Here is a 106674-nt window from a genome sequence, read left to right on the forward strand (position 1 = left end):
AGATAGATAGATAGATAGATAGATAGATAGATAGATAGATAGATAGACAGACAGACAGACAGACAGATAATTTTTCCAATTTTTTATTTTTTAATTTTATGTGTGAAGGTGTCAGATCCCTTGGAATTGGTGGTATAGACAGTTGTGAGCTGCCATGTGGGTGCTGGCAATTGAACCCGGGTCCTTTGGAAGAGCAGACAGTGCTCTTAACCACTGAGTCATCTCTTCAGCTCCCTAGATAATTTTTTTTTTTTCGAGACAGAGTTTCTCTGTTTAGCCCTGGCTGTCCTAGACTCACTTTGTAGAGCATACTGGCCTCAAACTCACAGAGATCTGCCTGCCTCTGCCTCTGGGAGTGCTGGGATGGGATTTAAGGCATGCACCATCATGCCAGGTTTGATAATTTTTTTTTTTATATGAATCTAACTCCAGACTCTTCATTTCGTGTGCATCTGGTGTTTTTGCCTGCATGTATGTCTGTGTGAAGGTTTCAGATCCTCTGGAACTGGAGTTACAGTTTTAAGTTACCATGTGGTTGCTGGGAATTAAACTCTGGTCCTCTGGAAGAGAAGCTGGTACTCTTAACCGCTAAGCCATCTCTCCAGCCCCTAACTACATGTTCTTAAAAACAAACAAACAAACAAACAAGAAAACACTACACCTAAATTTTGCATTCCTAGGGGTAGGGATTTAGCTTAGTGGTAGAGCGCTTGCCTAGCAAGCGAAAGGCCCTGGGTTTGGTCTTCCCAAAAAAATTTTGCATTCCTATAGAATTGAGTTTGCCATCTTATTTATTTGTTATTGTTTTGTTGCTATTTTGAGGCATAGTCTCACATAGTTCTGGATGTCCTTAAACTTACAGAGTTGTGTCTGAGTGCTAGGAGCGCTGGGATCAAAGGCCTGTGACATCTTGCCTGGTTTTTATTTTTGAGACAGGCTCCCACTCTGTAGCCCAGGCTGGGCTGAAATTCATGACAGTTCTCTTGCCTCAGCCTCCCAAGTTCTGGGAATTACAGGTGTGATCCACTGTGACCAACTCATTTTTCGCATGTATGTTTAGACAAGGTCTCCAGGAGGGCTCCAGTTGGTCTCAAACTCATGTGCTCAAGCAGTCCTTCCGCCTTTTCCTCTCCAGCAGTTGGGCTGACAGGTGTATGTTGTTTTTTGAGCCAGTTGGCTAGGTCTGACATAATGATGAACCAGGACTTAAGGGTCGTAAGGAAGAAGGTTGTCTCAGAATTCTGGAGGCTGGAAGTCTGGCCTACAGCGTCACGGGGTGGTCCTTCCTGCCTCCTCTCCTGCCTCCTCACAGCTTTCCATGGTATGCTTGCTGTTGGTTTCCCCATTGGCTTTCAGCTGCATAACCACCTCTGCTGTCACAAGGGGAGGATGTGGCAGGTTGGGGACTAATGAGCACCCCTCCCCCATGCTCTGGCTCTCCAGGGAGGGAGAACTCAGTCTTCATTATCTCACCTTACACTGCCTCTGAAATTCCCAGTTTCCAGAGGAGGTTCCAGACTGGGAGTTAACATTTCAACGCAGCCGCTTTTGGAGGAACCAGATTTCAACCCTTCCTTGGGCTTTGCTGAGAAATGGTGAGATTGTAAAACTGGCGGTGCTGCACTGAGCTGTGCTGTCCTGCCACCTGAGGCTCTGCTGGGACGAGGCTCTGAGCCACAGCCTTCTCAGAAAGCAGCACGCAGTCACCAGAAACGGCTGAGCAATTCCTAGCACACTTGTACTAGCGAGAGTCCCACGACTGTGCCAGTGGCCGGGCCACACACTACGTGATTTTTATCTCCCAAGTATCATCCCTCCTCTCAAGCTCCAAGTCTGATCAAAGATCCCTCACTGGCTCCTGGACTGCAAGCCAGGGCATTTTTGCTTCTGCTCTGGTGTCCCCTATGTGGTTGCTCTATTGTCATCCAAATGCAGCCAGCCCCAGCAGGTGGAACTGTTCTCAAGTTTCCTCTAGAGATCACTTTAGAATTTGATTCCTGGCAACCACTAAGCCTATTAAGATTTTGTTCACTTAGGGCCAAAACTGTGGGCTGGTCACAGCTCCCCCAGGGCCCCTCCGATCTGACCTCCCATTGATCTCAGCATTGCTAAGCCTTGCTCTGTGTTGCTTGGGGACTCTGTATTGTTTTGTCTGTTCTGCTTTTGTCAAGTCAGGGTCTCACTGTGTAGCCCTGTCTGGCCTGGAAGGGCTTTATAAACCAAGCTGGCCGTGAACTCACAGAAACCCACCAGCCGCTGCCTCCTGAGTGCTAGGGGTTTCTGTACTGCTGACCCGCTTCTAAGCACTCTGCTTCCTTGCCAGCACAGCACGCTTTAGATAATTCCTTGTGCTTTTATCAAGAACAAGAAAATTGTCCTAATTTCTGGGTTAACCCATGTCTTTCCTTCCTGCCTTTCAAAGGGTCTCACTGTGTATGTTCAAGTCTTTCAGGGGATAATTATTTTCAGGTTATTTCCCTGATTTTCAGTTTTTCATTCACTCAATAGTTTATTACACCTTTTATTTATTTGTTTCTCTCTCTGTGTGTGTGTGTGTGTGCGCGCCTATGTGCCTGTGTGCCTGTGTGCCTTTGTGTGTGTGTGTGCCTGCCTCCTGTGTCTTTTGGTGTGTGTATGCATGAGTATGCCTTAGCACACCTACCAAGGTCAAAGAACAGCCTGCTGCAGTCAGTCTTCTTCCAGCACGTGGGTTCTGGGGAATCCAAGTCACAGCAGCATGGACCTTTTTACTGAGCCACTTCATCAGCTTTCACCTCGTCTTCTGTTTGTTTTTGAGGTGGGGTCTTTTTATGTGTTAGGTGGCATGACATTCTCTGTGTAGCCACATTGGCGTTGAATTGGTACTCTTCCTGCTTCTGTCTCCAGCGTGGCATTACCTGTAATCCCTAAGCCTGGAAGACAGAAGCTGGAGGATTACTTGAAATTCAAGGCCTGCTTGGTTTTTACACTGACTTCTGAGCCAGCTAGGCCCGCATCAAAACTGTTTCAACAACCCCCTTCCCCAAAATAAACAAAGAGAAAACCTCAGAGAGTTTCGTTCTGTATTTGGCTTAAAATGGTTACTCCTCAGACTGGGGAGAGGGCTGCTCTTCCAGAAGATCCCAGTTCAATTCCCAGTACTATCTCATCACCACCTGTAACTCCAGTCCCAGGAGATCCACACCCTTCCTGGTGCATAGACATACATACATGCAAAATACTCACACACATAAAATAATAACAGTGATTTTCATTCCCTGATGCTGTCAGCTGGGGTCCAAGAGGAAGGAGAAGCAAGTTTTCCGTGGGGTGCGGAAAGGAAGCTGGGTCTTGAGGAGTCCACACTGTGACACCCTGGCATTTAGCATTCCTGTGCTGGTGATGCAGAGGACACTGAAGAAAAGGAAAGTCTCCTTGGGCCTCAGGGCTAAACATCAAAGAAGGACATGCCTGCTTCCCACCTCTCTAAACATCAAGGAAGGACATGCCTGCTTCCCACCTCTCTTGACTTACTCAAGGCAGATTTAACCTCACTCTCGTTGCTCAACCCCCTCCATAGCATAACTTCAAATGTTGGTGGGGCCCTTGTCTGAGAGCGAAAACATAAAAAGATCCTGAAATGTCAGATATTCAGACATAAAAAAATTTATATTTTTACCATATTATTAGTTTTGTTTTGTTTTGAGACAGGTTTTTCGTGAAGCCCTGGCTATCCTGGAACTCACTCTGTAGACCAGGCTGGCCTGGAACTCAAAGAGCTCCACCTGCCTCTGCCTCCTGGGTGCTGGGATTAAAAGCATGCCCCGTGTCTGGGCCAAATATGGAAAATTTTCTAAGAGAGGAAAAAAACAAAACAAACTACAGGCAGCTGCTAAGTGCCTGGTGTTCGTTTTTTCCGTGTCTGTCTGAACTCAGGTCTGGCGCACATGAAGTGAGGGCTCTATCTGCTCAGCTGCATGAGGCTCCCATCCCTTATTTTAATAAGGGACCTTTCTAGGGTTGGGTCTGGGGTAAAAAGAGGAAGAATCCTGCAAATTCAGAGATGCATTCTGCGTTTGAAAGTCCGATGTTTTGTCTCTTAAGTTTTTGTTTTTTGTTTTTTTTTGTTTTTTTTTTCACCATTCGTGTTGGCTTTTAGGAATACTGAACTAAAAAAACACTGATGTTGAGGTTGCTTTGTGAACTCATCCTCCCTTTTTAAAAGGGGACGGGCTCACTGTGTAGCTCAGGCTGTCCTGGAACTTGGTATATAGAGCAAGCTGGCCTCGAACTCACACACGCCTGCCTGCCTCGGCTTTCCTTGTGCTGGGACTAAAAGCTTTCGCCCAGTGGTCTCAGCGACCCGAGCGCCGCGCGTGCGCACTCCGCCGGTCGCCGGCGAGAGAAAGAGCTCGGCCGCTCCCGGGTTCACAGGCCGCGGAGGGCGCGGGAGCGCGAAAAAGCTTGCTCGGGCGGCCCGCGGGCGCAGGCGCTCGCCGCAGCAGCCAGGGCAGGCAGTGCCCGGGAGCCCGCGGGCTGGTCGCCGCCCAGGGGTGGTCCTGCGCGGCGGAAGGCGCGGCCCGGGCGCCCGCCTGATGGGGCGGGAGGGGCGGGCCGCTGCCGCGTCCCCGCCCTGCGCTCGGGCCGGGCCGGGAGGGTCCCGGGGCGAGCGGCCCGGCCGGCGGGTGAGGCTGTCCGGGCAGACGCAGCGCCATGCGCGCCCCCGCTGCCCGGGCGCTGCTGCTGCTCACGAGCCGGGGCCCTGCGGTGCGTGCGTGGGCCCCGGCCGTCCCCTCCAGGACACGACTGGCTCCTGAGTGGACGCCGCCGGGACGCGCGTGGACGTCTCTAATCCGCGAGCCGACCCCGGGCCTCCGCTTCCCCGCGCCCCTGGCGGGGCTGCCTGGCGGCGTGGGGCAGTGGGCCGCGTCCTCAGGGGCCCGCGCGTGCCGGGTGCTGGCAGGACCCCGCGCCGCGCATCCCCTGTTCGCCAGGCCCCAGGGAGTCCCGGCAGCAGCCACCGGTGTGCGAGACCTTGGGGATGACTCGCGGCGGCGGCCCGCGGCGACCCGGCGCTCTGAACTATGGAAGCTCCTCGGGCTGGTGCGCCCCGAGCGCGGGAGGTTGACAGGTAGGAACCCTGGGGATTAGTGGGCGGCCCGTGGGCCCCGGCCTGGCCTCGGCCTGGACAAGGGCGTTCAAGTCTGCCGACACCTGTTGGAAGGCTATGGGAGCCTTTTCTCAACTAGCCTGTTACCACAGAATTTAAATTTGGTCCCCACCAGCTTGTTGGCAGCATCTGCCTTGGGGCAGTCTCAGAATAAGCTGGAAGTTTCCTCCTTTAAGAAAAAAAAAAAAGTTTTGCCAAAACCATGTCTACCTTATAATGTTTTTAGAAACATCGCTAGGGCTACACAGTATCAAGCACCAGCAATATTTCCCAGGCTGAAGCTAAGCACTGTGAGCTTGATGTTGGTTGTCACGCCCCTAAGTGGTGAGAAGTGACCACTTGTTGGAGGACCAGGTATTGGCCACAGCATAAAGAAACTAGACAGGAACTCATCGGAATCAGTGAATGACTTTTATAAAGAAATCAGAATCGGCTGAGTCTAAGTGATGATATTCTGTGACTCCGCACTTGCAGCGGTCATTGGACGAATGGTTGGAGCCAAGACCCACTGAGATCTTGAGAGAGCCCTACCTCTCCATCCCTTCTGTGACTATGGGTTGTGCCCCCCGTGGGGATGACCTTGGGAAGCTGGCAGGTGCAGTCCTGCTCCTTCAGAGGCTCCCTGCTTAGTGCCCAGGGAAATGTTTGAATTAGAAATGAAGTGGAGACAGGCGGGAGGGTTTTGTAAGAGGAAGGACCTTGTCATAGAACTCTTTAAACAGCAAGTTAATTGTTGACGCCCTTCCTGTACAAATTACTGTCTTTGGGAGAGATTGCGCTTGGAGCAGGATGCCCATGAAGCAAGGGGTCTGCCGGCTATGGGAATTAGGAGGTTGTGGTGTCCTTAGGTGTAAGGAGACACATTTTACTGTGGCTGCTGTGAGTGTCAATGGAACAGGTCCTTTCCTTCTTGGTTATCTTGTAGGCTCCCCCACCCCATGGTTTGTTTGTTTGTTTTATGAATTATTTTTTTATATGTGTTGATGGTTTGCCTGCATGTATGTCTGTGGGAGGGTGTCATATCCCCTGGAACTGGAGTTACAGACTGGGAGCTGCCATGTGGATAGTAGGAATTGAACCCCCGAACCCTGGGTCCCTTGGAAGAGCAGCCAGTGCTCTTGGCCACTGAGTCTGCTCAGCCTCCTCCCCTGTCTTTTATTGAGACAGGATTAATGTAGTCCAGGCTGGCCTCAAACTCACTATGTATGTAGCTGAGAATGACCTTGAACTCCTGACCCTCTGGTCTGTCTCTCCAGTGTTGGGATTACAAGTGTGAACCTCCCAAACCAGGTTTAAAAGACATTTGTGGGCGGGAGGAGGGCACAGAGCAGAGTGTGCATGGAGGAGTCTGGAGACACCTGGGCAGCTGGGTGTGTCCAGTCCATGAGGGGCTGAGGATTCTGCTTCTGAAACTTCATATCTCAAAGTTTGGGGGAGTCAGGCTTTGCTATCCCTTCCCTAACTGCCCGTGAGTGTCATCTCTATGACCTGCAACCTGTCCCCAGGTGTCCTGCCATGTCCACACACTGTGATGCCTTCGTTAAAGAAATCAGAAATTGCACCAGCTTGCATCGTCAGAACTGTTTGCCTCACTGAAACGTCAAATGTCTGACTTGAGAAGTAGGCTTCCTGCAGTTGGTAGTAGGTTTGTTTTTGAGCCAAGGTCTTGCTCTCAGTCCAGGCAGGCCTTTAACTTGAGATCTCTTGCCTCAGCCTCCCAAGTACTGGGGATACTTAAGGTTTTCTATGTAGGTAAGAAATATAGTCTGTCTTCAGGAAGTCTGAAGAAGAGCACTTTATATAACCTATAGTTTCTTCAGAAGTCATAGGCAAAGCCAGGCTGGATGTTGGTGCTGATGGAAGTAACAGGAAGTGGTGGGCACCGTTAGTTTGTAATGGATCACGCTAAGAGTTGGCACATACCTGAAATACTGGCGGAGCAGAGCCGTTGTGTCTGTCTGTCTGGGTTTTGTAGCCCAAGCCGACTACAAACACACAACATTCTTCACACCTCAGCCTCCTGAGTGCTGAGGTTATGAGCAGGAGCCGCTATGCCTGTCATTATTTCTTTAGCGTCCCCTAAAGCAGATAATAAGAGAAGAAAATCTCAAATGCTTTAATCCCAGCACTAGGGCAGACAGAGGCCGGCAGATCCCTGTGGGTTTAAGGCTAGCCTGGTCTACAAAGTGAGTCCAGGACAGCCAAGGCTACACAGAGAAACCCTGTCTTGATAAACGAGAAAGAGAGAGAGAGAGGAAATTCCAATGTTAGTTCTCTCTCTTCCTTCCTTCTCTTCTTTCCTTCTCCCTAGCCCATCCCAGCCCTGTCCTGTTTTGTCCTTGTTTTTGTTTGTTTGTTTGTTTGAGAAATTTCTCTGTATAGCACTGGCTGTCTAGAAACTCACTTTGTAGACCAGGCTGGTCTTGAACTCAGAGATCCAGCTACCCCACCACTCCTGGATCCTGATGTTAGTTTTCTAATTTTAGAGAAAGTAAACATCCCAAAACTATGGGCTGTGTTCCGGTATTAAGCTCTCCTTCCCTCCTCTTCAGAAGTTTGTCCTCTTCAGAAGACTTTGAAGTTATGTATCCAAAACTTGGGACACAGGCCTCCTATTAGCAATGACTTCAGATGCTTGCCCAGCGAAGTAGCATGATCGCTCCTCTTGTCAGCCCACTCCTTCAGGGTTTTGGCTGTCTTGGTATCACTAAGTCTGCAGCACTGCCCAGAGCCTTTTTGCACTGATAAGTCTTACTGTTATCACTTTGGCCACAAGGAACCAGAAGGTGCTGAGGCCAGGGTCATCAGGATGTGCACAGAGCAGACAGGGGCACTTGTGAAGGCTTCCTGTGTGCTTAGCAGATAGGAGGCCAGGGCTCAGCTCCCCCAGGGAGCAGTGGCCCCAAGATGAGAAGATACCTAGGATCTCCTGGCTCACAGGGTGAGCACCCAGCTGGCCTGTCACTCTACGACTGCCTTCCCTTCATGTTTCAGACAGTGCAGACTTCAGGATTCGGTCCACTCTCCTGATTTACTGACAAGGGCTGGATACTGTTCTTAAAAGCTGAGGCCTGCCTGAAACTGTGGCAGAGTTTGTGGCTGATTATTGTGGGTATGTCTGTGGAGGGATCATAGTTAAATACGGTGAGGAAAGACTGGAGCCTGCCTGCAGCTAGCCCCCTGCAGAGAGTGGGCAGGGCTAAGGCACAAGAGGAGCAGCCTGTGCCGCTGCTGTGGAGCTACTCCAGAGATCTGAGTATTTCCTGACCCCTGTTCCTGCACAGCTCTATTCTATTTCCCCTATCTTCAGCTCCTTCCTGCAGCTCCGGGGGAATTCACCTCATCTCTCAACCTACCCTCCACCCTCTTCCCTGGCGCATCCATGTCTTCTCTGAAAATGTCTCCCTGTCTCCCCAGATCCCAGCACATCAGTCAGCTCTCACCCTCCTGGGCCCTGTACCAGATGCTTTCTGTGTGTCTGATCCACTCAAGGCAGCTCTGTGAGAAGATGCTGTTGTTGAGGCAGATTTGAGGCACAGAAGATTGGACTGACGTGTTGGGTCAGACATGGTGGCAGAGCCAGGGTTGATTGATTGCTTGGTTGGTTTTTGGTTCTGTTCGTCTCTTTAGAACCAGCTTTCCTGACCCTCCTCAGACTCTGACCTCCTGGCCCTAAGGTGTAGACCTGAGGCCCTCTGCATGACCTGTTGGTGCTCCGTCTGACTGGCGGCACACAGTAGAATAAGGCTGATAGGCATGTGCGCTAGAGTAACCATCAGGGAACAGCAGTGGCAGCTGCCAGGAGAGAGAAGCCGCCCTGTGGTGTAGAGAGAAGGTGCCAAGTGAGGTCCAGGATTTGGCGTGGAACCTGATATACCATGGCCCCGAATGGCAGAACCTTGATCCCAAGAATCCAGATGGTGGAAATCCATTTCATTTACATTCAGACTATAATACAGAGGGACACACAATAGGAAAATAAACCTGAGGTTGTGATGTACTAAGTGCTCAGTTGGCAGAGTGCTTGGCCTAGCACACACAAAAGGTTTGATCCCAGCATTGCATAAAACCTGGCGTGTTGGCACACACCTCTAATCCCAGCCTTCTAGAGCAGGAGACAGAATTACCACCCTGGGCTGTGTAGTTAGTCCGAGGTTATCATAGGCTACATGAGGCCCTGTCTCAAAAATAAGTAAATTTGGGACTAGAGAGAAGACTCCATGGTTAAGAGTGCGAGCTGCCCTCCAGAGGACCGGAATTTAGTTCTCAGCTCCCATGCCACGCAGGTCACAGCCACTCAAAACTCCCCCTGTCATGTAGACACAGGGTTAAAAATGAATGAGTTGACTGGGTGGTGATGTCAAATGCCTTTAATCCCATCACTCAGGAGGCAGAGGCAGGAAAATCTCAGGCTTGGATAGAGTGAATTCCAGGACAGCCAGGGCTACACAGACCCTGTCTTGAAAACAAAACAAAACAATAAAATAAATGTCTTAGGGTTTTATTAATGTGAAGAGACACAGTGACCACCACAACTCTTATTTGTTTGTTTTGGTTTTTCAGGATAGGGTTCCTCTGTGTAGCCCTGGCTGTCCTGGACTCACTTTGTAGAGCAGGCTGACCTCAGAGAGCCACCTACCTCTGCCTCCCTGAGTGCTGGGATTACAGGTATCAGGTGTGCACCACCACACCCAGCTATTGAAACTCTTATAAAAGCAAACATTTAATTGGGGCTGGTTTACAGTTCAGAGGTTTAGTCCATTATCATCATGGTGGGAAGCATGGCAGTGTGCAGGCAGACATGGTGCTGGAGACAGCTGAGAGTTCTACATCTGGATCCAAAGGCAGCAGGAAGTGGCAGTCACACGCTGGCCAGGCTTGAGCTTCTGAGACCCAAATCCCATCCCCTAGAACCATACCTCATCCAAAGACACACCTTCTAATAGTGCCATTCCCTCTGGGCCATGGGGACCTTTTTTACTCTAATTACTACAACAAACAAATAAGGGCCGGAGAGATGGCTCAGCCCTGGCTGCCCCTGCAGAGGACCTGGGCTTGATTCCTAGTATCCCTGTGTGGACCTCAAACATGCATAACAGCCTCCCTCACCCCCAGTCTTGGAGGTCCAATGTGCATATAGCACACGTACGTGCATGCAGGCAAAATGGCATACATGTAAAGTAAATCTTAAAATTGTTTCTAAGTAATAAATTAATAAAAAGTAAATGGATTCTACTGGGATGAATTTGGACTTAGCTAAATAGCCCCACCCACCTCCTTATTTTTTTGGACACTGTCTTGCTGTGTAACCCTGGGGCCTGGAGCTGTCTAGGTGGACCAGGCTGGCCTGGAACTTGGCCCTCAAGTGCTTGAATTCCAGGTGTGCTCACCACTTCAGCTTTCTCCCTCATCTTTGCGTGGGCATCACTGCTGTGCAAGCCTGGCCTCGGAGTTCACACCTATAACGCCAGCGGTTCAGAGGCAGGGGCAGTAGGCTTACTGTAAGCTCAAGTCCGAACTGGTCTGTGTATCAGTTCTAGGCTAGCAAGACCAAGCCTCAAAATGAAAAAGAAGAGAAAGAAGGAAGGGGGGAAAGGAAAGAGCTAGAGGGAGCCTTTGGGGAGGGTTTCGGTCAGGACGTCATCTCTCGTCCACGGGGCTGGGCTGTGTGGGATTCTCCCTGCCCTGTCACTGTCCCTGGGGAGCACGCTGCTGTACCTCAGAAGGAGGTTGCTTGTCCTGGTTATGTGATCCCCTTAGATTGAGATTATGGTTTGTGGTGTTTTGTTCAAAGGCATGTATCTCGGGATGGCCTCAAGCCCCATAGATAGTGGAGGACCACCTGGAGCTCCTGACACTCCTCCCTGTGCCCCCCCGGCACCCCCCCTGAGTGCTGGGGTGGGACTGCAGGTGCACAGGTGTGTCAACACACTCAGCTTGTCACTATGGGGGGTTTCCCTATTTTTCCCTGATTCTTCTTTAACTTATATTTGTTTTTTATGCATATGCACATATATGTATGTGCACCACATGTGTCCCTGGTTCCTGTAGAGGTCAGAAAAGGGCATTGGATCCTCTGGAACTGGGTTATAGATGGTTGTGAACCACCATGTGTGTGCTGGGAATTGAACCTGGGTCCTCGGCCAGAGCAAGCGCTCTTAACTGCTGAGTCAGTTCTTCAGCCCCTGGTTCATTTATTTTTTTTCACTTTTGATTATGAGTCCTGACAGCCAGCAAGTGAGCTCCCTGAGTGGCCAGGTCTGGCCTTCCCTGTTGAGCTGGCCAAGGACTCGGCCCTGGTAAGGCACTTTACTGCCTCCCCTGCCAAAGTCCAGGGTGCTCCTTCATTCACTCAGCAGGTATTGTTTGACTGAGCTCTGCCATGTAGGTGAGGGTGCTGAGGTCACAGCAGCCAGTGAGCCAGTGACACATTTGGATTGCGGCAGGGAAAGGAGGAGACAGGAAGGACAGGAGGCGGGGTCAGGTGTCTTCATTGTAAGCGAGGCTCCGGAGCTGGCCCTCCGAAGAGGTGATGTTGGAATGAGGATAAGAAGGACTACTGCCAAGGCCTGAAGGAAGAGATGGCTCATAGATTAAGAGCACTGTCTCCTCTTCCAGAGGTCCTGAGTTCAATGCCCAGCAACCATGGGGTGGCTCATAGCCATCTGTACTGGGATCTGGTGCCCTCTTCTGGCGGGCAGGTGTATATGCAGATAGAGCACTCATATACATACAATAAATGTAATGTTTATTTTATTATATAAAATAAATAAATCTTAGAAAACAAAACCAAACCAAGGACTATTGCCAGCTTAGAAGCCCCACCCCCATGCTCACTCCTTTGCTCTGCTCACTGGTCCACACTCTCTCAAGCCTAGACTGATCTCTTTAGCTGAAGTGTGAGCCAGAGACTCTTCCCGGACTCACAGGTGGCCCTGCCAGAAGCCAGCAAGGCTCCTAAGAGGCTTGTCCCAAACCAGAGAAGCCAGAGGAGGCAGGTCGGCCCCGTGCGCAGCCACAGCGCCACTCGGAGGAGGAGTGGCTGCGCGCTTCTTGTTACTCTTCAGAAGTTCCGTGCTTGTATAAAGTCCGAGCAAGGAAAACAGAGGGAAACACCCCACAGATGCTAATTGTTGTCTAGGCCTTGTTTGTCTTTGCCTGTGTGTCTTTCTCTGCTTTAGCTACTGGGGACTGACCCTGGGACTTCAGACCTGCTGGGCAAGTGCCCCGCCCCTTAGCTACACCCAAAGCCCTCTTCACTGAGACAGAGCCTCGTTTCCTCACCTGGTCCTGAACTCTCTCTGTAACTGAGTTATCTGTGAACTTGTGATCCTCCTGCCCCTCCTCCTGGATGCCACCGCAGTGTCGCCAGGCCCAGCTCCCACGGTGCTGACTTGCTCCAGGCATGTAACCAGAGAGTTACCTCATTCCTTTCGCTGGTGGCCCACTATTTGAGTTATCTATCGTAGGTGCCTCGTGCCCTACTTAGATGGATGTTTAAGATAGGCGTTTTTGGGCTGGGGTTCAATTCTCAGCAACCACATGGTGGCTCACAACCCTCTAAGATGAGAGCTGGTGCCCTCTTCTGGTGCACACGTGTACATGCAGGAAGAACACTATCCATGATAAATAAATAAACCTTTTGAAAAATGGAGATTAAGAAAAAAAAGACATTTTTTTTTTCTGATGTAAGCTGTAACTCCACATCCTTGGATTTCTTTTCCCATACATCATATGGAAGCATGTAAATGAAATTCTCAGAAATCCACTGCTATCAAAGGGAATGTTCATGTATGATCCTACCTGTTGCTGGTATGAACTCACTCCTTGATCAGAGCAATGTGTGTTCCCACTGGTGTGAAAGCCTCCTTCCCACAGCTTCACCCTCATTGTGAGCACGTAATCCTTGTCAGTCTCACAAGGAAAAAATGGCTGTCCTGTGGTTTTAGATCCCTTTAGTATGAGTGTAGTTGTCTTTGATGTGCATTCTTTCTAAGTGGATTTTTGTTTGTTTTAGCCAGCTGTGTAGTTCTGGCTACCTTGAAACTTGCTGTGTAGAACAAGCTGGCTTTGACACCAGAGATCTGCCTTTGTCTCTCAAGTGCTAGCAGTACAGGCATTCATTACCACACCCGGCCGGAACTTTTTTTCTCCCCCTGAGACAGCTTTTTCTGTGTAGCCCTGGCTGTCCTGGACTTGCTTTGTAGACCAGGCTGGCCTCGAACTCACTGAGATCTGCCTGCCTCTGCCTCCCAGAGTGCTGGGATTACAGGCATGTGCCACCGTACCTGGCCTGGCTTTTTAATAAGCCTCTGTCCCCCTTATCTGTTGTTTAGTTACAGGACAGTTGTTTCTCTGGTTACTGTTTTTTCTTGCTTTATTCCCCACAGCAATAATTGCTTCTGTAGAGAGCTTTGAGGTACTGAGCATAGTCAAGAGCATCAAGCCACATACCTATAATCCCAGCATTCAAGAAGCTGAGCTGGTCTCAACAACAGCTGGTTCAAGGCCAACCTGAGCTACGTAGTGAGCTATCCTGGGCTTCAGAGTTAGACCTTACCTCAAAAAAGTTTTCCCTTCTTCATTAAAGATAACTTTCCCTGGATAGTTCTGAGCATCAAACTAAGGTGTAGTGAGATGCCAAGGAGTAACAGCATGTAGCACAAATTCAGGAGGAGCAGGATCCAAAATGACTATGAAGACCAGAACACAGGAGGAAGGCCAGACAGAGGGTCATTGCTGGCTTCGGGGACTCCCAGCAAGGAAGGAACGCATAGCCTGAACATCCTTTTGTCAGCTGAGCACACCATTCCCTCACAGCCATGCTTCTTGTTCTTAGCCTGAAGCCATCCGGTCCTTCCTGTAGTCCAGCCTCTTGATGGCAGGGAAGGAGGCCAGTGTGGGTCTGCGCCCCTTGTGCTCAGTTGCTGCGCTGTGCTGCCATGTGAGTCCAAGTGTCGTTCCTGTCTTCCAGCTGCTGTTGGCTTTCTTGCTGTGTCCAGCGTCATCACCATGTCTGCCCCTTTCTTCCTGGGGAAGATCATTGACGTCATCTACACCAACCCAGGCCAGGACTATGGCGACAGTCTGACTCGCCTCTGTGCTGGACTCACATGTGTGTTCCTCTGTGGTGCTGCTGCGAATGCCGTTCGTGTCTACCTCATGCAGTCTTCAGGTCAGTCTCACCGGGACAGAACACCTGGGGTAGTGTCAGGGCCTCCCGTGTCCCTGCCCCAGGCCCCGTCTCTGCCTGTACTGCATTCAGATCTCACCAGGAAGCCATTATGGTCATTCGGTACACTCCATACTTTGCTGTGGTCAGGCGTGAGCAGGCGGCAGAAGCAAGACCCGTGTCTTCGTGCCATTGTGTAGCCACTGGGGTGGGAACTTCAACAGGCAGGGAACCACTCTGGCACTGGTGGCTCAGGACTGCATCCCCTGTCTGCCTGGCTAGGAAGATGGTCTCGGGGTGATTAACCCTTTCCTGCCATTGCAAAGTGTGTTTGTGTAAGAGCTGCTGGTCATGAGCAGATTGGCGCTCCAGGCATATGATGCTTCTCACATGTCAAGGACCACGTTACCTTTAAGAAATGTAAGAGGAATATTACTTACTCTTGTGCTGTGTTCACTCACACATGCAGGCATGCGTGCACATGTGGGGGGCTCAGAGGAAAGCGTGGGGTCCAGGTTCCACCTGATGACTTAGGTCATCAGGTTTGCACATGAGGACCTTTACCTGCTGAATCATCTTGCCGGCCATTGTCACCTTTATCACCGTCTCCTTCTGCCCATGGCTGCCGATACGTGCCAGGGCCTGTGGGAGTCCATCCCATGCCAGTTTCCACGGAGTTGACATGTCAGTCTACAAACCGGCTTTGACAACAGGCTAAATGAACTGCTAACGCGTGTCAGGTGGCTGCTTTCACCGCTGTTGTGTTTCCTTCATAGGTCAGAACATTGTGAACCGGCTGCGCACCTCACTCTTCTCCTCTCTTCTAAGGCAAGAGGTCGCTTTCTTTGACAAGACCCGCACAGGCGAGCTGATTAACCGCCTCTCCTCGGACACTGCACTCCTGGGGCGCTCGGTGACAGAGAACCTCTCTGACGGACTGAGGGCTGGGGCCCAGGCCTCAGTTGGCGTTGGCATGATGGTATGTCAGCCTCTTCCACTTGGTGCTTTCTGTCCGGGCTCTCAGGCGCAGTTGAGCATGAGGGGCTTTAGATGTTATTTTGTAAGCATGTAAAACCAAGAACTTGCCCCGGACTGTAGAGGCAGAGGGCCCATCTCCTGGCCTGGCCTGGCCTGGCCTGTTCGCATTATCTGGAGAAGGGCTTTTCCTGGCAGTTTCTAAGCAAGAATGTCAGGCCAAGGTGCGTCTTTGCAAACCTCGTGTCACATTCGGGGTGTAGACCTCATCTTCTGGGCCCCTGCAAGGTGGCCTGTGCACCACAGATGTCTTATCTCTGGTGGCTCAGCTCATCTCAGCTCCCTCTCCAGGTAGCACTGGTGTTCCAGCCAGCCCTGCTGGCTTGAGGAACTTGTGAGTGTGATCTCAATGATCTCGGGATAAGGTCAAAAGGCAGAAGGAGTGCTAGGGTTGTAATTCAGTTGGCAAAGTGCTTTCCCATCATGCACCGAGCCCTGGCTTCAGTCTCCAGTGCTGCATAAAACCGGGCATGGTGGCATATGCCTGTAGCACCAGAACTCAGTACACTGAGGCAGGAGAATCAGCAGTTGAAGGTCGTTCTTGGCTACACAAGCTAGTGTGAAGCTAGCCTGGGTTATATGAGCCTGTTAAAAAACAAAGACCAAAAACCAAGCCAAAGCAAAGGGCAGAATTTAAAAAGTCTTGCCAGTTCCTGAGCAAGACTATGATTTGAGAGCAAGAAATAGCAATAGTAGAAGAAATGAAAATAGGAATGAGCAATTAGTCAGTCCACCTATTTTTACACTGTAATCTTCAGGGTTGCCATGCCCCTAGGAGACTTCGTGCCTTTTGTGTTAGTTTCTGTGCAGCTGAGGTTTGGCAGGTTTTGAAGAATCACTAGCACCTTGCACCTTACAAGAACTGGGGGAGTCTAGCTGCTAATTCAAGAAGCTTCTTGTTCTTTGAGCCACTGTTGTGGTTAAACTGATCCAAGCTGGTCCATGGGCTTATAGGCTGCTGAGCCTTGAACAGCTGCCCGCCCCATCCTGTGGCAGTTGCCTTCAGAACCCTGTTTCAGCTCCCTAGGAATTGCAGCGCTTTGGTAACTTCTCTGACCAAGGGGGGGGGGGGGATCATTCCTGAACTTAGAACTCACCAATGCTGAGCACAGCAGGCCTCACTCTACTGTCCCTCCCTCTGAACCTCCTGACATGGTCTGACACACTAGAACATACTAGAACTGGCCAGAGGATATGCCGGACACTTCCTTTCTCCAGCAGTAAGGCACAGTTCTCCATGGTAGTTTGCCAACCCCCGGTTTTTGTGGTTTTGAGGCAGGGTCTCACTGTGTAGGCCTTTTTGGCCTGGAACTCACTGTGTAGACCAGGCTGACCTCTAACTCAGAGGTCCCCTGCCTCTGCCTCCTGAGTACTGGGATTAAAGGTGTGCACCACCATGCCTGGCTTTGATGGTGGTTTTTGTAAGGATCAAAGAGCCAGAAAATTCTAACCCAGATAAGAGGCGTGGCTTGGAGACAATGTTTTCCGGCTGCGCACTGTAGGCTCAGGGTGCCTTGCCACTTCAAGGAGCAGATGCTCTTGACTTTTGTTCTTCACAGTTTTTTGTGTCACCCAGTCTGGCCACCTTTGTTCTGGGCGTGGTGCCTCCGATCTCTGTCCTCGCCGTGATTTACGGGCGATATCTACGAAAACTGTCAAAAGCCACACAGGACTCTCTGGCACAAGCCACACAGGTATTGACCTCCCGTGTGTGTGTTACCTGGGTGTGAGGCCGGGGCCACAGGCAGAGTGCACGATGTGCAAGCTGTGTTCCTGCCCGGCGCCGGCTGGGAACCAGGGGAAGAAACATGTCTTCCCTCTCTCCCAGTGCCGACCCAAGCGCAGCGGCGGAGTGCTCCGCCCCTGGCCAGCCACTCACCCCGAGTGCGGCCAGCCTGCAACTCGCTGCATGGGCCTCAGCCCCCAAGTTCTAGTGTTACAGTTGTGAGCCCCACACCTGGTTTGTATCAGTTTCTCACTGTTCTCTATCACTGCTCCTGGTAAGATAAAAAGCTAATATGACCGGGTGTGGTGGGGTACGCCTGTACGCCCAGCATTTGGAGCCTGAGGCAGGATAATCATGAATTTGAGACTTAGCCTAAACCTTATTATTATTATTATTATTTTTAACAAGACAAAAAGAAAATCAATTGAAAGCTGATGTGCTTTGGGAAAAGCTGGCACCGGGTCCTTCACTCAGCCAGTAAAGCAGGCTGAGGCAGTGTCTTCTTCTAAAAGAGATTTTACATTACATGTATACGGATGAGGGGGTGTATACAAATATGCAGTTGCCCACAGAGGCCGGAAGAGGGCATTGGGTCCCCGAAGCTGCTCTGAGATGTCCCTGGCTGTGCTTCCCACATAGCCGTCCATTGGCAGCACTGAATAAGACCCACATTTTCATTTTGCTGTCAGTTGCGATTGGACACTCCTCCCTTTGCTCTGTGTGTGTGTGTGTTGTTGTGTGTGAGTGTTTTGCCTGCATGTATGTCTGTGCCCTGCATGTGGGCTTGGTCCCTATGGGGGAAAGAAGGCATTGGATCCGCTAGAACTGGAGTTACAGATGGTTGTGAGCCCACGTGGATGCTGGGAACCAAACCTAGATCCTCTGCCAGAGCAACAAGTGTTTGTAATTGCTAAGCCATCTTCCCAGCGCTCACCATGTCCTGTGTTCGAATCCTTACAGTTAGCTGAGGAGCGAATTGGAAACATAAGAACCATCCGAGCTTTTGGGAAGGAGGTGACGGAGGTGAATAAGTACAGTGGCCACGTGGACCAGTTGCTGCAGCTGGCACGGAAGGAGGCCTTCGCTCGAGCTGGCTTCTTTGGAGCAGTGAGTAGATCATTTCGGACAGTGAAATCACAAGAGATTTTCATTCTGTGACTCTTGACATAGTAGAGATGATGTTACTTCAGCCCTAAGAATGACGTGGACTTCAAGCTGTTTTTATGGAAGAAGAAAAAAACAAGAAAGTAGAACCAGAGACAAGTCATGTGTGTGAGCTCAGGTGCTTGTCCCCAGTGTGTGGCCAGGAGCACTGAGAGCCACTGACACCGAGTGGCTGTGCTCTGTGCACCTTAGGGCTGGCCCACAACAAATGTACACGCAGGCCTCTGGGTCCTTCAGGTTAGCCTCACTGGGCTAGCCCTGTTAGAGCTTATATATACTTTCTAGAAGAAAGTGTAAGAAACTGGTCATAAAGTACCCAGAAGCCCTGGATAGAAAACCACTGTGTGTGCCAAACATACCCAGAAGCCTGGTCTACGCAGTGAGTTCTGGGGTAGCCAGGACTAAACAGTGAGACTGTCAAACATGGACAAACAAACAAACAAACAAAAACAAATAAAAAGAAAATTGAAATATTTCTGTCTAGACTGGGAAGAACCTCGAAGGCTGTTTAGTGGATTTCAAAGCAGCAGTGCAGAGGTCTCACCAGGGACCTGCAGGCTCCCTCCCCCCCACACACACACGGGAGCGGAGCTCGGGCAGCTCAGGCAGCAAGGCTGCAGCTCCATGTGGAGGACGTCTCCTCAGGGTCGTGGGCAGACTAGGGAGGCTCGGGGTCACCATGTTCTTTAATAGTCTGAGTGGATTGGGGGAGCAGCCCTAGGGGCGATGATGGCCTCTAAGGTTTTGTGGGGAGGCAAGTATTTTTTTCACTGTGCCAAATATTTCGAAGTTTTTTCATGAGAAATCTTATGTATTAAAAGGGAGCCAGAGGCCTAGTTTATGCCTTTGTGTCCTGAGAGGCCTCTGGTCCCACTGACCTCTCTGTTTTCTTTCTCCTGTAGACAGGGCTCTCGGGAAACCTGATTGTGCTGTCTGTCCTGTACAAGGGAGGCCTGCTGATGGGCAGCGCCTCCATGACCGTGGGCGAGCTTTCTTCCTTCCTCATGTACGCTTTCTGGGTTGGACTGAGCATCGGAGGTATAGCATGCCAACAGGCTTTGAGGGTTCACATTGCCAAACGGGCCCCACCAAGCAGGCACACGTACTGTGCCATTCCCTGAAGCAAGGCTGAGGTTAGGTGAATGGGTGAGCAGGCTCCCTGTTGGGGAATTTGGGGCCCTCGTGTCCTTTCACGGTGCAGGACCATTGGGAGCTGTGTTTCCCAGCCTCCTGTCACAGCCTCTTCCCAGGGGAGAGCAGGATGGGTGGCAGGAGTGATGGAGACCCCGAACCCGATGGTGAGACTTTCACCTCTCACATTTTGTTGCCCAGAGCCTTAAACTGTCTATCCTCAGGGCCCCTCTTTCTTCTCGCTCCTCAGAAGTAATGAGAAGTTTTTGTCATGTCTGTCTTGTTCTTTGACAGTTTCGTACCATGTACCTAATACATTCTGGCTCTTCCTCACCCTCTCTTCTCTCCCTTCCAGCCCCATCAGTCCTCTTCTCCACAAATCTCCTCCTCGAGCTCATGATTTTTTGTTGTGTTTTGTGTCACACTGAGCTTCCCTGGACTGTTGGTATGACTGGGTAGTAGTGGGTAACTCTAGCTGAGGGCAGTGACCCCCCCCCCTTCCCAGCCTTGGGGGTAGGACCCTGGAGACCCCTCTCTCATCATTGCAGGGCCAGTCTTCTGCAGGCCAAGTGTCTGTACCTACATTTCCTGTGAGTCATGACTGCAGTGGCTTGTGGTGCCTAGAAGATAGCATTTGACAGCCCTTACTCCTGTCTTCTTGCTCTGACATCTTTTGACCACTCTTTGGCAAATGTTCCTGAGCCTTAGTGGAGGTGACCTAAAAGCCCTCTCTGTTGAGGGCTGAGCTCTCAGCTGATCGCTCACTGAGTTTAGCATCATGGCTGAGTCTCTTCTCTGTTCACTGCTGTTCACTACAAGGGCAGGCTTCTCTGGGAAAAGCTGAGAGTAGTATTTGTACTACACATACATTTTTGATAAATAAAAATATCTAGTGAGGTTTTTTTTTTGATAGTTTTATTATGTAGCACAGGCTGGCTTTGAAATCTGTCCTCCTGTCTCAGTCTCCTGAGTACTGGAGGTGAGGGTCACCACACTCAGCTTTGGACTCATCCGTCCGTCCATCCATCCATCCATCCATCCATCCATCCATCATCTGTCTGTCTGTCTGTCTGTCTGTATTTAAGACAAGCTCTCTGCATAGTCTTTGCTGTCCTGGAGGCTGACCTGGAATTTCGAGGCGTTAGAATTCTTTAAAAGCAACACTGTTGCATTTACAGTGAATGCCCCTGGGCAGTTTCAGACAGTTAGGGTGGTCACCATGTGGTCCAAGTGCTACACAGTTGCGTGGCCGACATTGACCGTTGTTAACAGCCAAAGTTAACGTTAGGGTTAGCTCTTGGTGACCACACATTGTGTGAATTGGACAAATGTATAGTATCCTAAATTCACCATTATAATATCACAAAGGAATTGCTGTTGTTTGTTGTTATAAATAATGATGAAAATCCCAACTATTTTACCAATAAGGACTCAGGAGCTGGACGCTGGAGTGAAGTCCTACAAGCTAAGAGAGGCAGAGACAGCACCCAGCTGACCTTCCTTCTCAGCTCAGGTCCAGATGGAAGAAAACCCAAAAGGTTCACTAGCTCAGCTGACAGCCTAGGAGGAAATGGCCAAAAAACCCAAGGCTGGAGGCTTGCTAGTTCAAAGCCCCAAAAAGCCAGGGAGCTGAAGCCTAAGCTAGAGCCAGAGCTTGAGCTGAAGCTCTCTCCTCCACGCTGTCTTAAATGCCTCTCAACTCAAAGTCCCTCTTATTCTTCGATCCCTGTCAGCTGGTTCTTGCTCTGCCTTTTGACTTAGGTTTAACGTTATTAAATGCTGTGTACAGAGAGCTCTTGGATTAAAGGTGTGTGCTAGGGCTAGCTGAACAGACCATAATCACCTGTTTACAATAAACAGAAAGTTCTTGGATTAGAGATGTGTGATAGGGCTCAACCACACCAAACAAGAAATGGGGTTTTACATTCGCAGTTTTGGGGGTCACAGTGGGGTCAGATATCTGCAACAGTTGTTGCCCTGGGTGGTTCCACCTCTACCTGTTCTGTCTCCCACTCCTGGCATCCACAGACCTCTATTACTATCCACACAGTTTTGAAGTTTTCAAGTGTCATGGAATCAATAAAGCATGCAGCCTTGCCAGGCAGTGGCGGTGCACACCTTTGTTTCCAGCGCCCGGGAGGCAGAGGCAGGTGGATCTCTACAAGTTTGAGGCCAGCCTGATCTACAAAGTGAGTTCCAGGACAGCCAAGGCTACATAGTGAAACTCAAAAAAAACAAACAGAACACACACACACACAAACATGCAGCCTTTTCTGGTTGGCTTCTTTCACTTATTAATGCACATTTAAGGTTTTCCTGTCTCCTTGGCCCAATAGTCCTTGTAGACTCTTGTAGAATTCCGGTTCACCTGGGGTAGCCCTTGCTGCACTTGCTGTGCTGTCTGAGGAGGAGGTTTCCTTGCGGTAATGTGACTTGGCACTGGTGAGCAGCTCGGTCACTTGCTTCCAAGTTTCCTTTTCCCCGAGAGCAATCTGTGAGCACTGAAAAAGAGAAGCTGCAGCCAGGGGAAGGGTGGCTGGGAGGAGCGGTTGCTCTAGCCAGAGTAGCAGCTTTCACTGATGGCTGCAGGAGAGGGGGACTGTGGCCCTTCCTGTCAGCTGATGGTAGACTTCTCTTTTCCTCAGGTCTGAGTTCATTCTACTCCGAGCTGATGAAAGGCCTGGGTGCCGGTGGGCGGCTCTGGGAGCTGTTGGAGAGACAGCCACGGCTGCCATTTAATGGTGGGTCTGAGGTGGGGCTGTGCCTTGCTGGGTTTAATAAGGCTAGCTGTGGGTTAGAACAGCATTCCACCCTCCTCAGAGACTGCCAGGAGGTGGCTCCTGCCACAGGCAGGGAGCAGGTCAGGATCCCAGGGACAGTAGTGGGGACAGTTCAGGGTATGTTCTGGAAATGTGGGGTTGATGACATGGCGTGCTGCTCATGACCTGCAGCCAGTCATTACCACCAGGGCCAGAGAGCAGTGAGCAGGCCTAGTGTGAATAGCACATCCAGATGGCCTTCTAGAATCTTCCTCAGTGAGTCTGACATTTGTAAGAGGTTGGGGGAGGGGTGGCTGAAAGGCTGTCCAGTTCTTGGCATTCTTGCTGGTATTTGGTGGCAAGGACCATCTCCTTCTCTGTCATCAGTTTCCCTTAGGCCACGGGCCTAGAGCAGCTGCAGGAGATACGGGAGGAGGGTGGCCGTGAGTAGCAACACTTAGCACTCGGGGATGCTGCATGTTGCCGGGTGCTTGCCGTGCAGTGAGCTTGGTGCTGCTCAGAATGAAAGCTACGGCATGAAATGCAGTGGTTAGGCGGGTGTGTATTCCGTATCCAGCCGAGGTCACACCGGGGCCAGGTAAACCTTTGACAGTCCTTATCCTCATGGCTGCCGTGTGTCCCCATTACTGCGCTCGGAATGTTTACTTGGTGGATGAAGACCTCTGCACAGAAGCTGCCTGTGTGCAGCGGCCCTGAGGAGACTTACTGAGTTGAAACCGGACTCCCAGGGCTGGAGCTTCACACTCCACAACTGTGCATGCCTGGGAAGTCCTCCTAAGAAGAGGCGACCCCTCGAGTTTGTAAGGTCATTATCCTATGCCAGAGGCTGGCAGCTGGGCCCGCTCCTCATAGCACCCTCCAGGATGGAGCGTTCTGGGACAGGACCGTGTCCATGTCACACAGCCAAGGGAGCCACGCCGTGCCAGGAGCTCACGATTGCTTTAGCTTTCTGTAATCCCTCTTGTGTTTCAGAGGGGACTGTGTTGGATGAGAAGAGCTTCCAGGGTGCCCTGGAGTTCAGAAATGTGCACTTTGCGTACCCTGCTCGCCCAGAGGTGTCCGTGTTCCGGGATTTCAGTCTTTCCATCCCTTCTGGATCTGTCACGGCACTGGTGGGCCCCAGTGGTTCTGGAAAGTCCACCGTGATCTCACTGCTGCTGCGCTTGTATGACCCAGACTCTGGTAGGTGACCTGTGACAGTCATCCCTGTTACCTGCCCCCACCCGTGCCCAGGAGTGACCGCCCTTTCAGTGCAGAGCTCTGGCTCCCACGCTCACGACACCCGCCATGTCCCTGCTGTGGGAGAGGGCCAGCAGACTGTCCAGCAGTCCCCGGTGAATGCCTTCAGGTCAGCGGCCGAGGGTGCTGTGGAGTGTCACGAGCCCACACTGGCACGCTGCTCTGCCATGTGCAGAGGTAGCCACTGTGAGGATTGCACGAGGCCTTCTGCCTCCAGGCTGTTCCTCGGCTGTTGCTTGGTTAGGTTCTTTGAGACAGGGTCTTCTTTGGAGCTCTGGTTGGCCTAGAACTCACCATTTCGATGAGTTCACCGCAAACTTGTGGCAATCCTCCTGCGTCTGCCTCCTGAGTGGTGGGATTTCAAGCATGGACTAGCATGTCCGCTTCCTTGGTTGTTGTAGACAGAGTAACTGGTGACTGGCTCCACTCCTGCGTGCTGAGGCTGCCAGCGTTGTTCTGAGCTGGCAGGGCTTTCCCCCGAACCTCTTCCTACCTTTGCTTTTGAAACATGTTCCCAGTAAATTTTGCGGGCTGACTTTGAACTTGTGCCCTTCTGCCTCAGCTTTCTGAGTAGCTGGCATTACAGGCATGCATCTGTCATTTGATTTTAATCTATTGTGCACTTGACTGAATTCAGGTCCTAACATCTAGACAGTCCCTTTCCTTCACGAGCAATCTCACCAGCCCAGATCATCATCTTCTTCCTCCTTCTCCTGCTCTTCTTCCTCCTTTCTTCCTCTTTCTCTTTCTTCCTCTTCCCCTTCCTTTCTTTTTTTTCTTCCTCCTCCTCTTTCCTCTTCTTTTGACACAGGGTCTTATTATATAGCCCTGGCTAGCTTGTAACTCATAGGGATCTGCCTGGATCTCTCTCCCCAAGGGTTGGGATCAAAGGCGTGCACCACCATGCCTGGCTATGTTTTCACTTGGATTATACTCCTCTTTAAGAGCAAAAGTATGTTATTTTATATCTTTGTCCCATTTCCTGCCTAGAGCAGATGATCAGTACATGATTTTTAAGTTTTGGATTTAGAGAACAAGTGTGAGGCTGTCTCATTTATTCTTGGGATATATGTGCATGTGTCCTGTTCTACAATATTGGATGGGGCCACCAAAGAGGCGCCAGTTTAAACCTGCAGAACCCTCGTAGACCTTCAGCCCTGGGCCAGGCCTTCATGTGTCTTCTGACACTGGCATGGTCAGGAGACTTTAGAGTCAGGAGGCCTCCATCAGAACCGCTAGGCAGTGCATGCTGTGTGCTCCTGTCCGACACAGTCCTCCGGAATCAAGGCTCAGCGTAAGGCATCAGGTTCACGGAACAGCATCATTGCCAGGGAGCGCAGCTGCCACACCTCCAGACTTGGAAAGGTGGGCTGGTTGAGCTTGCCCTGCACTAGGGGAGGCCTGGCCTCAGGCCTTCCAGAAGACCTCCTCTTGCTCTGAAAGTCCCAGCCCAGTTGTTTTTAGGTTCCATGTGGACACTAGGGAAGTTGGAGTTTTAGTGGTTGGGGCGGAACCCAGCCCCTCGTGTGTGCTAGGTGAGTACTTCACCACCAGCCGCACTCCGAGCCCTCACTGTATAATTAGTCTTTAAAAACTGCCTGGGAGTTGGGGGTGTGGATCAACTGGTTACTGCCTGTTCAGCGTGCATAAAAATCTGGATTTGATTTCTGGTACGGCATTAGGAGGGGTCAAATAGCGCCACACTCCGGTAATCCCAGGTAGGTAGAGGAAGGAGGATCACACATGCAAGGTTGTCCTGGGCTATGATAGACGACATGATATCCTGTCTCAGAAAGAGATAATTCCAGATAATGGATCTGGAATTCTCCCAGTGGGTCTTTTTAGAGTTCACCTTGGTTATCAGCCTTGACCTGCAGTGACCTCTGCCCTCTCCCAACAGGAACAGTCAGCCTTGATGGCCATGATATCCGACAGCTAAACCCCATCTGGCTGAGATCCAAGATTGGGACAGTAAGTCAGGTAAGAAGATAGGGGATGGGCAGGTTCTCCCAGATGGATCATACCCACCCACCCCTACTCAAAACACGTCACCAGTGGATGCGCTGGCTTTTCTCTGAGGTCTGAGACTGCTGTTTCTTTGCAGCGTGGAGGGTCTGGAGGAAGGAGTCACAGAAGCTCTTAGTCTTGTTCCCAGTTCCCGTGGTCCATGGCCATGGGGCCCAAGTGTGGCTCCTTTGCATGGTGCCACAGAACTGTATCACTGCATGCTTTCTCTTACCGTTGTGCACCTGTGGTCGCTCTCCTGCCCCTGCCTCTGCACTCTGATGGGGACTCCTCCTGCTGTAGCTGGATGGATGGTGTGGTCATGGTCCTGACCAGACCTCTGCAGTGTGTGTCATGAGGGCAGAGGAGACTAGACACTGGTGTGCTTCTCGGGGCTCTGGCAGGATGCTGCGGGGTCTGGCTGTGTGTCAGAGTGCAATGAGTGGATGTGGGCCTTTGTTTGTGGTGGAAGTGTTGATGGTTATTAATATTTATTATTGATTTATCTTTTAGTTAAGCATCGGCTATTCCTAAACAGCTGTATACCCAAATCACCACACAGAGACTAGGATTTATCTAATTAACCTAGAGCACAATGCTGGGCAACAGTTACCCATCTTAAACCTCCAAGCCCGCATAGTTTCCTACCATTCAGATTTCACCCATTATACTTGCTTTTAGTCATGTCTTAGGTCCGGTTCATTTCTCCACGTGGTTCCAAGACCTCTCCTGCAGATTCTCCTCCTGCTTCGTCCTTCTTCCTTCACTGGACCAGGATGTTTCACCCTATCCTCTCCATTGCTCAGCATTGTGGCTGGTTGTTTTAATTGACAATATAGAGAACAAATGATGGCATGTTTACACAAGCTTGCGACAGGTGATGCTTAGAATAAGCATCACAATGCAGTGTCTGGATTAAAACCAGATAGTGGGGTAGGGAAATCAGCATTTGAATGAACAAGAGTAAACTGTATACATTCCAAAAGAATATTATACCAACATGGAAGGCAGGCAGGCAGACTCGAGTCTTCCAGGCTTTGCCAGCCCTAGGGGAGGAGCTGAGATTTACAAGGTTGTCATGGGCTGGCGATTATGGGCCCCCATCTTGCCATCTCCTTCCCACAGTGCAGCGAAGACAACAGATGAGGCTGTCTTGGTGGTGGTACACTGGGACCACTTCTTCAATGGCATTATTTATGGGGGCATGGTGTGCATGTGGAGGCCAGGTGGCCACTTAGGGCAGTTGCTTCTCTCCTTGCGCTGTAGGTGCTGGGGCTTGAACTCATTGAACTCAGGTTGTCAGGCTTGACAAGCAAACACCTCCTGAGTCGTTTGCTGGCCCCTAAACTGGAACTTCTAAAATCAGCCGGGGAGGTCATAAGCCAGCACCTCCAGTCAGTCCTGTTCTGGGAAGTGTATGCAGCCCTCGCCTGAGGCCTGTCTTCAGCTCCATGGTGCCCATGGTGCCTGCCGGGCGTTGGCTGAAGTTTCTGACACATGTGCTGCATTTCCAATTGCAGGAGCCCATCCTGTTTTCCTGCTCTATCGCAGAGAACATCGCCTATGGTGCGGCTGGCCTGTCCTCGGTCACAGCCCAGCAGGTGGAGAGGGCAGCAGAAGTGGCCAATGCGGCTGAGTTCATCCGGAGCTTCCCCCAGGGCTTCAACACTGTGGTTGGGGAGAAGGGCATCCTTCTGTCTGGTATGTGGCACAAACGTTTCTCTCATTGGCCCACTCCTGTCAGTGTGACAGCAGCACTCGCCCCCAGAAGTTCCCAAGTGGTTCCCAGTGCTCTGTCATTTATTGATGAAGTTTTTCTCTTTGTGGCTTAGGGAATTTACCTCATCTTTTCTGAAAGGGTGTGTTCCCTTCACTTCCTCCCCAGAACCCTCCTCAGGACTGCTGCTGAGTACTGCATAATGACAGCAAGCCTTCGCTTCTGTCTGAGGAAATATGTGCTTGGCACCCTGAAGCTATAGGGAACTAAAAGATTTGATGGAGGGGGCTACAGCTGGGTTACAAAGTTAATAAACTGTAATTAATATAAAAAATAAAAATTTAATTAAAAAAAAGATTTGACAGGGAGGCAGATGATAAGAACCTGCCCAAGGAAAAGGAGATTATCCCAAAGAAACCCTGTGGAGAAAGCTGTTGTAGTCACTGTTCTAGTGCTGTGAAGAGACACCATGACCAAGGCAACTTTTATAAAAAGAAGGAATTTAATTAGGGGCAAGGAGACAGAACGCCACAGGAAGGGAAGGCCTGAAGGCTGTGTGCCGATGTGGAGCAGGACATGTGCCCCGAGGGTCACTACTTCTTTTTGCTCCCCGGGAGTTTCAGGTTCCCTCAATGTGTTGTGGGGAATTCGTGAGTGAAGGCTGGATGCGAGGCTCTTCCCATTGCCAGCTGTGAGACATTTCACGCTGTGCCCCAGGTTTTTTGTGTTTAGTTGTTTCATTTTTGAGACAGGGTCTCACTGTGCTGCCTAGGCTACCTTCACCTTGCAGAGGTCCACCTGCCTACCTCCTGAGTGCTGGGACTAGAGGTGTGTGCCTAGTTGTGCCTGTTTTTTGTTTTTTGTTTTTCGGGCGGGGGAGGGGTGCTGTTTGTTTTAATTTGTTGTTGTTTGGTTAGTTGGTTGGTTGGTTTGGGTTTGTTTTTTTTGTTTGTTTGTTTGGTTTGGTTTTTTTAAGACAGTGTTTCTCTGTAGCTCTGGTTGTCTTGGAACTCACAGGCTGGCCTCGAACTCATAAGAGATCCACTTGTCTCTGCCTCCAGAGTGCTGGGATTAGAGCCATATACCACCACCTCTGGCATCAACTTTTAATCTGTGAAGACGAAAGCAGTTATAGGGTCTGCTTCAATGATTGTTATAGACTAACAAGCCTGCTGCACTTAGCAAATGTCCCGTGTTAGGAAATCCTCAGTATGTTTTAGCTGTGCATTAATAATTGTTTATTTTGCAATTTACTAAGTGTGTTTACTTTTTTAAAGATTTATTTCTTATACAGTATTCTGCCTGCATGGGTTCCTGCAGGCCAGGGAGGGCACCAGATCGCATCATAAATGGTTATGAGTCACTATGTGAGTGCTGGGAATTGAACTCAGGACCTCTGGAATAGCAGCCAGTGCTCCACTGCTGAGCCATCTCTCCATTCTCAACAGTATGTTTAAAAACAACAAGCTGTTTCTGTTATTTTTGCCAAGTGTAGTGGCACGTTCCTTTAATCCCAGTACTGGGGAGACAGATGCAGGTGGATCTCTGTGAGTTTGAGGCCAGCCTGGTCTACAGAGCTAGTTCAGAACAGCCAGGGCTACCCAGAGAAACCCTATCTTGAAAAGCCAAAAACAAAACAAAACAAATACACACACAAATCCCCCAAAACAAATTTCTACTGTTTAAAAAAAAAAAAAAGAAATAAAAGACGTTTCCTTCAAATTGTCGCTTGTCTTACTAGAAAATTTCCTAAGACTTTTTGTTAAGCTTGCCTTTTCTGTTTGTTTCTCTCAGGTGGGCAGAAACAGAGGATCGCAATAGCCAGAGCTCTGCTAAAGGTGAGCGAGCTGACAGTTCCCACTTTTATTTTTTTGAGGAGGGCATATGTGTGTATATGAATGTATGTTTGTATGAATGTGTGTACGTATGCACGGATGCATGCATGTGTGTATGTATATATGAATGTATGGATAATGTATTATATATGGCTGCTGGTCCAGTAAAAAGGAAAGTTGGCAATTCTATCAAGAGCTTATATAGTCCAAATATTTACCATATTTGAGAAATTCTCAAGAGCCCAGTGTTAAAGGGGTGTCAAGAGTAGGGAAAAACTTCGCATATGGACCTTGTACTTAGAAGACTCAGCTGACTGGTTATTAGCAAAATGTCAGAGTGGTGCCAGTATGCAGTCGTCCAACCTTTCCTCAGTTCTGCTGAGGGGAAGATCAGACACCTCAGGCAGACAGGCTCCAGCCAGGAGCAGCAAGAACCTTAGTTAGAAACTGCCTCTGAGGAAGCGGCGTGTTCTGTAGGATACCTGCTTCAGTGTACTTTAGCTTTTAGAATGTTCACATTTGCCTACATAGCCTTAACTCTCCGCCCTGCTTAGGACGCCATGGGGCACTTGGTATAGTTTTGCCTTTCTGGACAGTCAATATACATCTCCACATCTGCTCATTGCTCTCAGTGATGTCTGAACTTGTGTGTGCTGTTGAGAGCCTCCTTTTCCTCATGCTGAACTAATGCTGTCTGTGTCTTGGTTGATTTAGGGGCGGGTACCTTTTATTTCCTACAGGTAGATTCTTCAGGGAAAAAAAAAATCAAATTTAGTGTCTATGATGGTTTAATTTTACTTCTTCTGTGTTATGCATTACTTCACTATTTTTAACTGAGCTGTTAAGAGGACTTGGAGAGCTGGAGACCGCACTCGCTCGTCTCAGGTTCTGTCTCCACACTGACATGCAGACAACAACGCTTTAAGTCCCATCGCATCTAGTGACTCCAGTGGCCGCGGCTTCAGCTGGAGCCGTCACCTCCATCACACACTCGTGAAGATGGCAGGAGTGGCCTCTCTTTATTAAGATGAGGAGGAGGATGAAGAGTCAGTAACTTCCCATCCACATACAGTTCTGTGGCCTTGGGGTACTGGAGACAGGCTCCTCCTTCATGGGATGGTGACAGGCCATCCCTTCGCAGCTCTCCTCTTCCTCTCATCCTCTTCATCAGCTCTAGGCCACTCTCTGCCTTTTGTCCTGGTGCCTACCTGAGCGCTTCCTGTCTGACTGCCAGAGGCAGCAACAGCACATCCCAGGACAGAACTCTATTCCTTCCACCTTTGTTTTTGTTTTTGTTTTTCCCTAATGTGTATACATGTTTTGCCTACATGTATGTCTGTGCACCACACCTGTGCTGGGTGCCCAAGGAAGCCAGAAGAGGGCATCAGCTTCTCTGGGACCGGAGTTACAGAAGCTGCCCTGTGGGTTTTTGAAGAGCAGCAGTTCTTAACCACCAAGCCATCTCTTTCTCCATCTGTTCCTTCTGTCTTTTAAAACTGTAATAGTTAGCTCTGAATGACTTTTTACATCTTATTTACCTTGGGTCAGGGGTACACAAAGATCAGTGAACAATCTGTGGGGGTCATTTGTCCTTCTAATGGTGTCAGATCTGGGAATCAAGTTCAGATTTTCAGGCTTGGTGGTAAGTGCCTTTACCTGCTGAGCCATCTCACCATTCCTTCTTACTGTCCAGAGCTGCATTTGCTAATAAATCACTTTTCTTTTTCAGAACCCCAAAATTCTTCTTCTTGATGAAGCAACCAGGTGAGTGTATCTCTCTGACATGTGTGATCATGTTAGTGCCTCTGTGCTGGCAGGTGTCTCAGTGATGTGCGTAGCTCTGACATCTCTGCTTCCTCCTGTGTGTGACCTTGTCTGCTACAGTGCACTGGATGCTGAAAATGAGCACCTGGTACAGGAGGCACTTGACCGGCTGATGGAAGGTCGAACAGTGTTGATCATAGCCCACCGCCTGTCCACCATCAAGAATGCCAATTTTGTTGCTGTCCTTGACCAAGGAAGAATCAGTGAACACGGGACACATGGAGAGCTGCTTTCGAAGCCCAATGGGCTTTATAGGAGACTCATGAACAAGCAAAGTTTCATGTCAGTATAAGGAAGCAGAGCAGTTTCTGGAGTGGGCACTGACGCAGACTGCAGCCCAGCTGTTGGGAAGCTGAAGCAGGGCTGTGCCAACTTCATCACGTACACAGCAGTACCCTGTCCAAAAACAAACAAAACCGAAGCAGCAGTTTCTGGTGGGTTGTCTGAGAGAGAAAACAGATCCTAGAGACTGTATGAAACCTGAGTCACACTTCAGTTACTTGAAATACTGTTTCCACAAAGAATGTGTGATATTGTTTTAAGATGTACCTGTCCTCTCAGACCTTCTTTCAGTTTTAAGATTGTAACTTTCCACGTCTGATGCACTGAGTTACTGCAGGTTTCGACTGTCTGTTAGCTCAGCACAGACCTCACTTCCTCTGCCTGCTGCAGAGTCAAGTTGTTCTCAGGTAACAACTTTAAAAGGGAGCCAGAAACTAAACGCCTCGCTGCTTTTAGCCAGGTTGCTAATCACTAGGGCACCTACCTGGGGCCGCTGAGGGAAAGTCCACCTTGTCTGTTGATGTTTCTTCAGGTGTCAGAGTTTTGGAACACTACAGTCTGCAGCTGTCAGAATGTGCAGTGTTTTTCAGCACTTGGGCACCTGAGAGCCTGATACATTTTGCCAAAGGAAGAAGTCCTAGTCTGTAAACTGGAGAGCTATTTTTTTATTCACTTCCTTGTTTTATGACTTCTTTTGAGAAGCAAGGTATGAATGACCAGTTATTATCAACAAAGGTGAATGAAAATGAATTTTACATTTGTCTGAAGCATGTATTTTGAAAAAAGAAACCTGTTTAAAATACTTAATGTTCACATATATTGTAGTTTTGTATTTTAAATTTTTATTAATGAGGATGATTCTGAATAATTTAATTCTCAGCCTTGAGTATGGTGGCTCTTTGGCCATAGTAGCAGAAGCAAGGTGATGAAAGGAGCACCGTCCTTTGCAAAGTGTCGCAGTAAGACACACTGTCGTCCTGCCGCTGTGGCTCTGAGGCCTACCTCCAGACGTCCACCTGCACTGATAAGTGTGGCTACCCTGTCAAGCACAAGAGAAAGTGTAACTGTGTGCCTAGGCTAAGAAATGCACACTGCTGTGGCTGGGGATAGGAGGCACCTAAAAATTGTTTCTTGTAGATTTAGACATGGATTCTGTGAAGGAACAACATAAACCCAAGAATGGAGTTGTTGGAGCATCCAGTTCATCTTGAAGATTCCAACAATCAGTCATGAAATAAATGTTCTGGTTTCAAAAACTAAGGGGTGGGGGGAAGAGAATGATGCTCACACCCCTGACCCTGGCACTTGGGAAGCCAAACCGTTACATAGAGTTTGAAACCAGCCCTGACGTGAGACGTTGTTTCAAAGACATTTGAAGAGTTTGGAAGTCCTCCTACTGGAGGAAATGGAACCTTCACATGGCAATGCCCTATAAAAGGAGAGAAGTGTCCTAGGCTTATAGTTTTAGTCACTGTTCTTACAACAATGCCAGAAGCCAATGAATTTGCATTTTTTTTTTTTTGTATCAGTGCTACTGATTGGATGTTGTCTCAAGAAAAACTTTATTTTTTTAATGCTGGTTTTGTAGAGCCTGTGGCATAGCTAGAGAGAGTTAAATGGGACACACCTGCCATGTCCATTTGCCTCTGGTCATTCTGGAAGAAACCTCTTCCTGAAAACCACACAGTATCACAGTTTACGTTACACTCAGGAACTGGCTAATTAGTAAGACTGGCTCCATGAGGGAGTGTAGTGGTCTCTGAGTGAATAAGTAGCACGTCTGTGACAATTATCTTTACCTGTCCATGTGGTTGTTCAGCTCCTTGCAGGGCTGTTCTCAGAAAACCGCTGCAAATCAGGTCAGTGGGAATCCCCTTTGCTCCGTGGAAGTGTTTAAAATTGTGAGTCATCACAATTTATTTCAGTATGTTTGTCTTTAACATTTTATATCAGATTAAAATTTATAGTGAACTTAACCTGTGTTTGTTATGATGCTGAGGTTGAACCAAGGGCCCCACACATGCTAAGCGCTGACTTCTGTCCTTCTGTCTGGAATAACTTTTTAAAGTTTGATTGTTTTGTTTTTTTCAAGACAGGGTTTCTCTATGTAACCCTGGTTGTCCTGGAACTCAATCTGTAGACCAGGCTGTCCTTGAACTTACACATCCACCTGCCTCTGCCTCTCTAGTGCTGGTTGATTAAAGGTGTGCCCCTCCACCACATATTCAGTTTCTTAATAGTGTTTGCTATAGGAACTCAAAAACTTTACTAACAAGGCATATACAGAGTAGCGACAAACTCCATGCCTTTCCTCATCAGACACTCTTAATGTCCTCACTTGCTATTTATTAATAACATCCAGTTCCACTACTATTCTTTGCCCCAGCATGAGAACGGTGCTGTAGCCTTGAGAGGAGGCTCAGCAGTGTCTGCCTTCATAAAGCCTTAGTTTAGGAGGGGTGAGGCAGGTAAAAATCAGTAAAAAGAAATCTGCTGAAGTACTGTGGCTAGCAGTGTGTTTGGGGTTGCTTTGTTTCCAGCATGTGTACACATTACACATTCATGCTCTGGCAATCCCTTGAGGTAGACCAATACGTAGATACCATTTCCCCACTGAGGGAAGGAGCTTAGGCAAGCTGTGAAATGCTTTGTCACTTGTGCGAGTTTCTCAGTACTACAATATCATGACAACGGCAACCTAAGGGAGAAAAGTTCTCCGTGCCTCCGGCAGCAGACAACTGCAAGCTGCGACTGGGAAGCAAGAGCTGGGGCCCGAAGGAAAGCCCGGACATCGGAGGAAGGCCAAGCCTGCGGCCGATCTGAGTTACGGCGGGGAAAGCTATGCTGAGTGCGTGCGGAACAGGGCCGTACACCGCGGGCCACACACCAGCGTCCACGGCACCGCTACGTCCTCGGCTCCGCCCTACGGGGCCACCCTCACCAGTCCGCGCTCCCCGCGGAGGTTCAGCTCCAGCCTGAGTGCTGGAGCCGAGCACTTCTCCAGCTATATGTCCCGGTGGCCCTGGAGGCCGACAGGCTCCAGCAGACCAGCTTACCGAAGCCACACAGGAACCAAGCGCGCAGGACTCAAAACGGTTCGCGCCCCGGTACTGGATGTGACGCCAACACGTGCGCTTCCGGTTCCGACCCCGCCCTGCAGCTCGGCGCCGGGCTTTGTCGTCATAGCTACGCGCCTTCTCTTCTCTGTTCTCCCCGTTCTGCGCCCTGTGTTTACGTAATCTCCAGGCGCCTTCCCGCCCCTCTGGTGTTCAAGCTCCCGGCGCGCGAGGCTCACGCTTCTCGCCCGCGAGTGGAGCTCTCTCCACGCTCCCTACAGACATGTTTCCAGCTGTCTCCTCCCCGCGGACCCCGGGGCCAGGGACCCGACGGGGTCCGCTTGTCGGAATCGGGCCGGCGTCCACGCCTAGAGCGAGCAGGAGGGGTCTGTCTCTGGGGTCCGCGCTTAGCTCGCCTGTGCTCTTCTCGCCGGTAGGCCGGCGCAGCTCGGTGAGCTCTAGGTAAGCGGGGGTTCGGCGACCAGCAGGCTCAGCGCCAAAGCGGCCAGATGGAACGGGCAGCGGCATAAGCGGCCGCAGAGTTGGAAAGTAGCCGTGGCCACTCTTGGCGTCTTATTGCCGCTTTTCAAGGGTGGCCCTCGTTTTTCACTTCTTCTGTCTAACTTTTTATTGGATTCGTGAATTCACTCAGTCTCCACGCCGCAGAAAAGAGTGAAAGCACCTTTTGAGCAGTATCAAAGCAATGTCTGTAAGGTAGAAACATACTTTAGATTATTGTAAAGATTAAAGCAAAAGTGATTCCTTTATTATATTGACACAGGCAGGAAAGGAAACCAGGTCAGTTTCAGGGAGTCGTTTGCTTGAAGTTGTGGCTCGACGCTGCGACATTTGACCCTAGTAACTCATTATGGCCTGGTCCAATCTTTTTTGCCCACTTTGAGACAGGTCGTGCTGTGTTCCTCCGGCTGACTGCTCAATCCTCTGTCTCCACTTTTCAGGACTAATACTTCCAGCGTGGAGTAGCTTGCCTGGCTACCATAATTCTATTTAACAGTTCCGCCTTCCTATCAGGATGTCAGCATCCTTATCAAAGTCACAGGATTCAGTATTCAGTGTCCACACAGACCTGACTCATGGTGAGAACCTACAAACCCTGGCAACATGGTTTCTCATTGCCTAACAACTGCCATTACTATGCGCTGATTGGCAATTAAAGGCCTTTGGGCACAAAACGTGACTTTGTGACTAGGGTACATAAAACAGACTTTCTATGAGAAAGAGAGACTGTTTTACTGAAGCTGCTGATGTGGTGGCCAGTGTACATGTTCAGGAGAAGCATTAACCCTCCTCCCTGTAGTTAATACAGAAATTCAGAATCAGGGTACCTTCCTTCCAGAGGAGTTTCTTCTGATCAGCTTCAGAAGTGAATTTCCAGGATGGAAAGATGGCTCTGAGGCTAAGAGCACTTGCTGCTCTTCAAGAGGCTCCATTTTCAGCACCACGTCAGATGGGCTTACGCCCACCTGTAACTCCAGTTCCAAGGGTTCCAAATACATACATACACACACACATATAGTATACATGTACACATATGTATATATATAAATATATGTAAATTTTAAATGACTTTCTCCTGCATGAAAACAGGAAATACCTAATCTGACTGAGACTTAATGGTTAAAGTTTATAAGTCTACAAGTCTTGTGATAATTCAAAGAATAACTGATGCTTAGAGAGCACGTGTGGTCCTTGTCTTTGTGTTTTTGAAACAGGGTCCCAGAACTCACTGTGTGGATCAGGCTAGCCTCAAACAATGCAGAGATCTGCCTGCCTCTGCCTCCTGTTCGTGCCTGGCTTTGACTTTTATTTTTTTTGAAAAGATTTCTTCACAGTACTGATCTTAGAGGTAAAAGTGGGCTGGCTCCTAGTTACTGGATCTGTGGTCAGAAGCCAGTTGTGTTGAAATAAACTCTTTTCTCCGTAAGTTGTTTTTGCTTGTGGTCAGTATCACAGCAGTGGGAAGCAACTAAGACACCAGGTTTCCCAGAGTTGTGTCGAGAAAGACAGTCAGTTATAGTGCATACAAGCTGACGTCTAGAGATCTCTGATGTGTAGATTCGTAAAGGCTAGGATAGTGGGGAATTTCAGGTTACAAGTTATGTTAGACTGTTTCTTTTCTTTAGAGGAACACCTACACGTATCTACCCCCACCATTCCATATCAGAGTCTGTGAACTACGATGTGAGGATGTTTGGATCATCTCTCCCTGTTAAGGTCATGGAAGCTCTGACCCTGGCTGAGGGTAGGTGTCACTTTTTCATTTGTCTCTGTTATCAGTCAATAACCAGGTCAAATGCAACAACATTGGACTTTGTTGGGCAGAGAAGTAGGCAGGCTGGTGATTTTTCACCATCATTGAGACATAGGTTTGTGATGCTGAGTGAATTACTATATCATAATCACATCAGTGGTTCATGATTCTAAGAACTATGAGTGTACATTTCAGTCTCCTTCGTATATCCCCAACTTTTGAGTTGATTAGATATATGAAATTCAGCTGTAAAATCATCCAAAATGCAGTACCTTGCATTGCTAGGTTAAATAATGTCTTAAAAGTCAAGTTCTGCCTCCAGTTCTGAGTGCTGTGTGGTGTCCCACAAGTCATGTGACAGGCTCATGGGGTTATTATTGTGCCTTTAAAGCCTCTGCTGGAATAAAGGAGGTGCAGGAGTTGGCAGGCACCAGTCACAGGCCAAAAAAGACAGCAGGGAGAGGAGGGGAATGGGGAAGTGCAGACCAAGAGGCTTTTTGTGTCTGCCCAAGTTGCTTTATTAACAGGTCAACTCTGGACCTTTGTGTTTTTCTGGAGTGATGCTTGCCAAACTGCGGGTTGTGACTGAAATCACGTCAGTGGTTCATTACAAGCATTGAAGGGAGGCAAAATGCTAGAGTGCAACTCAGCATTCACTAATTTTTTTTTACTTAAAATTTAGTATTTGTGTGTGTCACTCATGTTCAGTCACAGTATGTGGAGGTCAAAGGACAACTGAGAAGATCAAGAGGCTTCAACAGCAGGCACTTACCCACTGAGCCGCACATTTGTGTAATTCTTAGCACAAATAACAGTGTTCTGTCGTAAAAGGAATGTTTTCTGTCTCCTTCAACTTAGACATCATGGCTGTCAGTCCCTGGGGCTTTAGGGACAGTGGTTTTCAGGCTGCCAACCTCTGCTATGCATGGTTTTCTCTCCCTGGCTTTGATCCCCCCGCCCCAGTCTCTTTGTCACCCTGGAAATTGTAATTTATACTGTGTTTAAGCCGTTCAGCGTAGTTCTGAGTCCTGCCACAAGGCTGTGTTTAAACAGTACACAGCCTTCACTCACGGAATTCAGGAGTGGGTCCCTAGAAATTGGGATCTATAAACAAAAGAATGTGCAGACTTAAAGAACTTTTTTCATTTCAAAACGACCACATCTGATGCGAGGTCATATGTGCAAGGCTTGGAAGCTGACCTCTGTCCCAAGCAGGTGCTCCAGTTCAGCAGAAAGCTGTACATAGCTTGGCTGTGTTTCCACATATTAGCATGTTCATTTTCAATGCTGTGTGTTTTGCCCTGCTGCCCTGTCTAAAAGCAAAGAGCCAAGCTCAAATGAATTAAGATTCTCAAGGCTGTTAACACGTTGATGAAGGCTTACTACCAGTGCTTAGACCTAACAGTGTGTTAGTTTTTCCCTCAGTAAACAACGCTCTGTTGTTTCCTTGTGCTGAAATGATTTCTATATCCTTGTGAGCTCTATTTGAAAATTATATTCCTTTGAATGGGTATGATAAATATTATCTTCTTTAAAAATGGTAGGTAATGGGAGGATTATTGTTTGCTTTATCAACCTAATAAGTGATTCTTACAGAAGTTAAGTTGACTTTTTGTTTTTTAGGGGTAGAGTGGAGTAGAGGTAGGCCAGACTGGCCTCAGACTGAAAGAGATCCACCTGTCTCTGCTTCCTGAGTGCTGGAATTAAAGGCATGTGACACCATGCCTAGCTAAGATTGTCTATAACCAAACCAGGTCCTCTGCAAGAGCAATAGTGCTTCTCTTAGCTGTTTTGGTGACAAATGTGGTAGGAAGATGTTACTCTTGAGGAGACAGAACAGCTTTTCTTGCTCTCAGAGTGCAGCTCATGGCATGCCTTGTCCCCTCAGCTGACGATCAGCTCTCTGTCCACATCCACGACGATGGGTGGGCCTGCCTGGTGTGCAAAGAGAAGCTCCTGGTTTGGAAGATTGCTGTGTCGCCTGTCACTAAGGTAATGGCAAAATAATTAAAGATAGCAAGCCGGGAAAGGGTCCCAACTCGCTCTTTATTTGTACCTTTATTTTTTAAAGTTCATGAGTCTGTGCAAGCATTGAGAATCAGGATATGAAACACTGAGTGTGCATTCATAATTTGTTCATTAGATAATTTAAAATTTAATAATAAATTTAGTAATTTACTTTTGTTAGTATCTTTTTCTTTTTTTTTCCTTTGGGTTTTGGGGTTTTTGTTTTGTTTTCTTTTGTTTTTCAGGACAGGGTCCTGAACTCGCTTTATAGGCCCAACTGGTCTGGAACTCACAGAGATCTACCTGCCTCTCCCTCCCCAACTGCTGGGATTACAGGTGTGTGCTACCTCACTCTTTTGTTGGTATCTTTAGTTTCTTCCTTCTCCAAGGACCCAGTACAGCTAAAATAAATGAGTATGACTTGAGCTGTTGCCTTTAAGGGCTCTGGGGCTGTGCCTTCACATGATGTCCTCCTTAATGTGCTCAGCATTAAGCCTTGCAGTTGAGGTTTCTCCGGAGGACCAGCCCAGTTCATCTGCCACAGCACCCTGTAGAGTGTCATGTGCCACTCCGTGGCTGAGTGCTTTCTACAGTTTATTGAAAGTCCAACGGGTGGTAGAAGCCCGCATCATGCTAGAGGCAATACTTTCAGCCTTGGAAGCTCCTGAGAGAGAGACACACACAGACTGTGTGTGTGTATGCGTGTGTGCGCGCGCGTGCACAGGTGTGTAAATGTGTGTGTGCACATTCCCACATACTGAGACTGTAGGTTTCCGTTCTGTGAGTTACTCTGTCCATCCACCTCTTTGCCTCTGAAGACCCTGGAATGGGGTTGTAGAGATGGCTCAGTGGTTTAGCATACCTGTTGCTCTTGCAGAGGACCCCAGTTCAGTTCTCAGTAGCCACATGGTGGCTCACGTGTATTCATAACTCCAGTTCCAAAGGGATCCACTGCCCTCTTCAGGCCTCCATAGGCAGCAACACCAGACGTACCAGTTCACATACATGCATGTAGGCAAAACACTCATGCATATAAAATTAATAATTTAAAAAAATTTTAAACAAACAAAACAGTCTAAGTAGTGCTGGGTGCCTTTAGTTCCAGGCTTGAGAGGCAGAGACAGGTCAGGTGGCTGTGTACGGGCGCAAGGCCAGCTTAGTGTACATAGTGAGTTTCAGGACAGCCAGAGAAAGAGAGGCGCGGAGGGCGGGGATGGGAGACCCTGGAACAGCAGCACAGTGTGCTCTCCCTCCCCGCTCTTACTTTGTCTTCCTACTTAAACTCCAAGCGATTCGCAGTTGGGGAGAAGAGGAGCCATGCTGTTGGCTAACAGGGTCTTTAGATACGAATGGCCTAAGGTGGGAGGGAGGAACTATGAGGTTCGGCGTAGAAGAACTATCGACCCTTCGGCTCCCATTGCCTTAGGCTCAACCAGCCTTGACCAGATCAAACCAATAGGCTCCTCCTACACAGAGAACCCTCTGTTGTCCTTATCCTTTCCCGTTTGAAGGGCTTCAACCATTTAACAGTTTTTAAACAAAATCTATATTACTTGCACTTAATAAAATTAGATAAGGCTTTGAGAATGTTCAGGGACCCAGTGCTAGACAGTTTGGCTAAGGAAGTCTATAGACTGCCCACGTAGCTCAGAACCGAGCATGCTTATTTCTAAGGTGGGTTTGGATGTGCTCAGTGTAGGAGGAAAATGACGCCAGGTGCCAGGTTAAGCTCAGTGTCAGCTCCCAAAAGTGAAGGTCCGTCAGTGAATTCTGATGTCCTCAGCAGCCTCTTTCTAGGAACCCATCCAGCTGTTGTCACTGCCTTGTCAGTCATTGTCCCATCATGGTGGGAGCCCCTTCCTCCCTCACTCTTGCGGTCTGCAGACTTGCTGCCCTGCCCCAGCTGCTTAGAAAGGATGTGTGGTTAGAAGTGACAGTGAGGGAAGTCTGTGGGTGCACCGAGTGAGCGGAGGGAGGTGGTTCAGCTGCACGTCTAAGAAATGGTTTCAAGAAAGCTTGGCGTAATTTCTCTCTGGCCATAATAATTTTACATGTCAAATAAATTCTACCTCAGCTAGAGAAGTTTTGCAGTGTGCCTTGACACTTCCCCTAACCCGGTGGTTCTCAGCCTGTGGGTGCTGCCCTTTCACAGGGTTGCCTATCAGATATTTGTGGTTCATAACAGTAGCAGAATTAAGTTATGAAGTAGCAGCAAAATAGCTTTACGGTTGGGGTCACCACATGAGGAACTATATTAAAGGGCTGCAGCATTATACTTGTTACCATTGCTAACAAATATAACCCTTGACCTAACACGAGCACTCCATGTAGAAGTCCATTTAGCATTTGTGTGTCCCTGACTTTGTTGTACCTGATAAAAAAGAGCTGTGAGAAGAAAGGATATTGTGGAATAGTATTCCAGCAATGGACTCATGAAATCTGCCGAAGAACTAGAGAAGTCAGAATGAATAGACTGGGTTGAATGGGAAGGTTTTCTACTTGGTTTTTGTCTTGCAGTTGTCTGTCTGCAAAGAGCTCCAGCTGCCCCCTAGTGATCTCCTCTGGAGCGCTGACCTGGTGGCTCTCTCTTATGCTGCAGCCTCAGGTGAAGTTCACTCTGTTCAGGTAGGTGACTGACAGTGGTCAAAGGGTGGTGAGGTGGTGCCTGAGAGCCTGCACGGCTCATGCAGGGACATGGGCTCAGGGCTCAGCACCGACTCCGGGTGACTCATGACTGAGTGCAACCCCGATTCTGGGGGATCCAGCGATCTTTTCTGACCCCTGCAGACAGCTGCAAGCAGGCAGTGAGCATACAGACAAGCAGGCATACACACACGTAATTTTTTTAAATCTTTTTTTAAAAAGCTGATTGAGAGCCTGGTGTGGTGGTACACTTTTAAGCCCACCACGCGGAGGCATAGACAGGTGGATCTCTATGCCGCCAAAGTCAGCCTGGTCTCCTTCAAATTCCAGGCCGGCCAGAACTACATGGTGAGACCTTGTCTCATACAAACAGTACTTTTTCTAAAATCAGAAAATGAAACAACAGGGTGCAGACTGAGGAAATACTCACAAATCCAACTGAGGACTTATATCCAGAATATTAAAAATAAAAAACCACAAAACAAAATTTAAAAGCAGAGAAATGGACCTCAGTTTAATTCCCAGCAACCTCGTGGTGGCTCACAACCATCTGGAACTCCAGTTCCAGGGAATCTGATGCCTTCTTCCACAGATACCAGGCAACTACATGATACATGTGTGTTAATATGCATATATATGTATAACATATACATACATGCATGCAGGCAAAACACTCATACACATATATAAACCAAAGAAAGAAAAAAGGAAGGAATGAAGGAAAAAAAAAAAAAAACAGGGTGAAAGTCTTCAGTGGACACATACTTTACAGAGTGAGTATGAGCAGATAAGCATGTGAAGAGTGGATTAGCATCATTGGCCATGGAGTCCCGCTGCACAGCTGATGACGGCCCTGCTGAGTAAGGCCGGATGTGCAGCAGCTAAAACTCCTGGGTGGGATGTAAAACAGTGAATTATATGCTTGGGTCCCAGTTCTCTGCCTCTCTCCCTCCCTCCTTTCCTCCCTCTCTCCCTCCTCTCTCTCTCCCTCCTTTCTTGGTTTCTCTTTTCTCGAGACAGGGTTTCGCTGTGTAGCCTTAGCTGTCTTAGAACTCACAAGCCAGGCTGGCCTCAGACTCAGAGCTGCCTGCCTCTGCCTCCTGAGTTCCGGGATTAAAGGCATGTGTCACTCTGCTGAGTCTATAGCCAGGCTCTAATTGACTTTCCTCCATCTCCCTGCTCCCTACTCCCTACTTAACCCCTCCCTCCCGCAGATCACGCATGTTTTATTACTGGCCTCATCTCTCTCTCTTTTTTTTTCTTCTCTCTTTTTAGTTTCCTGGTTTCTGTATACACTCATTACCATATAAATAAAAATCTGTGAGAAGTAAACCATAAACTAAATTTTAGAGAGCAAAAACTAAGTGTCTTTCTGAGCCTGTGTATCTCGTTTAATAATATTTTCCATCTCTGTCTATCTACCTGCAATTTTTTCATCATTTTGTTTGAGAAATGAAAACTTAACACAAAAGTCACTTGTGCTACATCAGTTTTATTTGCAGCCAGAAGCGACCTTTAACAGTCAGCTCAGGCACACAGGTGCTTGCTGTAACTCAGACAAACCTCAGGGCAAGCTGAGGTAAATAAGCAAGGTTGGGATTTAGTCTGCTGTTTTTCCATCTGACATCTTAACGCGCCAGCCGTGCAGGGATGGAAACTGATTGTCAGGGTGAAACGGGAGGCCTGAGCATCGGGTCAGGTTAGGTGACAGAGCTGCTGTGTGCCCTGTGGTGGGTGCTCACACCATCTGCACATGGTAACGTTCACATTTGGGAAAAGAAAGGCAAAGGCAATTTTACCACCTTTAAAGGGTTTTAATGGGCGTGGTTGTGCACATTGTAATCCCAGTGCTGGAAATGCAGAGGCAGCCAGGGCTGCAGAGTCTATTATTTTATATATCTAAGATAAATAATTAGATATATAAAATAGACTCTCGTTTTCATCAGTGCCCTGCTTGATGTGAGGCATCAATGTCTGCTTGACAGTGAGACTTTCTTGCATTGTTGCTGATGACTAATTTTGTTTCAAGGCTGTTTCTGTCATGGTTGCTACAAAAGAGGGGTCCATCCGCTACTGGCCCAGCCTGGCCAGGGAAGACATATACTCAGACACCTGTGTGGATCTGGGAGGCGAGAAGATGTGTATGTTCCTGACAGCAGTGCAGGTGTGTGGGGCGAGGGCTGTAGTGTGGACCAGTAGGGAGAGCTGAAACTGGAAATGTAGGTTCTGAGCAGCTGCAGGGGCCCGGGAGGCATCCAAGAAAGGAAGGAAGAGAAGAGGGTGAGAGTCCTTCCCTGGGCAGTTGGATGTTGGTTCATTCCTTTGAAGCACTATTTACAAGAGTAACTGTTAGGCCAGCCTGGTCTACGAAGTGAGTCCAGGACAGCCAAGGCTAAACAGAGAAACCCTGTCTTGAAAAATCAAACAAGAAGGAAGGAAGAAAGAAAGACTTAGACAAACTGGGCCTGATGGTGCATAACTTTAATCTCAGCACTCAGGAGGCAGAGGCTGACGAATCTCAGGCCAGCCTGGGCTACATGTGGAGACTGTCTTAGATAAACAAGCAAAAAAATAAGAACGAAAGTAACTGTCAGAAACTGGGAGACACTTGCTGTTATCCATTCTATAGTTATGGAGGGAATCCGAGGCTAACCCTTGATTCCATCCCTAGCATCACTTAACCCAGCTGAAATGGCCAGTGCTTCTGACCCCAGCAATCAGTAAGGTGGGGAGTTCTGGGCACATAATGAGTTCAAGGCCAGCCTGGAATGCATGCAGCTGCCTAAAAAAAAAAAAAAAAAAAGAAGAAGAAGAAAAAATCTGACATTTGTTGCACATACAAATGGTAAGTCCTTTATTTAAAACTCAGATTTAAAAAGATGAAACTTTTTCTGCTGTCAGTATTTGTGTGTGTGTGTGTGTGTGTGTGTGTGTGTGTGTGTGTGTGTATTAATTAGCGAAAGGATTAATGGAATAATGTACTGTTAAAAAAATCCTTTCAGCTATATTTTAAGGTAGGAGTAAGTTTTGGCTATCAAAAAAAAAAAAAAATAGTTTTTCAGTTGAGACAAGGTCGAGCTGTGCAGCCCAGGCTGACCTTAATGATAATACCCTGCCTCACCTCAAGTGCTGGGATTTCAGGCATGCACTATCACCCAGGCTGTGTCCTGGGATCATTTCCCTTCCAAGCTCATCTCTGGTATTTATCCACAGGGAGGAAGTTTCATCCTGTCCTCTGTGGGGAGCCAGCTGATTCGGTTGATTCCCGAAAGCTCAGGAAAGATTCACCAGCATGTCCTGCCCCAGGGCCAAGGCATGTTCTCAGGAATTGGCCGTAGGGTTTCTTCCCTCTTTGGGATTCTGTCCCCTACTAGTGACATCACGGTAAGTTCATAAAGAACTATTCACGCCAAGTTGAAAGTTTCTGTGACAGTGGTATTGCCTTCTTATGAATGTAAGCTATTGTGGTTTTGTTCTTTTAACTTCATATGTGTGAGTATTTGCCTGCATGTATTTCTGTGTACCACATGGTTGCCTGGTGCTTGCAGAAGCCAGGACAGAGCATAGATGTTGACCTGGAGTTACAGACAGCTGTGAGCTGCCATGTGGGTGCTAGAAATTGAACTTGGGTCCTCTTGAAAAGCACACATGTTGTTAACCACTGAGCCTACTCTCGAGCCCTAGTGTGAGGATTTTTTTTTTTTTTTTTTTTTTTTTTAGTGTGAGGATTTTAAGGTTGAATTTGGCTTATGTGTCTTCTCCCACTCCTCCAGTTCTGTGTGGGTGTCACACTTACGCTACACCTGGTCCAGGAGGATGGGAGGATGTAGGCCTAGAGGTGCCAGCCTCTCTGCTTTGTTCTCTTTCTCTGCATTGAGCTGGGGAACTTAAGGTGGTGAGCTGCTGAGATGTCACCTGTCACAGGCCTGATGAGACTAAAATCAGCTCCTCACCTCAGGTGACCTCATCACTTGTTCCCTTGAATTCCTTTAAACCTAAAAATTAGCATGTTTCAACACAAATTTATCATCTTTTGATGTGTCTGTTTCTGTTAATGGCACTGTCCTTTTGTCAGGTGACCTGGGTTTCAAACCATGGCGACAGTCTCTGCTTCTCTGTCTGTTGAACATCAGTGGTTCTCCAGATGCTTCTGGATACATTTCATCTCATTGCTCTGTCAGGTGCCCTGGTCTGCACTCCTGTTTACAGGCAGGACTGTCTCACTGTTGCCCTTCCTTGCCCTGTAACAGGAGAAATGGAGACAGTGGGGGTTTTAAACTAAAAACCAGTATACACACAGCCTAAAACCACCTGTTTACAAAAGAGTCTACTCATACAAACATGACCATGTCTGATGAGCGCCCTTTTCCCTGCCTGACTCCCTGCAAGTTCTGGTCTCAAAAGCCATAAACTTGACTCATTAGATATGTAGACTCAGAACTGCTGTGGTTTCAAAGTGTTCTTACAGGTGGTCCAACTCAATGAGACACAGGGTCTCTGGGGAGTCTGCTTTCCAGCTCTGCTCTTCCCAGGCCCTTTCTCTGGAGCTTTGGCCTTGCTTTCAAGGTTCACTTCAGTTACGCCTTCCTGCGCCGCCTGGGGGGAGAGTTATATAGTCCGAAGGCTGTAAAGGAGGCTGGAGTCAGCCATGACCCCCTTCTCTCTGCACAGCTGGCCAGTGTTCTGTGGGACAGTGGAAGATCCAGTTTCTACACCCTGACAAGTTCAAACATCAGCAAATGGGAACTGGACGATTCTTCAGAAAAACAGGTTCACAGTTGGGACATGCACAGAGCCCTGAAGGAGAGCATTACCGACGCTATTTGGGTGAGGGATAGCATGCCTTCTTTGTGTTTTGTTTGCTTTGAGGAAGGGACTCTTTACGTAGCCCAGGCCGGACTCTTAAGTCCTCCTGCCTCAGCTCCTGAGGTGCTGGGACTGTAGGTGAGCTGAGCTTCACCACAGCCAGCCCATCTGCTGCGTTTATTTGAACACATTTCCATATAATAAGTATATAGCCATTAAATAAGTATTTTATTAAATAAGCTATCATAGAACTCAGTGATTAACCTGTTAATTTGTGGGGTGGCAAGATATTAGACGGTCTTGTGTAGCTCAGGCTGTTCTCAAACTAACTCACTATGTAGCAGTCCTCCTGCCTCTGCCGCCTTTTTAAAGACGGAATTTCACTGTATGGCCCTGCCTCTCTTGGAACTCACTGTGTACACCAGGCTGGCCTCGATCTCACAGAGATCTGCCTGTCTGCCTCCTGGGTGTTGTGATTAAAGGTATGCTTGTGTTTAAATGTTCTTTGCTCACAGGGCAGAGCTTTGCCAGGTGCTGAGCGTATGTGGTGGGAAGAAGGGCACAGTAATTACTGGGAGCTTATGCTTTGATGTCTCCATTTAGGGATCTGAAAGTAACTACGAAGCTATCAAAGAAGGGGTCCACGTTCAGTATTTGGACTTGAAGCAAAACTGGTAAGCAACTCACCTGTCCTTACGAATCTGGCTAGCAGGTTGACATCTTTGTGGCAGCATGGGTCCTGCTGTCTGCTCTGTTCCCTGTTTGTTGAGCCTCTGCTGCTCTGCTGCTTCATTCTTTTTTTTTTTTTTTTTAATTTTATCTATTTATGTATGTATCTTTTTTAATGTAAGAGTTCTCTATCCACATGGACACCTACATGCCAGAAGAGGGCATCAGATAGCTTTATAGCCACCATGTGGCTGCTGGTAATTGAACTCTTACCTCTGGAAGAGCAGCCAGTGCTCTTAACTGCTTAGCCATCTCACTGGTCTGCTCTTATGTAGTGATGTTTGTTCATGTGGGAAATTGGAACGTTCCTCAGCTGTAAATGGTGTGTTTCTGCCCCCGTTAAACTTGCACCTTCATGGCTTGCACAACTGGACCAGCTCTGCCTTTATTCCATCCTAAGATGATGCCAACATCCCCTCCTGTCTGTTGCCAAGAGAGTCCTGAACATGGGTCTCTGTTCTCCTTGGGGTTCTCAACACTGGCAGTGACTAAGCCAGTGTAACAAGGCTATGTCCCTCCAGTTCTCGAGTCTGGCCAGTCTCAGCATGGCTCATGCTGGGAGTGAGTTTCTTCTCAGCAGCACTTCTCAAGACAGGCTTGGCACATGAGCATTTGGAAGGCTGAGGCAGGAGGATTACGGTTCCTGGCCAGCATGAGCTATATAGACCACTTTTGTTTGTTTGTTTGTTTTTTAATTTATTTATTATTTATACAGCATTCTGCCTGCATGTGTGCCTGCAGGCCAGAAGAGGGCACTGTTATAGATGATCGTGAGCCAGCATGTTGTTGCTGGGAACTGAACTCCGTACCTTTGGAAGAACAGCCAGTGTTCTTAACCTCTGAATCATTCTCCAGCCCCTGAGATTCAACTTCTTAAGGACCCTGTGAGATGAGTCTCCACCCTGTAGCATGTGATACACTTCTTTGTTTTACTTTTCTTTCTTTCTTTCTTTCTTTTTTTTTTTTTTTTTGTTTTTTTTTTTTTTTGTTTTTGTTTTTTGAGACAGGGTTTCTCTGTGTATCCTTGGCTGTCCTGAACTTCTTTTATAGACCAGGCTGGCCTTAAACTCACAGAGATCCACCTGCCTCTGCCTTCCAAGTGCGGGATTACAGACATGCGCTACTGCACACAGCTGGTAATGCACTCTTTAGTGATCCTGACGTAGGCATGGCCCACTGTGTCATCTGCTGGGTGCAGAGAGGACACTGAGACCTCTGAGACACTCAGGACCGCCTGAGAGCACTGTGATGTCAGCACGATGCCAGTGTGCTGCAGCTTTGAGACAGGCGTCGTGAGCTTCCTGGGTGCTCTGAGCAGCAGCCGGGAGAACTCAGGGAGGGCTGCTACCTGCCCCTCATTAAACTGCTTAGGAGGGGCCTCCTAGAGAGGTGCTGGCTGCCCCATAGATTGCAGACTTTGGAATGAAAGTTGCTCATAGTGCTACCTTGGAAGAATTTGCCTTAGAGAACATACACATTTTTTGGGTAACAATATAAATTAAGAGTAACATAAGCCTTAACAAGCAAAAATGAGTTTTCTGCCTAAACAGCAGCTTGGATGATTAAGTCTGAAAACAAAGTGTTTTTGGTATTTTGTTTTTTGTTTTCTCTCTCAACAAAGGTAAATTGTGAAGAATGCTGTCAGTCATTCCTCTGTGGTGTACCTTTGAAGTGCTTCAGTGAGCTCCCTAGGCTCAGGTTCTGCAGAGTGACAGGGGCACCACCTCAGCAGCGCTGAGAGAGCAGAGGTGGCTGCTTCACAGCATCAGAGCCATGCCTCGGTGCTGCTTGGCCTGAGGTGTGTGGACTGTGCTAATTCCCAGATTCATGCTTTGATCCTTTCAAACAATTTTTAAGTCAGGTTGCTTGTGCTGTAATTTACATGTTATAATATTGATCCATTTTGGTATGTACTCTGGGATTTTGTTTGTTGCTTTCTTGTTTGCTTGTTTGAGACAGGCTTTCTTGTAGCCCAGGTTGGCCTTGAACTCCAAGTTCTAATGCCTCCATGCCCCAAGTTACAGATGTGTGCCACCATCCATGCCTTTAATTCTGTGAGTTTTGCTAAGTACCTGTACCATAGCCATCTTAACCACAGTCACGAACAGAACAGAGCTGGGCGTTCTCAGCGTAGAGCAGGATCTACATACATAAGGCATAGTAGGAACCTCAATGGGGGAGGGAGAGGATCACCCTTCCTCTAGAATTTCTTTGTGCCCCTGAAAGTCATTGATTAGTTCTTTATTTCAGGATGGTGTGTAAATGGAATCATGCAGTGTAATATAGCTTTGACTTGGTAGATTTGAAATTCCATTGCTAAATAGTATTCAAGAGACTATATTGATATAGCTGTAGATGTCCCAAGATTTATCTGCTCCATAGTTGAAGACATTGGGTTGTTTTCAGGTTGGCTACTGTAATAAACCACTGTAAACATTTGCACAAAGGTAATTGTAACAACATTTTTGGTTTTGGTTTTGGTTTTTTCCTCGGGTAAATATCTAGGTGCAGGTTTCTAGCATATATGTTGAGTGTGTTTAATTTTGTAAAAATCTGTCATATTGTTTACAAAGGAGCCTACAGGGTGTAATCGCATATGCCCTTGGACCTCTGTGAGTTTCAGGAAAGCCAGGGCTGTACAGTGAAATGCTGTCTAAAAAAACAAAACAAAGCAAAAACAGAAACCACATACACACATACACACAGCCTGCCTTTCTCTCTCCCCATGCTCTTTTCTAGTGATGGGCTCCTGATTTTGGCAGCAGCATGGCACCTGGGAGACAGCCCCTGCCTCATCTATTACTCTCTGATAACAGTGGAAGACAATGGTAACCAAATGTCAGATGCAGTCACCGTAGAGGTCACTCAGTATAACCCACCTTTCCAGGTAGGTAAAGTTACAAGGAGCCACACATAAAATTCCTTGACAACCACTGGGATCTTGGATTCAGGGATTCAGGTTTTGGGGTGTGTGTGTGTGTGTGTTTGTATTTGAGACAGGGTCACCTGTAGCCCCGCCTGACTACATAGTCAAGATATTCTGTCTCTTGTCTTCCAGGCTGTTGATATTATAGGTGTGTGCCACTGTAGTTTCCTGGGGTTCAATTTTGAGACCTTTATATTGTAGAAATCTAGTGTGCCTAGGGTATGACTCTATTGTTTGTATAACACAAAGTAAATCACCAGAAGACAGTCTTAACTAATTTTAAGTATTTAAACAGCAATTAAACACATTGTCTAATAACTGATACTTATCAGGAGAAACTATGGCAGCTGTAAAACATGTCATTTAACCTTATGTAGCACCTCATTCTCTTAAATATTTGTTTATTTGAGTCTGAGTCTCACTGTGTAGCTCTGCATCACCATGGAATTCACAGAGTGCTACCTACTTTTGCCTCCTAAGTGTTGGTATTAAAGGTTTGTGTCAGCAAGCCTAACCTTTGTGTGTTTGTTTATCCGGGTATTTGAATGCAAGTGCAGGTGCTTGCGGAAAAGGCAGAGGCCTTATATGTACTTCTGGAGATGAAGTCACAGTTGATTGTAAACCACCCAGTGGTGTGGGGAACTGAACTTGCGTCCTAAGCCAGACAACAAGCATTCATCACGGAGCTATTTCTCCAGCTACTAAATCTTTATTCTTAATATACTTGCTTATCTGAATAAGAAAATTTGTTGTTCTAACAGGAATAAATAAAATTTGTTTATTTCTAACAGGAATAGGTCTTACCATGTGTTTCAGTTTAGTATAATTGAAAATCATAACTCTGTTTTTATTTGTTTGTTTGTTTGTTTATTCATTTATTTATTTATTTGTTTATTTATTAAAAGGCAGGGTTTCTCTGTGTAGCCCTGGCTGTTGTGGAACTCCCTTTGAAGACCAGGCTGGCCTCAAACTTAGAGATTCCAGCCTAAGTGCTGGGATTATAGGTGTGAGCCACCACTGCCCAGCCAGCTGAGTGTCATTTTAAAATTTTAAAAAAGTACCAAAGAATATAAAGGAAACAGTTTAAGAATAAAGTGTCCTACAGTCTCATGGAAATGAAATGCTTTAAAAATTATTTTAGGAGACTAGAGAGATGGTTCAGTGATGAGGAGGATTTGCTGCTTTTACAGGGGACCCAAGTGTGGTACCCAGCCCCTGTGTCAGGTAGCTTAGAGCCACCTGCCCTACAGCTCCGGAAGAGTCTCTGTAGGTACCTGCATTTGTGTGTACATGTCCACATAGAGGCACACACACACATACTTAAAAATAATTTTTATAAAATTATTATTTTTTAGTACTAGCTATTGACTGTTAGTATTTCCTAAGTTTGTGTCTACCTTCTAGTTATAATCTTTTATTTTGGTTGGTTGGTTGGTTGGTTGGCTGGTTTTTCAAGATAGGTTTTCCCTGGCTGTCTGGACTCACTTTGTAGACCAGGCTGGCCTGGAACTCAGAGATTCACCTGCCTCTGCTGGGATTAAATGTGTGTACCACCACCGCCTGGTGCAATGAGTCCAGATTTCTAAAGACTGAAAAATGTCAACGAAGGGTGCAGAGGCAGGTTTGTTTGTTGGTTTGTTGGTTGGTTTGTTTGTTTAGGTATTTTGAGACGGGGTTTCTCTTTCTTTTGAGACTTGGTTGTCCTGGAACTCACTCTGTAGACTTCGTTGAAGTGTTTTAAAATTTTGCTGATGACAACTCAACAAATACTTTCTATGTGACAATTGTTTTAGTCCATTCATCCTTGCAGTAGAATACTAAGGTTGGATAATTTGTGAACTGCAGGAAGGTCTAGAGGTTCGAGGTACAGAGAAAGGTCCCAGCAGAGGTGGTGCCCATTGGTGTCTTGACTTAAAGGTGTGCAGGCCTGCCCAGCTGAGCCCTCCACAGACTCCACTTGTTAACATGGTTAGCAGGTCAGCATATGAAGTCCAGGGAGCACATGTGTCCAGGCCATAGCTGTGAATCCTCTTGTGTAGTGTGAGACTTTTACAAGGAAAATCAGTGAATGAGAATTTTACTGTTTCTGTGGAATGGTGTATAGACATGGTTGCAAAAATCACACAGATCATCCAGATGTGGTGGTGCACACCTGTAATCCTGGTACTCAGGGAGGCAGAGGCAGGTGGATCTCTCCGAGTTTGAGGCCAGCCTGGTCTACAAGAGAGCCCAGGACAGCCAGGGCTACGCAGAGAAGCCCTGTGTCAAAAACCCATAAAGAACACAGATAATTTTGTCCTAATTCTTACTAACTGTAATCCTAAACTTACCTTTCAGTCAGAAGACCTGATTGCATGTCGATTGATGGTGCCGAACTTTTCAAGCCAAATGACCTATCTTTACATGGAGAATGCCATCTTTGTCTGCTCCACAGGAACTGGGAAGTTTTCTCTTCCCCAGGAGAAAATTGTCTTTGATACACAAGGTACGTGGCTACTCTAAATGAAAAGATGGTTGTTTTCCCGCTGAATTTAATTTTCATCTTTGTCAAATTCAGTTTAATCATAAGTACAAAGCATCTTTTGGACTTTCTTGTTCTACTTTATATGCGTCTATCTGTTCACCAGTATTACACAGTGCTCAATATCTAATTCTTAAATTCAAGCACTTTGGCCAACTCATTAGCCATTGTTGGTAGTTTCTCTTTTATTTTACATTTTGCTTCTGGCATTTGCTATCTGCCAGTTAGAAACATTAATACTGTTTGCAGGAGCTGAATTCACAGCCAGGCTAAGTACCCAAGGTGGGCAGAATTCCCAAATTGTTATCTTTACAGGCAAAGTTAGTTTAAAAGTATTTTTTTTTCTTTTTCCTCAGAAGAGACCAGGCTGTCCTAATACTGGGAAGAGATTGACTTACTCTGAATTAACACTCTTTAAACTAATTTGTCGAGACCTGGGCAGGAAGAACCCCAGGGATCCAGCCTACAGTGCAGAGCGGATGAGTAGATACTGACGAGGGCACAGTCCTGCTAGGGCTATACAGAGGACAGTCTGGGCAGGATCACGGCTGGAGCCTGGCTGGGTCCAGTACTGTTCCTAAAGCTCAGCCGGCTGCCGATTGCTGGGATAGGCCCAACAGAGAAGACCATTAGTCAAGAAGCGAGAGGATGCCCTGGTGTGGGGATGTCGCCATTCTGAGTTGCAGAACAAAGATTGGGAGGAATTGAGGAGGGGCTTTGCTCTCTGTTCTCTTGCAGGGACGAGTTTTGGGGTGGTCGTTTGTTTGTTGTATAGGGACAGGGTACTGGCTGAGGCCAGGAGAGGGGCAGTCCCGGCAGCTGGGGTTACAGGGACTGTGATTCTCCCAGTGAGGCCACTGAGAACTGAACGTTTGTCTTCTGCAGACGCAGGAGGTGTTCATTGCTGAGCTACCACTCCTGCCCAGTTTGCCTTGTCTTTAAAGTGAAAAGACAGACTGCTTTATTGAGCAGCATCTGGGTCTTGACATTTTGTTGGAGTTTAAAATCTGGGGCCGAAGCATAGCACAGACTGGGGACTGAGGCAGGGGGGTGCTGTAAGCCCTCCAACTTGAGCTAGCTTAGGGAGCATAGTAAGACTATCTCCATAAAGAAACTTTTAAGTGTCATAAAGGAGACAGGATAGTGGGGGTGGTAGAGTTCAGGCTTTTTCTGTAAATCTTGGTGTATTTTTCTCAGGAGATGGCATTTTGGGCGCTGGCTCCTGTGGCGGTGTTCCTATCCTTTTCTCTAGGAACAGTGGTCTGGTGTCTGTCACTCCAAGGGAAAGTGTGTCCCTGTTAGCAGAAGACCTGGAAGACTCTTTGGCCTCTTCAGTTGGTGGACGGGGCAATGAGGTAAGGGTTCAAGGGTCACTTAACATTTGCTTCATCACAGCAGCAAAGGCACGTGACTTAGAGGCGCTGGGACAAATGTGTTTCTGGTCCCTTTCCTAGAACAGCTGTCTGTGGGTCTCAGCCATTCCTCCTGCTCTTTCCTCTGTGTCTCTGGGCCACATGTGTGTGTTGTCTCTGAGTCTCCAGCTTTAGAGAAGGACTGGGGACAGCTTGTACTTCCTTCTCCTTCCCCTGCTATGGGGGATGGTGCAGGCTGAGTATTGGTGTGCTTGCTGAGCCCAGGGAAGCATTGACTTGTGCAGCTGTGGGGATTTTGGAGCATTGACAGCATTGGTCATTTGATGTCACACACACCATCCAGCAGCTTTGGAAGGTGCTGGCTGGGCTAGTTTTCCTGTGGTCACCTCGGGAAGTCTTATCCTGCCATTTTCCTCACTGTCCAGACCCTAAGGACCTGCTGCCTGTGCCAGGCAGACCTTACATGGGCTGTAGGGTCAAACTCAGCTTGTCAGACTTGCACAGTAAGTGAGTGTCTTTATTCTCTGAGCCGACTCAGAGACCCCAGAGGATGAGTCCTCAGAGGCTTAATAAGATTAAAAATAAAGGAGCAATCAACTTTGTTATCTTGAAACCTGAGATAACTTTATCTCAAGTTAGGGGTTTTGAAACGACAACAAAAAATTCAGTCACAAAGGGCTAAAAATAATTCTTAGGGATTTTATTTTCATTTAAAGAGTATGAACTATAAAGACAAATTTTTTTCAGACAAGAAATATTATTTTGACACCAATATAACCAATTGTGTTTATCTTTCAACAAACTCCACGCCCTTAATTCCAGCACTCAGGAGGATCTTTGTGAGTTTGAAGCCAGCCTGGTCTACAAAGCGAGTCAAGGACAGCCAGGGCTCTGTTACACAGAGAAACCCTGTCTTGAAAAACAGTTAAACAAACAAAAAAATCAACAAACTCTAAAGCTGGTAATATTAGAATGTTTGCAAAGATATTTCCATATTTGCTAAAATATAAGTATTCTCTTCCACTGAAGTACACAACAAATTTGCATGTTTGGTTGTCATAAGACACTGGCTTGTGTGAAGCCTGTAAGTCTTTATGTGTATTGTTTTGTTTTGTTTTTAAAGGCAGAGTCTTAATTTGTAGCTCAGACTGGTACTGAACTCACAGCTTTGCCTCAACCCTCCCAAGCACTGGAATTACAGACATGTGCTGTCATGTCTAAACTTTATGTAGACCATTTTTATAATTAAAAGTTGAAGTGAACGAAACTGGTGATGATGGTGCCTGTTTTTGATCCTAGTGCTTGAGAGGCAGAAGCAGGTGGATCTCTGTGAGTTAGAGGTCAGCCTGGTCTACAGAGAGAGTTCCAGGTCAGCCACGATGGCACAGTGAGACCCTGTCTCAAAAAGAGGGGCGCGGAGGGGAAGCTAGAGAGATGGCTCAGAAGAGCCTTGGTTGCTTTTCTGGAGGACCTGAGTTCAATTCTAGTGCCATACAGTGGCTCACAAGCATTTGTAACTCCAGTTCCAGGAGATCCTGTTCTCCTCTGGCCTCTGAGGGCATTGGGCATAACGTGTGTACATAACATACATACATACATACATGTAGTCAAACACTCGTACACAGAAAATAAAAATAAATTTAAAAAACTGAAGTGAGGGCTGGAGAGATGGCTCAGTGGTTAAGAGCACTGTCTGCTCTTCTAAAGGTCCTGAGTTCAATTCCCAGCAACCACATGGTGGCTCACAACCATCTATAATGTGAACTGATTCCCTCTTCTGGCAGGTGTATATGCAGATAGAACACTCATATACATAAAATACATAAAATAAATAAATCTTAAAAAAAGAGAGCTGACGTGATTTGGCAGTTTATTCAGAATGTGATGTACTTTACCTCCTATTGATGATGTGGCTGAACAGTGGAACCGGTGCATGTCACTGCACACTTAGTCCTGCTTAATCATGTCATTCCCTGTGCTTGGTAATGCACGTGTGATAAACATGGGGACAACTGGAATAGCACTGACCATGATGAAAAAGCTCTGATTCTGTAGGGCTCTAACTGCTCATTGGCAACCAGCTCTGGGAATGTGGTGTTCTCTCACAGGGTCGTCCTTCAGCAAGTATGATTGACCCAGGGCCTTCACCACTAAGCAATAGCTTTTGTCTTTGCAGAGTATGATTTTTGAGACCACCACAAAAAATGAAACTGTAGCCCATGAAGACAAGACAAAACTGCTTAAAGCTGCGTTTCTTCAGTACTGCAGGTATAGCACATGCTTTTTCTTCTGAGCGTGCGTGCGTGCGTGCGTGCGTGCGTGAGTGTGTGTTCATGAAGTCCAGAAAAAGACATCAGATCCCCTGGAGCTGGAGTTACAGGCAGTTGTGAGGCCCGGGTCCTCTGCAAGAACAAGTCTCCTAACCCTCACCACCCCCACCGCCAGCACACACATTGGTGCACCCCTCTGTTGTGCTAATGGGTCTTGCTGTGTAAACCAGGCTGCTCCTCCTGGCTTGCCTCTCGGGGCTGGATTTATAAGCCTGACCGCTATGCTCAGCTGTCACAGCACACCCCGAAACAGAGCTTACTGTATGTGTGGACACGCTTTACTGATGCTTGCTGTGCATCAGTGAGAGCTAGATGTAGGACGGTGCCGTTTTGAGGAGGTCTTTCTGGGTGCTAGGATTCTATACATGATTATCTGAACCTGAGAGCCTCAGGAGGCCTCAGCCTCCATGGAAAGCAGTGACCACTAAAATTGGCAGTCCTGAAGACAGCGGACAAGGTGTCTCTCATAAAGTGTCAAAGCAGAGCAGTTGCAGATAGAGTTATGTGGGTGTTAGAAAGGAAGTAGCCCCTGCCCATAAGCTGAGGTTTAGTTACCACAGAACCTAGTGATTCTTCAGCCAAGCTCCGATTCTGCAGTTTGGCTGTTGGAGGTCAGGTCAGGTGGCAGTTGGGCAAGTCCCAACTGGGCTCTCATTGTGCCCAGATTCGAATCTGGCCGTTTCGTGCCTGGACCTCTAACATTTCTAGAGCCTTGGCTGGCCAGCTCTTTGCTTCCTGTAGTTTCTGATCGCTGCATTGACATTTGAGACAGGTAACCAGTTGGGGGCATCTGATGACTTGCAGGCTGTTGAGCAGTACCCCTGGCCTCTCCCAGCAGAAGCTAATGCTATACCGGTCCTTCCCCTGCTTGTTTCAACCACTTTGTCTCCAGACACCGTCAGATGCTCCTGGGAGCCACACATAATAGAGAAAACCTGAAAGCACTGTCTAATTCTTTAGCTTCATATTCTTCATATTATTTGGTTTTCTTTTTTTACTCAAAAAATAGAAATACAAAATGTTGATTAGAGTTTGGGGAAGCTTCTGTAATTATTGGTTAGCTCTTAAACAAATATGTCCCTACAGCCTGTAGGAAGATTAGGTCTCCAGCTGAATTCAGCCTGGCTCTTCATCCTTTGAGATCATTTCCGCCCTTTTTGTCCTGACTTCCTATCTTCACCTTTAGCAGATGAGTCTCCTGTGCAGAGCGCCCTGAAACTTAAGCACCTCGCGATCTCACTGGCTGTACCTGGGCTTGTTTGTATAGGACTAGAGTGTGCTTGGGGCACAGTGCCCTTAGGACTGTGAGGACTAGGTGTTGGGCCTGAGTCCACAGCAGAGGCATCATGGGCACAGGTTCTCATTTCAGATATTATCAGCACGCTTTCTGTCTGTGATGTCCTTTTCTTCATAGGCAGAGTTGGTTTGGTGGAATAGACACTTGGGAAAATCATGGCCAAGCCTTGCCAAGTCTGTCTCTTCCCAGAGCTGAGGCTTTGTACAGGATAGTTACTGATTCTGGCATTGTTCCTTCGTGTGGGGTTGAGGAGGGAAGTAAAGGAGGAGTTTGCCTAGCACAGCTGGGTCCTGACCTGCCATCCCACTCTGGTGTAGGGAGGGTGCTTGCTGCCTGAAATGGATTAGACTTTCAGCCTGTCTGCCTAAGACTGCCTTGCTAATGATCCGCAGCACTCCCTGTCCTGCCCAGGCGGGGGCACCGCTAGACAGAGTGTGGTATTCTGTACTGCCTGCTCCATCTTTCTAGAAAGACGTGGGTTATTTCATCTTCCACAGGTTTCTCTTTAGTGACAGGTTTGTTACGTGTACATGATAATGCAGCTAGCAACTATAGTTTTTATTTTGGTTTCTTGTGCTACCAAAACAAATTGCAGTAAACTCTGGGTACCATAAACTCTTATGGGGCTCACATCTGACATTGCATGGTCAGTAGAGCTGTGTGTCCCCTGGAGGTTCTAGGGAGCACTTTCATGCCTCTCCTTGCTCATCCTAGCAGTCATGGCCACTGCTGGGTTTGTTGACGCGTCTTTCCTATTCCGCTCTGCTGCCACACAGACTCTTTCCAGTGTTTGTCTGTCTTTTGTTACGTAGCCTCACTGGCCTAGAACTTGAGATCATCCTCCCTCAGCCTGGCACCCCCAGTGCTGGGCCTTCAGGCTTGGCCCCTTACCCTCAGCACATGACTGGATTTAACAGTTACATAATTGGATTTAGGGGTTACCGTAACGCTTACCCTAACTAATCCCTTCCAGAGGAACACACCTTGAGGTCCAGGTGGGCTTGAATGTGAGGTGCGGCCCACCTAATGCAGGCAGTTTGGGGTGTTTCCAGAGGATTGCCAGGTATGGAAGGGGCCAGAATAGCTTCAAGAACAGTGCTGCTGAGCCCAACACAGCTATTCCCTAGACTCCCAGGGCCCTGTGTGCATGCCTAAGGCCATCCCACCAGGAGGTTTAAGGAAGTGGGCTCTTCACAGTCAAAATGGTTCCTCCACTAGAGTTCTGAGTCACCACCAGAGTCTTCTAACTGTGTACTTGACGGTTAGAACTGGAGTGCATCTGCTCACCTCCTGGGGCCCTTTGTTCTGTGCAGGCAGGCCTTACATACACCACAGTCTGTGGGACTGTGTGTGTTTAGATCTGGTTCATCCCTTCTTTGTAGGCCAGATTTACCTTTATCTTGGCCTCATTGGTGGCTGGTTATTTTTTTCACGTCTCTGCCCACTTTAGAACAGTCCTGTTTTTAGGGGCTCATTGTCCTTCAGGCTGTTGCTCTGAAACTTCTTCCCCAAACTCTTCCCTGGGTGACTGGCTGGTTGTGTGTCAACTTGACACAAGCTAGAGTCATGAGAGAGGAAGGAGCCTCAGTTGAGGAAATGCCTCCATGAGATCCAGCTGTAAAGCATTTTCTCAATTAGTGATCAATGAGGGGCTCAGCCCAGTGTGCCTGGTGATCCCTGGGCTGGTGGTCCTGGGCTCTATAAGAAAGTAGTCTGATCCAGGCACACTGGGGCACACCTGTAATCGCAGCACTTGGGGAGGCAGAGGCAGGCAGATCTCTGTGAGTTCAAGGCCAGCCACGGCTACACACAGAGAAACCCAGTCTTGAAAAACCAAAATAAAAAAAGAAAGCAGGCTGAGCAAGCCATTAGAGGCAAGCCAGTAAACAGCACCCTCCATGGCCTCTGCGTGGCTCCTGTCTCCAGGTTCTGCCCTGTTTTGAGTTCCTGTCGTGACTTCTTTCAGTGATGGGCAGCAATGTAGACGTGTAAACAAACCCTTTCCTCCCCAGCTTGCTTTTGGTCATGGTATTTCATGGCAGCAACAGAAACCCTAGCTGGGACACCCCGTGACCTGTTTTCAGCTGATGCAGCTTCCCTGCTGAGAAGCAGCGCGTGCTCTGTGGGTGGCTGTTGCCCACTTCATCCTCCTTGGCCTTGCCCTCCAGAGAACCTTCCTGTCCTTGAGTGGCTTCCTTGTCTTCCTTGTGCATGGTGGTGTGTTAGTTCCTTTTCTCATTGTTGTGACCAGATATCTGACAAGAACAGTTTAAGATAGAAATGAAGAATTTTGTTGTAGCTCAGAGTTGGGGGGACCGTTCCATCACAGGGAATGGTGGGATGCGTGCATGGGGGCAGGAGCAGGAGGCAGCTGCAGTCGAGAAGCCGTATAGGGGTGGGCTTATTCAGTTCCATTTCACCTTCTTTTACTCAGTCTGGCAGTTGGATGAGTTCTTTCCACCGCATCCTCGAGAAAGCCAGAGATTTGTCTGGAAGGTGGTTCATGAGCCCGTCAGGTTCCCGTGTAACCTGCCACAGTTGTCTGTTCTTCTGTGTCTGAGCGTTGCCCGGGAAGGTGCCCTTGCTTGTTTACTGGTCTGCCTGCCAGCACTGGCTTTCTAAAGCTCAGGCTGAGCTCAGTGTCTTAGTCATTGTCCAGTGCCTGGCCTGTCAGAACATGTGTACTGATGAATTTACAGCTGCGCAGAGGCTTTCTTCCATGTAATGCTGTCAGCAAACCTTTGGGCTAAAGCCTGTCCGTGTGATTTTAACCTCACAGTTAATTTTCCTGTGGTGAATGTGGGAATGTTCTCCTCCCTTGTAAATTTGTGTCCCGTTTTCCTGCAGGAAAGATTTGGGCCGTGCTCAGATGATGGCTGATGAGCTCTTTTCCTCTCACACTGACTTGGATTCAGACTCAGAGCTGGACAGGGCTGTGACTCAGATCAGCGTGGACCTGATAGACGACTACCCAGCCTCAGACCCACGCTGGGCAGAGTCGGTCCCCCAGGGTAAGTCGCCTGATACATTATGATGAGGAATTAAAAACAAGAACACAAAATGGAGAAACATTCCTAAACTTTTCTAGTTTCTCAAGCAGTTGAAGATAACCTTCTTGGGCACATTTTGCAGGGTCCCCAGAACAGGTGGCCCTATGTGTCAGTTAGAAACTAGACTCTTAGTGGACACTGGCACAAGTCCATGATTCTCAGCATTGTCTTTCTAGAAGAGCTTGATGTGTTATCAGGGGTCTCTAGAGGAATACATGGTAGAACAATGTCTGCATATACATATATGTGAAAGTTGTTAGAGTGCCTTACAAGCAGTGGTCTAGCTAGTATAACAGTGTTCATCTATCAACAGAAAGCTCAGCAGCTCAGTAGCTGTTCAGTCCACAAGGCTGGATGTCTCAGCTGTTCTTCAGGATATGTCAGAATCTCAAGGAAGTGGGCTCTACTGCCAGTGAAGGAATGGACTTGCCAGTCAGAGTGAGAGCAAGCAGGCAGATGATCCAATTAAATAAAAACCTCTCACAGGTGTGCCCAGGAGCGTAGGTTTTTAGTTAGTTTCACATGTAGTCAGGCTGACAACGAAGACCAGCTAACGAAGGGGTGTTGAGAGGCGTTTCGTACTCACTTGGCGTACTCCATGCGCTGGCTACTAGGAGCTCCCAGGTGTTGGAGAGATTCTTGGTATTGAGAAGTGAGCACCTCACATCCCCTGTTGTTCCAGGTGACAAAGCCCTCAGGCTGCTCTGCATTCCCAGTTACCAGAAAGTGTCTCAGGTACAAATCTCTACACAGAGATCCTGCTTCAGTGAGCTTGGCTGAGCCTTACTAGGGATTTACGGAGTTTCCTTGCTGAGCTCACAGTGTAGGCCAGGCTAGCCCTGTAATCTCCTGCTTCCGTTGCCAAGATGTGAGATTACAAATGTGAGTTATATATCCAGTTCACAAACTCTCTGAGGAATATAAATAATGTTATCAAAGTACTGGTGCCTGCTCCTTTTAGACCCTCTTAACATGTTTCTTCTGTCAGCTACTGTTCTGAAAGTGGTTCTGTGCCTGACCTCGCTGCTGTGTTCTGACAGAGGCCCCTGGGCTCAGCAACAGCTCTCTGATCATTCTGCACCAGCTGGAGGACAAGATGAAAGCACACTGCCTCTTGGTGGACTTCCTGCATCAAGTAAGCCTCAGCTCCGACCTCTCTCTGGGTGTTGACTGGGAGGGTCCAAGATCATGTACTGGTGCAGAACCAATAGTTCCAGGGTCTGGGCACACATGTGGGTATCAGAGGACACCTCTCAGGAGCTCCTTCTTTCTTGGTATCATGTAGTACCTTTGCCCCCTGAGCTATCTCACCAGCCCAAGACCAGCAAATTTTAAAACAGAATCTCATACAAAGTTTATGCTGCTGTGTAAAAACGTGGGTTTTGTACATCGGTTCTGTATCATTAGAAGGACCTTGGTATTTTGGCCAGGTGGAAGTGATCAAGGACTATCCCTGTATACTGTATGGAGGCAAAGTCACACTGAAAGCCGTGTGCTGAGAGCTAGGGACAAATATGGACACACCTGCTTGTCAGAGGCCACAGGCAGCCAGGGTGTGGTCACATAGCAACTTGGAGGACTTAATGGACGCTTGGCTGCCAACAGCTCTAGTTTTATATGCAGACCTGATTCTGTGCTACCTTTTTTCTTCTGTGGCTTGTAGGGTTCTTTAGGAAAAAAAAAAAAAAAAGAGGTCTCACTGTATAGACCTGGCTGGCCTGGAATTCACTATGTAGATCAGGCTGACCTACCTCTGCCTCCCAAGAGATAGGATTAAAAGGGTAGGCCACCGTGCCAGCTCATCCCCATCACTTTTTCACTGAGTAGGACACATTGGCTGTCACAACCAAGGAACAGACACAACCCAGCGCTCTAAGGGAGTGCTTGTGTATTTGAGGCTCTCTCATTCTGAGTGGGGTGGAAAGTGATGGCCGTGGTCTCCGGTGTGGCTGGAATGGTCTCTGCAGAGCTGCGGCTTCACTCTAGGACTCCCTGAGCACTCCCTACTCACTGCTCTCACAGAGGTGCTGTGCTTTTAAATTACCTTTGAGAGAACAGGAAAATGAATTCCAGTTGTGTAACTGTAACTTTTACTTTAAGAATCATCAGCCAAGCCAGGTATGGTGGCACAGGCCTGTAATCCCAGCACTCAGGAGGCAAAGGCAGGTGGATCTCCAAGTTCTAATTAGCCAACCTAATCTATAGAGTGAGTTCCAGGACAGCCAAAGCTACACAGAAAAAAACCCTGCCTTGAAAAAAACCAAAAACAATTAAAAAAAAAAAAAAAATCATCAGCTGGTCATGGTAGCACATACCTTTAATTCCAGTACTCGGAGACAAAGCAGGCAGATCTCTGAGTTCAAAGCCAGCCTGATCTACACAGTGAGTTCCAGGCCAGCTAGAACTGCATACATAGTGAGACCCTGTCTCAAAAAGGAAAAAAAATAGTCAAATGAACAAGTAGAATGAAGACAGATCACTGTAGTGAAATGCCCCACAGCTATTAAGTCTTCTATAAATATGAAATATCAAGATGCTAGCAGACAAAGCAAAGCTCAGAGCCTCATGAGTGTCTCTGCATGACCCTTTGTTTTGTGAGGGTTTAGAGACTATTTGCAAGAGGTTTTTGTTTGTTCTTTGAGTCAGGGCTTCATGTAGCCTGGAATTTGTAACCACAGCCAGCTTTGAACTACTGGTTTAACTGACTTCTACTGGCTGAGGCCTCTTGTGTTTTTTAAAAAGTTGTCTGCTAGGGTGGACAGAGACAGGACAAAGTGGGGATAGAAATCAGGTCACTAGTTAAGGACAGAAGTGATAAGCGTGGAAAGTGGTTCTGGCCCAGCAGAGTTGAACAGTTCTTGAGTGGGGTGTGAGGATTGAAAGAAAAATTAATAAACCAACACACTACACATGGGGTCTGTTTGAGAGGGCAGCCACTAGAACTGTCACACACCGGTTTCCGGTTTATTCCAATGAAGGGGTTCATGCAGAAGTCAAACTTGTTCACCTCAATCACCTGTCTGTGTGATCCTCACACTGGCAAAAGGTGTGACAGAACACCTGCCTATCCTGTCTCCAGGTGAAGGCCAGGGTGAAAACAAGCAGCTCTCCACAGGTCTCCCTTTTTTATGTTTTAAAATTGACAATAACTTAAGAGCTATGGAGCAGAAAATTGTGCCTGTCTTAGGTTGTCTCTCTTGAAAGATATATTCTTATCCGTCTGTCATTGGTACGTGAATTCCATCATTCATGCCCTGTCTTAGGTTGGCTATTCTTCAGAGAGATCTCACTGGTCTTTAACTACCAGCCTCCGCTAAGGTAGTCATTGGAGTTTAATCTTATGCAGATCAGCTTTAACATTAATAAGCCAAGTCCTATAACACTCCATAAAAATGACTTAAAAGATGACCCCTTATCTGAATACCAAGCCTGAGAAACATTTACAGGAACCATAATAAAAGGCTGTCGAACAACCAGAACGAACCTGTTGTCCATTTGAAAGCTTAGAAATAGTTTGTTAGTTTACATTGATGGCAAAAAACATTAAAGTTTGAATCTTGTATAACATTTCCAAACAACAAAGCATGGCAAGCTCGCAAATATAGGTCTTTTAAAAACCAGAATCAGACCAAAGTCCTATAGTCTTTTTCATTCTTGGGACTTGTCCTGATTACCAGATCAATCAAGTCCAGTCACACTGTATCTAAAAAGTTTCTCTTAGGAGCAGAATGAAACAAAGGTGGGTCAGGAGGATAAGCCCAATACAGCTCTCCAATCACCATCAGGACAGAATTCACCATGGTCAGCAGCAGGAACATCCTGGGGAGCATCTGCAAATCGCGCCAGCCTTTCTGGGACCCACCTGGCTTCTTCTGTGTCCTGGGAAAAACAAACATGCCCTCTTCCCCATATTAATACAGGGTCGGGGCCCTGCCATATTCCAGTAATTGGACCTTTTGTATTAACTAGCCTCTGCTTCATAATATGGTGTTAGAACACGCACAGAAGATACAGGCAAGTGCAGCCATAATAATGGTCCTTCTTGCCACAATACAGCAGTTGGAGTATGAACAGTAGCCATAATATATGCACCCCATTCTTTTGAATAATCTGTATATTGAACATGTTGTTTTTCGGTAGCTAATTCTATCTTTTGCAAAGCATCACAAGCTTCTTTGTTAAGTTCCCTTTTTGACAAAGGATCAGCCTGTCCTTTTAAAATGTCAAAAAGTAGTTTCAGCTCTCCTGTAGTTAACTTCAAATGGGTCTAAGCCAATTAATATTACCTAACAACTTTTGAAAATCATTTAAAGTTTTTCGGTTGTCTTTCAAATACAAATAAAGTGGCTCTGTCTGCACCTTTTCTGGTGCAACTACTGAAAACCCTGATTCTTCAAAACTTGTTGTAAGTGTGCAAAAGCACTTAATAAAATCCCCTCATTCTTATGAGCCATTAAAATATCATTCATATAATGAATAATATACACAGAAGAATATGCTAGTTTTAAAACAGTTTGAGCCACAAATTTTTGACATAAGGTTGGACTATTTGCCATACCTTGAGGTAATACAAGCCAATGATACCTCTTCGTAGGTCCTTTATAATTTACTAATGGCACGCTAAAAGCAAATCTTTTACAGTCTTGGGGAGCAAGAGGAATAGTATAAAAACAATCTTTCAAATCTAGAATCATCTTAAAAGTATCTCTAGGAATAGCAGGAGGGGAAGGTAATCCCGGTTGCAAGGCTCCCACTAACTCCATGGTCTCATTTCCTTTTCTGAGATCTTGTAAAAGTCTCCATTCTCCTGATTTCTTTTAATAACAAAAATAGGGGAATTCCAAGGTGAGTTTGATGGAGCAATATGGCCAGTATCAAGTTATTCCTATACTAACTGCTCATCGGCTTTAATTTTCTCAAGGGAAAGGGGCCACTGATTGACCTACACAGGAATATCCGCTTTCCATGTTATTGGATCTGTGTGGGGTACAGGTTGTTCAGTGACCTCCCCTAAAAAATAACCCAACTCTTTTTTAACATTTCTTGGGGTAGGTATTAATGGCTGAGCTATGCCTTGTCCAAATTTTCCTAATCCTGAATTTGGTAAATGTCCTTGATGAAGCATCTGATTGGTAACTACATTACTAGGACTGTAAAGAAACACTCCCATGTTATTCCTCACGCCTCTACCCCACAGATTCACAGGAAGGCCAGGAACAATGTATGGTCTAAAGGTTTCCTCATGTCCTTCCTTATCCTACTAGTTAATTCATCACTACTTTGTTTAGGACATTGGCTTTGTCCAGTCCCTTGTAAATGTGTAATAGAGGATTGTTTAGGCTATTGCATAGGCCACTGATCAGCAGTTAAGACAGAGACATCAGCTCCTGTATCCAATAACCCTGTAAATTTTCTTCCATTAATTTGTAACACTAGTTCAGACCGATTGGGACCAATAAGTATCAGAGGATCCAACACCTGCAGCTCCTTTCCTATCCTTCTTACTTGCATTTTTTGTCTGAACTTGGGGAAGCAATATTAATTGGGCTAATCTTTGACCTTGTTTTACAGAAATTCCATTTGGAGAGTGTGTCATAATTTTTATTTTTCCTTCATAATCCGCACCAAGAGCTACTAAAATTGCCTGCATAGTAGTACTACTTCTTCCTAATAATAATCCTACAGTCCCCCTAGGTAATGGACCATAAACTCCTTAGGTAGGGCCTGCATCCCCATTTCAGGAGTTAATACTGTGTAGATGGAGGAATTGAGGTTCAGTCCTGCGCTATTTGTGGTTGCTCTACAGATGTCCTGAGTGGATTTCCTTGCTGAGGGACAAAGTTCTGTAGCACCCCATAACATAGTTCTGGGGCCTGGGATTGGCCCCTTTTCCAGTTTCCCTGCATTAAACAGTTTCCTGCAACATCTCTTTTAGACTTATATTTGTTAGCCTAATGCTTTCCTTTTTTACATCTTGGGCATAAACCAGGTTCATTTTGACTCCCTTCTTTCTTACCAACATTAGGACAATTTTTTTCTTTAATGTCCCATTTACCCCCAACCATAACAACTTATATATGCTCCATTCTTCGGGCCTTTCTGTTGCTGAAATAATATCTCTTTAATAGTCTTCCCTCATAGGGTGGCAGCCATAGCTACTCCTTGAGTATAAGATGGCTTGATGTCAGAACATAACCTAATATAGTCAGAAATATTTCCTTTCTTCCTAAAGGGTCTCAAAGCCACTTGGCAGGCACTGTTAGAATTCTCATAGGCCAATTGTTTTTCTACTAATAATATCAGAATATGTATCTCCTACAAGTCTGCTTGTTGCTTGCGTTGCATTAGTGTTGCCACAAAATCTTGAAATGATTCATCAGGTCCCTGGCAGATTTTAGACAAATCCTCCACTTGTCTACTGTTTGCGGAATTTATTCCAGGCCCTTCAGGCAGCAGCATTTACTTGAGCATAAACAGCCACATCAAAATCCAATTGCTGTCCAGTTTTCCCTGTAGGTTCCTTCCCCAGCAAGCATGTCGTAAGTTACAGGAACTCCTTGAGCTCAGTTGAGTTCAGCTAAAACTTGACACAGCTCTGCAAATTCTGACTTCCATAATAAATAATCTCCTGATAAACATGCTCTTGCTAATTGCTTCTATTCCCCTGGGCAGAGGGCCTCAGTAGACAAGGACTCTTAACAGAGCTTGAGTAAAAAATGCTGTAGGACCATATTGAGCACGTGAAATGTTTAATTCTTTTAATTGTTTAAAAGGTATAGGAGCATGGATTCTCACCATAGTACCCTGTCCATCAGGTTGGTCTATAATTGGAAAGCCTTTATAAAACTCAGTTCTATCTTCACCATTCTGCCTAGCTTGTTGTAAAGCAGCTTGTAAAGGGGATACAGTTGCCCACATAGTGGGCAAAGGAAAAGGTCCCTTGTCTTTGGAATGACAGCAGCTGTAGCCGTCCCAGGAGGAGGATCCAAACCTGCAGTCAATGAGGGAGCTGGGGTGGGGGATTGAGACTCATTTTCCCTAGTAGTTAATGTTCCAGTTTTCTTGTTTATTTTCTCTAAGGCCCATTCCAACTTTTTTGTTTCTTTTTGCCAAGGCTTAAGTTTTTTAACATTCATAGCCTAAATTGGAGGGTATCTCTCAGAATAATACTTAGCTGTTTCTTCTTCCAACTCTGTAACCTCATCAGGATCTAAGTCATCCTCAAAGTCTTCTTCTAACAAGAAATTATCATCAGGAGGGACATATAACTCTTCTGGAGGAGCTGATGGTTTAATCTCTTTGTCCTGAAGCCTCCCATCTTTCTTTCCTCGTTCTTTCTAACCCCAAAAGTTTCACTTTCTCAGTCTTGTGCTGCATATACAGACTAGCTCTAATGAAATTCCATATAAAAAACACGAGGCTACTGCCTTGTCCCATTTTTACTTTGAAACTTTATTCTCAAATTTTACTCAAATTTTTGCCCTTTTCTCTTTACTTTATGATCTGAGCTCGCCAACACATGCAGTGTCCTTCACTACTTCCCCATATCTCACGTTCCTGTTCAGGCACCAACCTGCTGGAGCTCGCTGGCAGAGGTGAACAGTTCTTGAGTGGGGAGTGAGGATTGAAAGAAAAATCAATAAATCAACCGACTACACATGCAGTCTGTTCAAGAGGGCAGCCGGTAGAACTGGCACACACTGGTTTATTGCAATAGTCCCTTTTCACAGAGCAAAGCACCCCGGGACAATGCAGAGGACAGCAGCTGTGTGCTGGCTGACGAGAAGTCCTGCGTCCCCTCTGGGGCCCTGTGTGGGGCAGCGGGCATGTTGTTTGTGCACATTGGCATCAGCGGCTGCCAGAGGTGGCGGGGAGGCTTCTGGGAGAGTGCGGCCACACAGTCTGTGAGTGCTTTCTGAGAACACGCGCATGTTTGCTCTGTTCTGTTTGTGAGGTCGGCTTGTTCAGACGTCTGGGCTCTTACCCGGTCAGAGGGACACTCATGACCACACGACTGCTCCTCTGTGAACACGCGGAAAAGCTGTCGGCTGCCATCGCACTCAAAAACCACCACTCTCGCCTGCCAGACCTGGTGAATGCAGCCATCCTGCTCACCCTGCATAAGAGGGAGTGTGAGGTCCCACCCAGCCTGACTCCTGCCGATGTCTTCTTTCGAGAGGTCAGCACACCGTCGCGCTCATCTCCCTGGCCTTTGTTGCACTGTACCAAGTGTGGGCATCCCTGGCAGGATAGAGTGCTAAAAGACCCCATTGAAATGTTGACCTGGGCCCTGTGGGTGCTATTACTCGGCTTCTTGTTTACTTTTGCCCTATAGGAGGGGCATACAGTGGGCTGAGAAGGAGGCTGCCATTCCCTTTGTCCCTCCAGCTCCCTCAGGAAGCTGTCCTTGTTCAGCAAGCTCCCGGGCCTCTGGCTTGCTGCTGGTGTGAAGAGTTGGCACTGTGCAGGTACAGACGCTCAGAGCAGCTGCTCCCCAGCATGTCAGCACTTTCCCTCTGTCCAAGACCAGCTTCCTTAAAAACAAAACAAACGTCTTTTTCACTCACCTCTGTGTGTGTATTTACATGTGTAGGTTTGTGTGCCGTGTATGGTACATGTGCGGAGGTCAGAGGACAACTTTCGGGGGTTCGTTCTCTTGTTCCACTGTGTGTATCCCAGGGATCAAACTTGTGGAAACGTGTGGCAGCAGGCAGCTTCTGTGCAGCTGATCCTCCAGTGACCTTCCCCTCCCCTCCCCTTCCTTCTGGGTCACAGCTCCCTCTGCCTGCTTGTAGGGAGCAACATCATATTCCTAAGCAGTAGGAAGAGATGCTTGCTCAGATCAGCATGGAGACATTTTGATCTGGCAGCCCTGTAGAAAGTAAAGGACAGTAGTCCTGCTTCTGGAGCGCAGCCCCCACTTTGATGGTGACTCAATTTGGGAAGAGGCCTGGGCCCATTAAGGCTTCATGAAAGTAGTGCTCACCACTCAGAGCACAGCTAGGAGCTACTTGCCACCACTGGAGACTGTGGCTAAGAACATGCAGCCTTCTGTGTGCTCTTATGTTAGAGAGCCATCCTTGATACCTCCTGGGGACTTGTTTCGGATCCCTGACCCCACAGACCCCCTGATGTAAAAGTCTGTGTATAAAATGGCCCAAGATATAAGCTACACATCCTCCTGTGAACGGTCATGTCTCGGTTTCTTTCATTTCCTAAAGTAACAGTAACTAACGGGTTAGGAGACTGGCTTCCAGGTTTTACATTTACTTTTGAGCATAAGTCACTGTACTCGTGCTGAATGAGGGGGAAAAGCTTGCCAAGTGGAACCTGTTGTCCTGACTGCCCCTGTCCGCCCACAGGTGTCCCAGGTGGACACTATCTGCGAGTGCCTGCTGGAACACGAGGAACAAGTCCTGCGAGACACTGCGCTGGACTCTCAGGAGTGGGCAGAGGTGGCGGTCAATGTCAACACGGTCCTCAAGGTACTGCTGCAGACCAGCGTCCAGGACAGGGACAGGAGGGTGGCCTGTGTCCCTGCTCCGTGTGCCTGCACTAGCGAGGTTACAGCTGTCTGTCAGATTCGGGAAGCTGGGTCAGCCTGTGTGCGCCAGCAGCGTGTTAGCGTTGTCTCTGCACACCTTGTGTTTGGTGAAGTGCTCTTTAAAGAGGCTTCTCCTCTTGTGTCATTGCAGAGGTGTTGCCGTTAGTGTAGCTCTCTAAATCCATTCGTTTCTCTGGCCTTGAACTCCTGGTTCAGCCTCAGCCTTCCGGTTAGCTGGGACGGGCACATGTGACTGCGTCTGCCTTCTGGGATTTAATTAGTCAGAATTTGTTACTTAAATGATTACCTAAGGGGTTTCGTTCAGTTTTACCTACTAGACTTGATAGTGCTTTTTTTTTTCTGCATTGGTTACTATAGTTTTCCAAAATGAAGTTAAATTGTGGAGTAAAACTAATTTTTGAGAGCAGAAGAAACCCACAAGTGCTGAATGGCCTTCTTGTCAGTTGGGATTGCAGGGCTTCCTCGGGCACAGCATCTACAGCATCTCTTAACAGCACCCAATTGCGCCCCACGTGTGACGATGCATTTCCTTTTCCCAGGACATGCTGCAGGCTGCCACTCACTACCGCCTAAACAGAAGCTCCATGTACAGTCGGGAAGAACCGCTGGGGGAGGAGCCCGAGTATGTGCCGTGGACAGGTACCAGACTTATGGTGTCACAAGTATATTACGTATTTATGTACGTGTGTGTGTGTGTGTGTGTGTGTGTGTGTGTGTGTCTGTGTGTGTCTGTGTGTGTGTGTGTGTGTTTTGGTTTATTGAGACAGGGTTTCTCTGTGTAGCCCTTGCTGTCCTGGAACTCACTCTGTAGACCAGGCTAGCCTCCACTTCAGAGATCAGCCTGTCTCTGCCTCCCAAGTGCTGGGATTAAAGATGTATACACTGCCGCCCAGCTCTGGTGTATTATTTGATTCTATCCTGTTTACCTGAGTGGAATTTATGACACACCTACTAGGTTTAATTGCCAAGTCCTCCACAGAAGCAGGTGCTAGCTTTGGCGGATGAGGCTCTGCTCCATGTTTCTATCACAGTAAGTGGAAAAGCATTAAAGGAATTGAGAAGGAAGGAAGGTCACATGACCTATGTTAAGGAAATCTCCACTGGAAAGAGAGATGGGTTCAGCCAGGGCACACTCGGGTGGCACCTGCTGTGTTTTCCTAGAGTGGTGAAGTGACGCAGTGTTCAGGTAGCTGGCCTTTCCCTTGCCATCATGCAGCCGTCCTTAGGAAGTTACTTTGGCTGTTACAGCCACCAGCGGTCCATCAGGCGTGCGCACAGCCATCACGCGGCAGCATGGGATCATCCTGCAGACCGTGTACCCGCAGGCTGACAGCAACCTCCGCAGCACCGTGATGGAGCAGCTTGTGGCGCTGATTGACTGCTTCCTGGACAGCTACGTCTCCCAGCTGAAGTCTCTAGAGAGAGCCAGCGACCAAGAAAGATACAGCAGCCTGGAAGTGGAGTACCTGCAGAAGAGATCGGAGCTCCTCTCTCCGCTTCGTGAGTGCCTGAGTCAGAAATGGCTGTGGGCCGCATGCAAGATGGGTGTGGTCTGCAGAGACGCACCTGTGCCCAGAGACAAAGCCAGGCGTGTGGGTGCTTTCCTTAGTCCTCATCCAGCTGTTTAAATTGCTTATTCTGGGACTGAACCATATAGGTGGTTCAGTTGCTTGGACAAAACAGTAAGTTCAGCTGTAGAGATGCCCTTAGTCCATGCATTCGGCATGCTGGGCTTGTGGCATTTTCTAGCACTTGAGAGGCTGAGTCAGAAAAAAGAACTTGTTCCCTTAGCCCTTCATGTGAACAACTGGCTTTAGAACGGCCTGCTGGTAGTTGGCGAAGGGCACAGTGGCACAGTGTGGCTGTTGAGTAGAAAGCAGTGTCCTTCCATAGCCAGGTAGGAAAGCTTGTTCTGCTGAGTGAGTAGTGGAAGTCTCAGCAAGTCTCCGCTGGAGACTGGTGGTGGAGAGGGTAGGCATGTCGGTCATGGCAGTTTGCGTTGCATCATCTGTTCTTTCTCCTCTAGTCACGCTGGGCCAGTACCCATGGGCAGCGTCCCTGGCCGAGAAGTACTGTGACTTTGATATCCTGGTACAGATGTGTGAGCAGACAGACAACCAGGCCCGACTCCAGCGCTACATGACCCAGTTCGCCGACCAGGTAACCACACTGGAGGGTGGGATGGCGGGCAGGGTAGCCTTCCACTGTCTAAGGCCTTCCCGGTGGGCGGGGGTGGGGAGGGAGGGTAGCATGCCACGCTAAGGCTTTCCCTTTCCAGAAAGCTGCTATGGCTTTGAGGTGAAGAATGGTTCAGACGGGAAGATGGCAGATCTTCATGTCACTTTGTCTCTCAGGCAGACACGTCCTTATGTAACAGACTGTGTTAGTTACCTCTGTGTTACTGTGGGACAAATAGAAAAGCTTCAGAGGGTTACAGTCTGTGAAAGCTGAAGGTTTGCATCTTGAATCTCAAGCAGAGAAAGCAAACTAGAAAGGACATGAGTCTTAAAATTCTCATACCAAAGTGACGTATTGTTTTCTGCAAGGCCATATCTCCTAGACCTACCCAACAGTGCCACTGACTGGGGACCAAGTGTCCACTGCCCAAAACCGTAGAGGACATCTCATTCAGACTACCACACAGACACAGGTTTCCTGGCCTTTGGGAAATGTTGCACTTCTGAAGACATGCTTTCACTCTGCAGACCAGGCTGGCCTGGAACTCAAAAATCCTCTCTCAGCCTTCCGAGTGCTAGAGTTACAGGCCCCAGTTACCAGGGCTGGCTAACTTTCAATTCTGTTCTCAAAGTGTCACAAGAGCTCTTAGGTGCAGGAAGTGAGTGCTTAGACTTGAACCAGGCGCCCTCACAAGCAGAGCTTGCTGAGGAGAACCCGGAGTGCTCGGACAGGATCCTGCTGTCAGCAGTTTGATGCCTAGCTTTCTGTTTTTAGACACAGAACCTGTTTCAGTGCCTGATGCTGCCAGGGTAATTTAGATGGTCCCTTATGTAGCAAGTTTACCCCGTGAGGTAATCTTTAAAGGCCTTTCTTTCCCCTCTGCTGTTAAAGGAATGTTATAAAATTCAGAACGCCGCTGCAGACCCCTCGAGGCATGGGTGCAGCGTCCAAAGAGAACCTTTCTGAGCGACTGCCATGGCGCTGAGGAGTCTGCGGCTGTGTTTGTGCTGACATTGTCATTAGCAAGTCTCTGTGGCAGGCCTTTGTGTAAGGCATGGTGTAATCAGGGTTGGATGGTTGTGCCAGATGCTTTTGACCAATTATGACTTTTTAAAAATTCTTCATGGATTCCTGTTGTCTGTTGATGTGGTTTGTTTTGGTTTTTTTTGTTAGTTTTGCACTTTAGCTTTTTCTTCATGTGTAGTGAGTATTTAGAGTCCTGTTGTCATGGCCCAGTATGGCCATTCTCCTGCCGACCCCGGCTCCTTGATTTGTACATTGCTAACAGGGTTTTTCTGCTCTGACATCATGTAATTTTTCAGTTCACTTTTAAATGTATTTGAAAAAACCATGAACCTAGAAAAGGATGCTCTTCTGTCCTGGGCAAGCCTCTTCCAGATAGTACAGCCTGGAGGCAGATAGCTTAGCAGTCCTGGGAGCAGATGTGGCCAGGCCTACACTCTGCTTCTTTTACTTCTGGCCTCAGGTCTTTGGGGGACCTGTGTGTGGTCATTACTACGTCTCTTCATTATGCAGAGCCCCTAAATCAGGAGAGCAGACTAGGAGCTGAAAAGGACTGCTGAGCACTGCTTCCCCGTCCTTCTCCCCAGGGCCAGCACTCAGTGCAAGGGGCTCCTCTGGACCACAGGTTAGCAGGGCTCACAGGATAGAGCCCCACCCTAAGGCTTGTCCTTCTAGGACGTCGCCGCTCGCTGCTGCTGACAGAACTCCATGTGGTGACTGAGATATTTGTGTTATCCCAAAGGGGAATCGCTGGTTGTAAGTGGCTGTCAGTGGCTTGAGGTATTGGCCAGTGTGTCTGAGGAGTATGGGCTTGGTTTTGGTTTTGTTTTCTAAGATAGGGTCTCACTCCTGTCTGGAACGCCTTCTGTAGACTGAGCCTTGAACTCACAGAGATCCACCTGCCCTTCCCTTTGAAGTGCTGGCATTAAAACTACCGTGCCCAACTAAAAACAGGTGGTTTTCTGTATCGTTGCTTGTTCTCTGTGTACCTGGAGGGCGGCTGCCCCTACCTCCTCGGGGCTGGGATTAAAGGCATGCACCACCACCACCTGGCTGAAAACAGGCTTTAATGTACCTGAGTTCCAATAGCCACAGTTGGTAATCTGCTCCTGTGAGGCCCGGTGTGTTTCAGTCGCTCGTTGTTAGCGCTGACACCATACTTTGCTTTTATGTTTGTCAGTGCTTTGCCTGCACGGGTGCCTATGTGCACCATAAGCGTTCCTGATGCCTGTGGAGGTCAGAAGAGGGTAGAAGACCCCCTGGAACTGTAGTTACTGGAGGTTGTGAGCCATCATGTAGGTGCTGAGAACCAAACCCGGGTCCTCTGCAAGAGCAACGAGCACTAGTCATCTCTTCAGCCCCCTACCAGGGCAGGGTCCCTGCTGAGCTTTCAAGAAGCTGTGCAGAGATGGCGGAATGCAGGCGTAGGAGAGCACTGGCCATGTGGGACGGACACTAACCCGTGGAGCATTTGTCCGTTTGCTTTTGAATTAAGTGTGTAAGGATGCTTTGTTTGCTCATTTATCTACACACCACATGTATGCCTGGGGCTAGAGGAAACCAGAAGAGATGGCATTGGATTAGCAGGAACGGGAGTTACAGACAGGAGTGAGCCACCGTGGGGGCTAGCAATTGAGCCTGTCAGTGAGAGCAGCCAGCGGTGTGGATGCTGAACCGTCTCTCCATGGACTCTCACAGTAAAGGAGTTACTGGCTAAAGGGTTCTGTTTGGGGAACTGCAAAGCGGCTTAGCACCTGATGACCTGAGTTGGGTCCTCGAACCTGTGAAGTGGAGAGAACCAAGCCCTCAGGTTGCCCTCTGACCTCCATCTGTGTGCCGTGACACCTGCAGCATACACACCAGTGCACACATACTCACTCAAACGTAAAAGAAAAGTTGGAAGGTTTCTATTTGAAGGTATTTGAAAGGGACTTAGTATTTTATAGTTTTAAAGCTGCTTTACTAACTGTTGATACATTCTTGGGTCTATTCTTTGTAGAATTTTTCAGATTTTCTCTTTCGTTGGTACCTGGAAAAAGGAAAGCGGGGCAAATTATTATCTCAGCCCATTTCTCAACATGGACAATTGGCAAATTTTTTGCAAGCTCATGAGCATCTCAGCTGGTTACATGAGATAAACAGTCAAGAATTAGAAAAGGTAAGATGGTTTGCTTTTGAGAAGCAGCTGCTTATACAGTTTAAGTATTTTTAATTAGTCTGAATTGTAATTAAAGTGTTGTTTATAGCCAGACAGCTGATAAAGGGGTGGTATCCAGGCTTTTCTTTTCTCACTGGAGGTGGATCTCTGTCAGGTAGTCCTGGCTGACCTGGAACTCACAATGTTGACCAGGATGGCCCCACACTCACAGAGGTCTACTTATTTCTGCCTTCTGAGTGCTGGGATTAAACACATGTGCCATCGCACCTGACGAAATTCATCTACGTGCATGAGCAGTGGGTAGTGGTGGGGAGAGATCAGGAGACAACGTGAGGGCGTCAGTTCTTTCCAACATTCCTGGTGCCAAGCGAGTTTATCTGATGAGCCATCTCACAGGCTCTCAAATACAAGTTTTTATGGTATAGGTAAGTTAATTAGCCTTCTATCTTTTAACATTACATGTATATGTTTAAACTTCATTTTGCATTCTATGAATATAAACATAGTTAAGATGTGTCAGCTTACAGTCTATATGTTTATTTAAAACATGCTATTTATGGATTGTTAATACATGCACTCTGTACTGATTTGCTTTCTGCTGCAGTGATAAACACTGACCAAGAACAACTTACCCAGGTCCCTATCACACTGACAACTGAGGAAAGTCAGGACAGGAACTGAAACAGGCAGAGGCAGGAACCTCGGAGGCAGTCTGCTTCCTGGCTTGTCTTTAGGCTCATGTGCAGCTGCCTTTTTATGTAGCCCAGGGCTGTCTGCCCAGGACAGCACTGCCCATGGTGGGCCTGCTACGTCAGGTAGCAGCAGGGAAAATGTCCCAACAAACTTGCCCACCGGCCAGTCTGAGGGAGACGGTCACTCCAGTGAGATTCCCTCTTCCCAGGCGGGTCTGGGTTTGTGGAGTTGACAGAAACTCACCAGCACAGCTCCTGTCCTCACACCATCGGAACGCTATTGTCTTTCTTCCTGTACTGCACGTGTAGCTCGTTGCCCTCGCCCTACTACAGATTTTTAAATTATAGACATTTTAGTATTTTTATAGAAAATCATTGGCCTTTTCTTGCTGAGGACTTCTAATGAAAATTCAAATCATGGGCACGGTGGAGCTGGCTCAGTTGTAAAGTGCTTGTTACACAAACATAAGGGATGTGAGTCGGGAAACTGAGAACCATGTAAAAAGCCAGACCTGCAGTGCACACACACGATTTCAGCAGTGGCAAGACAGAGAGATAGGTAGCTCCGTGGAGCTCTTGGGGCAGCCAGCCAGGGTCCATGAGCTTTGAGTTCGGTGAGAGAGCCTATCTCATATGAGAGCAGCCGGTCAAGACACCAAACATGTGGGCTGCACACACACGTGTGTGTGCATGTACACACACAAGAGCACGCACGCAAAACTCCAAAGTATGAGTAAAAACGGCGCAGATTACAGTGTGTTTATCACCAACAGTGTTAACTGAATGCACAGCTGACGTGGAGCACATGCTTTCTGCGTCTCCCTCCCAGCTGCCGTTTCAGCTGGACATGTCCTGTGCATCGCTTCGTGCATGGCGCTGACCCCACTAGGTTTGCTCCTTACCGACGTGTCTTCCTTGCAAACGGCTTTCTTGTTTTGTTTTTTTGTAGGCACATACGACACTGCTTGGTTTGGCAAATATGGAAACTCGTTACTTTGCAAAGAAAAAAACCCTTCTTGGCTTGAGTAAATTGGCTGCATTAGCTTCAGATCTTCCAGAGGACACGCTGCAAGAGAAAATTGAAGGTGAGAGGGCATGAGAACGAGAAGGCACAGAGTCCATCCCGCTGTGCCTGTAGCTCTTCCTTCTCAGGAGGAGTGCTGTTCTTCCGCCCATTGATCATTGGTGTGTATTTATTTGGCTTCGGCAGTGCCATTGCTATTCTGTAGTGGAAGCGAGGATCCCTGGGGCTTGCTGGCCAGCCAGTCTAGCCAAATGAGTGAGCTCCAGGATTTTTAAAGAAACCCTGTCTATAAAAATAAGGCAGCGAGCAGTTGAAGAGGAAGTCCAGCATCAGCCTCTGGCTTCTATACACATACAGAAGCTAGCCCCCTGAGTTGAGGGTGGAGAAGCTGCTGCTGGGTTGTCAGTGTCGGTACTCAGACCTCTCAGGTGAGGCGAGCTTATGTTCGCGCTCGTGCGGTGCTGTGGCATGGCAGTGTGCGTTAGCTCACACCCTCTGCCAGGGCGTATCCTGCCCCTGCATCTCACCAAAGGGACCCGCACTCTGCACGGTGACGCCAGCCTGGCCTCTCCGGCTCTTAGTAAAGGTGAGGCACACTTTTACATTAAAGGCACCACTGGCACTGTTACCAAATCAGTGTGAGGCCTTTGACTACATCTTTGGTTATCCCTCAGCTGAACAGCTATGATGAATATTGTAGGAACAACTAAAAAACTCGAACTTTTTTCTCCCTTCAAATAGGGTCTCGCTATGGAAGTCTGGCCTTGAGCTTACAGCCCTTCCATGTCAGCCTCCTGAATGCTGTGAATGAACATTTTCCTATCAGATGATATTGCCATAAGCCTGTAACTTCTGTAGGCTGCGTAGTGATGTCTGGGATTAGCTGCCCATGTCTGTGCCCCCCACCCCCACCCCCCCGGGCTTGTTTTCTGGTTTTGGCTGTGAGTAGGCATCCTGAACTTCAGCCTCTATCAAACATGACTGCTGTGGTGGACTATAGCAGTGTGTCCCCTTTCTCCAGTAGCCCAGTGTTTTTTACTCTGAAATGTCATGGTTTCTGAATGATACTGCCATGTTCTTTCACTGAGCTGCCCTGAAGGGGCCCTACAACTAGAGCTCTGGCCTCCTTAAGTAACTTTCTCTCTCAGCAGATGCTTTCTGCTGCTGCGGTCATGTGTAGGCCCTAGATCAAACAGTAAGTGTTGTCAGCAGTGACGCATAAGCAGTTAATAACATAACATCTGGAGACTGGGGTAGTGATGGATTTTCACAGCTGATTGGTTTTCTATTTGTATTTGATTGGTGGTGACAAAAGTGAAATCCCATTGTTGTGTGTCCTTCATCACAGCAATGGCTGAGCAAGAGCGCTTCCTGCTACACCAGGAGACCCTTCCAGAGCAGCTGCTGACTGAGAGACAGTTGAGTCTTAGTGCGATGCCTGTGCTGACAGCACCACAGCTTATCAGCGTGAGTGTCGTGGATGTTACAGCCTTGACCTGTTTCCATGTCCACATCAAGCCTGCACTTCCTAGGCTGTACCCTGCCGATCCTAACGGGGTCTCCTCCCTCTCCACCTGCCATAGACCTTTCCCCTATGAAAGCTGTTAGGAGCTGGAAGAACTAGCAGGAGGTAGCTGCCCTGGCCTTCTGGGGTCCCCTGGGTGGCACTCTCGTGAGCAACGCTGCCCTGGAGGAGCTAAGGTGTGCAGGCTTGGTACTGTCTTCTCCCGTTTCCTGGCAACCAAGTGACCAGGCCAGAGCATCCCGGATGCATCGGGTGAGCAGCTGGTACTCCTCCACACCGCCTTCCTCCTCTTGGGCATTCTGCCCTGAGTCTGCTCTACGTGCTGCTAAAGGAAAGCAGCAGTCCAGAACCCTTGACTGTGCACCTCTTTTGGCAGCAGAGCTTCTGGGTGGTGCTGTCTCCTGAGAGAGAGATCTCAGGTAGAGACTGTAGGTGCCATTAGTTCATGGACTGTGTGATGCCAGTCTTGCTCAGACACGTTTAAATGCCACTCTCCAGTTTCAAAGTGGAGGCAAAGGGATTTTGCAAAGAATTAGGTTTAAACCGTGTGGCGATGAAAACTAGGAAGTAGTTTATAAAAGATTTTTTACATTAAAGGATTGTATACAGTTTTTAAAAGTAAAATTTGTCCTATTATACATAGTTGTTAGCAGAGAAGGATAGGAAAAATTCATATTGGTAATTTTAATCAAAAAAGTGGTTTTTGTTTGTGTTTTTTTGTTTGTTTTTTTCAAAACAAAAAAAAAGGAAGAAAAAGAAAAGCTTGTACTATATTCTTGGTCTAAGAATATAAATTTTTTGGCATTTTTTAAAAGTATATGTTTATTTCATTATACAAATTAATTTTGGGCTTAAAATATGTATTGCTAGACAGTTTTCTGAACACAGAATATTAGCTCCCAAATATGAAATTGTTCTTGGCTACAAAAATATATGCAGATTATGTAAATGAACACAGTGACTTGTTTTCTTCACATAATCTCCTGGGTAATCTTATACCTTGGAATGTGTTGCAGCTGTATATCTGTGAAGAGAACAGAAGAGCCAATGAATATGATTTCAAGAAAGCCTTGGACTTGCTGGAATATATTGATGAGGTAAGAAATCAGTCTGGCTGGCAGGGAGTAGTGGCACACACCTTTAATCCCAGCACTCGGGAGGTTCGGAGGGCAGAGGCAGGTGGATATCTGTGAGTTTGAGGCCAGCCTGATGTGTACAGAGTGAGTTCCATTCAGGACAGCCAAGTCTATATAGTGACACCCTGTCTTGAAAAACCATCTGCATACATATAAAAAGGAGGAATGGAACTTCTTTTGTCTTGGGAATCAGACTTCCATCCACACTGTTAGAAAAGCTGATGGGAAACACCAATTCTAGAGAATCCTCCCACATTTCCAGTTGGCTTTTACTGTGCAAGGGGAAGAAAACTGGGGATGGTTATCTTTGTGTTTGGGTCCAGCGTGACTTGCCAGTTTTATCCTCTTTACCAGGTGGTTCCCATGACCAAATTCAGGTCATTTGGTTTGTGGCAAGTGCCCTTACCTGCTGAGCACTTGTTTTGAAAAAAATTTTAATGGAGCTTTTCAAAGTGTGAAGGCATTCTTCTTCAGTAGCCACCTGCTTTCAGCTTTCAAAAGTCAAAAGTGCAGGAGGCTCAGGTCCAGTTTCTCAGCTGTGTAACTACAAGTTGTTTGGTAGATGTTAGTTATAGTAACTTTCTCATAGCTTTTTGTTGTTATTTTTTGTGTGTGAGTGTTCCCTGCATGCATTTAAGTGTGTGCATGTGTGTGCAGTGCCTACAGCGGCCAGAAGACTACCGATTTCCTGGAACTCACTTTACAGACGGCTGACTCGCCGTGCGGGTGCTGGAGACCAAACCCCATTCTTCCGTAGGAGCAGAGAGCGCTGTTAATGGTTGTGCCAGCCCTCCAGCCTGTTTTTCGGTTTTGTGTTTTCTGTGTTCTTTTGTTGTTGTTCTCTTTTTTGTTTCTGTTCTGTTCTGTTTCTGAGACAGGATATTGGTGTGTATGGCAGGAGCCCTCTTACTTCACCCTCCCACCTCCCAGTGGCTGAACTCGCGAGTGTGAGCCAGCACCCGTGGCTCTGCAGCCATTTGTTTTTGTTCTGTGGGCTTCATATGTAGGCAGCTGTGCATCCGTGCACTTGGGTGTGCAGGTCAGAGGACAGCCTTGAGTGTCATCCTCAGGAGCACCTTCCACACACTGCCTTTGGGACAAGGTCATTTGTTAGCCTGAAACTCATCAATTAGAGTAGACTGGCTTGGCCAGTGAGACCCAGGGATCCCCCTTTCTCTCCCTTCTCAGCTAGGATTACAAATGTGGACCCCCACACCCAACATTTTTACAGCGGTTCCATGCTTTACTCACTAGGATTTTCCCTGCCTGACCCTTATAATTTTAGCCCCTTAGAAGTTCCTGATGAACTCAGAGTGGTCTGAAAGCAGCACAGATATCAGCAGTACTCACACTTTAATGAAGGGGGTGAAGGGGACTGGAGAGGTGTCCCAGTAGTTAACACTCACTGCTTTTGTGGAGAACCCAGGTATGTTCCAGCTCCCACCTGGCAGCTCACAACCATCTGTAACTCCAGTTCCAGGGACTCCTGTGCTCTTTTCTGGCTTCCTTGGGATCATGTACACATGCAATCCATTTACAGACATACAAGCAAAATACTCACACATAGAAAATAAATTGTATAGATGGTGGTGATGGCTATGAATTAGTGTAGAACAGCAGTGTTAATTAGGAGTCAGTATACCTAAAATGTCAATGTACACTTTATTTCTAAAGCCAACCTGAACTCAGGCTGTTGTGTTCTCCTGTAAAGGAAGAAGATGTGAGCATCGATGATCTGAAGCTGGAGATCCTGTGTAGAGCCCTGCAAAGAGATGAGTGAGTCCCGGCCTGGGTGCCAAGCCCGCTGGCACTGCTTCTGGCAGAACTGTGGCTTATGTGCTTCTGGGTGTTCCAGCTTTGAGCAGTGTTGGTTTCATTAGTGACTGAGGACCACCCATGTATAAATCACTGCTTCTCTTCCTTTTGTTTTTTTGGGGGGTGAGGGAGGGAGGTTGGTGTTTGTTTTTAACATTTAGTTTATGTATATGAGGGTTTTGCTGTGAGTATGCAACACATGCACGCCCGGTGCCCACAGAGGTCAGAAGGTCTTCATCTCCCAGAGCTAGAATTACATAATTCTGTTAACTAAACCAGACCCTCTCCAGCTTCAAAATGCCTTAATTTTTAAAAACTTTTTATTGCTTCTTTATTGTGAGTTTCACATCATGCACCCCAGTCCTGCTCATCTCCCCATCTCCTCATAGCCATTGCAACCTCCTCCCCCCAAAGAAACAGAACACAAACAACAAAAAAAGCATAGAAAACATTTCATCATACAAACTATAGAATATCGCAGTGTGTTCCACAGTATATCCACATGTCTTTACTCACAAATGTTCATTGCAGCGAGTCATTGTTCTGGATCCAGATCTCTGGTTTCTGTGACACCGCTGATACTGGATCCTTATTAGGTTTTCTCCTGCTTATCCTGTTTTTGCCCAGTGTCATAGAGATCCTGCAGCTTTGGACCAATAGGACTGGCCCTTTCACACATCCCAACTGTTCACAGATCATATAGATTTGAGGTGGGCCAGCTCAGAGAGCCCTGGATCTGGGCCTGGGTGGTAGCTGAGCTGGTCAGCCCACCAGCTCTTTCTTACCCAGGCCACCAGAGCAAGCTTCACAGCACTGGTCTGCCTAGGCCACCCTGTGCCACCATGAGCAGGAGGCAGGGTCAACTCCCCTGCTTTCATGCCCTGAGGCCTGCTCACCTGCACCCCCTGCTCCAGAGCCAGATCCACTGTGCTTCCCCGTCAAGGCACAGGGCCCACTCCTCAAAGCCTTGTAACCAAGGGCCGGGGCCAGCTCTTCTACCCTCTTTCCCTTGTGCTGCTTAAGTAAACTGCGGGACCTGCTCTCCTGAGTGCTGCAGCCAGTAAGGTGCAGGACCTGCTCTCCTGCTCTCCTGCTCTCAGAAACATACTGTAATTTTGAGGACTCTTTGTTTAAAAAAAATTTTTTTTCACGTGTGTGTGTGTGTGTCTATGTTTTAGAGGTCAGAGGATAATTTTTAGAATCAACCTTCCACCTACCTTTCCCAGGTATCAAACTCGGGTCATCACATTTGCATGGCAAATATGTTTACCCATTGAGCCATCTTGGCAGCCCCTTTACCAGCTTCTAGTCTGTGTTTTAGGTTGCCTGTGGTTTGTATACATTCAACACAGACCCACTGGGAAGAAAGCGGCTCTTCTTCACTGTGCTGTGGTGCACTCATGTTCAGGAAAGACAGGATTTGCTAAACTTGTTGCTACTGCTGTGCTCTGAAAAACAGCGTTTTAGGATGCTGACTAGAGTTGTTACTTGAAGCATTTTCTTTAGAAAGATGCCTCACAACAGGTATGATGATACACACCTGTAATTCTAGCACCTGAGCGGTGAGGCGTGTGAGTAAAGAGGCTGGGGCTAACATGCACTGCATAGCAAAATGTATGTCCAAAAAAAAAAAGAAGCGCCAGGGCTGGAGAGATGGCTCAGTGGTTAAGAGCACTGTCTTGCTCTTCCAGAAGTCCTGAGTTCAATTCCCAGCAACCACATGGTGGCTCACAACCATCTGTATCTGATGCCCTCTTATGGCGTGCAGATATATATGTCAATAGGGCACTCATTTGCTAAATAAATAAATCTTTTTTTTTCTTTTTTTTTTTTTTTAAGCGCCTTTTTAAAATTGTGTGGTAGTGACAGTGATGGCTTCTGCTGCCAGCTTAGCTTAGGTCAGTACAGATGTAGCTGTGTCCACATTTAAAGTCCATGATTTTGATAATTTAGAGCAGTGTCCCAGTGTCCCATGGCTATCAGGAGAAAGCCACAGTAGCAAACAGAAATCACTGTCTAAGCTGCCACAATGATCCTGTTTCCCTTGTAATTTTCTTTTCCAGCTGGTCTGGTTCGGATGGCAAAGATGATCCAATTGAAGTGTCTAAAGACAGTGTATTTGTGAAAATCTTGCAGAAACTTATAAAAGATGGTAAGTGGTTTATTAACTATTAGAAATTAAACGTTGCAGCCAGGCTTGGTAGTGTACGCCTTTAATGCCAGCATGTAGGAGGCAGAGACAGGTGGATCTCTGTGAATTTGAGACCAACCTAGTCTACAAAGCAAGTTCCAGGACAACCAAGGCTACACAGAGAAACCCTGTCTTCAAAAACCAGGGGATAAGAAAGAAATTAAGTGTTCCTCCTTGGTTCTGGGTGTCATGGGAACTGCCAGTGTGACATGGGCTGGTGAATCAGGTGAAGCAGGATCACATGTGGGCAGAGCCTCATTCTCAGCAAAAGCTGCTTTTCTGCTCTTGGCACTGGGGACGTGGGGTCACCAGGGTTATGGTGAAGCTCTCCACCTGATGCACAGACTCTGGCTGTGGCCGAAGTAGCGATTCTCTGCTGACTCCTGTGAAGACTGCAGATGGGAAATGAGATACACGGGCGTTGGTTGGTATATTCCTTACTCCGCAGTTGAGAATAAATGACGGGGTCTGCAGAAGTGACTCAGAAGTTAGGGTGCACCCTGCTCTTCCTGAGGACAGAAGTTCAGTGCCTAGCTCACAGCTGCCTGTAATTCCAGCTCCTTAGTAAACAGCACCCACTTCTGACCTCCGTAGTTACCTGCACACACTTGGCACAAACATATACATGAAATAAAAACAAGGGCTGCTGAGCCATCTCAGGAAGTAAAGCCATTTCTTCCACAACCCGTGTGTTGGAAGGAGACAACCAACTCCAAGAGCTGACGTGTGACCTTCGCACATGCACACTCTAAGTGTAACACGTGTGACCAGGGCTGCAGAGGGTTCATGAGTTCAGAGCCCTTGTGCAAGGCCAGCCTCTACATGGTGACTTAACTGCTGTCGATAGCTCCAGCCCATTCCTTTTCACCTTCGCAGGCAAAACACAGAAAACAATTATATAAATAAATAATTTTTAAAGAAAATGGAATTTAAAATTTGAGGCTGGATGGGGTCTGGAGAGGTGGCTCAGTGGATAAGAGCACTGTCTGCTCCTCCAGAAGTCCTAAGTCCAGTTCCAGCAACCACATGGTGGCTCACAACCATCTGTACTAGAATCTGATGTCCTCTTCTGGCATGCAGGTGTACATGCAGATAGAACACTCATATATAAAATAAATAAATCTTAAAAAAAAAAAAAATTGAGGCTGGAGAGATGGTTGAATGGTTAGGAGCACTTGCTGCTCTTCCAGAGAAGCTGGGTGTAATTCTCAGCACCGCACAGTGCCTCATGCCTGTAGCTCCATTTCCAGGGACAGAACGCCCGGCCTCTTGAGGACACGAAGCAATATACAGATAAGCAGCAAAATACTCGTGTCCAGAATTTTTTAAAAAAATAAGAACTAAATATGCTGTGTGCCTGTAGTCTGTGTCTAAAGAAGAAAAATTCTATTTACTGAAAATAAATATTTTCATATTTACAAATATGAAAATAAATATTTACATATTTACAATTTAAATATTTAATATTTACATATTACATAAAATAAATATTTACATATTTACCAAGTATGTGCTACTTTTGGAAAGATGAATCTCAGAAGAGACTTCTGCCTTTTGTATTCTGGGAGCTTAAAACATGGAATGTGTCAGAAAAGACAAAGAACAAATGTGGTTCCTTCAGACTTGCTAGATCCAAACAGAGGGTCCCAGGTTCAGCACATGCAGACCAGACAGGCTGCCTCTGGTAGATCTGTTCGCAGAGATGCTCTATTCGAGGAACATACATGTAACCCAAGTCCAGTGATCCTGCAGAATGGATAAGCGTGGCATTCACTGGGATGTCATTCACATGACCCCAACATTCGCTGTGAATGTGCATGAAAAATAGGTCTTCTAATCAACATAAAACATGCCTGCCCCTACCTGGTACACACTTGTGTTCTGCTGATACAGAGTTATTCAACTTATAACAACTACATAAACAGTGCTAGATACATCAAGAATACAGACTGGCCAAGGGCCTCCAAGAATGGTCTCATATTCCATTATAGATGGTTTGTGAGCCACCATGTGGTTGCTGGGAATTGAACTCAGGACCTCTGGAAGAACAGCCAGTGCTCTTAACTGCTGAGCAGTCTCCCCAGCCCAGGCCTCCTCTTTTTTTAAGATTGATTTATTTCTATACATGAGTGCTCTGCTTTCATGTACACCAGAAGAGGGCACCAGATCTCACTATAGATGGTTGTGAACCACCGTGCTGTTGCTAGGAATTGAACTCAGGACCTCTGAAAGAGCAGCCAGTGCTCTTAGCCTCTGAGCCATCTCTCTAGCTCTCAAGGGCCTTCTTTTGAGAGTGTTGTCTTTAAAATCAGAGAGCCTGAGAGTAATGTAGCAGATCATATGATGTTGCTCATTTTTCTTTGTCAGATGAGGTTGCGCGCACTGTGGTAATCGCTGTGGCTCAGTAGTCCCGTGGTGCTTCCTGGCTTTCCTAACCCTCTGTCTTACTGTCTGACCTCAGTTGACATGCTCGTGTATGTGCGTGCCCATGTGTGCATGCGTGTATATGTCCATTTCTTTGAGCAGAGGTTTACTGTGCTTCCCAGGCTCCTCTTGGCTATCGGGTACAAGGGATCCTTCTCCCTCCCATCCTGAGTGCTGGAAGGCCAGGCACCAGGTTGTGACACTTTTGCAGTACTGTGGCCAGCTCTTTGGCTGTGTTTCTATTAAATTATTCCCCAAATAGGGCAACACAGAAATGACTAGTAGTTGAAAACATCCACATTGAAGGACTGACTTAAACTGTAGAAAAGAAATGACAATTTCAGATTCTACTACGGACTCATTTGGGGCAGCTGTCTTGACCAGTGAGAACTGCAGGGGCTCTGAAGAGGCTGCTGCCACATTGGGAGCACTGTGGATGGGGCCCAGTGCGGGCCTTGTGTGCTCAGTGACAGCACTCCCAGTTTCTCACCTGCTGGGAGGCGCAGAAGCAAGAGTGACTGTGTCTTCTGTTGCAGGCATCCAACTCAGCGAATACTTGCCAGAGGTGAAGGACCTGCTGCAGGCAGAGCAGCTCGGAAGCCTCAAGTCCAACCCGTACTTTGAGTTTGTTCTAAAAGCAAATTATGAGTATTATGTCCAAGGACAGATGTGATATTTGTAGAAATGGTGGTTTCTAAAATTTGTATAAATGCTTGCTTATAAAATATCGACTTGAAGTTTGTATAGTGTGATCTGTGGCCGCCAGGCTTTTCGTGCTTTATTTGGGAGCTATAACACACACTGGGCTGCAACCCCGATTTTCTTTTTTAGCTATAAGGTGTTTTCTTCTCCTTTCTCACTTGAAGTCCCTTGTTCCTGGGCTGCTGTCCTTCCGGCAGCCTCCCTTGGTCCAGTGAGGCCCACAGCCCCTCCACACTGCTTCCTGTGCACCTTCCTCCTGTCCTATAAGATTGAGCCAAGTGTGGTGACGTACACCTGGAACGCCTGAGACAGGAGACGGGAGTTCAAAGCCAGGCTGGCCAACATAGGAAGATCTTGTCTTGAAAAACAAAACAGGTTGCCTGCCCGCATTGGTTATTCAGTTCCAGCCCTGAAGTAATAGTCACACAAATAACACGTTGTGGACTGTGCAGGTTGTGTGTCTATATTTAGGTCAACAGTAAAGGAAAAGAGGCCATGAATTGAGAGCAGGAAAGTGGGGACCAGCGTGTTGCACTGTTGGGCAAGGGAAGGGGAAACAACATGATGGTATTTTACTGTCGAGAGCTAAGGGAAATGCTTTTAAAGATTGCCCTCTTCCATGTCTGGGGTCACTGTGGCTGTGCTACACTCCGGAGTCTGCCAAGTTGGTATCTCCTGGGCAGAGCCAGAGGGAAGTTGCTACTCAGCAAAATGGATGCCAGATTTCACTTCCACTGTGCCTGAGAGAACAGAGCACTGGCTTTATCTCAGGAAAGCTGACAGCTGCTAGTTTACTGGGACCATTCCTCACCGTCTACACGGAGTTAAAGACAAACAAAAACATTAAGATAGGGCTCCAACTGTGTCACTGCCTGACCTGGAATTCACTGTTTTTATTCCAGGCTGGCCTCACACTCACAGACGCACCTGCCTCCTAAACCTTGGGATTAAACGTGTGATGTCCATACCCATCAATAAGTTCTGAGTCGTTTTTTTTTTTTTTTAAGATTTACTTATTTATACATGTGAGCATCTATTTGCATGTATGCCTTAATGACAGAAGATAGCATCAGATCCCATTAGAGATGGTTGTGAACCACCACATTGTTGCTGGGAATTGAACTCAGGACCTTTGGAAGAGCAGACAGTACTCTTAACTGCTGCGTCATCTCTCTAGCCCAACTGCTGAGTCTTTTTTCTTTTCTTTTTTTTTTTTTTTATACAGTATTCTGTTTGTGTGTACACCTGCAGATCAGAAGAGGGCACAAGCTCTCATTATAGATGGTTGTGAGCCACCATGTGGTTGCTGGGAATAAACTCAGGACCTTTGGAAGAGCAGCTGGGCATATTGGTGCTCTTAACCTCTGAGTCACCTCTCCAGCCCCCAAGTGCTGAGTCTTAATGAAGTAAGATGTTTGTGTGGCTTTTTGAATTATCAGTAAATTGTCACTGCTACCTAATATGGGCCTAGCATCGGCTATAATCTCAGGATTGACTCATGAGCCTAAGGTTTGTTGGTTTTTTTTTAATGGTCCTGGAACTCACTGTGTAGACCAGGCTGACCTTGAACTCACAGAGGTCTGGCTACTTCTGCCTCCCAAGCGCTGGGATTAAAGGGGTGCGCCACCACACCGGGCTTCCTAGGGTGACTTTTTTTTTTTTTAAAGATATATATGCGATGTTCTGCCTGCATGTATACCTGAGCCAAAAGAGGGCACTAGATCTTATTACAGATGGTTGTGAGCCACCATGTGGTGCTGGGAATTGAACTCGGGACATCTAGAAGAACAACCAGAGTACTTAACCCCTGAGCCATCTCTCCAGCCCCTAAGTGACTTCTAGGACATGATGCTGCCTATAGGTGTTGCTCTGGGAGCTGTGAGTGTGGCCCACCTGTCAGGAGGGAGGCTGACCCTCTTTCACCCTGCAGCTCCAGAATGGCTGACGTTTCACCTTGCTCCAACAGTAACAATGAAATGGTTTTGTTTTTTTGTTTTGTCTTGTTTTTTTCTTTGAGGCAGGGTTTCACTGTTATCCCTGGCTGTCCTGGACTGTCTTTGTAGACCAGGCTGGCCTCGAACTCACAGCGATCCACCTGCCTCTGCCTCTCAGAGTGCTAGGGTTATAGGCATGCGCCACTGCGCCCAGCAGTAAAAATAAAATTAAGACTTTCAGTTTTGAGTATCTTTCTCTCCTAAGTCTTGAAAACTGGGCATATAATCCATCTCTAAAGAATCAATGGTTTCTCAATCAACTCCCCGAATGTTGGCTGATGCCTAGTAATCCTTTTTTCCCCTAACCTTGTTGGCCTGTTGAGCATGTCTGCCTGGACTGAGTGACCTTGAGCAGAGGTGAGTGCCGTGTGTTCTGAGGATGTGAGTCGGGGAGGACCTGGGCAGGACTAAAGCACACTTGCTGTAAACCCCAGTAAGCCGCCCCGCCAGCCTGTGCGGGGCAGAGACAGTTCATTGTTTCATTCTCTCAGCTGCTGCTGTGGGAAGAGCCAGAGACAAACCCAGGCGCCTTAGGCTGCCGTGGTCTCTCAGTCCCCCACAGCCTCCCCGCCCACTCCCATTCTGTCCTCAGAATGATGCAATATTCATGTGTGAAGAGCCCACATACCGAACCAGACATAGTGACACATACCTTTCATCTTAGCACTCGGGCGGCAGAGCAAGGTGGATCTGAATTTGAGGCCAGCATGGTCTACAGAGCGAGCTCCAAGCCAGCTGCCGTATCCTGATAGCTCATCTGAAGACCACATGAACCTATACATTAAATACAATATATACTGCAACATATATAGTGTGTATGTTATACATTATACACATTGTATGAAACTTTGTGAGAGGTTTCACTGCAGCTCTGGCCTCAAACTCTCAGTCCCCCTGCCTCAGCCTCTCAAGTGCTGGGACTCCAAGTGTGCCCCATGATCCTGGCTAGAACAGCTTTTCTAGGGCATGTGGTAGAAATACACACGAAGCAGCTATATAGCCTGGAAGCCTTGGCTTCCTGTTTTGAAATGAGCCAGGGCTGTACTAGAGCAGCTCTTGTTTTATGGGAATCGTGAATACTTTGCACATCTTTGACTTCTGTTCTCAGTCAAAGGAGCCTTTCCAGGAGCCCGTCCTCATCTGTTAGGATGGCGGGTCCCATGTACAGAATGACCTTCATAAAAACAAGGCGGTTTGGTTTGGTTTTTCCTCCATAAGAGCCAGCCTCTGGGGCCAGCATACAGCTCAGCAGGTAAGCGCCGCAAGCCAGGCAGCCTGAATTCAATCCCCAGAATCTACATGAGAGAGTCAATGCCTTAAGGCTGACCCCTGACACCGTGCCCTCCCTGGAGAAGGTCCCGTGCAGTTCTGGTTCCAGACCTTCTGCAAGGGTTGAAAGGGTAGAGCTGAGCTGTGCTGCTGGCCGCTGGGGAAGCTCTACTATAAAAGAGGAGTGGGGGATTGTTACCTGTTAGCTGTCCTGTTTGCCCCTGGGTAGAAAGGTTGTGTAAGGACTACTAGAAGGTGAGGAGTAAAGGGACAAAGGAGAGATGAGGGTGAACACACCAGCAGGATGGTGTAAGTGCCCTGCCCACAAGCACTGGGAGACCAGCAGGAAGATGGTGGAGAGCCTAGCCAGGATCCCAGAGAAAGGACAGACAGTGCAGCTGAGGTTAGAGTCCATCTGCTCACCTGCCTGCTGCTGGGCCAGATGTGGTGCAGTGGTTCCTCGCAGCTCGAAGGCGCTTCCTCCTGGTGGACTCTGGGGAGCCGAGAACACTACAGTGGGATAAGCGAGAGTCCAGGTCATCTGGGATCTGAGGCAGTGCATACAACCTGAGCCTTCTGAGGCCCGGGGCATCAGCGCATTCCTTCCTACATCCGTGACCCCAATACAAGCATTCCCCAAAGCTGTACATACTACATGTTTGCTGCTTGCTTCTTCCTTAGCTTTGTCCTTACTCTAAGGCCCTGTGAGGCTGTGCAGCCCGGGTTTAGGGGAACACCGTGGGAGCCCGGAGGAGCCCCAGCGTTCCCCGGCCCTCGGAGGATCTGCACCTGTCCCAGCTGCTAAGTTCCACTCCAAATGTGAACAACTATTTTGGGAACGCTTAAGCCATCAGAAAAGTGAATGGCTCCGTGGTGGCTTGGCCCTGATGCACCCCTCAAAGCATGTCGCCTGTTTGGTCATAGAACACTTTCCTTGTGGTCCCTCTCCCTGCCCAAATTGAGACAGGCGCCAAGAGATGACCTGCGGTCACCCCCACCCCACCTTCCATAAGTAGCTCCTTCTAGAAACCCACAGGCAGATCCCATCCATCAGTGGTATAAATAGAACCCCCATGGGCCTGGCAGGTGGGGGCTCCAAGGTAGATGGAAGCAGCTGGCTGACAGGCATCAGTCTCTAAATATAAAGATGAGTCTGCCTGGGCGGAGCCGCTCCGGGGCTGCAGCCGAAGGTCTTGGTGCTCCTTAGAAGGGACACCAGTCACCCCCTCTCTCTGCCCCCGCCCCCTCTAGGTTCCAACAGTTGTGGGCACGAGCCTTCTTTCAGGGGAGGGGCACTTGGTGCCTCCAAGGGGGAAGGGTTATCCTTTGTCCCACCCAGCCATGCAGATGAGGGTCTGGAGTTAGGGACCCCCACTCTGACTCCTCCATTCGAGAGTGCACCTCGGGAATGCAAGGACATCTCTCATGCCCCAGCCTCATGTGCCACATGGCCCCCACGGCTCCTCTCACTACCTCCTCTATCGCCGCCAGTTGTCTGCCCTGTGACAGCTGCGCGCCCTGAACTGACTGACAGTGTGTGGAGGGGCTGGGAACGGGGGGGTGGGGGTGGTAATGTGGGTCAGATCTCTGGATTGGGGATCTTTGAAGTGGGAAGGAAAATGGAGTTCAAATGTGGGGCTTCTTTTCCATCCCTACCTGGAGCCATGACCCCTCCCAGCTCACCTGACCACACGTCCATCCCCTGGGCTTAAGCATCAGGGCCTGGTCGCATGAGTTAAGGACCCATAAATGGGTGCAGTGTGGCAGGAATCAGGACCTCCTCAGCGGCTCACGCGCCCAGGTGGGCAGAGCTGCGGAGACCTTTGAAACAGGTAAAACTTGGGAAGTGCAGAGCAGCGATCTGCGAAGCAGTGACCTTTGGCCCAGCCCAGCCCTTCAGCAAGCCTCGGAGCCAGTTGGGAGGGGCAGACAGCTGGGGACACTCTCCATTTACGGCCCGGTCCGGTCCTAGCTACCTGGGCTAGGGCCAGTCCTCTCCTTCTTTGGTCAGTGCGGGAGACCCGGGCGGGGACCCAGGCTGAGAACCAGCCGAAGGAAGGGACTCTAGTGCCCGACACCCAAATATGGCTTGGGAAGGGCAACAACATTCCTTCGGGGCGGTGTGGAGAGAGCTCCCGGGACTATATAAAAACCTGAGCTGGGGGCCAGGCTGTTACGCGGACGTGAAGCCTCACTTCCCTCCCTCGACACCCAGGGCCAGAGTCAGAGCAGCAGGTAGGGTGGAGGTGGGGAGGGGAGGGTGACTGAGGACCCAGGAGAGCAAGCTGTCCAGTCTTGGGCCTGTGTCTAGCACTGCGCTCTGCCCCAGAGGCAGACACCTTAAAGAAACTGGGCTCTGGAAATTTCTCCAAACTCATTTCCAGCCCACTTGGGCTGCTGACTAGGCATTTAGGATGTGTCTGAGCTCTCTCCTGTCCCTGGGAGCACTAAATCCAGGTCCTCCTGCAAGTGACCAAGCCAGTGTTCTCCTGCAGAGCCACACACCAGCCCCTGGTTGGTTGAGATTCCTCTCCCTGAAATACCTCCCCCCCTCTCCTTTCATCCCTTCCCTCCCACCCTTTCTCCACTGGGAATTAACCTGGGCCCTTATGATGCAAAATGTGGGTTGGCTTTCCCACAGAGCTACACCCCAGGACCTGGAAGACTAATTTGCAGATGTGTTGGGAGAAATTCGGCTTTGCTTTAGCCTTAGGGCAACCCCCTCTGAGGCCAAGACTTTTCTAAAGGGCAGCGAGGCCTAGCTGTCCTTCTCTGGAATAGGAGACAGGTGATGGGTTCCTTTTGGGTGGAACGCTGTGGGTGTTCAAATAGGCAACCCCGTGGTTGGGACAGTATTACCCTTCAAAGCCTGGGCAGAATCCTCGACCCTCTCACAGGACGGCGTGTGGGCAGGGCGCCTTAGCGTCGCTTCCGCAGATGAGATTGGAACAGCCCTAGTGCCGGCTGCGGGGTGTGAGGCCTGCAAGGGAAGGTAGAGGGTCTCAGGATGTCCCCTGCAGGCCTAGTTGGAGGACCTAGCGTGGTCGGTAGACTGCTTAGTTGAAGCACAGCCTTGAGCTGGGACAGCGTCCCCTGGCCCTAGGCAAGGGGCTAGGAAAAGTTTCTGGATCTCCGAAGGGAAGCCGGTTGGACAGAGCCTCACCCAAACCCCCGTCACACACACATAAACGCTCAACCCCGCCGCGGCCCTGTCCTTGCAGAAACCAGACAATCATGTGCGACGAAGACGAGACCACCGCCCTCGTGTGTGACAACGGCTCTGGCCTGGTGAAAGCCGGCTTCGCCGGGGATGACGCCCCCAGGGCTGTGTTCCCGTCCATCGTGGGGCGCCCCAGACACCAGGTCGGGCTGCTGGCAGAGAAGGGCGGGCTCCCTGCGGACAGCCCGCGTTCCCCCCCCCCTCCCGCCCCGGCCGAGGTAACAGGCGTCTGACGTCTCCACCCGCAGGGCGTCATGGTGGGTATGGGTCAGAAGGACTCCTACGTGGGCGACGAGGCGCAGAGCAAGCGAGGTATCCTGACCCTCAAGTACCCCATCGAGCACGGCATCATCACCAACTGGGACGACATGGAGAAGATCTGGCACCACACCTTCTACAACGAGCTGCGCGTGGCCCCCGAGGAGCACCCGACCCTGCTCACAGAGGCCCCCCTGAACCCCAAAGCTAACCGGGAGAAGATGACCCAAATCATGTTTGAGACCTTCAACGTGCCTGCCATGTACGTGGCCATCCAGGCCGTGCTGTCGCTCTACGCCTCCGGCCGTACCACCGGTAAGTGCGCACGCGCGGCCCACCCCGCCTGGTGCTGGGCCCCAAGAGCGCGTGCCGTGCCCCTCGGGTCCCCGACGGCCCCATCCCTGCGCTCGGCCGGTCCCCTCCGCTCACCGCCGCCCCTCCCCCGCGCAGGCATCGTGCTGGATTCTGGGGACGGTGTCACCCACAACGTGCCCATCTATGAGGGTTACGCCCTGCCGCACGCCATCATGCGTCTGGACCTGGCTGGTCGCGACCTCACCGACTACCTGATGAAGATCCTCACGGAGCGTGGCTATTCCTTCGTGACCACAGGTGCGTGCCCCCCCCCCCCCCGCGCTCGCCCAGGGCGCGCCGCCGGAAGGCCTTTCCCTGACGCCCCCCTGCTGCCTCCGCCCTCACAGCCGAGCGGGAGATCGTGCGCGACATCAAAGAGAAGCTGTGCTACGTGGCCCTGGACTTCGAGAACGAAATGGCCACCGCGGCCTCGTCCTCCTCGCTGGAGAAGAGCTACGAGCTGCCCGACGGGCAGGTCATCACCATCGGCAACGAGCGCTTCCGCTGCCCGGAGACGCTCTTCCAGCCCTCCTTCATCGGTGAGTCGGCCGGCTGTGCCGCCCTCCCCCACCCGCCGTGCCCCCAGCGCCCTGCCCCCGCCGCCGCTCACGCTGCTCTCCCCGGGCGCCAGGCATGGAGTCCGCGGGGATCCACGAGACCACCTACAACAGCATCATGAAGTGCGACATCGACATCCGGAAGGACCTGTACGCCAACAACGTCATGTCGGGGGGCACCACCATGTACCCCGGGATCGCCGACCGCATGCAGAAGGAGATCACGGCCCTGGCGCCCAGCACCATGAAGATCAAGGTGGCCGTCGCGCCCGGAGCGGGCGGGGGGCCGGGGCGGGGGGCGCGCGCGGCCGCCTGACACCCCTGTCTTGCAGATCATCGCTCCCCCGGAGCGCAAGTACTCCGTGTGGATCGGCGGCTCCATCCTGGCCTCGCTGTCCACCTTCCAGCAGATGTGGATCACCAAGCAGGAGTACGACGAGGCTGGCCCCTCCATCGTGCACCGCAAATGCTTCTAGGCGCCGCGGCGGGCGCCTGCGCTCTCTCCTCAGGACGACAGCCGTGCCGAGGTTGCGGGGTGTGGCCCCGGCCGCCGCCACCGCAGCCCGCACCCGTTTTTGACGTGTACATACCTTGACTCGTTTTACCTCATTTTGTTATTTTTCGAACAAAGCCCTGTGGAAGGAAATGGAAAACTTGAAGCATTAAAGCCAGCCGTTCTGTTTTGCTGCAATAAAGTGTGTGCTGTCTTTCTTGACGGGGGTGGTGGGTGAGCAGAAGGAAGGGCCGTCCCTCCCCTCCGGCCGTTTTTCACGGAGCTCCTTGGGAAACAAAACTAGGAAGTTAGGTAGGTCTTCTCGCCCAACCCCACGGTTTTTCCTTCTGGGTCACAGCTAGTCCCTACAGGGGCCCCAAGCGGCGTGGCTGCGCCCGGGCTGCGGGTGAGGCGTCTTCTGCCGCCTTCACATTGATGTTGAGGGGCGGGCACAGCGGGCGCTGGCCGTGGTGCTGCCCGAAGCGCCTCTCCATCTCGCCAGGGCTGGAAATCGGATCCTCAAGTCTAAAGGAAGACTTGTAGTCTGCGTATAATGAGAACTTTTAACAGTTGCCGCCTCTTCCAAGCTGGGAAAGCCTTCGCTTCCTTCCCATCAAATGCCAGTGGCTCAGAGAAGCGCTCTCCTTGTAGGGCCGTGGAGAAGCCAGCAGGGAGGGAGGACAGGAATGGATCTGGAGGCAGCTGCTGAAGGCAGCTGGCAAAGTCCAACGCTGGCAGCCAGGCTCGTGGAAGAAAACATAAACACAAGAACTCATTACCACTCAGCATTTCTAAAAACCCTGCCCTGTGCCTTGAGCATGTCAGGATAACACTCAACCACTGAGCTACATGCCAGCCACCACCAAACCTTTCAAAGCTACAAACCATGACAGTCTGAAATCCTATAGGAGAGAAAGGCCCTGTTGTTATCTATGTCTTAGACACGGTCTCATATGTAGTAGAGGCTGGCCTTGAACTCTCAGCCATCCTCCTGCCTCATCCTGTCTCTGGCTGGCATTCCACCGGTATCTCCAGATCCAACTTGCTGTTAAAAGTAGCTTACTATTCCTGTTCCCATCTCCTAGAGCACTGGCGCAAACAAAAGAGATGCCGAGTCAAGGAAGAAGCGAACTCACGTCCAAGCCTGTTTGCAGACAGGATGGATTATGTAGCTGTTACCCGTCACAAGGCTGGGCCTTTTCCCCACCTTTCCTTCCCAATGACAAGCTCCAGAACTTTCCAAGGCCCCAGGAACCGTTCAGAAGAACTGGCTTCTGAATAATGCTTCAGACTTTATTACCGTGAGCACGTGGTACCAGACTTACTGAAAACCGCCTGTTTGTTCTACCCAGCATGAAGGGAAGTTTAAGATGGGCCAATTTTAGCCTTATAGAGGAACTCAGGTGTTACTGATAATATTAAATACAAATAAGAATGCCTGACTTGCTAACACACAATGCTGTCTTTAATGTTGGACGTATCTGAGCAAACCTCATTCACGGCCTGAATCATTTGCACAGCAAATAGTCCAGGAAAACATCAGCATCCTCTAAGTTAGCTGCCATTTTAAGAATGTTTAAGCCACAGATTTAAGCACGATCATGGCAGAGCAATGACCCATTGCCCCTGCAGTGGTAATCAGCAAGCAGCCCAAGACGCTTTGATGCTGACAGGCGTTTGAACACACTCGAGAATCGAACTGTTTCCTTGAGCAGCAGTCAGCAGCTAAGAGCCAGCCTACCAGTGAAAGGGGACAAAAATCATGAACTGTGTAATTTCACTCAAGACATACCAGGCCTAAGTTATCTTTCTTCTCCTGATATTTCTCTGAAAAGAAGCAAGTGTCATACATTTTTTAGTGTTCTGCATCTTTTTATGTCCTTGGAGAAGGTTGTTGGCATCTGACAAATTGTGTTACAAATGAGGTCTGAAATTTTAGTGTACTGTTTCCTGTGGAAATGTCGAGCCGGTGAGAACAGAGCAAAAATCTAGAACACACAAACATTTGTGCAGCATGGGGAGAGAATCAACGATTTTCACCATTACCTGGTGCCTGCTGGAGTAAGAGCTATTTATTTATTTATTTATTTGTTTGTTTTGCTGTTGTTGTTGTTGAAAAGCTTCTCAGAGAATTAGCAAATGTGCCAGTCTTTAAATTTAGGGAATAAAGATAAGAGAAAAAAATTTATTCCCAGCGTGAAAACACCACACACACACACACACACACACACACACACACACACACGAAAAATAAAGGCAGCAGCAATTCAAAATCATCCTAGGCTATGCAGTGAGTCCTAGGTCAGCCTAGTCAATCTGAGACCCTGTATCAACACAAAACAACACAGTGCGGCACAGACTATGTCACGCTACACAGGCACACACAGAGAGAAAAGAAATACGCTGCAAGCTGTGTGTGTCAGTGTGCATTCAGATGACTGTTTCGCTCCCTTTGGGGCTGGGGCTTAGCAGTGAGAAGAAACGGCACCACTATTAAGAAACCCGCATGCAGGGGCTGGAAAGAGGTCTCAGTGGTTAAGAGCACTGGCTGCTCTTCCAGAGAGGACCTGGGTTCAAATCCCGGCACCACATGGCAGCTGACAACTCCAAGGTCGGATACCATTACACGCAGGCAAACACCAATGCACTTAAAATAAAGTGCAATAAAGAAAAAAGAAGAGAAACCCACATGTGGAAATTGCAGGCATGACAGCAGGGTCTGATGAGACGCAGTCGAGGCACTGCAGAGGATCCTGCAGAGGATCACAGAACAGCGATCGAAAACACGGCCCCTCGAGACTTTAAAAAAAGTGTCTGTCCCACCCTTGCTTCTGACGTGCTGCTCAACTCCTACCTGGTGATCAGGGTTTTTGTTTTGTTTTGTTGTTTTGTTTTGTTTTTCAAGACAGAGCTTCTCTGCGTAACCCTGGCTGTCCTGGACTCACCCTGTAGACCAGGCTGGCCTCAAACTCAGAGATCCTCCCGTCTCTGCCTCCTGAGTCCTGGGATTACAGGCGTGAGCCACTGCTTACTACTTTCAACTCCTACTTGGAGCCTGGGTAATTTTGCCCCAAATTCTATTTTTTTTTTTTTTATTGCTTCCAGTGAGTTTCTCTTTGCCAAAGACAGAGGATGACCTTGAACTTCTGATCATGTAGGACGAAGGGGTGCTCCAGCATGTCCACTTTATTGAGCACTGTGGGTGGAACCAGGGCTTGGCAGATGTTACGCCAGCACCCTACCAGCTGAGGCCCAAGCCCTGCTGCTGTGTTTCAAGCCAATGTCTTTTTCCTGGGCTAAACAGGAGTTTGCCAAGTCCCGAGGAGGACAAGCGCCAGCTGGGAGGCCAGGGGCCTGGAGCCCAGCAGTCTGAACCTAACATGTCCACAGACCATCTGAGCCATGAAAACAGAACAGAACAGAGGGCAACACGGACAAGGGAATTAGGTCAAAGTGATAAATCACCACAAAGCTTCTATGGGTAGCACAGGGCTGGGTTTGTTTTTTTATTTTTCCTGCTTTTTAGCTTCTCCTCATTCTTCTATGTTTCTTTCAACTTATTTTTTCAGAAAATATATGTTATGTTGGTATTGAACTAATAAATGGCACATTAGTATTAAAACAGTAAAGTGAAATGAAAACCAAATAACTAGGCAAAGAAAAAGGCCACACTATCTCAGCATGGCAGTGACTCATTTAGGTGGCAAGGATGGTGTGTTAGTCAGGGTTCTCTAAAGAAAGAGAACCAATGAGATGAATAGATAGATAGATAGATAGATAGATAGATAGATAGATAGATAGGCAGGCAGACAGATAGACAGTGTTTTCTATGAAATTTATCTGGGGACTTGCAAAGCCTCATGGCCTAACAGTGTGCAAACATTATTACCTTGTTACTTTATCTATGTCTTACAGCTCGGAGTCAGCTCTCTTTATTAAGATGGAACTGCTCATCACTATTCCTCAAGCCAACAGCTGCTGTCTTCCTAAACCAGCTGTGGATGCTTAGAACAGATCGCGACAGCCGGACTTGGTGGTTGTAAATGTTCCTATAAAAGGAACTTTTATTTGCCTGCTTTAGTTGTCTTGAAGGCTTACTGCCTCTGTCTGCTAAGCCAGACCTAGTCCTGGAAGCTTCTAGCTTCCGTATAATCTAACCTAGGCCTAGGATATTCAGCCTCTGCGATTTACTGCTGAATAAGCTCACCCTTTCTTTTCCTTACTGAGCTCTGGGCTGGCTGGTTCAACTCAGCTGTTTTTGTTATCTGGCTTTTCTCTTGGTCTCTGAATTGCTCTGCTTGGCCTCAAACTAACTCCAACAATCTGCTCTAATCTTCTGTCTCCTTTTCATTCTCTGGTTCATTCAGGCTTCACCTGAGTTCTCTCTCTGCAATGTGTCTCTCTATTACTGTCCCTCCCAAGCCCAGGTGACCTGAGAACTAGACCCTCAATGAGCCTTGATGGAAAAGAAAAAAAGACTAATTCTGGTCACCTGTTTTGTTTCTCAAGGCAGGGTTTCTCTGTGTAGTCCAGGCTGTCCTGGGCCTTGTCCTCCAACTCAGAGATCTGTCTGCCTCTGTCTCCCAGCCACTAGGACTAAACGTGGGTGTCACCTTCCAGACTATTGTTTTAATTTAAACATTGATCATCTTCTCGTCCTGTGTAAAAGCCTTCTGAGAGGGACATGACGACAGTTTTACACACCCAACAGCTGTCAAAGGGCTTGAAAGCGGGTCCTGTGTTTGTCACTCTGGAGGCTCTTATGGTTGCATATTCTAATGGACTTTAAAATGTACCTTTTAAAATGTCCCTGTCTCCTGGTTCCCCACCTAGGACCCAGGACTTTTACGTTAATAACCCTTGCCTTTACTACCTCACACATCTCTTTTCAGGCGTCAAACAAGAACTTCCTTTCCTCTCTGCTCCTGAGAATTACACAAAAGATTTTATGGTTACCTCTGTGAGGGGGTGGGGCCAAGGCCTGTTAAGAGAAAACTACTGGTCAAGAAATAGAATCTCTGGCCTAGGTGCAGAGGTAACGTTCCAATGGGGCCAGGTCAATCTCCTGGCCAAGGATCCACCCCTAGGGAGGCAGGCTTCCAACAGACCAGGCTGGTGGGTAGACAGAATAATTGATTCCTTGTCTTAGGGCCTAGCTCAGAGGCTGCAGGAGCTGCTAAAGGGGCACTCCACTCCTCCTGTAGCAGCTTCTCACTCCAAGACATGATAGGTAAAAAATCCAACTCCATCTTGATGAGTTTGAAGAAAAACGTTTAAAAATAAGGTAAAAATAAGGTGGGTTTTATGAGCAACATTAAATACTAGTATTTTCTATCAAACACAGTAGAACTTGTATATAGGACAAGGAATTCAAATCTCTTATCTTTCCCACTTTGTAGACTTTTATGCAAATGTTTGTCTGTCTGTGTTCCTTCCTTCCTTCTTTCCTTCCTTCCTTCCTTCTTTCCTTCCTTCCTTCCTTCCTTCCTCTTTTCTGAGTCAGGGTTTCTTTGTGTAGCCCTGGCCATCCTGGAAACTTCCTCTGTAAACCAGGCTGGTCTTAAACTCAGAGATCCACCTTTATGCAAATGTTTTAATTTTCCCACGGGGTAAAGGTTGAAAATGCTGGTTCTGAAGTCAGCAAAGGAAGCAGCAGCAGCAGCAGCAAAGCAGCAGGTTAACTCCAGGCTGCAGGGTTCACCTCTGGTGAATTATGCATGGCAGGGAGTTGGGGAGAAGGGCTCTCCCACCCTTTCTCTAAGGGACCCTCAAAGTCTCCATGCTGCACTGTCCCTTCAGAAGGTACTGGGCATCCATCTCCTCTCTCCAATGCAAGCCACTGTAAATAGAGAGGACTGAGCCCTCTCTAGAAAACAAAACAAAAACAAAAACAAAACTTACTAGGTACCCAGAACCCTTGTCTGAAATCTGAACTTTCTAATCTTCATTCCAGCTTCTAGTACTTGGCCCAAGACAGGCAGGGAGATTAGGCTCAGGCAGGGCTGGCTGAGCACCCTAGAGGTTCCCAGACAGAGCAAGAGGACAGCAGTGGGGAGAGGACCATGTCCTGCTCCCACTGTGCTGGCCCTGCCCAACAAACGAAGAATTTGGGAGTCCCTCAGAAATCACATAAGGCTGGGTGTGGTGACACCCCCCTGAAATCTCAGTACCCGGGAAGCAGAAAGCAGGCAGATCTTTGTGAGTTCAAGGCCAGCCTGATCTACATAGAACATTCCAGACCATCCAGCTAGTGAGACCTTGTCAAGAAAGAAAGAAAGAAAGAAAGAAAGAAAGAAAGAAAGAAAGAAAGGAAAGAGGAGAAAGGAATCACGAGGTCCCTCATACAGCAGGGCAAGGCAGGCGCATGAATTCAGCTCCAGATGGGGTTGCCCTTTTTGGGTTGAGGTACCGCTCACATCCTAAGGCTCAGCCAGGCACTGGGGGAATAATGGATTGTTTTGGTTTTCCGATTCTCATTATGTTCATTACTGGGTTCCATAAGGACATTTTCACATAGCATGGACATTGAGTGTTTCCCCACACACCCTCCATCCTTTCCCCTCCCCCGACTCTTCCCTACTCCAGGTGTTCCGACAGACAGTTTCCCTTCCATTCTGAGGGATTTGCCAAAGGACTTCAAGTCAACAAACCCCGGGAACCCTGCACATCAGTGCTTGCTGCAGTACTATTCATCAGGGCTAAGCCATGGAACCGGCCTTGGTATCCGTCAACGGGAAAAGGCCAGCAGGGTGTACAAACACAAGTGGACGTTTAGCCATAAAGAAGAATGACGCTCTGCTGCTTACAAGATGGCTGCAGCGGGAGACAGTAAATGTAGCTACATGCTGCAAAGCACCTGCTGTGTGCAAATCACCGACTGTGTGCAGGAGACCCATGGAGAGCGGAGAGTCCGTGTCCCCTCCCCAGGGTGTTGTACAAGAAGGGAGGTACGGTTCGTCCGCCCACAGGCTCCACATGGGCTGCACAGGAGAAGGGTTGGAGCAGCCGCAGTGCTGGCGAAGGGTTCTGGGAGCCGGAAGGAGTTGCCATGTGTTGGGAGGCTCCTCCAAGGCTGTGGCTGTGGCTGGAGGGAGGTTGTGGCTGGGGAAGGTGTGGGGTTTAGGAAGGTGCCGAGGGAGCTGCCCTACTGTGTAAACCTCACTGCTGGGCACATACTGTGTCCACAGCCTAAGAACAATGTGAGGGAGATGGAGAGGGGAGAGGCCTGGGGTTTGATCCCAGCATCAACCACCCAGCAAAACACCCGCACGAATTAACTAAATAAATAAACAGTAAACACAATGGAAACCACTGATCTGTTTTAAGCACAAGCTGTGTGGGAGGGTTTTCGGGGAGGGGAGGGGTGTCATCTGGGCCCTGGGCGACACGTGACTTGGCTTTCAGCCCTTTCACTTCTCCTCAGTCCCTTGGAGCGTTGGGGCTAACGGGGCTAAGGGGGCTAATGAGGGAGGGTGGGGAGGGTCAGTAGAACCAGGAGTGGGATGTGCTGTATGGAAAATCAGAGATTGCTGGAAGATGTCAGCTCCTGCTGCCTCGCCCTCCTCTCTATCCCGCCTAACCCTTAGTCTGCTCTGGGGCCTGGCTTTGTAAGCAGGGGTGAGGGGAGGGAAGGAGAGGGAAAGTGAAGGAGAAGGGAGGTACAGGAGAGGGACAGCAAAGGGAAGGAGAAGGTGCTGGGTCGGCAGGGGAGCTCGGTGGTGCAGCAGCTGTCTCCAGAGCCCTCCGCCAGCCCGCCTGAGTCACTGAGCAGCGCCCACTGCCTGCCTCTATTTTTATACCAGCGCCTGCTCATATCTTATATGAAGTAAGCCTTCCAGTTGGCGGAGGGGAATCTGATGGCAGAGGGCAAGGGCTGAAGGAGTCATTTGAAAGTCTATACAGGAATTTCAGAGCAATCACTCTGTTCCTAGGAGCTCCTTGCCTTTTCAAGAGCCAGTGCTTTAGGCCTCTGTCCTGCAGGCCTGGCCAAGGAGCTGCAGGACTCTGGCAGCATTACAGGCTCTGGGAACAGAGCAGAGAATTTACAAGAACAGCAGCAGGCTGGGTTACCAAAGGCAGCTGCTTCAGGAAGGGCTCAGAGACCGTGGGCATGGGCACCCATGTGGTAGGACTGTTTGGTACAGTGGATGAGGAGATGGGAACAGAACCACACCCAGAAGCCCCAGTGCTGCCATTTTGGAAAGTACGGTAAATTGGACAAGTCCATCCCCGTCTTTAAGCTTCCACTGTGTCACCCATAAAGACAGTACTGAGCTTTGTAAACCTCAGAGGAGGGATCCAAGGGAGGGAAGGGCAGCAAGTGCCATCTTGCCACTCTCTGGGGAGTCGGAGAGTTAAAGTGAATGTGTGACCCAGGATAGATGCTGCCTGGCAGCTTGTGGACCTAATAGAGAAGAGTCTAAAACCTGTTGGTCTGTCTTCAGGAAGGACCCCACTTTCAGAAAAGGTCCTAAGTGGACCTCTGCGCAGACTCAAGTGCTCTACAAGTGCCCTCTGCTGGCACCAGTCCCCCTTCTGGAGGCTTCTGGCAGCAGCTGACCTGTCTCGACACGGCCTGGCCCCAGCCAGAAGCACAGAACAAGCTCTGCGCCTGTGGCTTCCACTGTGAGGGAATGTATGCTTGGGACGGAGAGCAGCTCTGACAGGCACTTCCCCGAGGTCCAGATGGCCAGGGTGCAGTCCTGGTCCGCAGCAGGACTTGACGCTCTCCTTCAGACACCATTCTCTCACCCGGTCCTTGTTACTCTCAGCAGCTCTGGGAAAACAGAGACCAAGGGTTCCTTTATAGCTGGCTCCCTCACATCAGGGCCAGCTGGGGAAGGCATCTCTGCTTATTGTGACCTGGAACAAGGGGATTGTCCCTTGGGGAGCTGCCTGCGGGGAGAAGAGTTTCAAGGAGTCCTGCTTAGTGGCTATGAAGAGCAAGGCTGAGGGGACCATGATCATGGATACCATTGTATCAGGAGATTGTCTCTGCCTGCAGCTTCCCCTGAGTCAGGAGATCTGGAGAAGAGTTAGGGTGATGGGGTCCCAAGCCCTTCTTTCCCCACAGAGGTGCAGGGTCCCACTTAGACCTCGGGCAGGGTTGTCTGAGTGCACACAACTCCCCCCCCCCTTTGTTTGTGCTGTCATGCCCTCAGTGACACCCCCTCCCCCATGTGCAGTGGTTGGGTTCTAACTGGGAAAGAGCATAGCTGAGCCTTATGGCAGTGTCCCTGTGATCTCAGCTCTGCTGGCTGGCTGGGCAGGGCTGCCGTGACAGCTGGGTGCATGCCGGCCATTCCCGCCAGCAGGCTCATGCTCTCAATATAGGCCCGACTGGCGCTGGGCAAGCCGTGCTGCCTGAGGGCAAAGCCAGGGGACAGGCCAGGGCAGGCATCAACTTTCTTCCTGTCCTTGCATGGCTGGGGACTGTGGCCTGCCTTCTGATTTGTCTGTATTATTAGGTCTCAGGAATTCTGCAGCCCAGAGACATGGGGGAGGCTGGGGTGGGGTGGTCATTTTGGGAGTGCCCTGTCTCTGAACCCGAGCTTGCCCAGGGTCCTCAAGTACTGCGGAAAGCCAGGCCCAGGGCCTCCAGACAGAGGGGACACCTGACTTTTCTTGATGTTTCTAGACTTTTCATAAGACTGCCTTGCTTAGAGGACTGTCCCTAACTCCTGGTGACTCTTTCCATTCTTAAATGAACTTGGCGGGACCCTGACCAGGCTTGCTTTCCCTACATGGTTTTGTGAGTGTGTTTACCAAGGTAGTTAATGTAACTAACAAGAGGGGCTGATTTTGGAATGGGAGGTGATGCTCCCAGAGAAACAGTGGGGCTGGTGCCAGGCAGGGCCCACCTCACTCCATGCCAAGGGTTTGCTGCCTGAGTTTGGGCTGGGAGGAATGCGTGCTATATTCTACTCTACTGTTTGGAGGAATGCGGAGGGGTGAAAACGACACGCATCTCCCCAGTGCACCTGCCTCCCTTCACTCATCCCAGCCAGCAAGAGCCCACTGCAGTCCTGGGCTCCAGACGGAGCTCCATGACAGGGTTCCTCAGAACTGGCGCTGAGGGAGAGTGGGCAGCCCTCACCGCCTCGAGTGTCGGCTGGGTGTGTGGTCCTTGGCTCAGCTGGCATAATGCAGCTGGCCTTTACGGAGGTGCTGCCTATCCCGGGGAGCCTGGCAAGGGTTTGTAGCCTCTGGCGGAGCCACGGGGCTCTTCTCGGTGAGCTGGAGTTGCCCGCCGCTGTTAGGCAGCCTCGCAGGTTCTCTGTGCAGCGAGAGGCTGCCTGCTCTCCAGAGCCGCCGCCGCGCAGCTCATCCGCGCACTAGGCAGCAAGCACTGTCCACTCCAAGGCGCTCTCATCTGTCCTGACCGTCTCCTGTCCACCCAGCACTTCCACCGTCTGCTCCCTAAAGCTGCCCTCCCTGGCTGGTCTTGGCAGATGCGAAAACACCCGCGAGGTGCTTGCTTTTGCAGCTGGGGTTGCTCCCGCGTGGTCGATGGTGGGGAGACTCCAGCGTCCAGCCGTGGACACACACTGCACTAGAGTCACTATGGAAACCATTCACCTGCCATGGGCTGGACAGGAGGCAATCATAACAGACCTCTGTTGAGCCCTGGGTGTGAGGGTTGCCAGGGTCTGGGCCGGGGCGGAGGGAGCGGGGCGGGCAGAGGACGCTTTATGAAAGACCGGGTCCCGCATGGCCCCGACGCTCCAGTCCTCCACCAAAGCCGTCCTCCAGGAGCCCGAGCAGCGCTCCGTGCCGTGCCGGCGTTCCTCTGCGCTGTGGCGGTATCCTACCCTTTTCTCGGTTATCCGTAATTTTGACAACGCCGAAGTCCCTGGTCAACCATTTTCATTTTGGTTTGGTTTGATATATTTTAAGACAGGGTCTCGCATTGCCCGGGCTGGCGTCCAACCCAGCACGTAGCTGAGGCTCTCCGTACTGCTCCTTCCACCGTTGCCCCTCAGGACTGGGATTACGCCTGCGCGGTGCGCCGGGCTCCTGGTCATGCTTTGCAGAACGTTCTTCAGTTCCCTGACACGATCTTCCGCCTGGAGTTTCTTCCCGCTGAATGGCATGGGCACGGCTGGGAAAGTCACCCTGCCACGCGCCGCGTGGGCGCGGTGTCTGCGGGGGCTCTCCCGCGAAATCCCTCCTCCGCAGCCTCCTCCGCAGCCCAGGCTTTCCGGGAACAGGCTCCCCCTGCTGGAGGGGGACGCAGTCACCCGTGTCACTCAGAAGCTTGGACCGGGGCTGCCCTCTCCCCCACTGACTCCCTTGACCATTCAGAGTTTACGTAGTGCAGACGTACACGTATTTATTTGCTGTTGGAAGGTGGCCTCTCTCTGGCCTGATCCCCCTTTTTGGCATGGACCAGATCTGCAAAGCAACAGGGACCTGCAGGGAGGGGCACGTTTTCTTGGGGTTGGGATAACAGACACATATCACCCTGAGGCACTGTGGGCCTCCAACACTTGCCTGTCAAGGTCAAGCGTGGGCCTCCTGGCCCCTTTGGGGGGGAAGCCGTCGCACTCTTTTCTCTGGGGTGCTTGTGAGCTCTCCTTTGAAGGAAGACCCTCTCTGTCCTCGCGTTTGGAACATCTTCACTTCCGGCATATCAGATGGCTACAGCATCCTGCGATGGGCGGATTCTAGGCAGTCTGGTGATTTGCTCTCCTACGTGGGCTTTCTGAATGTCGGTCTCCAGGGAAGCAGCTTCTCCAGAGCCGGGCTGCAGTCCAGCTCTCGTGTGCACGTGTCTGTGAGCGTGTGCACGCCATGTGTTCCAAAGCTCTCCAGAAATAGGCAGCTGAATCTTCAGAAGAACTGAGAAAACCAAACCTCTCTCTCCCTTACAAAAAAAAAAGAAAGAAAGAAAGAAAGAAAGAAAGAAAGAAGGAAGGAAGGAAGGAAGGAAGGAAGGAAGGAAGGAAGGAAGAAAGAAAGAAAGAAAGAAAGAAAGAAAGAAAGAAAGAAAGAAAGAAAGAAAGAAAGAAAGAAAGAAAGAAAGAAA

At 48.5% G+C, this 106674-nt stretch overlaps 3 protein-coding genes and 2 long non-coding RNA genes across 6 annotated transcripts; 3 read left to right on the plus strand and 2 right to left on the minus strand.

The window, feature by feature from the left end:
• Nucleotides 1-4599: 4599 nt before the first annotated feature.
• On the plus strand, nucleotides 4600-33034 carry Abcb10 (ATP binding cassette subfamily B member 10). Of its 2 annotated transcripts, none has more exons than XR_008721322.1 (13): nucleotides 4600-5110; nucleotides 14124-14324; nucleotides 15098-15300; nucleotides 16916-17050; nucleotides 18043-18189; nucleotides 19149-19284; nucleotides 22023-22118; nucleotides 23130-23339; nucleotides 25297-25376; nucleotides 26952-27101; nucleotides 28912-28955; nucleotides 30682-30716; nucleotides 30837-30875. XR_008721322.1 is itself a non-coding variant. In XM_055617571.1 (13 exons), the coding sequence occupies exons 1-13, from the start codon at nucleotides 4693-4695 to the stop codon at nucleotides 31066-31068; spliced, it is 2118 nt and encodes a 705-aa protein (XP_055473546.1). In that variant the 5' UTR covers nucleotides 4602-4692; the 3' UTR covers nucleotides 31069-33034. The 2 variants fall into 2 exon arrangements, 1 of the variants encoding a protein (XP_055473546.1); XM_055617571.1 differs by having other exon boundaries at nucleotides 4602-5110; nucleotides 26921-27101; nucleotides 30837-33034.
• Nucleotides 33035-34311: 1277 nt separating this feature from the next.
• Nucleotides 34312-86536, plus strand: Nup133 (nucleoporin 133). Its single transcript, XM_055617572.1, has 26 exons — nucleotides 34312-34576; nucleotides 36259-36377; nucleotides 38275-38378; nucleotides 40911-41018; nucleotides 43066-43200; nucleotides 44250-44420; nucleotides 45708-45863; nucleotides 46446-46516; nucleotides 49311-49458; nucleotides 51835-51982; nucleotides 53216-53373; nucleotides 55568-55659; nucleotides 59866-60029; nucleotides 61109-61203; nucleotides 68023-68247; nucleotides 69431-69553; nucleotides 70173-70272; nucleotides 70882-71133; nucleotides 71660-71793; nucleotides 74834-74992; nucleotides 76634-76769; nucleotides 78057-78175; nucleotides 79250-79330; nucleotides 81081-81145; nucleotides 83248-83336; nucleotides 86336-86536. The coding sequence occupies exons 1-26, from the start codon at nucleotides 34398-34400 to the stop codon at nucleotides 86470-86472; spliced, it is 3468 nt and encodes a 1155-aa protein (XP_055473547.1). The 5' UTR covers nucleotides 34312-34397; the 3' UTR covers nucleotides 86473-86536.
• Nucleotides 83345-86349, minus strand: LOC129684420 (uncharacterized). Its single transcript, XR_008721323.1, has 3 exons — nucleotides 86290-86349; nucleotides 84879-85121; nucleotides 83345-83767 (listed from the first exon to the last, which is right to left on the minus strand). It is a non-coding gene; the product is annotated as an uncharacterized LOC129684420 (long non-coding RNA).
• Nucleotides 86537-90191: 3655 nt separating the features above from the next.
• Nucleotides 90192-94240, minus strand: LOC129684422 (uncharacterized). Its single transcript, XR_008721324.1, has 3 exons — nucleotides 94207-94240; nucleotides 92624-92744; nucleotides 90192-90274 (listed from the first exon to the last, which is right to left on the minus strand). It is a non-coding gene; the product is annotated as an uncharacterized LOC129684422 (long non-coding RNA).
• Acta1 (actin alpha 1, skeletal muscle) lies at nucleotides 93233-94705 on the plus strand. The gene is made up of 5 exons (XM_055617573.1): nucleotides 93233-93557; nucleotides 93693-93854; nucleotides 93944-94135; nucleotides 94228-94409; nucleotides 94486-94705. The coding sequence occupies exons 1-5, from the start codon at nucleotides 93239-93241 to the stop codon at nucleotides 94627-94629; spliced, it is 999 nt and encodes a 332-aa protein (XP_055473548.1). The 5' UTR covers nucleotides 93233-93238; the 3' UTR covers nucleotides 94630-94705.
• Nucleotides 94706-106674: the final 11969 nt, after the last annotated feature.

Source organism: Psammomys obesus, unplaced genomic scaffold (assembly GCF_907164565.1).
Source record: "Psammomys obesus unplaced genomic scaffold, mPsaObe1.curated_primary_1811, whole genome shotgun sequence".
NCBI lineage: Eukaryota > Metazoa > Chordata > Mammalia > Rodentia > Muridae > Psammomys > Psammomys obesus.

Excerpts from the sequence above, each read along its gene's own strand:
- Nup133 (XM_055617572.1), top strand. The coding sequence starts at position 34,398 with ATGTTTCCAGCTGTCTCCTCCCCGCGGACCCCGGGGCCAGGGACCCGA. Across the intron at positions 61,204-68,022 it reads TGGTGGACTTCCTGCATCAA|GTCGGCTTGTTCAGACGTCT; the intron begins GTAAGCCTCAGC and ends TCTGTTTGTGAG. Across the intron at positions 71,134-71,659 it reads GGAGCTCCTCTCTCCGCTTC|TCACGCTGGGCCAGTACCCA; the intron begins GTGAGTGCCTGA and ends TTTCTCCTCTAG.
- Acta1 (XM_055617573.1), top strand. The coding sequence starts at position 93,239 with ATGGTGGGTATGGGTCAGAAGGACTCCTACGTGGGCGACGAGGCGCAG. Across the intron at positions 93,558-93,692 it reads CGCCTCCGGCCGTACCACCG|GCATCGTGCTGGATTCTGGG; the intron begins GTAAGTGCGCAC and ends TCCCCCGCGCAG. Across the intron at positions 94,410-94,485 it reads CCAGCACCATGAAGATCAAG|ATCATCGCTCCCCCGGAGCG; the intron begins GTGGCCGTCGCG and ends CCTGTCTTGCAG.
- Abcb10 (XM_055617571.1), top strand. The coding sequence starts at position 4,693 with ATGCGCGCCCCCGCTGCCCGGGCGCTGCTGCTGCTCACGAGCCGGGGC. Across the intron at positions 17,051-18,042 it reads CTCTGGCACAAGCCACACAG|TTAGCTGAGGAGCGAATTGG; the intron begins GTATTGACCTCC and ends GAATCCTTACAG. Across the intron at positions 28,956-30,681 it reads TAGCCAGAGCTCTGCTAAAG|AACCCCAAAATTCTTCTTCT; the intron begins GTGAGCGAGCTG and ends TTTCTTTTTCAG.